The sequence below is a fragment of the Vulpes lagopus genome, chromosome 2 (assembly GCF_018345385.1).
Source record: "Vulpes lagopus strain Blue_001 chromosome 2, ASM1834538v1, whole genome shotgun sequence".
Classification (NCBI taxonomy): Eukaryota; Metazoa; Chordata; class Mammalia; order Carnivora; family Canidae; genus Vulpes; species Vulpes lagopus.
In genome coordinates this window covers 174,635,870-174,780,048 of record NC_054825.1, presented here as the reverse complement: position 1 = coordinate 174,780,048, position 144,179 = coordinate 174,635,870, and the positions used below count along the sequence as shown (strand labels likewise).

The window sequence follows — 144,179 nt, the reverse complement described above, 5'->3', positions numbered from 1 at the left end:
CCAGGGCAGCACAGGAGGTTAGGCAACTGACACTTGGTTTAGGCTCAGGTCATGATCTCATGGTTGGGAGATAGAGCCCCACATCAAGCTCTGTGTTCAGCATGGAGTCTGCTTGAGATTCTCTCCCTCTGTCCCTCTCACTCATGCCCTCTCTCTCTCAAATAAGTAAATAAATCGAGGAGGAGGAGAAGGAGAAAGAGGAGGAGGAAGAGGAGGAGAAGTCGTCACTTCTGCTGTTACGTTTTTGGTCCCAAAGGTCAGCCGTGAGAACTGATAAGGTGAGAGGGAACTACACAAGTACATAACCACCAGGAGGTGGAGCTCATTGAAAACCACTGGGCCGGCTACTACATTACCTAATTTATCCAAATCTCACTTCTACCAGCTTTAAAGATGGAATCATGGGGTGCCTGGGTGGCTCAGTTGGTTGAGTGGCTGCTTTCAGCTCAAGTCACAATCCCGGGGTCCTGTGATAGAGCCCCATGTAGGACATCCTACTGAGGAGGGAGCCCCATGTAGGACTTCTCCCTCTCCTTCTGCTCCTGCCCCCTACTCATGCTCTCCTCTCTCTCTCTCTCTCTCTCTCTCTCTCTCTCTCTCTCTCTCTCTCAAATGATGGGCCACTAAATAAATAAAGATGGAATCAGGGCACCTGGGTGGCTCAGTGGTTGAGTCCTGGGATTGAGGCCCATCAGGCTCCCTGTGGGGAGGCTGCTTCTCCCTCTGCCTGTGTCTCTGCCTCTCTCTCTCTGTCTCTTATGAATAAATATAAATAAAATCTAAAAAACAAATAAATAAAGGTAGAATCATAATAGTACTTGGCTCATTAGGTAATTATAAGGTCTAAGTGTGAGAATAGATATAAAACCTTTAAAAAAGCCCTACGACCCAGCAATTGCACTGTTGGGGATTTACCCCAAAGATTCAGATGCAATGAAACGTCGGGACACCTGCACCCCGATGTTTCTATCAGCAATGGCCACAATAGCCAAACTGTGGAAGGAGCCTCGGTGTCCATCGAAAGATGAATGGATAAAGAAGATGTGGTTTATGTATACAATGGAATATTACTCAGCAATTAGAAACGACAAATACCCACCATTTGCTTCAACGTGGATGGAACTGGAGGGTATTATGCTGAGTGAAATAAGTCAATCGGAGAAGGACAAACAGTGTATGTTCTCATTCATTTGGGGAATATGAATAATAGTGAAAGGGAATATAAAGGAAGGGAAAAGAAATGTTGGGAAATATCAGGAAGGGAGACAGAACATAAAGACTCCTAACTCGGGGAAACGAAATAGGGGTGGTGGAAGGGGAGGAGGGCGGGTGTTGGAGGGGAATGGGTGATGGGCACTGAGGTGGACACTTGACGGGATGAGCACTGGGTGTTTTTCTGTATGTTGGTAAATTAAACACCAATAAAAGTTAATTAAAAAAAAAAAAAAAAAAAAAAAAAAGAAATAAATTATGGGTTTTCTCCATACAATCTTATTACAGTCTTACATACAGTTTTCTCCATACAGTCTTATTTTCTCTTACCCAAATGCCTCAGAGTTGTTGGAAGACTTTGACCTGATGCTATTTAGCATCTTTCATGATTTCATAATCCATTGGACTTCATTTGCTCAGAACTCACTATTAGAAATTCTCTTAGAGAAAAAAAAGTCTTTTTTTTTTTAAAAAAAAAAAAAAAAAAAAAAACCTTTAAAAAAAAGATATAAAACCTTATCACAGTGCTTGGCACTCAGTAAGTGCTAGCAATTGTTATTGACCTCATTTTTGTTATTCCTGCTGCTGCTACTTCCAAAACAATAACAAAAGAAAACAAAACAAAAAAACTTCAGCACCACAGGGAAGTTCCCTGCCCTTGGCTGCTTCCGGGTGAGCTCTCTTTCTACTCTACACAGGCAATTGTAATTCTGGAAAAATAAACCCCCAGCAAACTAAACTATTCTCTTCTCCTCTCACTTTGACATGAAATATTTGAAACAGGCACTCATGATATAATAACTAATCAAACCTATTATTAATGAAGCATTGGCCAAACATTGTTCCCTCTTTGTAGATAACCAAAAAATTATTAGAGAATAAGAAAAGCAACAGTTTAAAATAAAAGGGATTACCCCTTTTGAAATAAAAGATTTTGAAGTTTTCATTGTAAGAAATTGAAGAAACTTCAGAAAATATCAATTTGAATATTTTGGACATTCATTCTTTCAACATATATTTATTGAGCAACTGCTATGCACTATGTACTGTTCCAGGAGCTATATTAACCACCTAGAATAAACAGACAAAAATCCCTCTGCCCTATCAGACCCACAGGCTAGGGTGAAATAAGCAAATACACAAGTAGATTTAAAACTTAAGGACGCCTGGGTGCCTCAGTGGTTGAACGTCTGCCTTTGGCTCAGGGTGTGATTCCAGGATCGTGGGATCAAGTCCCACATCAGGCTCCTTGCAGAGAGCCTGCTTCTCCCTCTGCCTATGTCTCTGCCTCTGTGTGTGTGTGTGTCTTATGAATAAGTAAACAAATAAAATCTTTTTAAAAATTAAATAATGGGATATGTTAGCTGATAGTAAGTTAGGTGCAAAGAGGGAAGTAGATATACAAGTCTTGAACTCAGAGGAGAACTCTGATCTGGGGACAGAAATTTAGAGTTTCCATGATAGAGCTGATATTTGCAACCTTGAGACAGGATAGGATTACCAAAGGAGTGAGGGCAGACAGGGGAAAGAAAAACACGTAGGTCTAATTCCTGGGTCACTCCAGCACCTAGAGATGGGGAAATGAAGCGAAAGCAGCAAAGGACTCTAAGAAATAGTGGCCAATAAGACAGAAGGAAAACCAAGAGAGTGCTGTTCCAGAAGCCAGTGAAGGGGTATTAGGGAAGCAGCCAGTCATGTCAGACACTGTTGGTAGGTCAAGCAATATGATGATGTGAATGAACCAATGGATTTAGCAACATGGAGGTCACAGATGACCTTGCCAGGAGAGGCATTGGTGGATTGGTGACATGAACTGGGGTGGCTTCAGAGAGATCTAGAGACAGTGAATATTGATAATTCAAAGATCTGAGTTATAAAGGTAGGTAGAGAAACGGGTGATGGAGGGGAATATGAAACAAGGAAAGGATTTCCCTCATCACAATGGGACTAATCTAGTAGAGAAGGAAAGAAAGGAGAGAATGGCTGGCATGAGTCCTTGAGAAGGTGAGAAGGGAAAGGATCCGATGCACACTGCACAGCTGTCTCAGATAGCAGCAAAGTCCAGCCCCAATAATAGGAGGGAAGGCAGAGTGCCCAGACACGAAAGTCAGAAGGGGAGTAGGCATGTCCCACAGCGCTGCCCCCTCCTCATTGCACCACTGCTTGGGCAGGACTGGCATTACCCCGTTTGCCTGCATGCTTCTCTAGGCCAGCTGAGAGAGCATCCCTATCGCTCAGCATTGTATTATCAGTGCCAACGACAAAGCCCGGCACACAGCAAGTACTCAACAAACATGATGAATAGCTCAATGAAAACAATGAGTGAACGTGGATTTTGCTTCGCAGACATTAAAAAACTGTAAAGCTAGAAAATGTAGTACAATGCAACCATGGCACGAGATGAAACAAACAGATCCCTGGAATGAGAATTTTTTTTAAATCTAAAAGATAAACCATATGATAAATGTCACATTGCCAAATATGACATCAGATATGATAAATATGATAAAAGTGGCATTGCCAATAAGAAGTAGTAGGATAAAATATTTAATAAATGCTAGTAACACAACTTGCTGAATATTGAGGGAAAGATAGTATTTGTTAGGTTATACTACATGCAAAAATGAATCACAGGCGAATTAGAGGTTTAACTCTTTTTAAAGACGTATTTATTTAATTGAGAAAGAGAGAAAGTGTAAGTAAGGGAAGGAGCATCGGGAGAGGGAAAGAAAGAATTCTCAAGCAAACTCCCCACTCTGCACAGATCCAGCCACAGGTCTCAATCCCAGGATCCTGAGATCATGACCTGAGCTGAAATCAAGAGTCAGACACTTAACTGACTGAGCCACCCAGGTACTCTTTAGAGGTTTAAGTTTTTTTAGTGAAATGACCAAATTATGTTAATATTTTTAGAATCTTAGATCAATACCAAAGGCAAAAACATAAATTAAATAAAAAAGAAATGATAGCGACTTCAAAAAATCATACAAAATAACAAGAAAAATTGTAGTGCAAATTATAAACCAGGAAGATACTTTTAATAGATAAGAAATTCTAGGGGATCCCTGGGTGGCGCAGCAGTTTGGCGCCTGCCTTTGGCCCAGGGCGCGATCCTGGAGACCCGGGATCGAGTCCCACATCGGGCTCCCGGTGCATGGAGCCTGCTTCTCCCTCTGCCTGTGTCTCTGCCTCTCTCTCTCTCTCTCTCTCTCTCTGTGTGTGTGTGTGTGACTATCATAAATAAATAAAAAATTTAAAAAAAAAAAAAAGAAAGAAATTCTAACATAGGGATGCCTGGGTGGCTCAGTGGTTTGGCATCTTTGGCCCAAGGTGTGATCCTGGAGACGCGGGATGGAGTCCCACATCAGGCTCCCTGCATGGAGCCTGCTTCTCTCTCTGCCTGTGTCTCTGCTTCTCTCCTACTCTGTGTCTCTCATGAATAAATAAATAATATCTTTTAAAAAATTCTAACATATTCCGTAATATAAAGAACTCTCACACGTAAGTATAAAATGTATATATGTAACAATATGTGGATGCATGTATATGTGTATACACATCCATGCACTTCCTAGCAGTGTCCACCAAAATGGCCCAAAAGCAAAACTCCCAGTAGCAATACACGTACACAGTGTCCACATTTAGGTCACTAACACCATCTCATGTTTATAAAGAATCATGGATCCTTGGAGAAATGAATGAGTTCTACAGTTGGGAAGGTATATGATGAGCCTGGAATATCTTGTTAGATTAGAAAATAAGGAAATGTTTCCCTAAAATGATAGAGGCTCACAAAGACACAGGAGCTACTTCAGCCAAATCTAGAACAGTGTGAGCACCAAAATTAAAAAAGCAAATAGATATAACCATTGAAAAATATAAATCCATGAGTACATGTGGATGATAGATGGTAAGTAGATTGATAGATGGATAGTTTGATAGATGATAATAGATGAGAGATGAATAGATATATCAGTTGATAAATAAATGTAGGTGATAATAGATGATGGATGGATAGATAGATAGATAGATAGTGGGATGAGGGATGGAAAGATAGACAAGGAAGAAGGGAGGATTCTTGCTTATGTAGGCGCTGAGTACCAACTAGAGAACATGGTGGGAACACTACAGTTGGAAAATCATTTTGCAACCAGAGTAGAGTTTGGTTAGGCAAGGATCATCAATAGATGCTAAATCTAGGGGAAGTTTTGATGAGGAGTAGGATACTTATATAGTCTTTAAATGTTTCTTCATCGATGGCTAATTAGTTGGGGTTTTTTTAAAGATTTTATTTCTTTATTTGACAGAGAGCAAGTGAGCACAAGCAGGGGGAGTGGCAGAGGGAGAGGGATAAGCAGGCTCCGTGCTGAGCAGGGAGCCCGATGCGGGGCTCAATCCCAGGACCCCAGGATCATGACTTGAGCCAAAGGCAGACACTTAACCAACTGAGCCACCCAGGTGCCCCGGCTTATTCGTTTTAAAGGGGAAAATCATTACTATCTAGTAGAGAAGTAAGACAACAGATTGATTAGATGATCAAAATTAACATCTCTATTTTGGGGCAGATATATATGGGGTGCCTCCAGATGGATATGCTCAGGACACATACTATGTAAATGGTATTCCAGCCAAGGATTCATTTCCTATTCCAGTCAGGAAGAAACATCACAGACGCCCTAACCGAGGAACGTTCTAATTTAAAAAGTGAGGGATCCTATTTGCTATGATCTCAACGTTTGTGTTCCCACCCTCCCCCGCCCCAAAATTCTTATGTTAGGAACTTAACCCCCAAGGTGATGGTGTTAGGAGGTGGGACCTTAAGGGGGTAATTAGGTTGAGGGCAGAGCCCTTGTGAATGGGATTAGCACCCACATAAAAGAAGGCTGAGAGTGCTCCCTTCTACCACGAGGGCACAGTGAGAAAATGTGTAGTCTGCAGTGCACAAGAGGGCCTTCAGCAGAAGCCGACCACGCTGGCACCCTGACCTTGGATTGCCGGCCTCCAGGACTATGAAAAATAAGTATCTGTTGTTTGTAAGCCACTGGCCTGTGGTATCTTATTATAGAAGCCAGAACAGACAAACACAATATTCTCTTAAAATGTCAATGTCATAAAAGACTAAAGCTGTGGGAATGTTCCAGATTAAAGGAGCCTAAAGAGACAGGACAACTAAATGCAATATCTGATCCAGACAGGATCTTGTTGGAGGAAAAATCATATTAGAAAGGAGATCATGGGGTCAATTGACAAAGTCACAATGCCAACAGTGGATTAGAGCAAAGTATTCAGCAACTTTGCTGAGGTGAATGAGTGCACTGTGGCAACATTCAAGAACACTCTTATTCTTAGGTAAAATACACAAAAGTATATAGAGGTAAAGGGCCATGATTATGCAACTTTACTCTCAAATGGTTCGGGGAAAAATTAGATATATACAGAATTCTTTTTATACAGAATTAATAATAAAAAATGAGTATGATGTTAATAATATTTGAAGCTGGGGATCCCTGGGTGGCTCAGCGGTTTGGCGCCTGCCTTTGGTCCAGGGTGTGATCCTGGAGTCCCGGGATCGGGTCCCACATCAGGCTCCCTGCATGGAGCCTGCTTCTCCCTCTGCCTGTGTCTCTGCCTCTCTCTCTCTCTCAGTCTGTGTCTCTCATGAATAAATAAATAAAATATTAAAAAAATAATAATAATATGTGAAGCTGAGTACAGTGCATACAAGTGTTTCAAAACTAGGTCTAGACTTGCAACTTCTCTGTGTGAAATTATTTCCAAATGAAAATTTTTTCAAAATCAAAACAAAAAAACCTAACATCCCAGGGCATCTCAGCGGCTCAGTCAGTTAGGTGTCTGCCTTTGGCTTTGGTCATGATCCCAGGATCCTGGGATCAAGCTCCACATCAGCTCCCTGCTCAGAGGACAGTCTGCTTCTCACTCTCCCTCTGCCCCTCCCCAACTTGTGCTCTTTCACTCTCTCTCTCTCAAACAGATAAATAAAATCTTAAAAAAAAACAAAAAACCAAAAAAAAAACAACCTAACATCCAAATCAGAAAAAAAAAAATGGGGGATAGGAAGAGACAATGCATGTAAGAATTAACAAGCATATAAAAGACTGTTTATCCTTAGTAATAATGATAGTGCAAACTGAAATATCTGTCACTTCCATCAAGTCTTGGGATGTCACATTCTCAGTTAAGCTTATTTTGACTACTGTAACTCAACTATACCCTCCTCACTCCTGCCCCCTTAACCTGACCTGGTTTTTTCCTAAAAACTGAAATGATTGGGGCACCTGGATAGCTCAGTGGTTGAGCATCTGCCTTGGGCTCAGGTCCTGAGCCTGGGGTCCTGAGATCAAGTCCCACATCAGCCTGCTTCTCCCTCTGCCTGTGATTCTGCTCTCTGTGTCTCTCATGATAAATAAAATCTTTAAAAAATAAAAATAAAAACCAAAATGACTTACTCTAATAAATATTTTTAAAATAATTTTTAAAATTTTAAACAAGTAATATTTTTTCTAAAATAATACATGATTTATACATTTATACATTTATTACTTATGTTTCTCTCCCCCAGCAAAATATAAGTTTCATGATGTCAAGGATTGTTCTTCTTCATGAATCTATCCCAACCATTGAGAATAATGCCTGAGACACAGTCAGCAATCAATATACATGTGCTGAATAAATGCAGCAGATTAGCAAATTTGGGTTTTGTTTTTAACAATAATAATACCCAGAGTAGGCAAAAGTGTAATAACCCAGGCTCTGTCATATACTGCTGATAGGAGGGCAACCTGATAAAATGAGCCATATTTATTCGTACTATAAAATACTAAGGGGCAGCCCCAGTGGCGCAGCGGTTTAGCGCCGCCTGCAGCCCAGGGTGTGATCTTGGAGACCCTGGATCGAGTCCCATGTTAGGCTCTGCGTGGAGCCTGCTTCTCCCTCTGCCTGTATCTCTGCCTCTCTTTCTCTCTCTGTGTCTCTATGAATAAATAAATAAAATCTTTAAAAAAATAAAATAAAATACTAAGTAATCCTTAAAAGTGATGTTTTGCAAAGTGACAAGATACTCAGTACATTGTTATGTGAAACACACAAATTATAAAATAGCATGTATAATATGTTTCCACTCTATTTTTTTAAAAAGAAAAAATTGGGGGGGGCACGTGGGTGGCTCAGTCAGATGTGTCCGATTCTTGATTTCAGCTCAGGTCAGGACCTCAGCGTCATGGGATGGAGCCCCACATCTGGCTCCAAGCTCAGCAGGGAGTTTGCCTCTCTCTCTCTCTCTCTCCCTCTGTTTCCCTCTGTCCCTCCCCCAGTTCACACACACGCTCTCTCTAAATAAAATATTTAAAAATATACAAATAACTAAATAGAAATAAAAAAAATTTTAAAGCAGAGAGTATATATAACAAAGTCCGATTTATGAAGTGAGGTGACAAGTATTTTTTACTTTCTTCCTTTGCCATATCTATTTTCTATAATGAATATGTATTAGATGTGTAGCAAGCAGGGCAAATCCTTTTTTTAAGGGAAGAAGATGGGAATTACCTAGTCATTATGAATATGCTTCTCTGTTTTAACAAGGATACCAAAAAAGTAAGGAAGTAATTGAAAAGGTTCAATATGTAGCTATATGGAATGGAAGCTAGCAGACAAAAAGAGAGGGGGAGCCAAATGCAGAATATGAAATGTCCTCACTATTGTTTGTTGTTTTTAAACTGCAGAAGGTATAAATGTGCATATAAATGCACACTAAATAAATTTTATAAAAGCTTCTGGACAAAAAGCCCATTTTCTTCTCAGTAAGACCAGGATACTCTTTTGGAAGAAAATTCACAAGATCTGACCATCTCTGAAGCCAAACCAAGCCTGCTGGCTACACATGCATCTGACTTGTATTTCTTGACAGGGCAGGGCCTACTCTGGGCCTGGGTTAGGGGGGGTGGGCATGTGGGGCTCCCCAAAAGCCACGCATCCCTGCCAGCCAGACTAAAAACTAGAAACAACACCACTTAGTGTGAAATTAAGTCAGGGAGATTAACTCCACAAAACAAAATGATTTTTAAAAAACTGTGGTTTATGAAATTCTAGATTCATTATGATTCCCAGGACCAGGTGCATTATATGCAACATGGGGGGAAATCCTAAACACACATAAGACATCTTTTTTATTCCATCACATTTACACACGGTAGGAGGACATTTTGGCAACTACTATAAAATACTGCCCTCTGGTGTTGAGGTCATTCCATATTTATTAATATATACAAAAAAGAAAAACCTTTCTTAAGCATAAGAATCACTACCTTCAGGGACTTGTTTGTGGCTTGCAAAAGTCTGAACACAAAATCCCACAGGATTTTGCTGCAATATATTGTGGACACCCTCCCTACTGCGCCTGCAAAATACCAAGTAATGTTATTACAAGCTATCTTAGCCAATTCATAGCAGAGAATTTTTTTCTCCGGGAACTATATTCAACTCTCTTTGAGGAGGAAAACTAAAAAATATTTTAAGACTTTCTGGGGGGGAAGGGGTTTCTGGGAAATAAAACAAAGATTTTTTTTCCCCACAGGAAATTTTCTATTAATTTTGTTAGAAAAATAAAAATTGGAGTATTATATATACCATATATTATAGAAGGCTTCTAAAATATGAGACAATTTCTATGCATAACAAACAGCTACATTAACAAAAGAAGCTGGCAATAATTACCTGTACATTGATCATCTTATCCTGCTTAGTTGCACTTAAACGAAATAATTTGGGAAGGCAGTTTTAACAATTATACATATAAGAATTACACATGCAATCTTAGCAGAAAAATTGAAAAGAGTAATTAAGTACAAGTAACATTATGTTACCGTTGGGTTAACAACTAACTCCAAAAGAGATTATCTTAATGTTTAAGGGAAATAATGTTTACGTTTTCTCACATAAATAGAGTTGAGAACGTTTCCATCTCAGGCTGGCTACATATATAATACCTCAAACGGCTACGATTTTTAATTTGCCAGATCTGACTTAGAATTTGTAGGTATTGTAATATTTATTAGAAAAAATATTTACCAGGGCACCTGGGTGGCACAGTGGTTGAGCATCTACCTTTGGCTCAGGTTGTGATCCCAGGGTCCTGAGATCGGGTCCTGACTCTCCCTCCACCTATGTTTCTACCTCTCTCTGTCTCTCATGAATGAATGAATTAATTAATTAATTAATTAATTAAATCTTTAAAAAGAAAAAATATTTACCTAAGTTTCACCATTTTGAAGCAACTACTTCATAAGCAAATTGTTCCTGTGTCCTACTCATCTTATATTTAGAACTTCATAATAGATGTTTTAAAAAATGCTTACTTGAAATTAATAAAAATAATATCAGCCAAAGGAATTTTTGACATAAATTTGCAAGAGAAATTACAATAATATTAATTATAGATATGTTTATTGAAAACTTAATATATACCAGATACCATCAATTACTTTATCAGAATTATCCCATTTAATCATCCCAAATTCCACAAGGTAGGTACATTACCTATTTTATAGAGAAGGAAAATGACACATATAGAGGTTAATAATTTTTCCAAGATCACACAGCTAGAAAATAGAAAGTGGCATTAACACCCAGGGATTCTGATCTCTTAATTAACTCTCTGCTATACCAGATCATTAGAGAAGAGTATTTTTGTACAAACTGGTTACCCAAGCTTGGACACAATGTAAACTGAGCTCTCCAGAATTTATAAAGTGTTCCTACAAATAAATAAGAAATACAATCTAATAAAATAAACATGACATTACCAATGTCTATCATTTGTCCTAACCTGTCCCATAGGTTCCCTGGGTCTAAATCCCCTTGGTATAGGTTTTCCCTACTTGAATGTCTTTGGCATAGCTGCCAAGAAGTCACAGAAGTTGGCTGTATGAATATCCTAGGGCTGCTATAACAAAGTACCACAAACTGGATAGCTTCAGCCAACCAAAGTTTATTATCTCATAGTCCTGGGGACAAGAAGTTCAAACTGAACGTGTCAGCAGGGCCATATTCCCAACAAAATTTCTAGAGAAGAGCCCTTCTTTGCCCCTTCTAGCTTCTAGTGGTGGCTGGTAATCTTCGGTGGTCCTTGGCTGGTGGCAGCATCACTCCAGTCCCTGCTTCCATCCTCATATGGCTGTTTTTCCTCTGTTTCTGTCTCCCTGTGTCCATATCTGCCCCTTATAAGAACACCAGCCATTGGATCAGGGCCCACCCTAAATCCAGGATGACCTCATCTTAACTTGATTACATTTTCAAAGACCTTATTTTTAAATAAGGTCACATTCACAGGCACGAAGGGTCAGGACAAACATCATTTTGGGGAACACAATTCAACCCAGTTCAATGGCATTTCAGGTTGTTGAGAATTTCTAATTCTCACCAATAGGCTCCATGTATGTATGTTTCAAGTATATAAATTTAAATACATTTGCACGCACACAACACATATGTTGCACAGCATCTATAAGGCATACGTCAATGAATACACACACATATAAACAAATATATGCAAAAGGGATAATTTCTATAAGGGCTAGGCCCCAGAGTATACTGACATATCAAACTAAGTTTAATATTTCTTCCATCCACACATAAAAGGAAACCTTTCTAAGAAAACTCATTTAACAATAAAAATTCCCTGTAAGAGTATTTAAAGCACCAACTTCTTTGATTAAATGATTTAACCTTTTTTACAATAAAAAAAGCAAAATGGGAGTTCCACACCCAGACATGACAGAGTAACTAGATTTGCCCTACTTACGTAAAAGCTAAAAAAAAAAAAAAATCATACAAAATGTGTACATCAACTGTTTGAAGACACTGAACAATAGGCGGCACAAGATTATGACCCTAGAGAGAAGTGAAACAAACAACGTGACGCTTACAATTACCCTGATTTCTGCCTTGATGCAGATTTACCAAGACCGTAAGCACAAGTAGGGAGACCCCTAAAAGCTTACTGAGCTGAAAAGAAAGATAAGAGAGTTTTCAGAGTGTGAGGTAGCTGGGATTTGTGTGGCAGAGGACCGGAGAAGCAAGAGTTATACAGAGAGAGAGAGAGAGAGAGCGCTCTACCCAGATATCTGCATAGTGGTCCCCTTGAGGTTTGGGCTGAATTGCAAGCCATGCAGACATACAGTGAGACAGACACCACAAGGCAAGGCAAAGCATAAACTCTTGGGAAAGGACACTACAAGCCTAAAGACTACCAGAACTCACAGTGTTTGAATATTTGATGTTTGAATACCAACCAGCTAGAGGGAAGTGACCTTGTTCAAGACTTTGGGCATGGAACAGAAATACCAGAAAGCCCATAGATGAGTAGCAAGTGGGCTAAACTGGCCCTTATATAAAGGCTCTTCTAGACTCATCTTCACAAAGTTTAAAAGCAAGGTTCAATAAAATGAAGTTAATCCATAGATAAGCCAATCAACTTTCAAAACACAATTTCAACATAAGATTTTTAAAGACTGAACAAAACCCAAACCCTAAACAAAGTGATGTTCACATCATCTAGCACTAAATAAAAAATTACTGGATATGCAAAGAAGCAGAAACAGCTAAGTCTAACCCGAAGAAAAATCAGTCAATACAAACAGATCCATAAATTACAGAGGATGAAATAAGCAAACAATAACTTTAAAAGAGATATTATAAATATGATCAAAGATTTAAGGAAACGTTCAACATAATGAAGATAAAAACTAAAAGGAACGGGGTCACCTGGGTGGCTCAGTGGTTGAGCATCTGCCTTTGGTTCAGGGCATGATCCCAGGGTCTGGGATCAAGTCCTGCATCAGGCTCCCTCTGGGGAGCCTGCTTCTCCTTCCACCTATGTCTCTGCCTCTCTCTCTCTCTCTGTGTCTCTCATGAATAAATAAATAAAATCTTAAAAATTAAAAAGAATCACACGGAACATCCATAGATGCAAAATATAATATCTGAAAGGGGAAGTTCACTGGATGGGCTCAGGAGCAGGAGATACTGCAGGAGAGAGGATCAGTAAACAAAGCAGCAGAAATGTTCCAAACTGAAGCACAGAGAAATAAAGAAAGACCCCCCCCCAAAAAAAAATTAACACAGCCTCTGACATTATAACATGTTTTGACATATGTTATGGAAAGGAAAATGTAGCAGAAAAAATATAGAAGTAATAGTGGTGGGGTGACAGGGTGGCCCAGTCAGTTGAGCATCTGACTCTTGATTGCACTCAGGTCATGGTCTTAGGGTCACGAGATTGAGCCCCATGTTGTCCTCTGGGCTCAGTGTGCTCCCCCTTTCCCCCTAGACCCCCATGCTTGCTCTCTCTCTCTCTCTCTCTCTCTAAAAAGTAGTAGTAGTGGTAGTAGTAGTAGTAGTAGTAGTAGTAGTAGAAAATTTTCCAGTTTTTCTGAAATGATAAACCCAAGATACAAGAAGCTCCACAAACCCTTAGAATGAAAAACACGAAGAAAACAATGCAAAAAATTATTATAATCAAATTGCTGAAAGCCAATAAGAGAAAATCTTAAGAGCCCCAAGAAAAAGAGTCAGGATGGACAGGGAAAGAGAGAAAACAATTCTCACGTACTTGTCTTCAGAAACAATGCTAAGCAGGGAGACAATAAATGACATCTTTAAAGTGCTTTAAAGAAGCAAAACAAGAAGACAAACCAAGTATTTTTTCAAACAAAATCTAAGATAACTGGTTGCCAGAAACCACAGGGAAATAGGAAAGAAGGTTCTCAAGCTGAAGGAAGATGGTTGCAGATGAAAACTTAAAATTGTAAGACAAAATGGAGATAATCAGAAATGGCAAGGATTTAAGTAAACATAAAAATCTTTTCTTGTTTCTCAATTTCTTTAAAAGCTACTTGACCTTGGGCACCTGGGTGGTTCAGTTGGTTAAGTGTCTGCCTTCGGCTCAGGTCATGGTCTCAGAGTCCTGGGAGTCCAGTGTCAGGTTCCTTGCTCAGCAGAGAGTCTGCTTCTTCCTCTGCCCATCCCCACTCCCTGCTTGTACATACTCACTCTCTTTTTCTCTCTCCCAAATAAAGATAAAATCTTTTTAAAAGAGAAATATTGGTTTAAAAATCTTAACTTATATGTGAAGTGGTATAGGATACTATTGTAAAGTAAAATCACTAAGAAGACAAAACAATCTTCAACAAAGTAGACATCTAATAACAGAACTTGAAAATACATGGAACAAAAACTGACAAAAAGAAGAAATAGGAAAATCCCCAATTACAGTTAGAATCTTAAACCTTCCTCTCTAACTGATAGAGCAAATAGATAAAATTAATAATGGTATGGACAATCTGAATACTCTCAACCATCTTTAACTAATTGAGATATATAAAACACAACACCAAACAACCACGGAATATACATTCTTTTCAAGTGCATATGGAAAATTAACAAGATAGATTATATGCTAGCCATAAAATAAGTCTGGATAAATGTAAAAAGTTTGAAAATGTACCGAATATATTCTCTGACCACAACTTAATTAAATTATAAATAAAAAAACAGGGCACCTGGATGGCTCAGCCAGTTGAGCATCTGAGTCCTGATTTCAGCTCAGGTCCTAATCTCATGGGTTGAGGGATCAAGGCCCACAACAGGCTCCAAGCTTGGCGGGGAGTCTGCTTGGGGATTCTCTCCATCTGTCCCTCCCCCAACTCATGCTCACTCACTCTCAAATAAACAAATACATCTTTTAAATAAATAAATAACAAAAAGACATATGGAAAATTCCAAAGTATTTAGAAATTAAACATTTTTTTTTTGCTAAACACATTTTTAAGTAACCTATGAGTCAAACAAGAAATCACAAGAGAAATTAGAAAATATTCCAAACTAAATTATAATGAAAACATAAAATACCAAAATCTGTGGGATAGAGCTATGATAGTACCTAATGGAAATTTATAACTTAAAATGCTTACATCAGAAAAGAAGAAAGCTTAAAATAAATTACCTAAGCTTTTACCTTAAGCTAGAAATAGAAATAGAGGAACAGATAAACCCAAAGTAAGTAAAAGGAAGGAAATAACAAAAATAAGAGCAGAAACCAATGAAACAGCAAACAGGCAACTGGAAAAAAAAAATCAATGAAACAAAAAATTGATTTTTTAAAAAGATTGATAAAAGTTATAAGCCTCTAGCTAGGTTTATCAAGAAACAAAGAGAGAAAATACAAATTACCAATATCAGGAATAAAAGAGATATTGCCAGATCCACCATTATTAAAAAGATAATAAAGTAATAAGATGAATAATATTATATCAATAAATTGGACAACCTTGAAAAAACTATTTCTTTGAAAGACACAAAGTACCAAAAAGTATCAAAAGAAGAAACAGAAAATCTGAATAGACCTTAATCTATTAAAGAAATTCAATCTGGGACGCCTGGGTGGCTCAGCGGTTGAACATCTGCCTTCAGCCCAGGATGTGATCCTGGAGTCCCGGAATCGAGTCCCACATCGGGCTCCCTGCAGGAAGCTTTCTTCTCCCTCTGCCTGTGTCTCTGCCTCTCTCTCTCTCTCTCTCTTTCTCTCTCTCAGTCTTCCATGAATAAATAAATAAAATATTTTTAAAAAATACAGAGATGGGAGAAGGAAGTATTTTAAGATATAATGGCTGAAATTATGAAACTACAAGTCCCTACTCCTGAGTAGTATAAGTAAAGACAAATTCACCAAAAAAATCCTAGCAGGATGCCAGGGTGGCTCAGTCAGTTAGGTGTCCAACTCTTGATTTTGGCTCAGGTCATGATGTCAGGGCCATGGGATTGAGCCCTACATTGGGCTCTGCACTCAGCAGAGAGTCTGCTTGAGATTCTCTCTCTCTCTCTCTGCCTCTGTCCCTCCCCCCCCAAATAAATAAATCGCTTTTTTGAAAAAATCCTAGTAAAACTAGAAAACATATCAAACATAAGAATATAACCTTAGAAAGTTACCATAATTTCATTGCCTACAAAGAAATTGTAATCTGGCTGGCAGCACATTTCTCATCAAACTATAGACACCAAAATCAGTCGTGATTTTAATAATTAATTTAATAATTGGTGATTAATAATTTAAAATTACTTAGGGAAAAACATTCTCTAGAATTCTATACAATTGTCTATAATTCGATACTCTACTAAATTATCAGTCAAGAGTAAGAGTGAGGGGTACTTGGGTGGCTCAGTGAGTTAAACATCCAGCTTTTGATTTTGGCTCAGGTCATGATTTCAGGTTCCTAGGATTGAGCCCCACAACATCAGGCTCTGTGCTCAGCAGGAAGTCTGCTTAAGGATTTTCTCTCTCCCTCCTGCTGCCCCTTGTCTCTCTCTATATATTTCTGATGAATCAATAAATCTTTTTTTTAAAAAGGAGTAAGACGGGATCCCTGGGTGGCTCAGTGGTTTGGTGCCTGCCTTCGACCCAGGGCATGATCCTGGAGTCCCAGGATCAAGTCCTGCATCAGGCTCTCTGCATGGAGCCTGCTTCTCCCTCTGCCTGTGTCTCTGCCTCTCTCTCTCTCTCTCTCTCTCTCTCTCTCTCTCATGAATAAATAAATAAAATCTTTTTTAAAAAGGAGTAAGAATGAAATAAAGACATTTCAAACAAATATGGAAAGTGTGTCACTCACTGACCTCTGCTAGAAGAATTACTAATGGGTATGTTTTGGGAAGAAAAACACACCAAAAGCAAACACAAGAAGAATAATTTGCAAAGACATTCATAAACATATATAAATAAATATTGACTAGGGGCAATTGGGTGGCTCAGTGGTTGAGTATCTGCGTCTGGCTCAGGTTGCGATCCCAAGGTCCTGGGATCAAGTCCTGCATCAGGCTCCTTGCAGGGAGCCTGCTTCTCCCTCTACCCGTGTCTCTGCCTCTCTCTGTATGTCTCTCATGTATAAATAAATAAAACCTTAAAAAATAAATAAGTATTGACTATAAAAACATTTTTAAAAAGTAGTATCTAATTTGGGGCAAGAAGAAGTAATTAAAAGAAGGTAGAAATTAAAATTACTCAAAGACATTATGAATGGTAGGAAGGGATCCTAAAGTCCTTATGTTATCCTATAGGAATGTAGAGATACACTTACTAAGCATGTTAAAAAGATAAAAAATAACCTTGAAAAGAAGAGAAGTAGAATATAAAAGTTCTAAATGATTGGTAGGATAGGGAGAAAAAAAACTAGATGAAGAAAGGAAGGGAGTAGGGGAGGGAGAAGCATGATTACACAGAGAAAGCATTACATGATAGAAATATATCTAAACAGATTGGTGAACTAGTTTAGGTTCCCCCAGGAGCATAACCTGAAACAAAGATTCAAGTGCAAGTAGTTTATTTGAGACGCAATTCCAGGAAGCATTCCAGGCTGGGGAAGAGGAAAGCGAGACAAAGAAGAGAAGGCAGTCACAAAAGGATGTGTTGAGCAGCACACTCTCATTGTGAACACCTGCAGCTGTTGGAGAGATCTGAAAATTGCCAGGTATTAATTCTCATGCTTTCACCCTAGATTCCTTGTGGCTGAAAAGTGTCCAGCAGTTAGAGAAAACTTCAGGCAAGGAGGCAAAAGTTGCCATGGATAATGACGATGAGGCTGGGCATCCCAGAGCTTCTACCACAATCAGCATTCATTAAAAATGTGAAACAATTAAAACTGCCTCTAAAAGATACAGTCTACATGTTGGATTTTTTTTAAGGAAGAAAATTCCATTTATATGCTGTTTAAAAAGAGACATGCCTATGCCCACAAATAATCCCTTGCTGAGAGAGCCTAGAAGCAATGGCATCCCAGAAGCAATGAGCACACCTAGCCCAGATCTTGGTTTCTAATACTATTCTTTAATGAAAGGAACCTGGATTACTTGGAAAAATGACAGACTCTAGGGCTAGGGCAGGAAAAAAAAAGGCTGCTTCATTGGAAACATGTCAAAGGGATCCAGGAGACAATTGAAAAAGCTCCCAATAGTCCAAGTTGGAAAAAAGAAAATAAAGTAGATTGGATCATAACCCAAAGTATGAAATAAATATCCAGGAATCCATACTGACATAAATAAGTAATTAAATAAATAAATGGGCAGAAAAGACAAGTCTCCTATGTAGAAGAAATTAAAATAATGTACGTAGGTACTCGGCCTTCAAAGAGGTAGAGCATAGGTGTCTACCCCTTAGATGTGGGCTGCACATAGTGACTTCCTTCCAAAGAGGATAACATGGAAAGGATGGGGTGGGAGTAATTTTACAGTGGGAAATCCTGACAAATACTACCTCAGCCAAGTGACCAAGGTCACAGCAACAATAATAAATCATGTTGATATATATGCTCTTGATATGATGTGATGAAAATGGCACTTTACCTCTGTGATCTTCCTCCCTAAAACCCATAATCCCTATCTAATCATAAAAAAAAAAAATCAAAAAAAACCCTGTTGAGGGATCTTCTACAAAATACCTGACCAGGACTCCTCCAAAACTGTCTATGTCATCAAAAACAAGGAAAGCCTCTGAAGCCATCACAACCAAAAGGAATCTAAGAAGACATAACAACTAAGTATAATATAGTATCCTGAAGAGAATCTGGGACAGAAAAAGAACATTAGGTAAAAACTAAGGACAGGTGAATCAAGTATGGACTTTAGTTAATAATAATGTATTGATATTGGTTCATTAATTGTAACAAATATACTAAACTAATGTAAGATGTTAATAATAGGAGAAACAGTGCAGAGTATAGGGGAACTCTCTGTACTATCCTTGTGATTTTTCTGTAAAATATAAAGCTGTCCTAAAAAGAGAAAGCCTTTTTAAAATGATAGGAGGAGGCCTGGGAGGTACAGTCAGTTAAGCATTTGACTCTTAGTTTCAGCTTAGGTTGTGATCTCAGGGTCATGAGATTGAGCCCCACACTGGGCTCTACACTCAGCAAGAATCTGCTTGGGATTCTCTCTCCCTCTTCCTATGCCCCTCTCGCTTATGCTCTCTCTCTCTCTCTTGAAAACAAATCTTTGAAGGAGAAAACAAAGAAATCTTTGAAGGAGAGAGACAGATCTAAGAATAAAAAGAGAGAATGGAAGTAAAAGGAGCAAGACAAGAAGTGTTACACACTGACATGAGCTAGTGTAACATAAGATAAATGGAACTGGAGGTAAAAAAAAAAAAATTATTAAAGGTCCTCAAGAAGTTAAAAACAGGGCAGCCCCGGTGGCGCAGCAGTTTAGTGCCGCCTGCAGCCTGGGGTGTGATCCTGGAGACCCGGGATCGAGTCCCGCATCGGGCTTCCTGCCTGGGGCCTGCTTCTCCCTCTGTCTGTGTCTCTGCCTCTCTCTCGCTCTCTCTGAATGAATAAATAAATAAATCTTTAAAAAAAAAAAAAAAAAAGAAGTTAAAAACAGAGCTACCCTAAGACCCAGCAATTGCACCACAGGTTATTTATCCCAAAGATAGAGATGCAGTGAAACAATGGGACACATTCACCCCAATATTCATAGCAGCAATGTCCACAATAGCCAAACTGTGGAAGGAGCCACGATGTCCTTCGACAGATGATGGATAAAGAAGATGTGGTCTATATACACACTGGAATATTACTCAGCCATCAGAAAGGATGAATACCTATCATTTGTTTTGACAAATGTCATTGTTTTGACATGGATGGAACTGGAGGGTATTATGCTGAGTGAAGAACTCAACTGGAGAAAGACAATCATCATATGGTCTCATTCATATGTGGAATACAAGAAATAGTGAAAGGGACTATGAGGGAAGGAGGGGAAACTGAATGGGGAAAAACTAGAGAGGAAGACAAACCATGAGAGACTCCTAACTGGGAAACAAAGGGTTGCAGAAGGGGAGGAGGATGGTGAGTTGGGGTAACTGGGTGACAGGCACACAATGGGATGAGCACTGGTTGTTATACTATATGTTGACAAACTGAATTTAAATAAAATTTTTTAATAATCCGGGATCCCTGGGTGGCACAGCGGTTTGGCGCCTGCCTTTGGCCCAGGGCGCGATCCTGGAGACCCGGGATCGAATCCCACGTCGGGCTCCCGGTGCATGGAGCCTGCTTCTCCCTCTGCCTGTGTCTCTGCCTCTCTCTCTCTCTGTGTGTGTGACTATCATAAATAAATAAAAAATTTTTTTTATAAATATTTAAAAATTTTTAATAATCCAAAAGGGAAAAAAAGTATTATGAAAGATAAAGATAGTCATTACTTAACAATTTAGAAAAATATGATCTCATGAACACCTATTAACATAACCTCAAAATATATCCTCTGTATACTTTTTCTCCAAAAGCTTTCATTCTGAAGTAGTCTCCCAAATAAAGCCAACCACGTCCTCATTTTTCTATTACTTACCTGCTTCCTGACTTAGAGGATACTGTGACCTACTGAGAAATACTCCAAGTTTTACTTTATGTAACTTTAAGTGAAATTATGAAATTACAATCATTCCTTTGGGCAAAAGAAAAAAGTCTTAAAGGCAACTCATATCGAGAATTACCAGGGATGGGGCGCCTGGGTGGCTCAGTGGGTTAAGCGTCTGCCTTCTGCTCAGATCATGATCCTGGGATCCTGGGATACAGCCCTACATCAGGCTCCCTGCTCAGCAGGAGGCCTGCTTCTCCCTCTTCCTCTCCTCTCCCTGCAGCTCCACCTGCTTCTGGTCTCTCTAATAAATAAATAAAATCTTAAAAAAAAAAAAAAAAAAAACGAATTACCAGGCATATTCCATGTTTCTACCTGAAGTTTTGAGTTTATAATTTAACATCAGCCTGAAGTAAAAACTCCCCAACTCAATGGTTCTCTTGCTTGCAATCTCCTCCCTCTCCAGACGCTGCCTGAATTAGACTTTCATTTTATCAAGAGGTACACAGAACACAGTGCTTGAGGCTCTCAAAAACCTCCTGGTGGCTTCAGGTCCAGCAGGGATCATCCCCCCAGAGAGGGTCCTAACTTCAGCATCTGGAGAGGTCTTCTACAGAATGAAGGTTGGAGATAAACAGGGGGGAAAAAAAGAGGATTTTTTTTTAAAGACTACAGAAAGAAAAGAGGGACTCAGGTGGGTCAACGACTAAGTAAGCAAATATATTTTGCAGAGTTTATCAGGAATGTGTGACTTTACATTTACATGGATTTATAAAAAGAGAACAAGTTTGGTAAATTAGAAAGTATGAAACGGTACCAAAAGTAGGGAAAACTGCTAAATACCCTGCTTCCCTAGACAGCAATGAATGCAAAAAAAAAAAAACACCTGAAGCCTGCCAATGTCAGCATTTTAAGATTTCCCCTGTGCTGCCAATTGCAAATGACAATGAGATTCCTAGTTAGGTCTGCAAAAGTTTGCTAGAATGCTAAAGCCCGCAGGTAGTCTTATACTGTTAATTCTGAAGTCAAAGGAACACAGTTTTTTCTTTCACATGCTAAGCAAATATTGGCTGGATTAATCTGCATTTTACAGTATACTTACATAATAATCACAAACAACATATATGCGGAAGAATGAGCATTTGTAACCATGCTTTTTTCATATCAAAGGGGTTTTCTAACTCAGAATCAACTAGAAGAATTCATTTAGGGCAGGTCATGTGTGTAGGTAACTTTCTAAAAGCAAAATTATTGACAGCAAAACTCATTTTACGTAATTTTTAAAAGACTGGTAAATAGTCTGATTTTTAGATTTGTGAAAAAGGGTAATTTTTAAAGTCTGAAATCCTTCCGGGGAAGGCAAAATTAACATTTATTAACTGCTTGCTAAAATCAAGCACTGTTTTATGCATAGTGCCCTATTTAACCCTTCTGACATCACAGAAGCTACATATTATGAAGCCTATTCTATATACCACAACTCAGAATGGCTAAGTGATTTGCCCAAGGCACAACAGCTGGCAGATGAAGAATCCGAACTTGAATTCACATCTCCCTGACTCCAAAGCCTGTATGTACCGCCCAGCATATAACACATACCCAGCAAAGGTCTGAAAAACAAATGTCTACAAGCCCTCATTTTAAAATTTTGTAAGCCCAGCTGGCTCAGCGGGTGGAGTGTGCAACTCTTGATCTCGTTGTAAATTCAAGTACCACATTGGGCGTAGAGATTATTTAAAAACAAAATATTTTTAAAAAATAAAAAATGAAAACAAAATATTTAAATAAAATAAAATACCGTGAGCCAAGACTACCAAATAACTCCTAAAAACCAAGCTAGTTAGGCAGAAAGAGAAAAATATTTATTAATACTATAGCTATACACACATTTAGCTTCGGTTATTTTCAAAACATAGTTAGACTCAGTTCTTCTAGCACGTAATCCTGATTCACACATCCAGGATAAACTGGAAAATGGTGTTATCAGTGACTACCAAGAGTAAAACAGCAATGGGAAAGAGAAAATGGGCATTGAATTTATCAAGAGGTGCTTTGAAGCAAAGAGTTCTCCTAAATCCCTCTCATCTTTGTTCTCTGAGAATACAAAAGGAATGACCTTGTTTAAAAAAAGAAAATCAGGGCACCTGGGTGGCTCAGTGGTTGAGCATCTGCCTTCGGCTCAGGACCTGATCCCAGGGTCCTAGGATGGAGGCCCACATCGGGCTCCCTGCATGGAGCCTGCTTCTCCCCCTGCCTGTGTCTTGGTCTCTCATTAATAAATTTAAAAAATCTTTTTTAAAAATACAATTAAAAATTAAAGAGGAAAGCACAAAAAGGAAAAACTTATCTGCTAAATAATAAAGCCCCCGCCCTTCTAGAAGATTCAAACTTAAAACCACAGAAGGGCCGCATAAATGACAATTTTCCACACTCCAGGTGTATAAAGGTGGATTCACACCCAGACACCCCCCAGAGGTGTGGTCACCCCAATCAATCACAGAGTACATTTCCTGTATCCCACCCTCACCTGCGTCAACAGATTCTACAGACAAAATTTCTCTCCCATTGAACAAACTGAAAAGCTAGAATGTTCTGAGATTTATCTTCATTTAGTACTAGAAACAACTGTATATTTTTAGAAGGCTACAAAAAGTCAACATAACACCAAATGATGCATTTGAACACATTCCTAGTGCTAACGATCTCGTTGGTACACCAAAGCTCCAAAGCTGTTCTTTCCCGGCCCTGCCCTTCCAAATGGCTTAAGAGTGTCCATCCAAACTGGTGAGGAGGGTGACTAAGAATCTCAGGTTCTTAGATTACAAATAATGTAAGATAAAGTATGATTCTTCATAAATAAGGAAAGTGTCTTTTTTGGAACTTCTAATCATTCGAAAAAAAGAACCAGCTGCTGTCACAAAGCTTCTAGAAACCATCCCCAGGGGCATAAAACTGGTGACATCAAAAATACTGAATTAAAAAAAAAAACTAAGCATAAAGTAAATGTTAATGTAATAATATCCAAAGATTCTGACATAACTAGAGGCAACTCTCGTACTTCATCAAAATCGAAGGCAGATGAATCTCTGCAGCCTATAAACTCAAGGCTGGGTCCAGACTCACCACACTGCAGCTGGAAACCTCTACACAGTGATATTCTCCGGATTCAGCTACTAGGTGGATGGAGACACAGTCCCTTCCTCTGTCACATTCGCCCACCAGACAAAGGCACAGAGGACCGCTGCTACTTCAACTGGATCAGTAAAATGAACTAATTTTTTTTTAGTAGAAAAGCATCACACAAACATGAGAAGTTTTCAAAAACCGAAAATATTACAGAAGAAAATTAACTCCTAAGACAGGCAAAATATAAAATTGGAATACAGAAAAAAGTGAAGACAAAAAGCAAATAAGGGATCAACTGGTGAGAATTTTTTCCTATTTGAATCACCAATTAGAAAACAATTGGATTTTTTTTTTTTAAGAGAGAGAGAGAGCATGAGGGGGGGTGGGGGGACAGGGGTAGAGCAAGACAGAGAATCTTAAGCAGGCTCCCCCACCCAGCACAGAGCCTGACACGGGGCTTGATCTCACGACCCTGAGATCATGACCTGAGCCAAAATCAACACTTAACCCACTGAATCACCCAGGTGCCCCAAAATTAGAATTTTTTAAATGTTGTTTAAATGTCAATTTTAGGGGCACCTGGGTGGCTCAGTGGTTGAGCATCTGCCTTCGGCTCAGGTCGTGATCCCAGGTCCCAGGATCCAGTCCCGCATCAGGCTCCCGCATAGGGAGTCTGCTTCTTCCTCTGCCTGTGTCTCTGCCTCTTTTTCTTTATCTCTCACGAATCAATAAATAAAATCTTTTTTAAAAAACTTGATTTTAAAATAAGATTTGGGGATCCTGAGTGGCTCAGCGGTTTGGCGCCTGCCTTTGGTCAGGGCGGGATCCTGGAGTCCTGGGATCGAGTCCCACATCGGGCTCCCTGCACGGAGCCTGCTTCTCCTTCTGCCTGTGTCTCTGCCTCTCTCTCTATGTCTATCATAAATTTAAAAAATAAAATAAGGGATCCCTGGGTGGCACAGCGGTTTAGCGCCTGCCTTTGGCTCAGGGCATAATCGTGGAGACCCGGGATCGAATCCCACATCAGGCTCCCAGTGCATGGGGCCTGCTTCTCCCTCTGCCTGTGTCTCTGCTTCTCTCTCTCTCTCTCTCTGACTATCATAAATAAATAAAAATTTAAAAAAATTAAAAAATAAAATAAGACAGATTTTCATTAAATATATTTTAAAGCACAGAAAGACAACTTTTGAGAACAAGTAACAAGAGCCAATAACAAGCTAAGCACTCCTACGTCTGGGTTGTTTTCAAGCATTATACATGATGTTCCCACATTCCTTTTGCTCAAGTCAGGGTCAAGCTTCAGAGAAGAGTCCAAACAAGAAACCTACTTAAGCGCCATCTCATCACCAAATACTGGTAAAATAAAATCTTATAGTCTTATAAAATTTTAAAATATGTACAGGATGCTGGGCCCTCTTGGTTCCACCCCCTCGGCAGAACCTGCGCCTCAACATGACACACCTGGCTCTCCACCTGGCCTCGGTATACCTTTCCAGACTCGTCACACCCGGGCCCCTGGCCGCAGATGCTCAGCATCCTGCCCCCTGGCATCACTGTCTTGCCAAAATACAGAGACGGGCAAAGGTATTACAGACATATGGAAAGCATAAGAAAGCGGGGCAGTAACGAGTCCTGATTTGCATTTTTTTTAATAGCTCAGGTCTCGGTGAGGAGAGTGGATGGGGGATGTTATATGATGAGCCCAAGTCGGCCTTTGTGTCGGGCCCCCACGCGGTTTCTCCACTGCAGGCTGGGGCCTGCTGGCTCAGGAGCCCACTGGGACCAAGCTCAAACTCTCACACATCCAGTCATTTACAAACAGTCCAAACAAACAGATTTTCAGGCATTTAGGGCCTCCCTGCCCTGCATCCACAAAACTTACCTGGCATCTGGAGGCTCCTGACAAGACTTCAGGTGCTACTGTCCTCTGGAGTACTCGACCCTGACTCCCCGCCAGGGCCACCAGCTAGACACATAACCCCCTCTCCCCGCGGAGCCCCCTGCCCTCTCCCCTTCTGAATAGCAACCCCCCTACACACACACACACACACACACATACACACACACACACTCCAGCTGAAAGGGACTCCACAGCTGGGAAATAGAGAAGTGTCACCCAGTAAAGCCAGTGTGTGCCACTGCCACCTTGTGGTCCCATCATTTCTCTCGCTCAGTCCCCCAAACCACCCCCCTCCTGAGGCCCCTGCAGGAGGCAGCCTCCCAGATGACAGCAGCTTGACTAGAGTGGCTGGATGTGGGCTTGGAGCTCCAGAGGCAGATCTATTTTTAAAAATGGTAATATTAGCACACAGATAATGAAATTAGGCAAAGATGATAAGTATCCCTCAGAAAGCATCAGGCCAGGGGTGCCTGGGGGGTTCAACGGTTGAGCATCTGCCTTTGGCTCAGGTATGAGCCTGGGGTCCTGGGATCAAGTTCCGCATCAGGCTCCTCACAGGGAGCCTGCTTCTCCCTGCCTGTGTCTCTGCCTCTCTCTCTCTCTCTCTCTCTGTCTCTCATGAATAAATAAAATCTTAAAAAAGAAAAAAAAGGCATAAAGCCAGTCAGGCCTGCAGGCCTCAGGTAAAAAGTGGGGCTTCTGTGGTAAACACGGAAGTCCTGCCCAGAGGGGAGGGCTTGGCACATGGGAGAAGCTCCACACCCTTTAAGCCAGTCCCAGACTCCTTTCAAGTCAACATTTAAAAAAAAGAAAAGAAAAAAAAAAAAAAGATCTATTTGTGTATTTGAAAGAGAGAGGGAGAGAGAGCAGAGGGGGAGGGACAGAGGGAGAGGGAGAGAATCTCAAGCCGACTCCTGGCTGTGCACTGAGCCCGATTCAGGACGCAATCCCACAGCCCTGCAATCACCACCTAAGGTGAAGCCAAAAGTTGGGCACCTAAAGGACTGAGCCCCCCAAACGCTCCTCAAGTCAACATTTTATATCAGGTTCCTGTGTCCTATATACAGACACATGTGAAAAGAGTCACGGAAACAATTACCTTCACTGAGCCACGTATTTGGATTTTCTATTTGTTCCTCTATTGTAACGCAGATCATAAGCCTTTGAATTGATGTCATGATTCACCAGTGGAACCAGCTGGCAGTTTGAAAAACATTGCATTTAGTGAGGATTGTTTATTTTTCCTCTTGATTATCTTTGGATTGAGGGTGAGAATGGGGGGAGTGATTTTTCTAGAAGTTTCCCCCTTTAAAAAAAAAAAGTTATTTATTTATTTTGGAGAGAGAGAACACACTGCAAGCAGGGGAAATGGGGAAACTGGGGGAGATAATCTCCAGCAGACTCTGTGCTTAGCACAGAGCCCAACATGGGGCTCAATCTCACAACCCCAAGATCATGACCTGAGCTAAAATGAAGATTTGGACACCCAACCAACTGAGCCACCCAGACACCCCTGAAAACTTCCCCTTTTTTTTTTGTCCATGTTGCTAGTCAGTCTCAGTTTTTCTAGGAAGCCCAGTTTTTCTTGGATTTGCTGGGGCTTCTGAATGCTGAGTAAATGGAGTGGCTAGCCCTTCCTGGCTAGAATATAAGGTGGCCCTGAGCCAGAGGGAAAGACAAGTTGAGTGGATGTTCCCTCCCGGCAACCAAGAGACTCACAGAACCCTGGAAACCCACCGCATAAACCTTTATAAACTCTGGTCACTGTCTTTTCTCCCCTGTGATTCCTCCAGGAACACCTCCACATTCTCTCAAGAGCCCTATTATAAGTGGAATTTAGAAGTAAGGGAAATTGATGGGGTGCCTGGTGGGCTTGGCTCGGTAGAGCACTTGACTCCTAATCGCAGGGTTGTAAGTTCAAGTCCCACACTGGTTGTAGAAATTACTGAAAAAAATAAAATCTTTAGGGGCACCTTGGTGGCTCAGTCGGTTAAGCATCAGATTCTTGACTTAGGCTCAGGTCATGATCTCAGGGTCACGAGACTGAGCCCCATGTTGGGCTCTGCTATGAATGTGGAGTCTGCCTGAGATTCTCTCTCTCTCTCCCCATCCTCTAATAATAAAAATAAATAAAATCATTTTAAATATAGAAATAAGGGAAGTTGCTAAAAAAAAGAAAAATTTGAGATGCATTCATATACTCTTTTGTATGTATCCACAGCACATAAAAGCAAATATACACAAGAACTTTATCAAAGTTTAGTTAGTAAAGATGAGAATCTCAATATTAACTTAATTAACGTTACTGGGAACAGAACAACGATCCAGATGCTCAAAAATTTCTCTTTACTTTTGTTTAGAATGAAAACATTACACAGAAAAAGGAGATTCTGTAAATAAATACAACAGAACAACTGACCTACAGCTTGACTCCTCTGCAGCCCAGAGAATCCATTTTTCGAGCACAATGTATTTTATGAATAAACTTCTCCACTTTGAAAATTGAGTTTTCTCTTTTTGAAGTACAGCTTCAAGCAACTACAAGTTTCCATCCTGCTAACCCGAGGCAGCCGTTGCTTTTAACTTCTATCTTTTATTTAAAAAACTTAATTGGAAGTTTTTGTAGCCAGAAGGAGCACTTCAAAGAAAAGGGAAAAAATGCCAAAAATTAATACTTTATGTCAGAGGTTAGGAGGGAAAGAAACAAAGATTACAGAAACGAGGGGTTAATGGTGTATAGGAACACGGTGGAAGAAGGAAAGAAGGCAGGAAACGGACTGAAGAGGAAGAAAAAGAAAAACCTATGACATTGGAAACAAGACGTGGGGTGAGACTGTCCTTCATCTGGGCAGATGAGACAACACGAGGCTCAGAGCAGCATTCACAACCTCCCCTCGCACAACCCAAAGGCCCTGGGTGTGAATCCTACCCTCGCTCAAGTCATTTGCTCCTGTCCCCAATTACATACACATCAAGGGACCAGAGCTCTTCCTACACTGTAATTTCTAGCCATTCCTGTCACTGCAGACTCGAAATCCACTCTGATGAAACAGTGCTAAAACTCCAAGTGTGATTTCGTGCTCTGCCTTTGAGGATGAAGGCTCCAGACCAGAGGGGAGAGGGACCAGGTCCTCATCCCATCTCTGCCACCTGCTGATGAGTGACTTTGAGCAGCCCCTTCCTTTCTGCGGAGCTCGGTGACGTCATGGCAAAGTGAGGAGGCTGGAGGAGATTCTGGAGCTTTCTTCCAGCTCTGATAAGCCATCGCTCTGTGATCGACAGCGAGCGAATCTCCCGTATCACTCACCAAGGATACTGATGAACAGGCAAATGAGAGGAGGATCCGAGACTTGCTCCCAGAGCTTCTTAGAGTTGAAATAAATAACAGATCCTAGGGATCCCTGGGTGGCGCAGCGGTTTGGCGCCTGCCTTTGGCCCAGGGCGCGATCCTGGAGACCCGGGATCGAGTCCCACGTCGGGCTTCCGGTGCATGGAGCCTGCTTCTCCCTCTGCCTGTGTCTCTGCCTCTCTCTCTCTCTCTGTGACTATCATAAATAAATAAAAAATTAAAAAAAAAAAAAAACAGATCCTACTCTTTCAAATGGAGAAAGTTTCCCATACTTGGACAGGCTCTCAAGACCAGAAAAGCTATAAAATCAGACCTCACTGGTCTCAGCCAGGCAAGACTTCTCGTACACAAAAAGTCACAATAGGGGTGCCTGAGTGGCTTGGTCAGTCAAGGATCCGACTCTTGATTTCCACTCAGGTCATGATCTCAGGGTTATGGGATCGAGCCCCAGGTCAGGCCCCAACCCAGTGTTGCTTAAGATTCTCTCTCTCCCTCTGCCCTTCTTCACCCCACTTATGCTCTAATTTAAAAAAGTAAGTCATAAGAGCCCATTTTCCATGCTCTGCTTTATAAGGTGTTGCTCAACAGCCAATTTCAGAAGCATTTCCCAACATGACCTAATAGCCTCCATCTGTGATGAAGGGGTAGGTGACTGGAGAGACAGGGAGAAAGCCTGACAATGAACACTGAGCCAGCTTAAGAGGCAAAGGGATTGATCAGAGCTCCCAAGATGTGATTCTCGAGCCTTCCTCAGGGCCTAGCAATAGACCCTGGCTTCCAGAGCAGTCTGCAGGCACCACGCTGCCCTGTGGTGCAGCAGCAGATTCTGGACAGAAGCTAAGCTGACAACCAAACCAGAACAAGGTCACTAACAGCCCACACACAGAAGGACCAAGGTGGCCAGTTTGCCATTCCACAGTACTCTGTACATGAAATTGGCTGGCATGCAGACCCAGCTGCTTTAGGGACAAGCAAGTGTCCCAAGGGTGGCTAATTCGTACATAGGCCAGGCCTCTTACGGTGGGATCAGAGCAAAATGACAAGCAAGGCCAATCAGGGTTGCTTGCTAGGGAATGTGAATGAGGACATGAAAATAAAGTACTTAGTGATGAGAGAAGGTTAAAAGTCATGATGAAGGCCAGAGAGGATGGCCCTGAATGACTGTAGGGGCCAGAGAGTGAGCAAACTTCATACAGCAAGCCTAGCAGCTGTAGCACACACACACACATACTCATGCACATGCACACACTGACATGCTAGACAAAAATGGGAAGGGGTAGTTTAATCTACAATGGAGTTCAACAGAAAAAAAGAAGAGCAATTCCTACATCCCAGAAATACAGAGGAAACAAGAATGAAGAGCATAAACTAAAGTTGCATGGCCTTGAAGGCAAATAACACCGATGAGATTATAGTGGGTCACCACACAATAATGAAAGGTGCAATCTTAAACTTGTACATACCTAATCCTGTGGCTTACAACATATAGAGCAAAAATTAAAGAATTACAAGGAGGAATTGGCGATCATATGCCTCTCTCAGCAAGTTACAATCAAGGAGACAAAAATTTTAAAGGATTTAGGAAGAACCATTTGAACAGCAGCTTTCTCTAGTGAACCAAAAACTAAGAAATATGTGCTATTTTATTCACATGCAGCATTCATAAAAACTGACCATTTAGGGGTGCCTCGCTGGCTGGCTCAGTCAGAAGAGCATGTGACTCTTGATCCCCAGATCGTGAGTTCTAGCTCCACATTGGGTATAGAGATTACTTAAATAAATAAAACTTAAAAAAAAAAACCCTGATCATTCAAAGATATAAGGCAATCATAACAAATATTAAACACTCCAAAGCATACCTGCTTCAATCTCATTGAAATGTAATCAAGTTAGGAATCAATAGTTAAAACAATAACTTAATAACTTTCTGAAATCTGCATATTTAGATATCTTAAAGTACCAGAAATACACAGGGGTCAGAGGAAAAAAAACATCATCATGGAAATTAGAAAGTTTGTAGAATGGGGGAAAAAATGTTTAATTTAAATATAGCATGTCAAAACCAGTAGGATACTTCTACTTCCACATAGGATATAGAAAGTTATGAGACAATATTGTTCCCATCCTAACAAGATGAAGGTGGTTAACCACAAAATCATGGTCTTCTCAAGTACATCACAGAGTCAAGGATGCAATTAAACCTAATTAAATTATAAAAAAAAAAACCCTAATGAAATAAAATCCAAAAACAGACAAGCATGACTGCCTTTATCCTTGGTATAGCAGAGGGAAGCACAAGAGGCCTCCACAGATGGATTAGAAAAGTCCTGAACTTTCTTTTCTTTTTTAATTTATTTAATTGAGAGAGAAAGAGAGTGAGTATGAGAGAGAAAGAGAATAAGAGAGAGAGAGGGAGCATAAGCAAGGGGAGGGGCAGAGGGAAAGCAGACTCTCCGCTGAGCAGGGAGCCTGATGTGGGGCTCGATCCCAGGACCCTGTGATCACAACCCGAGCCAAAGGCAGATGCTTAATTGACTGAGCCACCCAGGCACCCCAAAAAGCACTGAACTTTCAACGTATTCTAGAGATTAAACAAAGGTAAGCATGATAGGTGAGAATTCCTAACAGCACCCATATACAGAGCCTGTACCTATGACCAACTCTACTCCGTGGTCCTTTACCAAATGTGTGTAAGAAAAATTGGACCTGGGGCAGAAGAATCACCAGACACCTACTCTGAAGCATACATGTGGGGCCTTAGGGCCCATGGAAAATTTAAAAATATCTAGCAGAGGTATAATTACAGTACAAGAGGCAGGGAGAAAGAGAAAAAGTCAAAACACATCTGAAGGAATATGACTGAAACTTTCCAAATTTGGTTTTTAAAAAAAAGATAAATTCACATATTCAAGAAGTTCGGCAAAATACAAGTAGAATAAATACAAAAGTCAAAACCAACAAACGAAAACCCTCTACACATATCATAGTCAAACTGGTGTAACCAATATTAAAAGGAAAAACCTTGAAAGCAGCCACAGAAAAAGTGGATCAGTAATTTGAATTACCATGCTCTTCTCATCAGAAACAAGACAGGGAGACAACATCTTTTAAGGGCTAAAAGAAGAAAAAAAGGCTGTCCACCCAGAATTCAAGATCCAGAGAGAATGTCCTAAAGAATAAAGTTGAAATAAAGACATTTTCAGATAAAATAGGATGATTACAGAACAAAATGAAGAAGTTATAACTGTAAAGCTTGTAGGAGCAATAGGAGACTACCTTGGCAAACTCAGGGTATGCAAATATTTCTTAAAAGAACACTGAAAACACTACACATAAAATTCTTGAGAAACTGGGTATCACCGAAATGAGTAACTTCCATTCTCCAAAAGGCACATTAAAACAAAGAAAAAGCAAACCACATACAAGAAGAAAAAATTCATAACACACGTATCTAACAAAGGACTCCTATCCAGAAGATCCATGCAAGAACTCCTACATATTGATTTTTTTTAAAAAGTGGAAAAAATGGGTAAAATATAAATAGCTTTGGGGAGTTGTGGGGGTGGGGGGCGCCTGGGTGGCTCAGTTGGTTAGGCATCTGCCCTGAGCTCAGGTCATGATCTCAGGGTCCTGGGATCAAGCCCCACATCCACCTCCCTGCTCAGCAGGGAATCTGCTTCTCCCTCTCTCTCTGCCCCTCCCCTGCTTTCCCCTCCACTGTGCTCGAACATTCTGTCTCTCTCAAATAAATAAATAAATAAATAAATAAATAAATAAATAAATAAATAAAATAGCATTGGTTTGCAAACCAGCCTCCATAAGTAGAGGGCAGAAAGAGACAGAAGGAAAAGGAAGCCTCCCAGATTGGGAGGATGGCTGGTTCAATAAGCAAGGGCATTTACTTAGGAGGCTCGTGTTGAGCGGCTGCAAGCAAGTAGATCCTGGCGCCCGCCCCCACCCCAGAATCTTCGAGGTTTATATAGAGGCCTTAACAGGGTTCAGTAACAAACCTTCCAGCTGATCTTAACACCCTACTCTCTTCAGGCTACGTCTTTGCAACGACTCTGGCTGGGGAACAGTGGGCAGTGGACACTCCAGGGCCAGAGGAGGGGATGAGGAGCCTCCCATGGCCCTGGTGCAGCTAAATGGTCAACTGGAGGTCACATCCTCTTCGTGACCTCCTCCAAAACAGAGACACTTTACAAAAGAAGACACTCAGCCAGCCAGCGAGCACACGAGAAGGTACTTACCAGTGTTACTGTGCAATGCAACTGAACACCACTCAGAGATCACACCTCTCCTCCCATTAGAATGGCTAAAATTTTTAAATGTCAGAGAGGGACATTTAAATGTCAGAATGGACAACCAGAACTCTGATTGCTAGAAAGAGTGTAAAATGCAAACATCACTTTGAAACACTGTTTAGCGGTCTCTTGGAAAGTTAAACCTATACTACTCAATTGACCTAATAATTCTACTCCTAGGTATTTTCCCAGGAGAAATGGGAAATAGAGCCAGGCCATGGCTCTATTGAAAACTAGCATAAGAATGATAATAACGGCAATGTTCCTAACAGCCAAAATATGGACACAATCCAGACATTCCTGGATAGAAGAATGAATGAATGGTGACTTATTAACCCAAAGGAATACTATTAACAATAGAAAGGAATGGAACTACTGATACATATAATATAGATGAATTTCACAAGTATTATGCTGAATGAGAAGAATTCAGAGTAAGACTCATGAATTTCAAGAGTTGGTAAAAGTTACAAATGGTGACAAAATCCAAGAGACTGGCGACAAAATCCTCAAGAGTAGCTGGTTCTGGGGAGGTGGGCTTGACCAAGAAGAAACATGAAATAACTTTCAGGGTTGATGGAAATGTTCCATAACTTGATAGGGTATATAGGTTACAAGAATATATGAATTTGTTAGAACTGGCCAAACTGTATACTTAGGATCTGTGCATTTCACTGAATGTAAAATATACCTCCCTTTTAAAAACTTGCAGGATGCAGATAAATTATACTTAGAGAAAACTTGTCACCTTAAATACTTGTAACAAGCTGAAAGATAAAAAGCATGATTCAACTATTCTATAGGCTCACGGGCACGGGTATGCAAACATACACACAAGTATTTGGTAAAATTGAAGAACCTTTTACAACAAAAACTTTTTTTTAAGATTTATTTATTATTTAGAGATAAAGACAGAGAGAAAGCAGGCAGGGGGAGGGCTGAAGGAGACGAGACACAGAATAGAATCTCACACTCCTGGCTGAGTGTGGAGCCCCACACAGGGCTCGATCTCACACCCCTGAAATCATGACCTAAGCCGAAATCAAGAGCCAACGCGCAGCCAACTGAGCCACCCAGGTGCCCCTACAATGAAAACTCTTCAGCAAGTTGGGAATAGAAAATAAATATAATATCCTACTGCAACTGTAATATTAGAATTGAAATATTAGAATCCCCCCCCAAAAAAATATTAGATTTCCCTTAATCATCAGCAACAAAGATACATGCATCCTCATTTCTGTTCAACAATGTACTAGATATATTAGCAGAGTAAAACATGTAAGATAAATAAGAGGAATAAAGCATAAAAGAGAAGAATCAAAATTATCATTAATCATGTGACAAAATTGTCTAGATAGTAAATCCAAATTATAAGAATCCAGCAAAATTGTGCTTTAAATAAAAATAAATACACAAGAAGCAATTTTATCCCTATATGCCTATGATAGCCAGACGTTTTCTCTTAAAAATATCACTTTATAACAATAAAAATATAAATAAATATACCATCAAAATACATGGAAGGCTTCCATGGAGAAAAGTATAAGATGTCATTGAGAAACATTAAAGAAAACTGGAAAAACATATGCCACATTTCATGAAAGGGAATACTTAATACCATAACCAAAATCAGACTAATTCTCCGATCTAATATATAAATGCAATTCAACTATAAATCAAAATCCCAAAAGGGATTTTCATGGAACTTGATAAGCTGATCCTAAAATTCATATGGAACAGCAAATGCTAAGAATAGCCAAGAAATTATTGAAGATGAACAAGAACATCTAGATATCAAAGACATAGTCAAACTGTAATAATTAAGACTTTATGTTAATCAAGCAGTAAACCAATGGAATACACAAAATGAACATACACAAATGCATAAAAAGAACACACAGCTTAGGAGAACCTGTGTGGCTCAGTTGTTAAGCACCTGCCTTTGGTTCAGGTCCTGGTCTCGGGGTCTTGGGATTAAGCTCTGTGTCAGGCTCTCTGCTCATCAAGGAGTCTGCTTCCCTCTGTCCCTCCTTCTCCCTCCGCCCCTCCCTCCCACTCCTGGGCTGTCTCTCTCAAGTAAATAAATAAAATCTTTAAAAAAAGAAAAAAGAAAAAGAAAAAAGAACACAAGACTTAAACATATGTGTAAATTTGACAAATGATAAAAGGGGCCCTTAAAAAAAAAAAATCAAGGGAGAACGGAAGCTCTTTTTTTTTTTTTCAACTTCAAATCACATTTTATTATTGGAAAAGTCATTTATATTTTTAGGATTGCTGTCAAATAACAATTTATTTTTTAAAAAATCTCAGAACATGTTCTAGAATGCTCAGTAGCAAAGATCTACCAATGTTACACACACTAAGAAAACCTATCTACATCACTCATCATCAGGGAAATACAAACCAAAACCACAATGAGATACCACCTCACACTGGTCAGAATGGCTAAAATTAACAACACAGAAAACAACAGATATTGGAGAGGATGTGGAGAAAGGGGAGCCCTCTTATACTGCCGGTGGAATGCAAACTAGTGCAGCCACTCTGGAAAACAGTACGAAAGTTCCCCCCAAAATTAAAAAGCATACGAAAATACTGATTTCAAAGGGCACATGCACCCCAATGTTTATAGCTGCATTATCAACAATAGGCAAATTATGGAAAGAGCCCAAATGTCCACCAATTAATGAATGGATAAAGGAAGATGTGGTATATATATATACATTGGAATGTTACTCAGGCATCAAAAAGAAGGATATCTTGCCATTTGGAAAGACATGGATGGAGCTAGAGGGTATTATGCTAAGCAAAATAAAGTTAGACAAAGACAATTACCATATTTCACTTATGTGTGGAATTTAAGAAACAAAACAGATGATCATAGAGGAAGGAAGACAAAAAAAGAGAGAGAGGAGGAAGGAAACCATAAGAGATTCTCAACTAGAGAGAGTTGCTGGATGTAGGTGGGGCTGGGCTAAAATGGTGATGGGTATTAAGGAGGGCACTTGTGAGGAGTACTGGGTGTTATATGTAAGTTACAAATTACTAAATTCTGCTTCTGAAACCAATATTATACTGTATGTTAACCACCTAGAATTTAAATAAAAATTTGAAGTGACAAAAAAAGAAAACCTATGTTTCAAGTTGGACCGATTAAAATCTGTATGCCTGTGCAACTCTCTTTGTCCCATCCCTCTTTGGAGCCCATCCCTCTATCACTCAATAAACCTTGCTTTGGTGCCAAATAAAATAAATAAAATAAAATAAAATAAAATAAAATAAAATAAAATAAAATAAAATAAAATAAAATAAAAAATAAAATAAAATAAATCTATATGCCTGTAAAGGCAATGGTTGTGCTTGACGGGGCTCTTCTAAATCAAATATACAAGTAACATATAAAAAATGAGTTTGAAAACTTCAAAGAATTTTAAGACAGACTTAATTTTTCAAGATTTTCCTAAAATCAGTCATGATATTTATTTAACTTATGGTCTTCAGGATGCACCTTCTTCTACTCATTGATGAAAAAATTCGGTAAGAGTCATTGCCATATCTGCCAATCCCATGAAGCTCAATCAGAGCTATGATTGATAGCTATTGGCTATGTTAGCTATTCATCTGAGAACTTGATGATGGTTTTTGCTCGAGGATATCGTAGGGACCAAGAGGTTTAAGAAGATCTGACACATCTCTCCAGTCAGGTTCATGCTACCTTAGCCAAAGGATGCTTCTCCAGAAATTCCCAAAGCACAGCCATTGCCATTTTGCCTGAGGTCCAATTGAGAATTAAGGTAGCAATGAGGAGCTTCCGTGGATCACGGAAAAGCATTTCTTGGACAAAATTAAAAGGTGACCCAGGAAGCGTCCAGTTCTTAAAGGCTTTGTATTATGGGGGGCCAAGAGCTTCTTTGTTCCATTTGCTGGAAAAACACAGGCTCATTGTCCTTTTTTCTATCTGTGCCAGCAGAAAGAGATCTTCTTGACTTATTCTTTCTCAGTTTGTGAGCAGTTGTCCATTTCAGAGCCACATTCCACATATCACTATGCAAATGTTCCTTCCTTTCCCCAACTTCTACTTTTGTTGACATTCCCTCGGCTTCTAAAAAGCTTTCCTCACACTTCTCGTTGTGTTCTGCTTCTTCGCTTGAACATAATTTGTTTATGATGCCAGCAGTTATTTGTTCAAAACAAAAATTTGATCCTGAGCTCAACACTTTTTCTTTTACAAGTCTCTCTTCTTCATTGGTTACGTCAGGGGCCTGTGGCTTGCACCGGCGTCAAAAATGAAGATAAGAAATGTTTTTTTTTTATCAAGTTGACTTTCTTATGCAACAGGTTCACTTTCAGCATCTGCCTTATTATATTCAGATCCTCTTTTCCTAATACTTTGAGCAAAATCTGGAAGGCCCTTCCAGCACCCCTGTTTTAGCTTTCTTCATTTGAATTCCTTTCAAAATAGTCCCCTTTCCTTTGGACTTCTTAACCTTTCTGGAATCAACATCATTAACGCCTTCATCTTTAAAGCTAGATAATCCCCTGCTATTTTGCCATTCCAAACTACCACTTGGCAGAGCAAAGACATCTTTTCTCTACCAGCTTTATGTCCTGAGGTTCCAGTTTGAATTGCTACTTTGATTTTGCATTTGGGATGTCAGAGGTGCTCTGCTGCAGTCTTTCTATCTGGACTTGATGCACCCTTTAGAAGGCACAATAAAATCAAAATCTTCTGGTGTTAAGACAAGTGTCTCCATTTTTGTGAAGATAATTAGCAGGTGCACTTTTAGAGCTGAGCTTCAGTCCTTGTGGGCTGATAAAATATACAACCTATCTTCCTGCTGCTTTCCCTAATCACCTTTGCTTCACAATGCATGGGACAGGCTTACAGCACCCTGTCCTGGTAGCACCACCAATCTGAGCGGAAGCAATGGATTCTCAGAGCAGGGGATTCCACTCACTGCTGCTTTCTATCCCCGTTTGTTTCTCCTCTTCTCCCACTCTTTCCAATCCCAGAGCAACATCTTCCCTAGGGAGGTCACAGGGCTGGCCTGGGGCTAAGTGCCCAATGCAGGTGACCCAGGGAACAGATCCACAGTGTCCCAGGCTCGGACTCTCCATCCCAGTCATGCCCTTCAAGTGAGCTCCGGAGGCAGCAGCGGGCCCGAGAGGGTGTGATGCCTTAGAAGCGGAGCAGAGCAAGATGCAAAAACTTCTTCAGCTCAGATCACTAGACTGAAACCAAAAGCCAAGGCAGTGCAAGTCTGTGGGACTTCCCAGCTGCTTTCTGGCCACCCCCTCAGCCACAGCTACCATCAACATGGCTCAGCCAATCAAATCCCACAGAAGCTCTTTAATAAGTGGTGTTGGGATCACTGATCACCTACGTGGAAAACCATGAAACGTTTATCCCTACTTCATATCACACAGAAAACTGATTTTGCGGGTGAATTGAAGTTCTGAGTGTGAAAAGCACAACTTTAAATTTTTAGAAGGAAATATAGGAAAATAGTTTCATGACCTCAAGGTAATTTTCTTTAACAAGTGGGGGGAGTCACAAACCGTCAAGAAATGATGGCCATGTGTGATTACATTATAATATAAAGTTCTATATAACAGAAGCTCCATCAACAAAGTGAAAAGACAGACTCAGAATGAAAGCTTTCTGCAACACATACAACTAACAAAGGAATAATAGCCTAGCTATATAAAGAACTCCTACAAATCAGTAAGAAAAGGGGGTGCCTCGCTGGCTCAGTCAGTAGAGCATGGGACTCCTGGTCTCAGGGTTGGGAGTTCAAGCACAATATGAGGTATAGAGATTACTTAAAAATAAAATATTCTTTTAAAAAAGAAAAAAACAATTGCAACTGGCAAAAAATAATAGTGTTCACATTCAATAATTACCTAATAACATTGGAAGCATGGGAGGGCTGACAACAGAGCATGCTTACGGCAGCAGAGATGGAAAGGAGGGTAAATTCTCATTCACCAATGAAAAAGACAGTTCCCGAAACTGAAAAGTCAAGAGGTAGCAGTGCAAGTATGGTATTTAATAGTATCAACTAAAAGAACTGAAAGTGTTTGCCTGGGGGAGGGGAAGTAGCAAAATGACACAAAGGGAGAGGTGGCCAACGATGATGTTGTTTTCTACAGTGAACCTTGCAGAATTATTAACTTTGAATAAAAACGGTAAAAAGTTAAACCCTGGAAAGAAAGGAGCATAGAAAAAAAAAAAGAGAAAAAAAAAAAAGAAAAAGATACTTCATTGGGCAGAAAAAAAAAACCTTTTAAGTTATAACTAATGTTGGGCAGCCTGGGTGGCTCAGCGGTTTAGCGCCACCTCAAGCCCAGGGCCTGATCCTGGAGACCCGGGTTCGAGTCCCACGTCAGGCTCCCTGCGAGGAGCCTGCTTCTCCTTCTGCCTGTGTCTCTGCTTCTCTCTGTGTGTCTCTCATGAATAAATAAAACCTTTAAAAAAATTATAACTAATGTTTACAGAGAGAAAAGATGTTTCACCATGAAGCAAGAGTCAGAACTATAGATAAAAGGACACTGAAAAAAAAAAAAAATAAGAGGAGCACCTAGGTGGTGCAGTCAGTTAAGCATCTGACTCTTGTTTTGGCTCAGGTCATGATCTCAGGGTCATGAGATGGAGCCCTGTATTGAGCCCATGCTCAGCAGGGAATCTTCTAGAGATCTCTTTCTCTCCCTCTGCCCCTCCCCCGCCACACACACCCAGTCTGTCTGTCTCTCTCTCTCTCAAATAAATCTTTTTTAAAAATAGGAAAATGGAAATCAACAATTCAAAGATGTCATAGAAGAGATTTTAAAAAGGTAAGTCAAGAAAAGTTTCCAGAAGAGGAAAAAGTGAGGGATGGAGAGAGAGAGAGAGAGAGAGAGAGAAATAACATGTCCCAAATCGATCTCTTGATCTTAGTCACACACAGAACTGCTTATCCCATCATCGTCTCCATATCTGTGGCAGGTTCATTCTTCCAGTTGCTCAGTCCAGACATCTCGTAGTCAGGTTTCACTTGTTTTTTTCTCCAACACCCTACCTCCAATCCATCAGAATTGGGGAGGAGCAGAGGGAGAGGAGCAGACTCCCCGCTGAGCAGGGAGCCCTATGCAGGGCTTGATCCCAAGATGAAGAGATCATGACTGAGCCTAAGACAGATGCTTAACCAACTGAGCCACCCAGGCACCCCGACTCTGGCCTTTTTTTCCCCTACACATTGTTGTCATATGTTCTACTTCCGTATATATTGCAAATTTTATAAAATACTATCATTATTGTTTTCTAAATAAGAAACATTCCTTTCTATTTCGCACATATTTTTCTCTCTCTAGTGCTCTTCATTCCTTCCTACAGTGTGGCTTCTATCTGAAGTTGTTTTCCTTTTGCCTGAGGAAATCCCTTTATTTCACTCCTTTGAAGGATATTTTTACGGATATTTAATTATAGGTTGGGTCTTTTTCCAGCACTTTAAAGATTTTATCCATTCTCTTGGTCTTCCTTAGTTTCTGTTGAAAACCAGCAGTCTCCCCAGGGACTTCTGCCTCATGGCTCACCAGCCTGACCGGTGTCAAATGGTCACTCCTGGCTTCAAGGCTGAGAACTCTAGTATTTCCATATTTCCAGCCTCTACTGTAGAGCAAGGTCAAGGGGAAGGGAGCTGGACTCAGTGTCGTATGAAGTAAATAAAAGTATATGAGTGTTGTATTGGTGATATCAGAAGAGATGTATTCAAAAGGCATTGTCTGGCCTCAGTAGTTGAGCCTCTGCCTTCAGCTCAGGTCATGATCCCGAGGTCCTGGGATCAAGTCCTTCACCAGGCTCCCTGCAGGGAGCCTGCTCCTCCCTCTACCTATGTCTCTGCCTCTCTCTCTGTGTCTCTCATGAATAAATAAATAAAATCTTTTACAAAAAATTTTTAAAAGCATTGTCTGGTAATTATCTATAATAAAAGGTGGCTGTTTGAATGTGGAGAGAAAAAATGAACACATAACCCTAAGGTGTGTAGACTGAATAACTGAAAGAGTAATGATAAAATTCACAGAAATGTGAATATTCAGAATACCTTGTTTTGGGGAAAAGATGAGTTTGGTTAAAACCTGAGGAGTTTGAGAAATTGACAGGCATAGAATTGCTACTGATTTTTAGTGTAAATATCGTATCCAGCCATCTTACTAGTCCTGGTGATTGGATTTTTCAGTTAATGGTCATGGGTTGTTTTAGGTCAAACAATCATAGTATCTGCATATGATGAGAGTTTGTTTTTGTATCAATATTTTTATACAAAAAATTTTTTTCTTTTTTTTTAATTTAATTTTATTTATTTATGATAGGCACATAGTGAGAGAGAGAGAGAGAGAGGCAGAGACATAGGCAGAGGGAGAAGCAGGCTCCATGCACCGGGAGCCTGACGTGGGATTTGATCCCGAGTCTCCAGGATCGCGCCCCGGGCCAAAGGCAGGCACCAAACTGCTGCGCCACCCAGGGATCCCTAAAAAAAATTTCAAGCATTGCCTCTTCACAGTATTATGATAACAAGTCATTCTGATGCTTAATCTTTTTGTATGTTATTTTTTTCCTTTCTATAACCTGTTATGATTTTCTTTTTTATCCCTGGAAGTCTAAACTTTTATGACTTGGTGTGAGTCTTTTATTTTTTAAATTACCCATTGAGATGAGTACTGAGATGGGTCATTTTAATTTTAGAGATTTTGGTTTCCTGAATTAGCTAATTATATCCTTCCTCAGCTTTTCCTGATTTCACTTTCTAAAACTCTTCTCATTTGAATGCTAAACCTCATGAGCTGATTTTCACTCTGATTCTCTGTATTCTCTGCTCTTCTCTACCCCCACACCCCCCACCCCCCTGTTAAGGGTTCTCTTGTTAATGGCAATGTAGGAAAACCTTGAACTCACCTCCTCCACAGATATACCAAATCTATACCTATTTATAGAGTGATTTCTCATGAAAAAGAACCGAGGCCTAGCTGAAAGTGACATCCAAATGGAGACTTCCAGGAGGCAGTTGGATAGGTTTACGGGAGTGATCTGGGCTAAAGATGCAGATTTGGAGATCAAAGTGTAGATGCTATTTAAAGTCTAGAACAGGGATGCCTGGGCGGCTCAGCGGTTGAGCATCTGCCTTTGGTTCAGGGCGTGATCCCAGAGTCACGGGATCGAGTCCCACATTGGGCTTCCTGAATGGAGCCTGCTTCTTCCTCTGCCTGTGTCTCTGCCTATCTCCGTGTCTCTCATGAATAAATAAATAAAGTTTTTTGAAAATAAATAAATAAATAAAGTCTGGAACAGAGAGCAAGTCATCTAGTAAAGATTTCTACCTGACATTTCTCTGCATACATAGGGGTTACAAGGGGTGCCAGGGTGACTCGGTTAAGTTTCTGACTCTTGATTTCGGCTCAGGTCATGATCTCAGGGTCATGTGATCGAGCCCCACAGCAGGTGCCACTCTCAGCATGGAATCTGTTTGAGATGCTCTCTCTCCCCCCTCTCTCTGCCCCTACCCCCACTCATGTGCTCTAAATAAATAAATAAATAAAATCTTTTTTTTAAAAAAGGTTATTGGTGAGCCAAGATGTGGCAGCCAGGGCAAACTGGTCCTCTCAAGCCAGGAACCCTATTGATCCCAGGATGACAAAACAAGAGGTTATTTCCTGGGCAGGCCTTGATGTCAGAGTGTTTCAGAAGTAGAAATGTAAGGAATGACAACACAGAGACCCAAAGACTAAGTTCTAGAGTACTCAGAATTTAAAGGTTGGGGCAATGAGAAAAAGCCAGAAAAGGAGAATGCAGAAGAGTGAACAGTGATGAAGAAAGTAAGCCAAGACACCACGTTCTCTAAAGCCAAGAGTTTATAAAGAGTTCGAAGAAGGAAGGAGTGACTATATCAGATGCTGCAGGCTGGTCAAGTAAGATGAGGTCTGAGAATTGACCACTGGATTTAACAACACAGAGTCATTGGTGACCTTGGCAAGAGCCACTTCAGTGGAGCGGAGTGAGGGGCTAAAAGCCTGTGTACATTTAAGAAAGAAGATGACAACTCTTTCAAGGAGTTTTGCTACAAAGGGAGGAGAGAAGTAAGTCATCCTAGAGAAGGATACAGGGTAAAGAATCTTTCTTTTTTTCATCTTACAATGGGTGATGTTACAGCAAATGTTTATGCTGATGGGAATGACCTAGTAAATGGGGAAAACTTGATGATACAGAACAGGGAAGAAACTGCTGGAGCCAGATGCTTGAGAAGGCAAAGGAAGATGGTAGCCAAAGTCACAGGAGGGAAGGCAAAGTACACACAGAGAGGGACGCAGTCACTGTGTAGACGTGGTGACGGGAGCTTCTCGCCCACTGTTGGAATGAGAGAAAAGGGATATGAGGGTTCAGCAAGAGGGGAAGTTGTTAAATAGTCATCTAAGTGAAATCCACGGCCGCCTTCCCTCAAGTTTGAATCCAGAGAAACCAAGCTATTTTAAGGACCTGCTGCTCCCAGTACCCTATCTGATGAAAAGGGTTCTTATGTATAAATACTTCATACCTAATCTTTACCATGAGATAACAGAAGTGATGAACATCCCTTACATAAAGTAATTACCCTGTACTCCCTACTGTCTCTGCTCTCAACTGCATAGTTTAAGAGCTACTTATACTGAAATAATCCTTGTTCACATCACCCATTACTTTAAGAAGCTAGACTCTTCTAAGGAGATGAGCCTAATAATCTATATGAATGAAACCATGTCCCAATTTCTCTATAAAGTATGTAAAAAGCAGAGATATGATTTAATGCCAAATGTGTTTTAAATTCTACACCTTAAAATGCATCATGTTCGCATAAACAGTTATATGGCAGTCTGGAAATTCAACAGCAGATAATACAGCTTTCGGCATCAATCGTAAATGCGCATTTCCTCCACACCAGCCCCATTTCTACAGAACTTGGATCCCATCCCTCACATACACACACACACACACACACACACACACACACCAGGGAGCCAGGGCTTGCTCAGCAACAGTGGGATCTGGTCTGGCCCAGGCTGTGATGTGACCTTCAGTTCTGTTTCTAACCAGCTCACTTGGGTCAGTCTTATGACCACTTTGGGCCTAACAATATCAATTTCCACTCTGCAGGGGTGCTGAGACACAACAGACTCAATGAATGTTGTTGTTATTATTGTTGTTGTTATTGTTGTTATTACTTAACTTCTCTAAGCCTGTTTCCTAATCATTTACAAATGCAATGGCTCCTAATAACAGAGCCGCTTCCCCTGAAGGGCTGTGGTGAGGATCCTATGAAATCACATACACCAATTATGGGCAAATTACCAGATGTTAGTTGGAATAAGAGAGGCTGCAGGAGACATGAAAAGGCGGGAGTGATAAGATCACTTATTGATACGAAGAAAATGTTTCTATTTTGGAGAAGTATACTTTCTCAAAAAAGACCCTAGACAAAAAAAATAAAGAAAAGAAAAAAAAAGGGACTAACCAAAAAGTAAATAATTGAGAGAGGCAAGTTAGAGAAAGCCTGCCTTTGCACATAGTGACAATTAAGGCATAAATTCCCCTGTTCGGGTTATTCCTCACAGATTATTCCAAAGAATAAGCTCTTAAAACAGCTCAAAGCCGAAACCGGTGTTTCTCAAAGTGTGGCCCCAAGGACCACCTCCTTTTCCCAGCCTTGATGAGATTGTTTAAAATACAAATGCCTGGGACATTCCACCAAGGATTCTCATCTTTAGATCTGGATTTGAATCCAGAAATTTACATTTTAATAAGCCTCGCAGGTGATTCTGACACCACCTAACACTGAGGACCACCAGAGCAGCCTGCCCCAGGGGGCAGCTCATGGACCATGAGCTTGTGCCTACAGAGAAGACTCCTGGTACTAGCTTCAGGCTGAGCCAAGCCTCCTGCTCACCCCCAGCACGCCACAGGCTGGGTGGTGTCTGCAGTGGTCTGTGTCTCCCCTTGAAGCCACTGGTTGTAAAAACAGCAAGCTGGCTTTGCGGGAATATAATTCTTATTAAATGATTACACCACGAGCAAGAATGCTGAAAATCCTGATATAAAACACTGTTAGGAAGAAGATGAATGGGAGAATCTGATACCCATTTGCATTTTTTGGTCAGAGAGAAGAAAGTTTACAATGTGTATCAAATGTTTTAAACGTGTACAAATCTTTTGAGCCAGCAATTCAACTTCCAAGAAAAGCATCCTTAGGAAATACAGAGATGTGTGCAAAGCTGTATGTGCAAAGATATTCACGGCACCCCACATATAATAAAAAATAATTTAGATCACTCATCTGAAAATTGTAAACTGGCTAGAAAAATAATGGAACCATAAAATAAAATGCTATCTAACTACTATGAACAACTACTTTTAGAATCTATGTTTTTTTTTTAGAGCCTATGTTCTAAAAATTATTTACTGACAAGGAAAAATGTTCACGATACACTATTAAGTAAATAGCTGGTTACAAAATAGCATTAGTGGGGCACCTGGAGGGGCTCAGTCAGTTAAACGGCTGACTTCAGCTCAGGTCATGATCTCAGGGTCCTGGGATGAAGCCCCACTTTGGGCTCTCAGCTCAGTGGAGAGTCTGCTTATCCCCCCACCCCTCACCCTGCTGTTCTCTCTCAAATAAATAAATAAAATCTTTTTTAAAAACATCATTAGTATTATATATAACAAATAGACCCTATTTGCTTTATATATGTGAATTTATACTTATATATATTATACATATGATATATATATATATACATATTATACAAACACTTCCCAGACATGGGAGGGAGTTGGAAAGATATTGGTTAAACTATGAAGAGGCTTTCCACCCATCCCATGTTACAGATGACAAAATCTACTAATGGATGCTAAAACTAGTGGATAAAAGTCAAAAGACAAATAAGATTTGTGTAGTCTCAAAGATATTAATACAAAGAGAAGATCATGACTTTATGGTAGAGACCCAGCGGACACCACGATAACCAAGCAATCAAAGTTAATAAACCCAGTAAAAAGATATCTCAAGATCATGAACCCTTGGATATGATTCGCTGAGAAGGGACATTGCTCTGGAACTCCTGCCAACAGTATGTGACACCATTGCAATCATGTAGGAACACCTAACAAACTCAAGTTATATTCCACAAAATAACTAGATAGTACTCTTTGAAAGTGTCAAAGTCAAGAAAGACTGGGGAACCGTCACAGATCGAATGAGATTAAGGAAACAATGATTAAAAGCACCATTTCATTCTAGATGGGGTCCTGGAACAGAAAAAGGACATTTGTGGAAACACTGGTGAAATTCAAATAAAGTCTGTAACTTAGTTAGTAGTACTGTGTCAGTGCCAGTGTCCTGGTTCTGATCATTGCCCTAGGATATGTAAAATGCTAACATCAGGGTGAGCTGGGTGAAGGATAGATGGGAACTTTGTACTCTTATATTCGTTTTCTGTTCCTGCATAACAAATTGCCACAAAATGTGTAGCTTAAAACACCACCAGTTTATTATCTCACAGTTCTGCAGGTCAGAAGTCTGGAGCAGCATGGCTAGCTTCTCTGCTAGGCTAAAATTCAGGTATCCATGGAGGTCATAGTTCTCACCTGGGACTCAGGGTCTCCTCACAAGCTCACTCAGGTTGTTGGCAGGATTCGATTCCTTGCAGAACAGGAGGATGTTCCATGTCCTTGCCACCTGTCAGCCAGGGGCCACCCTTTATCCCCTAGAAGCCTCCCTCTGGTCCTTGCAGGGATGGGGGCAGGTGCCTCCATCTCACGGCTAGCCCAAGTGGGTTGAGTCCCCATGCTTTGAATCTCTCTGACTTCAGCTGGAGAAAGTCTTCTGCTTTTAAGGGCTCTGATTAGGGGCACCTGGGTGGTTCAGCAGTTGAGCATCTGCCTTTGGCTCAGGGTGCGATCCCAGGACCCTAGGATCAAGTCCCACATCGGGCTCCCCTCAGGGAGCCTGCTTCTCCCTATGCCTGTGTCTCTGCCTCTTTCTGCGTGTCTCTCATAAGTAAATAAAATCTTTTAAAAGGAGGGGGGCTCTGATGAGATTGGACCCACCTGGATAACTAGGGCTAATCTCTCCTTAAATACATCTACCAAGTCTCCAGGGCCATCACCACAACATATTCAGAGGATCCTGAGAGTAGGGCATGGATATTTTGGGAGGGACCATTTTCCTACAACTACATTTGCAACTTTTCTCCAAGGCGAAAAGCAGTTCAAAATTAAAAATTAAAAAGAATGATGATCTTTTGAAGCTGATACTTGGGGAAATTTGTTTTTTATTCTAAGTCTTCTGCATTGAGTCTATATTTCTATAGTCATAAGGGGGATTTCTCTATTGTCTTGATAAAATATATATATATGCTTCAAAAATGCTATGACAAGGATGCCTGGGTGGCTCAGTGGTTGAGCGTCTGCCTTTGGCTCAGGTGGTGATCCTGGGGTCCTGGGATAGAGTCCCACATTGGGCTCCTTGCGGGAAGCCTGCTTCTCCCTCTGCCTGTGTCTCTGCCTCTCTCTGTGTGTCTCTCATGAATAAATAAATAAAATCTTTTAAAAAAATGCTGTGATAAGTAAGACTGCATAAGATCCTGCGGACTTCTCACAACCAGACTGGCCCCAAAACAGCAAACAAGAATGCTGCCTGAATACAACCTCCCAAACTGCCTCTTTCCCAGGCAAACACTGCTTGTAATTCAAAGAGAATTCTAAAACTAACTTTTCCTGTCAAGTAAGTCACTGTGACAGGGTCTTGCCTGTCACAGAGATGCCCCTCCATGTATTTTCTGAAGATAACCTGTCATTTGAGAAGTTGAAGGCGCTTGAACTGTTTTAGTAATAAGTCAAAATGTTTGAATAGGTTGTTATCAACAAGCGTAGAAATGTTGTTTTCATGGAGCCTTGGATCAATTTAGATGTTGTTATTCATTGAATAATGACAGCATCATGCTGTCTTCCTAAAATTCCAACATAGAGTAATGAGACCAATTACTGGGTAAACTCAGCCCTGAGGAGGCCAAGAGGGTGGATATTCTCGGCAGCTGTCCAACTTGGAGAATTTGGAAAAATGGCAGATGTTGTAGAAAGGCTGCTGATGACGCGGGGCTCAGCCAGGAGCCTCAAACTATGAGGGGGTGGGGTGTCCTGGGAAAATGACAGGCATTCATTCTTCCCCCCCCCCAAAAAAAAAGTAGGGGAGGCATGGATTTAAAATCTTTTCCAGGGACACCTGGGTGGCTCAGCGGTTGGATGTCTGCCTTTTGCTCAGGGCCTGATCCTGGAGTCCCTGGATCGAGTCCCATATCAGGCTCCCTGCATGGAGCCTGCTTCTCCCTCTGCCTATGTCTCTGCTTCTCTCTGTCTCTCATGACTAAATAAATTTTTTAAAAATTAAATAAATAAAAATTTTAAAAATTAAAAATTAAATAAAGTATTTTCCAGGGGTGCCTAGCCGGCTCAGTCATAGAGCATGCAACTCTCTATCTCAGAGTCGTGAGTTCAAGCCCCAAATTCAGTGTAGATATCACTTAAAAAATAGAAATGAAAAATAAAGTATTTTCCAAATACAAAGCAACTGCCAACTCTTTGATAATTTTGCAAGGCATTAACTCTTGTTCATGTAATGAATATTTATGGGTCATTGTTTCAGCACCAGAGATACAATGGTATAGACTCGTAGCCTCGTGGGATAGATAGATATTAAACTAATGATCACTCAAATAATTACAAAACCATGACAAATGCTCCACAGAAAAAGTTCAGGGTTCAACAAGAATGTTAGTCTGAAGAAGATGCCTGGGTGGCGCAGTGGTTGACCATCTGTCTTTGGCTCAGGTCATGATCCAGGGGTCCTGGGATCGAGTCCCACATCAGGCTCCTTACAGGGAGCCTGCTTCTCCCTCTGCCTGTGTATCTGCCTTTATGTTCTCATGAATAAATAAATAAAATCTTAAAAAAAAAAAAAGAATGTTAGTCTGAAGGATCAGAGAAAAATGATGCTCTGAAGATGTGAAGTTTTCTTTAATTAAATTTCTTATTTTAAGATAATTATAGATTTACACACAGTTGTAAAAAATATTACAGCTTTTTTAACATTCAGTTTTTAGCATTCTTTATATATTTAAATACCAGTGATTTGTTGGATGCGTGGGTTGCAGAGCCTTTTTTCCCCCAGTCTGTAGCTTGTCTTGTCATCCTTTTCACATGGGCTTTAGCAGAGCAAATGTTTTGGGTTTTTTTTTTTTTCAGATTTTATTTATTTATTTATTTATTTATTTATTTATTTATTTATTTAAGAGACCGAGTCGGGGAGAGGGGCAGAGGAAGAGAGAGAGAGAAAGAGAAGCAAGCTTCCCACTGAGCAGGGAACTCAATGTGGGGTCCAATCCCAGGACCTGGAGACCATGACCTGAGCTGAGGGCAGACACTTAACCAGCTGAGCCACCTGGGTGCCCAGAGCAAATGTTATTAATTTTGTGAAGTTCAATTTATCAATTATTCCTTCTATGCATCATGCTTCTGGTATTGAGTTTAAGAACTTTCTGCCTAGTTCCAGACCCTAAAGATTTTTCCCATGCCTTTTTCCTAAAAGCTCCATAGTTTTGCATTTCCCATTTTAAGTTATGGGTCAAATTCATTTCTTGCCAATGGATGTCCAATTGCTCCAACACTCTGTTGAAAAGCTGTATTTCCTCTATTGAATTGCTTTTGTGCTTTTTTCAAAAAAAAAGCTGAATATGTTTGGATCTATTTCTGGGTTGTCCTTCCGGCTCATTGACCTATGTGTCCAACCCTCCTCCAATTCCACATTGTCTTGATTACTGTAGCCTTTATTTGGGTTAGAACGATTCCTTTATTATTCTTTTTTAAATCATTTTAGCTATTCTAGAGCTTGTGGCTTTCCATGTAAATTTTAGAATAAGTTTATCTACATCTACAAAATACTTTGCTGGGATTTTAATAGGAATCCCAGCATATTAGGAATAGAATTGACTCTATAGATGATTTTGGGGAGAAATGACATTTCTATGTTTACAGGTCAAGCCGTCCCCTGAACAGTCCCTCCCACTCCAACTCCACGCCATCTTCATCCACTGTTCTTTCAGAGCACAGACAAAATAGATAGCACAGGAAATATCCAGCTCTGACTCTGTGACTCCTGAGGAAAACAAATTGCCTTGATACTGGAGAAAGACTGTCAAGTGGCCACCTCACTGAGTCACCTCAAGAGTGCAGGCGTAGGCCTACACATGCGCAGAGCTGCCCAAGCATGAGTAGGTTGAACAGAAACAATATGCAAACACACTCCCAGGAACTTAGCCTACAGAACTAACCTGAAGAAAATTAACTTAAGGAACAGAGGAACATTTCCCTATACTGCTTCTCATTTTTGTTTTTGTTTTTTTTTTCTTAAGATTTTGTTTATTTATTCATGAAAGACACAGAGAGAGACAGAGGGAGAGATGCAGGACTCGACCCCAGGACCCGGGGATCATGACCCCAGCCAAAGGCAGACGCTCAACCACTGAGCCACCCAGGTGCCCCACACTGCTTCTCGTGATAGCAAGTCAAAAAGAACATGAATTCAATAAAGCTCAAGGACAAGGTGAAAACAACAGAATGATATGAAAAGAAAGATTGTTGGGGTGCCCAGGGTGGCTCAGTTGGTTAAGTCTCCAACTCTTGATTTCAGCTCAGGTCATGATCTCAGGGCATGATCTCGAGCTCTGAGTTGGGCTCTGCACTGAGCATGGGGCCTGCCTGGGATTCTATCTCTCTCTGCATCTTGTGAGAAAGAAAGAAAAGAAAGCAAAGAAAGAAAGAAAAGAAAGAGAAAGAAAGAAGGAAAGAAAGAAAGAAAGAAAGAAAGAAAGAAAGAAAGAAAGAAAGAAAGAAAGAAAATTGCAGTCTTAGTAAAACTGAGGACTGAAACATTACAGAACAAATCAATACAATAGACATGAGAACAAACTAGAACAGCTAATTATCAAATTTATGACAGACAGGGAAAAAAGAGTTTACAGGAATGGCAGTGAACAAAGCTCAAAAGTAAAAGAAATTAAAGGAACTAGAGTGAAACTTGGGGCTATGGAGGTGGCGGGGGGGGGGGGGGGGGGGGGGGGGGGGGGGATAGGATGATTGGTGTCCCTGCTGTGAAAACCCAGCAAATGGAAAAGCAGTTTTCAAAGGTAACACAAAAGAATTTCCCTGCATTTGGGAGGGAGAGTCTGCATATTGAAAGGGGATACCACATAACAAGGAATTTGACATAAGAAGCTTAATATCCTACTAAAGCCATGGAAGTTCAATCCTAAAGACTTCTTCGGGTACCAGGAAGAAGAGTCAGGGTGGCCCCAGACGTTCCCACAACAGTACACAAAGCCAGAAGACAACACAGAAATGCCCTCCAAGCGCTGAAGGAAAGAATGTGTGCACAGGTGTATATATATGTCTGATACGATGCCTATTTAACGTTAACGGTGGTTATTTCTGGATGATGGGATTTGGAAAGGGTTAAATATTTCTAAAATTTTATCATTGTAGTTTTCTGCATTACTTGAACTCTTTAGAATGAATAAATATTGTTAACAAACGAAAAAGGGGGCAGCCCGGGTGGCTCAGCAGTTTAGCGCTGCCTTCAGTCCAGGGCGTGATCCTGGAGACCCAGGATCGAGTCCCACGTCAGGCTCCCTGCATGGAGCCTGCTTCTCCCTCTGCCTGTGTCTCTGCCTCTCTCTCTCTCTCTCTTTCTCATGAATAGATAAATAAAATCTTAAAAAAAAAATAAAATAAAAAGGTTCTGGGGCACCTGGGTGGCTCAGTCAGTTAAGCAATCGACTCTTGGTTTCAGCTCAGGTCATGATCTCAGGGTTGTGAGATGGAGCCCCTGTGAGACTCCATGCTGTGTGTGGAGCCTGCTTAAGCTTCTCTCCCTCTCCCTCTGCCCCTCTCTCTCTCACACCTGCATGTGCTCATGTGATCTCTCTCTCTCTCTCTCTCCTTCTCTCTTAAAACAACAAAAACAAAACAAAACAAAACAAAACAAAAAACCTCACCACTTTTCCAAACTAAAAAGGTTCTGGGACCCAATTTCCATGTAGCAGGAGTGGGGTTCCTTCACAGCACCGATTTTCAGGACATGAGCAGGGTGTCCCACAATTCAACTCAATTCTGACATTCTCTACCTGGAGCTGGCACCAGATTCCACAGGTTAAGGTCTCAGACCTACAAGACAGGCCCAAGCACCACACCCCCAATTTCAGACATCAGAAGCCCAGTTTGTCTCCTGGGCTTCTGACCAAGAGGTTATGGATTAGAAGCTCCAGTGACCCCTGCCTTGGGTGGATTAATGTTAGGGCAACTCACAAAATGTTCTACTTACTGAATTACTAGTTTATTATAAAAGGATATAACTTAGGAACAGCCAGACGGAAGAGGTGCATAGAGGAAGGTATGGGGAAAGGGCACAGAGCTTCCATGCCCTCTCCTAGGCATGTCACTCTCCCCAGATCTCCATGTGTTCATCAACACTGAAGCTCTCTGAACCCCTCCTTCAGAGAAACACGGTTTTTATGGAGGCTTCATTACAGAGGCATGATTGATTAAATCCTGGGTCATTGGCAACTGATTCAACCTTCAGCCCCTCTTCCTTCCCCAAAGGCCTGGGTGCAGGACAGATAGTTCCAACCCTTTAATTACATGCTCGGTTCTCCTGGCAACCAGCCCTCATCCTTAGGTGTTTCCCAAAAGTCATTTGATTAACATAAGAAAAGCCCTTAAGCTCCTACCACTTAGGAAATTCCAAGGGTTTAGGGAACTGTGAGCCAGGAACCACAAACAAAAGCCAAATATGTGAATAATATTTTATTTGATTATCTGAATGGCAAAATATACGTTTCTCTTTTTTTCGAAAGATATATTTCTTATAAATCGTAATATCACATAAACTGATGGTTATTTTTCTTTAAAAGTAGTATTTAAAGTAGATACAAAAAGATGTTAGCCGTGCCAAGTCCTAAGGGGTAGGAATGTGGATGATGGTCATTTTCTTCTTTGACTTTGCTGTGCATTTTTCAATTTCCAAAAATTAACAAGCAAATAAGTAAGAGTAGAGGAAAGAATGTTCCTAGCAAAAGAAATGGCATGAATGCAGAACCTAGGGGAAGAAGGAGATTGGCATCCCGCAGGAACTAAAGGGGGACAGTGTGGACCAGAAAGTCCTACAACGTGAGGCAGAGGAGTAGAAAACCACCACCAGAGCTTGCTGGCCACTCTGGAAACCCGGAATGTCATTTATAAGCTTGCCCCTGATCAAAATTTAATCCTCTCCAAAAACTTCACTTTCTGTCCTCAGCCACAACTAAAAATATTTCTTTAATACTTCAAAATTGACAATGTTCAGGGATCCCTGGGTGGCTCAGCAGTTTAGTGCCTGCCTTTGGCCCGGGGCGTGATCCTGGAGTCCTGTGTGGAGCCTGCTTCTCCCTCTGCCTGTCTCTCTCTCTCTCTCTCTCTCTCTCTCTCTCTCCTCTCTGTGTCTCTCATGAATAAATCAATATTTTTTAAAAATAAATAAAATAATGATAAGTCAACTCCAATAAGCTACAAATGAAAAATTAGCTTTGCCCTATGCGTTAAACCCTGTTTAGTGTTTCAGAAAATTTCTCCAGAAACGTCACTCCAAATGTCAGCAAAGACAATAGTCATTTAAAACTAGGTGGCAGGGATCCCTGGGTGGCGCAGCGGTTTGGCGCCTGCCTTTGGCCCAGGGCGCGATCCTGGAGACCCGGGATCGAATCCCACGTCAGGCTCCCGGTGCATGGAGCCTGCTTCTCCCTCTGCCTGTGTCTCTGCCTCTCTCTCTCTCTCTGTGACTATCATAAATAAATAAAAATTTAAAAAAAAATAAAAAATAAAAATAAAACTAGGTGGCAGCACTTACCTGCCACAAATGGAAGTCACACTGCTGTCGTCTTCCAAACATCAAAAATAATCAGGGATCAAAAGTAAAATTTCTATGAGTTCATACAAACAATTTTGTTTATAAATTTCAAACAGTGTTAATATTAGCTCATCCTTTTCTTTTTACTATTCAGTTGGCCTAAACTAAGTTCGAGTTCAAGAGCTCTTAACAGTAATACTTGTTTAGATATGAGAGAAGAGCCACGGCAGTTGGGAAGCTCCTCTATGACCCAGGTCTCTGCTTCGAGGTCCCACCAAAGGGTTGGTTCACAATCATTACCGCATAAAATCCAAGAAGCCATTTAAGAAATAGAGCAATATCCTGGAGGGTATTATGCTGAGTGAAATGAGTCAATCGGAGAAGGACAAACAGTGTATGTTCTCATTCATTTGGGGAATATGAATAATAGTGAAAGGGAATATAAAGGAAGGGAAAAGAAATGTTGGGAAATATCAGGAAGGGAGACAGAACATAAAGACTCCTAACTCGGGGAAACGAACTAGGGGTGGTGGAAGGGGAGGAGGGTGGGTGTTGGAGGGGAATGGGTGACGGGCACTGAGGTGGACACTTGACGGGATGAGCACTGGGTGTTTTTCTGTATGTTGGTAAATTGAACACCAATAAAAATTAATTAAAAAAAAAAGAAATAGAGCAATATCAAACATCAGTCTTTCTAGTTACCAAATCTTTCTTTTCACACACATCATCTCACTTAAATTTTCACATTTTTAGGCAATTATCAACATCCTCCTTTTACAAGTGAGGTACTAAGATTTAGAGATACTGAGCATCTTACATGAGGTCACAGTGCAGAGCTGGATAGAGTCCTGGTCTTCTTGGCTCTAAATTCAGGGGCTCTTCACCTCACAAAAGTAGTTGACCACCCTATCCCGAGGGTAGATTCATGGCCCGCTATTCCTACTCCACCCCACCCAGTTATTATCCCATCACCCTATTATTTCCCTCCAAATAATATCCTGTCTGTTTCCTTCTTCCTCCCTCAATACCTAACAAGATGGATGTATGTTCATTTTGAACATATCTTCTAGAACATACTCTCTACCAGGGTAGGGACTTTGTCTTGTCCACTGTAGATATCATCAACATCTACAACGGTGTCTGGAACACAGCAGGCATCAATAAAAATGAAATGAAATGAGTGATTTCTCGGACGCAAGACTGTTCAAAAGTTTTAAAACTTAGAGCATGTCTAGGGTTACTATCATAGGGGCCATTAAGAAGTAATATGCTAAAAAAAAAAAAAAGAAGTAATATGCTTTTGAGACTCCTGGTTGGACCAATATTAAGTCAACCCAATGCTAATGTTTTCCAACAAGACTGGTCATCCAGGGGCGCCTGGCATGGGGTCCCATATCGGGCTCCCAGCTATGTGGGCAGCTTGCTTCTCCCTCTCCCTCTGCTCCTCCCCCTGCTTGTGCACTCTCTCTCTGCCAAAAGAATGAATGAAAAAAAAAAAAAAAGAATGAATGAATGAGTAAAATCTTTAAAAAAAAAAAAAAAAAAAAAGACTGGTCCTCCAGAAGACATAGCATCCTCACTTCTGTGCATCACCACATTGTGTCTGGCTCCAGGAAAATCCAGTTCTATTTTTTCTTAGGAAAATCTGGTTTTGTAAGATATCCTTGATGTTTTATGGTGTATAATTTTATTTATCTTCATTTATACTGTTAGATTAAAACACAAACATGCCCTTATTAAGGGCCTATTACTTGCAAGTCATTTGCTTGATATAAAATAATTTTGCTTACATAAAAAGTAACTTGATTTTTTAAAAGTAATTTCATAGTAGGGACTCTTGGCTTCAGGAGTTTACAAATTAGTTTGAGGAAAAGGGGAAAAAAACAATGAGGAGGTCAACAGAAAGAAAAAGATATAAATAACAGCCCAACATAGACTATCATCGCATGGTGCCACAACATTTTTTGTTAAATATGAACAAATTATTTGCTTTAGAAATTCACAGAAAGGAAAACACTTGAAGCTGGACTGGAAAGAAAAAACTTTGGGGAAGACAGAAAATGGATTTAAATTAGCCGCTGAAGAATGAGTAGGATTTACCAAAGTACAAAAAATGAAAAAGTCATGAAACCTCAAATAAATTCATTTTGCTAAAGAAGAGAGTATAGTTTAGTGAGTAACCAGAAGGAAGGCTCATAACAGAATGAGGTCAATCACTGAGGATCATTAATGCCAGGATGAGAAGTCCGAACTCTATCTCACAGGCAACAAGAGCCACTTGAAGTTTCAGTGGAGGGCTTTCCCATGATCAATGTGGTATCTTAATACGATTATCCTGGCATGGTAGGAGACCAAAGGATGTGAGGAAGCTGCCACTGATCCACTCAGCCTCCCTGTAAGGGAGCTTTCCAGTGTTTATATGAGCTTTGAGAACAGAGTTACCTCCCCAACAACAGTTTCTAGATGAGTATCTCCAGGATGTTCACTGCTGCACATACCTTGTTTAATTGAAAGAGATCGCAGATAACTGAACAGCAGGCTGACATATTCAAGCTCTGCGAGTTTAAAGAAGACAAGTCCTCACTCAGCCCACACCCAATGTGTAAGCAGGAGACGCCCTCCATGCTGCTCACTCCTCCCTTCTCTCCGGACAAAACACCTGCGTCACCAGGTCACCTCATTTTGTGCTGGTCAAGTCCACTTGTTAATATTTTTATGAGATCTGTGAGTATAACATAAAGATCTTGATGCTGTTCCTTACCCTCTCTTATACCTGACTTCAGTGCTCATGCTGTTGGGTCCTAAGACTTTGGGGCTTCAGATCCTTTTGCTTTGCCTTTCTTTGCGATGACAATGGTCACGTCTTTACCACTGAGTCAAAGACTGATTTTTTTGCCTCTTGGGCCCTAGTCTTTACCTGTAGGGCTTCATCCTTTGTGACAGATTCTGTTGCCCTGTAAGGGCAGGGAGTTGTTTCCACTCTTCAAAGCACCGTAAATAAGGGGTGAGTCTGTGTATCCTGCAAAATGGCATCTTGAGAAAGAAGCCTAAAACGCACCCAATCCCTTTCTGTTCTTGGCATAAAATATACCCACCAGCATAAAACTAGGAGATTGTGCCTCTAATGGTTCAATCTCAGACTTACCTTTATTATATTAAACACTTTAAATGACATACAGTTAATGATACAGCTTCCCAGTCAGATATTATCAATCTCCTAATACCTCCTAATAAAATCCTTTGAAAGGAAAGAAACTAACATTGTAGGAGCATCTTGGGTACCAGGCCCTCCTCTAAGCAGTTATCATACATTATTCATTGCATCTTCAAAACAATCCTTTTAGGGGAGTATTACCCCCATTTTACAGATGAGGAAACTAAGGTTGAAGAAAGTTAAGTCACTCGGCCAAGGTAACATAGATTGTAAGCCGTGCACCCCAGATTCAACCTCGCCCCATCCTCATTATACCAGCTGGCCCACCTTACCTTCAAGCTCTGAACAGTGTAACCCCAAACTGCCTTCCCAACCTAGGACACACATTTTCACAGCTCTTATTTTGTCATATATACATCAAAGTTGTTTCTCCAATCTAATTTTAATTATTTCAAAAAAAAAAAAATAACATCCTAGAAAACCTACCGGCGATAGTTGGGAAAGCTGAATATATACACATATTTTACAACCCAGCCATTCTGCTCCCGGGTAAATACCAACAGAAACGTGCAGGTATTTTTAAATTTTTTCATTTCTGTATAGTTGACACACCATGTTGTATTCGTTTCAGGTGTACAGCATAGTGATTCACCTTCTCTAAACACAATGCTATGCTCACCACAAACGTAACCACCATCTGCCACGGAAGGGATAAATATTTATACAAGGGAAATATAAACAGCAATAAGAATGGGCAAGCTGCAACAACACATGCGTAGGAATCTCACAAACATAATGTTAAGCGAGAGAAGCTGGGCACAAAAAAAGTATATACTCTGTGGTTTTGTTTTTTTTTTTAATTTTTTATTTATTTATGATAGTCACAGAGAGAGAGAGAGGCAGAGACACAGGCAGAGGGAGAAGCAGGCTCCATGCACCGGGAGCCTGATGTGGGATTCGATCCCGGGTCTCCAGGATTGCGCCCTGGGCCAAAGGCAGGCGCTAAACCGCTGCGCCACCCAGGGATCCCCTACTCTGTGGTTCTGAAGGAAGTTCAAAAGCACATAAAACTTTATCTGGCATATGAGAAGTTAGAATAGCAGTTATCAGCTCCCTAGGTGCAGGGGAACAGATGTGACAGAGGGGAGCTGATGTCTTAGCACAAATCCAGGCCCTGCACCAAACTGTAGAGTCCTTATAGTCTTCAAGCCATGCCTCCACAATGGAGGGGGTGGAGAGCCAGTTTTACTTATTAAGAATGTTCTCAATGAGGAAAAAAAAAGAAAAAAAATTTAAGATTTTATTTATTTATTCATAAGAGACAGAGAGAGAGAGAGAGAGAGAGAGAGAGGCAGAGGGAGAAGCAGGCTCTATGCATGGAGCCCGATGCGGGACTCGATCCCAGGACTCCAGAATCACGCCCTGGGCGCTAAACCGCTAAGCCATCCAGAGATCGCCCCAAAAAAGAATTTTTTAAAAGATTTTATTTTTTATTAGAGAGAGAGAGAGAAAGAGAACAAGCAGGAGGGCAGGGAGGGGCAGAGGGAGAGGGAGAAGCAGACTCCCCATTGAGCAGGGAGCCCCACTTGGGGCTCAATCCCCGGACCTCGGGATTATGACCCAAACCAAAGACAGACGCTTAACCAGGCACCTTAGAAAAAAGAATGTTCTTGATGAGGCAGTAAATATTATTAACTTTACTAAGTCTTGCCCTTGAATATACATCTTCTTAACATTGTAATATGATATGTAATAGGAGATGACATGCGAAGTGTGCAGGAAGCCCATCTATGACATACTTAGTACAATGGTTGTTGTCTGGAGCAAAAGCACTCGTATGATAATTTGAGCTGTAAGCAAACCTCACCGCTCTTTTGATAGAATGTCATTTTTATTTAAAAGGAAAACTGGCAAACTGGTAATTCAGTTTGGCTCCACCTCCTCAAGGGAGGAGTATCAAAGAATTTGTGAACATATCTCAAAACTGCCACATCTCCTTGGGAGGCTCTCATCTCCCCTGGGGGAAGGCAGAGAAGCTGGGGACCAGGCCCAAGACTTAGTGGTCACAACAGCCAAACTCTACAGAAGGATAAATTCCCAACGAAGGCAGGTCTGCTGTACCAAGGTCAGGGCCCAGTGGGAAAAAAAATGGAATGAATTAACTGGATTGATGTCCCTGAAAATCTTGAACACCCAGATTCCCCAGAGCGCTCTGAGCCTACAGGAGTGGTCCGCTCCTTCCCATTAAGGGCAAACCTCTCATTCCCCTCTGCTTGCAGATGATGCAGAGGCTGCTCCCTGACAAGACAATGTTCACGCACTCACCCCCACCTCTGCAGGGTTGTGCTTCCTCAGGACCTGGCCTTCTGGAGACTAGGATTTGAGTCTCCAAATGGTGATTTAATCTTAAAATTAGGATTGAGTCACAATATAACCCCTTGGGCCTGATAAGAAAGGAAAGCACTATAGCCCAAAGAAGCTAGCATGTGCCAGCAAAGTCAGGAAAGCACGAGTAAGACTGGATTCTGAAGTGTTTGATCAAGATGACTGGAACATAAGGGAGAGATTATCCACTTGCAAGCACCTTCCCAAGATGCAGGATTTAATACTCCATTAAGATTATTAATTGGGGGATCCCTGAGTGGCTTAGCGGTTGAGCAACTGCCTTCGGCCCAGGGCATGGTCCTGGAGTCCCAGGATCAAGTCCCACATTGGGCTTCCTGCATGGAGCCTGCTTCTCCCTCTGCCTGTGTCTCTACCTCTCTCTAGCTCTCTGTCTCTCATGAATAAATAAATAAAATCTTAAAAAAAAATTCTTAATTGGTGGGACGCCTAGGTGGCTCAGCCTAGGTGGCCTTCTGTCCAGGGCATGATCCTGGAGTCTGGGGATTGACTCCCACATCAGGCTCCCTGCATGGAGCCTGCTTCTCTCTCTCTGCCTGGGTTTCTGCCTCTCTCTCTCTCTCTCTCTCTTTCTCTCTTTCTCATGAATAAATAAATAAAATCTTTTAAAAAAAGTATTAATTGGTAGGGCACCTGGGTGACTCAGTCAGTTAGGTATCCGACTCTTGATTTTGGTGTTGGTAAAGGTGAGAACTCTAATATTTTGCTGGCAGAGTAGAAAATGGCATAAATACTTTGAAGAACTCTTAGGAAGGTTGTTAATTTAAACTCAGCAATCCTAGATATTTATCCAAAGGAAATAAAAAGCCACAAAAAGCCTGGTACAAGAATGTTCATGGTTTTATTTATATTAGTGACAAAACTGAAAATGGTCCAGGTGTCTATAGTTACAGAGATAAACTGTTGTGTAGTCATGTAAGAGAACTGGACACTTGAGATCTATGCATTTCACTATATATAAATTATACCCTGAGTAGCATAAATAATCAAACTTCATTCTTCTTTCCAAACCTTTTCCTCCAATTTTTTTAATCTTAGCACATCACCATATATTCCTTTTAAAAAAAAAAAAAAGATTTTATTTATCTTTAAATAAAAGAGAGAGAGAGGCAGAGACACAGGCAGAGGGAGAAGCAGGCTCCATGCAGGGAGCCTGATGTAGGACTCGATCCTGGGTCTCCAGATCACACCCCAGGCTGCAGGCAGCGCCAAACCGCTGCACCACCGGGGCGGCCCACCATATATTTCATAGTTTTCAAGCTCAACTCATTCTAGACTTCTCTCTTCCTCTTCCTGCCACCTTCATCTACTCTATTACCAAACCCTTTAGAGTTTAACTCTGACTCTCAGATGTCCCCTTATTTCATTACTAATGACTTAGGGTTAGTTCATACTGCTGGGTTAATGAGAAAGACTAATAACTAGACTTAGCCTTTCCTAGTTAATTCTCTACAGTGCCAACAGAGTGATCCTCCTAAAATTCATAATTTATCATGTCGCTCTTTCATTAAACATTCTTCAGTAGATTTACACTACCTGTAAAAGAATATCTAAACTAGCAGAACAATGAACTAAGTGCTACCTGGTCTAATCTATGAACATGCCCAAGGCACGTCATGTCCAAAGTCAGCTAGTTCTCAAGTAGAGGCCTAACAAGTCTCATTTTCTATCTGGTGACCTATGCATTCATATTTCCAGTTCAGGTGGGATATCTTGGATTTCATAATCATCTGGATCCAGGAACAAATGCTCATCCTCCCCACTCTCTGCCTCAGGGACAGGAGTCTCCATTTCCAGCCACCAAGACTCAAAGTGTGGAGGAACCAGCGGGTCCCTTCCGTCCGCTCCCATCAGGTGCAAAAGTGCTACCTGGTCAGCCTCAACAGCACCCATTACACTGCCTTTGGGGAGGGCATGGGAGGGACAGAAGGAGAGAGAGGATCTAAAGCCAGTTCCAGGGGCCCCTGGGTGGCTCAGTTGGTTAAGCATCTGCCTTCAGCTCCATCTGCCTTCAGCTTCCATTAGGCACTAAATCCTGGAATTGACCCTCGCATCCTGCTCCCTGCTCAGTGGGGAGCCTACTTCTCTCTCTCCCTCTGCTGCCCCCTCTCCTGTGCTCTCTCTCTCTCTCTCTCTCTCTCTCTCTCTGCCAAATAAATAAATAAAATATTTTTAAAAATAAAATAAAATAAAGCCAGCTCCATGCCTAGCATGCAGCCTGACGGAGGACTCGATTTCAGGACCCTGAGAGCATGACCTGAGCCGAATTCCAGAGTTGGACGCTCAACTGGCTGAGCCACCCAGAAGCCCCATAGCTGCCTTTTCGTAATGTCAGCACCATATCTCCCCTCTTTAATATTACAGCTGTTGTCTCTTACTTAGCTAGTTTGTGCTATTTCAAATGCAACTTGGAGGATTTATATCCAACGCACTGACATCATACATGGTTTAGATTTGCAGCATCCCAGAGATTTCCATTTTCCCTGGGGATCCACCATGACTGTTGCTTTAACTGGATTTTTGTATTACAAACTTCAAAAAGATTAGCTATAAAATAAAATAAAATCGAATCAAGTGTCCATTTTCATGATTCACTTTATCTCAAAGTTAAGATTAGAGGCTTGCCTAACATCAAAACAAAGGCTTTCCTTCACCTCTTTGACTATATTTGAGCAAAAATTGAACTGCTTTTGTTGGGGTCGCTATCTATAAAAGAAATGGCCAGGGCAGCCCGGGTGGCTCAGCGGTTTAGCGCCGCCTTCAGCCCAGGGCGTGACCCCGGGGTCCCTGGATCGAGTCCCACGTCGGGCTCCCTGCATGGAGCCTGCTTCTCCCTCTGCCTGTGTCTCTGCCTCTCTCTCTCTCTCTCTCTCTCTCTATCATGAATAAATAAATAAATTTAAAAAAAAAAAAAGAAATGGCCAGAGTGTGGCAGGTTATGAGATGCCTTAAAACAAAAGGTATTTTTCTAATAGCCAACGTGCTAGATTAAAAATGGCCATAAACTGACACAGCTTCCATTAGAGGTGTCGCTGTCCCTTAAATTTGGGCAGGTTCTACAACTGCTTTGACCAGCAGAATACTGCAAGAGTGATGCCATGCCAGTTTCAGGCCCAGACCTCAAGAAAAAAGCAGCTTCATTTCTTGTGTCTTGAAACAGAGCCCTCAGCCACCATGTAAGAATTCCAACAACCCTAAGGCCACCCTACTGACACATAGGGAGGTCCTGAGGCTGCATAAATAGATAGACATGCTCAGCCAGCCCCCCGGTGAGGTCTCAGACATCGTGGAACATAAATGATTCCTCCTCACAGTGTTCTGTCTGAATTCCTGTCCCACAAAACTGCAAGAAAAATAACAAAATGAATGTTGTTTTAACTCACTTAGTTGTGGGGTAATTTGTTACCTAGAAATTGGTAACTAGTACAATGCAAACCTGATACAATTAGAAGCTTTCAACAGAATTCTCAGTTCTACAGAAATACACTGCCAATGAAAACAATCTGATTATTCTTTTCAGATATCTTTATGAAATTATAAAGTAAATCTATTAAGTATGAAACACAGATAAAAGTGGAAAGTTTGTATGTGTTTTTTTTTAAACACATACCAGGAGTTAACTTTTTTTCTTTTTTTAAGATTTTATTTATTTATTCACAAGAGACACAGAGAGGGAGAGAGAGAGAGAGGCAGAGACGCAGGCAGAGAGAGAAGCAGGCTCCACACAGGGAGCCTGATGTGGGACTCGATCCCGGGACTCCAGGACCATGCTCTGGGCCGAAGGCAGGCACTAAATCGCTGAGCCATCCAGAGATCCCCTGTATGTGGTTTTTAAAAAGAGACAATTATGGGTTAATATTGGAATACCGACATATTTTGCTCTTCAGAATGCATATCCAGAAGAACATGTCAAATTCTACTTCTGGATGATTCCTAAGTTTACACTTTGACAGACTCTTTTTCAAAACAAAGCATTCTGTTCATTTATTTATCCAATGAATATTTATTGGATACCTACCCATGTGTCAGGTTTCATTCTGAATGCTAAAGATAGTGATGAACAAAACTGACAGTTCCTGTCCTCTGAGAGCTTACAATGAGTGATAAAATATAAAAAGAGAAAACCAGTAGGCCACAGTTAAGCTCAAATATAGGAAAATCATCTCAGTGGACAAGGTACAGAGATATACACAGTGGTGGTAAGAGGGCAGCCCTAGGCTTACTGGGGTCTAGGGACAGATCTCAGCACTGGCAACCAGGAATTCAATTCCTATGTGATAAAGGAGTCTTGCTTTCTGCAAAACTATAGTCCCAAGCCAGGCTCTTTCTCTTAAAAAGAAGCTAAAAAGCCCCCAAAACTATATATATAGTATATATATGTATATAATATACTATATGTTAACTGACTTGTATTTAAATATAATTAATTAATTAATTAAAATCAAAGAAGCTGAAAAAGACAGTTGCCAAATGGGGCTAGTTGCCCTGTCTCCACAGAAGGCTATAAGTCTGGGTTGGTGAAGAACAGAGGATTCATGCCAAATTGGATCCAAGATTCCCAAATGTGATCACAGAACAGGGGCACCCAAATATCATAAGAAGATCTGGTTCTGGGCTGGGGGCAGACAGCAAACATGTGATGGCAACTATTAAAACCATAAAAACGACCAGACAGGAAGGAAAGAGAAAACTCATCTGCAAAACTCTACATCTATTTATGTGAAACAGATACCACTGAAATTAAACATAACCAGAACCTCTAAAGTCCACTTAAAATGTTTTGTCTACATAGAAGAAAGCTGTACTACTACTTTGTAAGGAAAATCTGCGCTTTCGTTTGTCATCTACTGAAAGTTTTTATTCTTGTTCCTAAGTGTTTAACAATTGCTAGAGTGGGAAAACAAAAATTAGCAGTCTGCCAAGCACTTATGAGTCATAGCTGTTTATGAGTCTATTCAGCTGACTAGCAGCCACTGTGCAGCCTGGGAGAGGACTGTGGGGCCCACCCCAAGTGAGGATGGCTTTCCTCTCTAAGGGGAGCCACTAAAACTCTAATGAATGGACAGAAATTAGCATAAAACTTTAGATATTCTCACATACAGATTCAACTACTTTAAGACAGAAATGAAACAAGGAGAGGGGTGCCTGGGTGGCTCAGTCAGTTAAGCCTCTGCCTTCAGCTCGGATCACGATCCCAGAGTCCTGGGATCCAGCCCCATATCGGACTCCCTGCTCCGTGAAGAGCCTGCTTCTCCCTCACCTGCTCCCCCCTGCTTGTGCTCTCTCTCTCTGTCAAATAAATAAATAAAAGCTTTTTTAAAGTAAAAAATAAATAAAATGTTAAAAGAAAAGAAAACAAGCAATTGAAGTAAATACCTATCCACAGTTTGACAAGAAAGTGGTCAGGAGACAATGTCAAATAGCCCTCAGGCTCTGAAGCCAGAATAATGGGATTCTGATCTTGACTCTGCCAGGTAATAGGTGTGAAATCTTCGTGAGACAACTTTGCTTCTCTGTGCCTCACTTTCCTCACACACTCACATACTATATTGGCATGCACATATTACATTTTAAGGGGGTCTTCATAAATGAAACTGAGTAGCAGAACAATATTTTGATAAGAATATATTTTATTTGGGGGCCCCTGGGTGGCTCAGGGATTGAGCATCTGCCTTCGGCTCAGATCGTGATCCCAGAGTCCTGAGATCGAGTCCTACACCAGGCTCCCCGCAGGCAGCCTCCTTCTCCCTCTGCTATGGCTCTGCCTCTCTCTGTGTGTCTCTCATGAATAACTAAATAAAATCTTTTTTAAAATACATATATATTTTTATTTTGTTTTGCATCAAGAAAAACCTCCAACACATACGTTTCTTGTGGCTATCTAATGGAGCTGCCCCTAAGAACCCTTTCATTTCTAGATGGGGTTATGGACTTTGTCTTTTATTTTTAAATAGGTTATCTTTCCATACGCTCGGGAAGGAAGAACGGTGTTTAAAAAGCAAACTCCAGGAAGGGAGACAGAACATAAAGACTCCTAACTCGGGGGATCCCTGGGTGGCGCAGCGGTTTGGCGCCTGCCTTTGGCCCAGGGCGCGATCCTGGAGACCCGGGATCGAGTCCCACATCGGGCTCCCTGCATGGAGCCTGCTTCTCCCTCTGCCTGTTTCTCTGCCTCTCTCTCTCACTATCATAAATAAATTAAAAAAAAAAAAAAAAAGACTCCTAACTCGGGGAAACGAACTAGGGGTGGTGGAAGGGGAGGAGGGCGGGTGTTGGAGGGGAATGGGTGACGGGCACTGAGGTGGACACTTGACGGGATGAGCACTGGGTGTTTTTCTGTATGTTGGTAAATTGAACACCAATAAAAATTAATTAAAAATAAAATAAAAAATAAAAAAAATAATAACAGTGATCATGAAAACAAAAGTCTTGTTCGGTAAATTGAGATACCAATTGTTTCTGTGAATGGCTTATTTCTCTCATGCTAAGATTTACTAATATGTATCCTATGTGACTATTAAAAAGTGCTCTTAATTGCCAACTAAAAAATAAATAAATAAATAAATAAATAAATAAATAAATAAAAAGCAAACTCCCCACCCCGGAAGAAGCATCTGCTTTGCACTCGTGCTCCTGAAGCCCACGCGAGGATGCAGGAGCATCTCCTAGGTAGCTGCCCCACTCCCGACAGGACCCAGGGACTCTGTCCTAAGAGAGCAGAGGGACGGCGGGAAGACCAGCCCACTCTGCACCTCCCTTTCCCGAGACCAGCGGGTGCACGGAAGGCCGGGAGCGCGGAAGCGCCGCCCCTCACTCACCTGCGGGCGGATCGCAGCTCGGAGCTGGGCTGCAGCACCTCCCCGCCGCGTCCCGGGCTGGAAGGCGGGGCGAGGGGCGGGGCCGCGGCGGGGCGGGGGCGGGGCCGCGGCGGGGGCGGGGCCAGGGCCCGAGTCACACCCACCGAACCTTGGAGCCGGGCCCTTCCCCCCGCCTCCCCTCACTGCGCCTGCGCCGCGCCCGAAAACGCGGGGCAGGCTGGGAGGTAGCGGGGGAGGGGGAGGGGGTCGGTGCCCTAGCGGGGAGGCATCTGTTGTTGCTGCTGGAGGGTCAGCACCAACCACGCTGGATTCGGGCGCCGGCCCCTGAGCCTCCAGGCCTTCCCAGGCCCCAACCGCCAATGGGGAGAGTGAACATAACCATCACCCCCAAAAAGTTTCCTTCTGCCCATTTGTAATCCCTCCTCCCAGGCACAGTCTACCATAACTACCCCTTACAGGACCATGGATTGCTTGGCTCACTATAGATTCGTTTGCATTTTACGGAATTGTATATAAATGGAGTCACGTACCGTGTGCTTTGGAGGGAGTTGGAAATCAGGCTTCATTATTTTTAGATTCACCCCTGTTGCATTCACTCCACTTGTTTAGATGGATTGCAGCACCACTTGTTTATTCACACGTTGGACTTTTGGGTTGTTTCCAGTTTCTGGCTATAGCAAACAAAACTGTCAACCTCGACGTTCAAGTGTTTGTATGGACATATGCTTTTATTTGGATTTATACCTATGAGTGAAAGGCCGTCATTATGATGGGTGTCTGTTTAACTTTTTTAAGAACACTGCCAAGTTGTTTTTTCAAAGTGTTGTTGCATTTTACATTCCCAACAACAGTGAGAGTTCTAGATTCTCCATATTCTCACCAAAACTTATTAGACCTTCTAAAAGATGTGTAGTGATATCTCCTCGTAGGTTTAATTGGCATGTATCTAATGACTAATAAAATTGAACATCCTTTCATAAGCGTATTTGCTATCCAAGTGGCAATTCAATCGGGTTCCTCATTCTCTTACTAATCAGTGTTCCACGTTTTTTTACATAATTTGGGTGTGTCTTTTAAGATATGTGGTTTATGAATATTTTCTTCCAATCTGTGGCTGGTACTTTCATTCTCTTGAAAACATGTTTCAAAGCAGAAATTCTTAATTTTGATACAGTTTAACACATTTTCTAAAAGATTTTATTTATTCATGAGAGGCACGCAGAGAGAGAGAGAGAGAGGCAGAGGGAGAAGCAGGCTCCATGCAGGGAGCCTGATGTGGGACTCGATGCTGGGTTTCCAGGATCAAGCCCTGGGCTGCAGGGGGCACTAAACCGCTGAGCCACCTGGGCTGCCCAGTTTAATACATTTTAATTTATGTTTTTGGTATCATATCTAAGAAATCTTTGCCTAACCCAAGGTCCCAAAGATCTTGTCTATCTTTTCTCTACAAGTTTCATAGTTCTAAATTTTAAACTTATGATTATGATTCGTGCTAACATTAATTTTATATATAGTGCAAAAGATGGGTTGAAGTTAATTTTTTGCATATAGGTACCCAATTTTATCCAATTATTTATTGAAAAAATTATCCTTTCTCCACGGAATTGCCTTTGCCACTTAGCTGAAAATCAATTGATCATATAAATGTGGGTTTATTTATGGAATCTATTCTGTTCATTGATTTATCCATCATGACATTGATACCACATGGTCTTGATTCCCATAGCTTTATAATAAGTCTTGAAATAAGATAATGTAAATCTTCCCACTTTGTTCTCTTTTCTTAAAGTGGTCTTAGCTATCTCCTCTGCATTTCCAAGTGAATTCTAGAATCAGTCAATTTCAACAACAAAAGCTACTGAGATTTTGATTGGAACTGGAAAGGATCTATAGATCAATCTACATCAAATCTTAAAAATATTGAGTCTTCCAATCTATGAATATGGTATATATCTCCATTTACACAGGTATTCGGTAATTTCTCTCAGAAATGTTTGTAGTTTTTAGCACACAGGCCTTGCACATCTTTTATCAGGTTTATCTTGGGACGTCTGGGTGACTCAGCAGTTGGGCAGCTGCCTTCAGCACAGGTCCAGATCCCAGGATCCCGGATCAAGTCCCACATCCAGCTCCTGCAAAAAGCCTGCTTCCCCTCTGCCTGTGTCTCTGCCTCTCTCTCTCTCTGTGTCCCTCATAAATAAATAAATTAATCTTTAAAGAAAAAAAAGATTTATCTCTAAGTTTTTATACTTTTAATAGAATTGTAAAAGGTATCATTTTTACATTTTTAATTGTCTACTGCTAATATATAGAAATACAAATGATTTTTGGGGTTTTTTTTTAAGATTTTATTTATTTATTCATGAGAAACACAGAGAGAGAGAGAGAGAGAGGCAGAGACACAGGCAGAGGAAGAAGCAGGCTCCATGCAGGAAGCCTGATGTGGGACTCGATCCCGGGTCTCCAGGATCAGGCCCTGGGCTGAAGGTGGTGCTAAACCACTGAGCCACCTGGGCTGCCCACAAATGATTTTTGAATGTTGACCTTATATCTTGAAAACTTACAAAAACTTACTCACTTATTAGTTTGAGTAGCTTTTTATAAATGCCAAAAGATTTTCTATACAATCATACCATCAATGAATAAAGACCATTTTCTTCTTCCTTTCTAATTTGGATGACTTTTACTTATTTTTCTTACCTTATTGCACTAGCCAGAAACTCTAGTACCATTTAATGGGGAATAAATAGCTTTTTCAATAAATATGGCTGGGTCAGGGGATCCCTGAGTGGCTCAGCAGTTTGGCGCCTGCCTTTGGCCCAGGGCGCGATCCTGGAGTCTCGGGATCGAGTCCCACGTCAGGCTCCCGGCATGGAGCCTGCTTCTCCCTCCTCCTGTGTCTCTGCCTCTCTCTCTCTCTATGATAAATAAATAAATAAATCTTTAAAAAAAAAATATGGCTGGGTCAGTTGAATATTTGTATAAGAAAACATGAACCTTGACCCCTACCTCACATCATACACAAAAATTAATTTGAGAAGCATGTGAAAAGTAAGACAATAATAGAACTAAAGAAAACATAAGAGACCATGTTAAGGGGTAAGGACAGGCAAAGATTTCCTTAATGGGACACAAATAGCAATAATCATAAAAGATTAACATATTAATTCAATTTAATTCATAAATAAGCTTAAGTTATATTAATTAAGTTAATGAAACTTCGACTCATCAAAAGACACCATTAAGAAAGTGAAAAAGGGGCACCTGTGTGGCTCAGTTGGTTAAGGGTCCAACTCTTGGTTTCGGCTGTGGTCATAATCCTGTGATTGTAGGATCCAGCCCCCCATCAGACCCTGTGCTCAACATGGGGTCTGCTTCAAGATTCTCTATCTCTCTCAAATAAATAAATAAATAAATAAATAAATAAATAAAATAGTTTTTTTAAAAAAAGTGAAAAAGTAAGTGACAGACCAGCAGGAGATGTTTGCAAAAACACATATTGACAAAGGACTCCTATAAATTAATAAGAAAAATTCTGGATTAATTTTAGGGAAGGGGGGGACAGAAGACTTGTGCTGACCTTCACAAAAGAGAATCTCCTAATGACCAATAAGCAGATGAAAAGGAATTCAACATCATTAATCATCAAGGAAATGCAAATTAAAGCCACATAAATGTCCAGTAAATGCTGGAAAAATGGCAGCATTTACTAACACTAAACATACATGGGGCACCTGGGTGGCTCAGTCCATTAAGTTCTTGACTCTTGATCTCAGCTCATATCTCAATCTCAGGGCCATGAGTTCAAGCCCTGCATTGGGCTCCCCACTGGGTGTGGAGTCTACTTTTTTAAAAAGAAGTAAACATACAGATTTATCCTATGAACTAGCAATTTTATTTCTGGGTATATGCCTGATACAACTGAGTGCTTATGTCCACTGAAAGACACGTAGAAGAATGTTCATAGAAGCTTTATTTGTAATGACCAAAAACTAGAAGCAACCCCAATTCCATCAACAATAGAATGGGTGACCATATTTTGTCGCATCCATATAATGAAATACTATTGTATCAAACGGAATACTATAATAATGAGAAAAAAAAAAGACAAACTATTGCTTCACACAAGCACCTGGATGAATATCACAAATGTAATGCTGACAAAACTACCCAGCCACAAACGGTTACATCTGTATGATTCTATTCACATGAAATTCATAAAGAGGCATAACTGACCCATGGTTATTTTTGATGAGGGGATTGATAACGACTGGGACAGAGGACAAGCAAATCTCTTGGGGAACCAGAAATAATCTATATCTTTATCTGTGTGGTGGCTAAGCAGAAATATACACATGTAAAAATATACTGTGCTCACATAAGATTTATGTGTTTTACATAAGTTATATCAACATAAAACTAAAGTATCTGTTTCTGAACATAATTATTCAATTCTACTGATACATACGCCTATTTCTGGGCCAAAGTTGCATTCTTGATCACTATAACTTTGTAGTAGGTTTGATGTCTACAAAACAAGTCCAACTCTTTTCCTTTCAAAAATTTCTTACACATATATGCTTCCAGGTGAATTTTGGATCAATTTTTCAAATTCCTCAGAAAACTCTACTGGAATTTTTATTGGAGTTATGCCACATTTGTAGTTTATTCGGAGAGCATTATATCTCTATAATATTGACTCTTATCATCCAATTAACATGGTTCATTTATTCAGGAATTTCAGTCAAGTTTTAAGTTTTTCGTCATGTAGGACTTGAATATTTTTTGTTATATTATCATGTATATTATATCTATTAAGTAATTGTGGTTTCTGTTGGTATTATGAAAGAAATGTTTGTCCTATTACATTATGTAATCTTTGCTACATTCAAAGACTTCAAAAAAGTATATCTGGCCATTTTGTTGGATCTCTTCATTCATTTTCATTAAACAAAGTACTACAGTTTTTCAGTTGACTCTCTGAACTTCTAGGCATAGGTAATGTATTAAACCTTTTCTCCCCTTGTATAAGAGTCTGACTTTTGGTTAATTTTCTCACTATGTTTTCCTGGAAACAGATATGTTTCTGTTACTAGGCAGCATTGCTTATGATAAAAATGACCCCTGGTTTGGAACTTTTATCTGGACGGAGAGTCACTATAGCCTTGGATTCCTTTTCTAACCTGCGAGTCCCTTGTGGGGACCATAGAAGTCATGACTTTGCAGTTGTTTCCAGAGATATTGTTTGCCAGGGGGCATGAAATCAGGGCAACTTGCGTACCTGCCCTATGTAGCCCTTATCTTCTTGCAACTGAGCCATCTGCTGAGTGAACTGCTCCAAAGATTCTCATTGTTGGGAATATCTGACACTGACTTGCTGGCATGTGTAGTTCCTGTCCTATGACTTCTGAATAGGCCAGTGTCACTATAGTGACTAGGTCTTATGAGTGTGAATATTAGGTTGAATCTAAGAAGACCTTCCCATGGCATCGCAGAGTGATGGCAGCAGTAGGGTAGACCTTCAAAGCCTTGAGCTCAACAAATAGACTAATTGGGGAAGAAAATGCAAAAAAGGCACTGAATATCTGGGTGGAAGAGTACTTTTACCCTTTCTCTGGTGTAGAAAACTTTGAGGCATCTGACAGGGGATCCCCCGTGGGACAGATGCAGGTTTCATCCTGAGAGGAGAAACTGCTCATTGTCCATGAAAGGGACCTGGCCAGAAACCCAGCTGGGCTACATGGATTCATGTCTAACTGGGTGGGGTGTTGGAGGGGGGCCGTGCAGACAGGAGAATGAACTCAAAGACCGCATTCTTGTGAGGGGGCTGCCACCTGATAAATGAGGTGGAACCGCCAAGTTCACTCCAACTCCATTCAAACTTTAATCTACGTGGAGGAATGTTTGAGATCGCCCATGCGAGCAAAGGGCAAGGGTAGACACGTGGCTGTGTGGTGGCCAGCAGGTGCAAGCAGGGCTCCAGTGACCACAGGATTTGGAGCCACCAATAAAAGATTAAAGAAAGCTTTCTATGTGCAGAAAAGGGTAACTAACCCCAGGCCAACTCCAGAATCCGACAATAGCTATGGGAGGAGTGCTAAACTCCTAAAAAGGAGTTTAGTACAGCACTGGAACCTGATCAATGTCTTCTGCTGCCATCTAGTGAAAATTGAATGCAACCATTTTCTAAAGTGCCAGACACCAGATTTTTAAAGCAATAATTGGTTATTATAAAGGCCTGAGCTGTACCTTCCGACTAGATAAGAACCCTTGATTTATACATTATGTAGGGGATAAAGGATTACTTTTCTATAAAGTTTAAATTTCATGGTAGTATGTTCAGTTTGTTAAAAACTATCATGTAATATCGTTTGATGTAAAATTCCTAGAATTCGCAGAATAAAAAGGGTTTTGTAGGCACTATGAAGACAGATGGCCAAAGACCATTCCAGTTGCATAGGGTATGGAAGGGACATCCTTACCCCATTAGGTAATATAAACTCAGGTGATCGAAAGACATGCTATCTTGTCCTTTTCTTTGATAAAGTTTTCAACACAGGTGCCTGGGCGGCTCAGTTGGTTAAGCGTCCAACACTTGATCTCAGCTCAGGTCTCGATCTCAGGGTTGCAAGTTCAAGTTCCCATGTCGGGTTCCACGCTGGGCATGAAGGCTACTATAAAAAAAAAAGTGTTCAACAAGTCATGGGCGGTAGACTCCTAGCAAAGGTTTAACGCTTCTGCATAAGAATCTAATCCTAAATTTATCTTCCTGAGAGTATATGTCAACTATGTTGCTAGGCAACATTGCTAACAGTATAAATGATCATTGGTAAATTGCATTGGACTGATAGATAAATACCTAATGAGAAAACCACCGTTTTGGGTTTCCTTAGTGTGGAACTCTTGTAACTGGGCACATCCCTTGCAGAGACTGTGGAAGCTGTGCCTCTAGAGTTGTGAGATTGCCTCCTGGGAGGCATGGGCACTTAGAGCAGCTCTCGTAAAGGCCGATGTGGATCTTGCCTCCTTGCACTTACTGAGTGAAATGTGACAAGCACACTCCCTGCAAAGAGCTCCTGGAGCTGCCCCGCTGATTGCTGTGGTTCTTGCCCTCTATCCTTCTCAACAGGCTGAGCTTGAACAAGCCTGGTCACCTTGTGAGCTTGAACAAGCCTAAGAACACCCCTGAAGGGCCTTGCCTAGGTAAGTATATTAGTAGCCAAAATGACTTTTTTTCTTCTCCTTTCCACAACTACATTCATTTCCTTTTCATGTGTAATTTGTTATAATTTTTGAATGATAGCGAATGGTGGGGGGAAGGGGTTCAGTGAGTGAAGATGAAAGAAGGAATACCTTTTCCCCTCATTCCATTTTTTGTCACCTTTTACTATGAAATAATTTTGAATTTAGAGAAAAGTTGCAAAAAGAATATAAGGAACTCCTAGAAGGGCACCTGCCTGGCTGGCCCAGTCGAAAGAGTATGCAACTCTTGATCTCTGGGTCATGAGTTTGAGGTCCACATTGGGTGTAAAGATTACTTAAATAAGTAAAACTCAAAAAAAAAAAAAAACTCCTAGAAAGACTTCACAGAGATTCATTTTGTTAACATTTTGCCTTATTTGATGTATTTTGTTTTTACTTTCTCTCTACATTTATTATTATTGTTGTTGTTTGAGAATAAGCTAGAGCCATTAGATCCCTTTACTTTGAAATATTTTATTGTGCATTTCCTAAAAACAAAACATCCACTTGCATAATCACAGTATAATTCTCAAAGTGGGAATTAACATTAATATAAAGCTATCACCTAATTGACATACCTATGAAAATTTCACCAATTATCCCAATATTATGCTTTATAGCATATTTTTTCCTGGTCCCAGATCCAATCTTTTAATTGTCACATTGCTTTGGGTTGTCTTGCCTCATTATTCCTCTTTAACTGGGGATAGCTCCTTAGTCCTTTTGTGTTTCATGGCACGGGAAGTTCTAAGAGTACAGGGCTCGTTTTGGCAAAATGTCTGTCAGTTTGGATTTGTCTGATGTTTCCTCATGGTCAGATTCAGGTTTTGGGCCCAACTTTAGGGAGCTCTACTCTGGCCCTCCTTGACCTGCATCTCTCAAGTTGAGAGCGAAGAAGGCAAGCTCATAGGAGCCTGCCCACTCCCCCTTCTAGACCAAAAATCAGCAAACCTTTTCTTTAAAGGAACAGAGAATAAATATTCTGGGCTTTGCAGGCCAAGATCTCTGCTATAACCACTTAACTGTGCCATTGTGGCAAGAAGTAGCCACAGATAATATGCAAATAAATGAGAGTGGATGGGATTCAAATAACATTTTATTTACGGATGTTATAGGCAGAGAGGAGCACCTGGGTGGCTCAGTAGGTTAAGCATCCAACTCTTGGTTTCAGCTGGGGTCACAATCTCAGGGCCATGAGATGGAGCCCTGCCACAGACTCCTTGCTTAGCAGGGAATCTGCTTGAGATTCTCTCCTTCTCCCTGTGTCCCTCTCCCTGCTTTCTCTTGTGCTCTCTCTCTCTCTCTCTCTCCTCTCTCTCTCCTTTCTCTAAACTAAATAAATGAATCTTAAAAAAGAAAAGAAAAGAAAAAACAAGCAGAGATGATGCCTGGGTGGCTCAGTTGGTTAAGTGACCAACTGTTGATTTCAGCTCAGGTCTTAATCTCAGGGTCATGAGCTCAAGCTCCACACCGGACTCCATGCCCAACTTTAAAAAACAACAACAGAAGAGCCAGCAGAGAGCCTAGATTTGGCCCAGGAGCATAGTTTACTGACCCCTATTCTAACCCATACCCTGGCCACCCAGAGCTCCAGAATGCCAGGCCCAAACAGCCTCATGCTCACTACCAGGGCTGGCCTGTGTGGATCTCTCTTCCCCAACTCTGCTGTCCTAAGGCATGGTGTATTAGGCGTGTGCTTCCCTAGGCTTGAGTGAGACCACAGTGTGGGAAAGAGCTGACAGCGGGAGAAGAAGAGGGACTAGACCACAGTCGGGGCTGACGTCCCCACGTCTCCATGTTCCAGTGTGGGAGTCCAAGGAGTCGGAGAAGTCTACATTTAAACTCAGTCTTCCAGCTTGGTTTGAAGGTATAATTCATCCAGAGAAAAAGAACATATTTATTTAACCATTTATGGCTTGAATTGTAACTTTTAAACATTTAGATACATGTATGTGGTCTCCATTTATTTTTTGCCCTTGCCCCATAATGCAAGGGGAAGCCTGTGCACAAAGCACGAACACGTCTCAGAACAACCTCAGCCAGGCCAGACGAGCCCCCACGGGTACTCATGTGCAAAGGGATTCTACAGGCTGACTCCAATCTCCACATTGCCCCTGGGAGAGTCTGCAGTGATCTGTGGCAAAGCTGCCCAGCCTCCCTCGCCTTCAGCCACTTGGCTTGGCAACAGGCCCCAGGCTCAGTGCTCATATTCTCAAAGACAGAATAGGGATGACCCCAAACTGGCCAGTTCCTCATTGTTCCTATCATGTACTTCTGGAATGTCTTTTCTTTCCAGTTTATCTAACTAATTTCTTTGAACCTCTTGATATTTAATATTATGTCTTAGGGCAGATGTAAAACCTCTGAAGGTTTCTTTGAATCCTTCTCTCATTCATTTAACATACTACCACCACCACAGTGACTACCACCATCTCTGTCATCATCACTGTTGCCACCACCACTGCCACCACCACCACCACCACTGTCACTGCCACCACCACCAACATGACCACCATGACCACCACCAGGACAACCATGACCACTATACCACTATAACCACTACTGCCACCACCATGACCACCATGACTACCACCACCTTGACTACCACCACCTGTAATCACCACACTGCCACCACTGCCTCTGCTCAGCACAGAGCCTTTAAAGCACATTTCCCTCACCCAAAACACTCCAAAGCCAGAAGATGCTATAGGGAGTTGCCATCTTACCAACACTAGTGCATACTCATGTCTAAGACACTTTGGAATTCCAGCTAACTACGTAAACACCAATATGGTGCCCGGATCTTGTAAGTGGTGAAGTGTATCTGGAAAGATGACCAATTCTTTAAAATGTTATTCTATGAAGTACCTCTAACTTTTAATATTTTTTTAGAGATAAGTGTTGAGTATTGGTCTAAATATCATCATTTTCAATAAAGTAATACTTTCAGCAAGGCATCCAATAACATCTAAATTTAAGAATTACTGCTATGTAATTTACATAATTACTAGAATATAGTAACATATAATTTACTGTTCTTTTCATTATTTTGCTCAATTTCTTTTACCTTTGTTCTAAAATTGTTTTCTATAAACTCTGAAAGTTGTTCTATCGTAATTTGTTTCATTTTATGATGCTTTGAATCTCCAGGAGAAAGCCATTTTTATGAAAGTGTTTTTGCAATACTATATTGATGAGTTACTCTATCATTTTTATTTGCCAATAGTTATGCCTATACTTATCGTAATTTACTTACTTATATCTTCAATAACTCAGGTCACTGTCAGAACACATAATTAGCCAAGATATGAGGTAGAGCAAAAACAGGAGTTTTGCACACAAGGATACAGAGCTGAATGAGTCATTACTTTCTCTTCTAGCTGCGTAGACAGAACTGAGGTTTGGACTGAGAAGCCATGAATGCTGGTCTTTGCTTAGCCATTAATCCCCTGAGGTCAAAACCACCAACTTCCCTGGCCCTTAGTTTTCTCCCCACTGGAAAACTGGAGCATGATCATACTGGTTCTCTGCTCTGTAATGCAGGTCATAGGAAGATGAAATGATAAAAGGCTTTATTACTAGTACATCCATGTGCCAGTTGTTATCATTTCATGGCATGTAAAGGCTGTGCATGGGACCACGATCCCTAATGCTGTAGTGGCATTCCTTTCCTTTGACAGATGTTATCTGAACAGATAGCAGTGCACTGGAGGGATCCTCTCTCTCTTTGCTGGAATTGCACCTTGGAAATAAGTGTCTTCTTAAATTTTGTTTGTTATATGCCTGCCTTGCTTCATTCTAGCCATGGCCCTGGCACCCTGGGAGAGATGCTTACAAAGCTTGCAGATACAGAATAAGCCATTGGAATTGTTTCCTGGCCTATCATGCTCTGGTTATTGAAGCTCCATCACAGAGGGGTTGGCCTTCTGCATTCCTCCTGCATACCTCTGCATTGAGCTAACATGGGCCTAGAAGTCATTAGATTTTAACTTGTGGCTGCCCACTGACTAAATCTGCCCCCTCTGCAAACTTCATATGTATGCATACATGTCAGAAAAGAAATCATAAGAGCAGCTGTGAAGCTGTATTGTAGATTCTCCTTTGTTCTTTGGTGGTTTTTTTTGTTTTGTTTTGTTTTGTTTTGTTTTGTTTTGTTTTGTTTTGTTTGAGAGAGAGAGAGAGAGCACTTGAGCAGGCAGGAGTGGGAGGGAGGGGCAGAGGTAGTGAGAGGTAGTGAGAGGTAGAGAGAGAATCTTAAGCAGACTCCATGCCCAGCATGGAGCCCATTGCGGGGCTTGATTTCAGAATCTTGAGATCATGACTTGAGCTGAAATCCAGAGTTGGAGGCTTAACCAACTGAACCACCCAGGTGCTCCTGTAGACTCTCTTTTGAATCTTGGACCTGAGGTTCATGTATCTCACCAAATTTGGGGAATTTGGGGCACTGGTATTCTGAATATATTTTCTACCCCATTCTTTTTTTCCTCTCCTTTAGCAACTCCAAAAGCACATATATAGTAGACCATTTGATATTGTTCCAAAGGTCGCTGAGACTCTATTCATTTTCTTTGATTACTTTCTCCCTATACTTCATTTGAATAATTTCTATTGACATGTCTTCAAGTTGACTCTATGGTATTCAGCAGTTCCAGTCGCTGTTAGACCATCCCAGGGATATTTTGATTTCTGATAACTCTCAACCTGGGCTTACTTGTAAGTCATGACCCTTTTGGTTTTCAATAAAAAGATGTAGGACTTTATTGAGCCCCTCCTACCTGTCAGGAACTGAACTTCAAACTAGTACAGCCGTTTCTCCCTAAAATTCTAGCCAAAACTTTCAGCTGGGTTCCCTGTGGTCTTGCCATGAGCATTTTCTCTTTAGGGGTCAGCCAGAAACTTGAGGAAATTTATATGCACATTTTTTAGTTTCTCCCTATAGCTCTCTCCTTTCTGGGAAGTATCCCCTCAATTCCCAGCTGTTTTGGCATCCCTGAAATCTACACTTAGTCTTTTCAGCTAATAGGGCCACCACTTTATATTTTAACTCTACTGAGCTATGTGCCATGTGTTCCTGAGGACTGGAAGTGCCCTCAGAGGAAAAGCCTAATAAATTAGAGCTAACCCGGTTTCCATCCCTTCTTTTGTGACTCCTGCTCCCTTCAATTCCTGCCTGCCTAAAGGTTGTTTACTAGTGCCTTCAAGCTATAGCATTAAAAAATGTTCTTATGGGCAGCTCAGGTGGCTCAGTGGTTTAGCGCCGCCTTTGGCCCAGGGCGTGATCCTGGAGACTCAGGATCGAGTCCCACATCCGGCTCCCTGCATGGAGCCTGCTTCTCCCTGTGCCTCTGCTTCTCTGTGTGTCTCTCATGAATAAATAAACAAAATCTTAAAAAAAAATGTTTGTTTGTTTTTTTGTCCAGGGCTAGTAATAGTTATCAACAGGTAAGTGGGTCCAATACAAGATACTGTCATTTCTAGAATTAAAACCCCACCTTCCATAGCATTTTATTTCTTTTTTAAAGTCTTTTTAAGACTTTATTTATTTATTCATGAGAGACACAGAGAGAGAGGCAGAGACTTAGGTAGAGGGAGAAGCAGGCTCCCCATGGGGAGCCTGATGCGGGACTCAATCTCGGACCTTAGGATCACAATCTGAGCTGAAGGCAGATGCTCAATCACTGAGCCACTCAGGAGCCTCAGAGATTTATTTATTTATTTGAGAGAAAGAGAACCTGAGTGGGGAGAGGGACAGAAGGAAAGGGAGAGAGAATCCTCAAGCAGACTCCCTACTGAGTAGAGAGCCTGACACAAGGCTGAATCCCAGGACCCTAAAATCCTGCCCTGAGCTGAAACCAAGAGCCAGATGACTTGACGGACTGAGCCACCCAAGAGGCCCTCCATAGCATTTTAAAGGAGCTTCTTTTCCTCTGACACCTTATTGTAAATAAAATCCTATGCAAGGACAATAGAAATCTTAACTATTTCCTTTCTTTATAAAAAGTTTTTTATTGTGGTAAGATATACATAACATAAAATTGACCAATTTTACCACTTTTAAGTGTGCAATTTAGTGGCATTAAGCATATTCACACTGTTTTACAACCATCACCACCACCTCCAGAAATTTTTCATCTTCCCAAACCAAAAACTTTGTACCCATTAAATAATTATTCCCCACTTCCCCCTGCCGCCAGCCACTAGTAACAACCATGCTATTTCCTGTCTCTATGAATTTGACTACTCTAGGTACCCCATACAAGCAGGATCATAACATTATTTGTCCTTTTGTTGAAATGTTCCCTTTTAAAAACGAGTGAACTCTTGACTAAAGATGACTGGGTGTTTGTTTTTTTAAGATGGCTGTTTAATCCCTACATTATTATCTCCATGCCTTTCCAATACCCTACTAAAATAATAGCAAAGGAGGTAAAAAGTACAAATCCACAGCAAGAAATAGGAATCTCAATAGAAATCAAGAAATAAGAAATTTCAGCAGACTTATTGAAGATATAAAATAGGGTATAGACACAAAGAACAAATATCGTATGATTCCCCTTATATGGAGTACCTGGAGTAGGCAAATCATAGACACAGAAGATAGAATGGTGGTTGCCAGGCGCTGGGGGGAGGGGAGACAGGTAGCTATTGTTTAATAGGTAAAGAGTTTCAGTTTGAGTAGATGGAAAAGTTCTGGAGGTGGATGGTGGTGACAGCTGCACAACACTGTGAATGTAGTTAATGCTACTGAACCATATACTTAAAAATGATGAAAATGTAAAAATTTATTTATGTATATTTTACCCTACATACACATAAAAATAGAGAATGGAGGTAGCCGGTAAAGCCAAGTACAGGAGGCCAAAGACTGGAATGCACATGGGAGGTGGGGCACCTGGGTGACTCAGTTGGTTAAGCATTTGCCTTTGGCTCAGGTCATCATCTCAGGGGTTCTGGGATTGAGCCCTGCATGGGGCTCTCCGCTCACCAGGGAATCTGCTTCTTCCTCTCCTTCTGCCCCACCTACTACTCATGCTCAAGCGCATTCTCTCTAATAAATAAATAAAATCTTAAAAAAAAAAAAAAAAAGGAAATGCACATGGGTAGAGGGAAATAGCAGCCAAGTGGGGAGCAAATCATTCCTTGGACTTCCAAGTGGCTTGTGTCATATAAATATCCAATACAGTGATACCTAGGTGGCTCAGCAGTTAAGCGTCTCCCTTTGGCTTAGGGCATGATCCTGGAGTCCCGGGATCGAGTTCCACATCCACCTCCCTGCATAGAACCTGCTTCTCCCTCTGCCTATGTCTCTGCCCCCTCCCCCCGTGTGTGTGTGTGTGTGTGTGTGTGTGTGTGTGTCTAATGAATAAATAAATAAAATCTTTAAAAAATAAATAAATACCCAATACAACAAAGGGCAGGAGAAAGACAAGGGGCTGAACCTTACCCCTCTCCACCACTCTGAACAAATAGCCATATGATGGCTTGACATGTGCCCCACCCTCACAAAAATGGCAGAGATTCTTCTCTAAAAAAGAATCAAACATCTCTGAACTTCCACAGTCTTGCTTTTAGAGGTTCACCAGTTAAATGTCTAAGAGAGTGCCTTCCCACCAGATCATTCTAAGTGAAGTCCTTCAATCTGTGAGTCCACTGCAAGCACAGAGGCCCCATCACAGAGATGATTTATGATCTGGTTCTCAAATGTTCTCCAGTAGTCACCAGAGTTTGATGAAAGCCTCCAAAATGAAGACTCACTCTAAGATAAGCAAACCAAGAGGCAAGGGGCATCCTCATACCATGGAACTGTCAGTAGAGCAAAGGCTGTCCAGAGTCAGAACAGGCACCACGCAGACATAAGAGGCACATCCTTGCATATAACCTGAACCTCAGTCCTGCATAAAGGAAATAAAGGCAACTCAGAAATGGCAGGGAACTTTAAAATGTCCTTAAGTACTACCCCAGTGAGATAAACCTTCATTTAACATAGCTAGAAATTAAGATAATGTCTAAAATGGATGAATCAAGAACTGGTGATGTAAGCATATTATTTAGAGAAACCACCAAGAGAAACAGCTGAATGAGTTAAAAGTAGTTGCCTCCAAAGGACCTCGGCAGGGGAGAGGTAGGCTGGGAATAATTGCTGTGCAATATAAGCCCTTCTGCATGATTTGATGGTTTAACCTTATGTATGTATTAGCAGCACTTTGATTTTTTTTTAAATTTTTTTAAAGAAAATGACTGGAAGGTTTCTTTCTTTCTTTTTTTTTTTTTTTTTTCTTATGTAGCATTGTTTCATTCTGGAATTTTCCAATTAAGCTTTTGGCTAAACACATACATATGATAATGATAATTATTCAGGAATCGGGAGGTTTGTAAAAACATTGTGTGCCATTAGAGTAATCAAGCTCAGCTCTAACACATCTTGGCTTTTCAGGATAATTAGACCACACTGGAGGCCCAGATGGGGTGAATGAGAAAGCCATGGGTGTCTGCCATATAGTAACAAGAAAACATCACCCAGAACTACTCAACTGGCAATTGAAATTTGCATGTTAACTTAGAACACAACAAGAAATGAATAAAAATGCCTGGATTTGAGGCACAACATTTCACTTTAAAAACCAAACATAGAACATAGGTGTGATCACGAAGCTCCTACACAACTCCCTTTAAGCTCTCACGTATTAAAATAGAATCTGTAAAACTAGAAGTGGTTCCTTCCATATCTCCTAGTTTTTAAAAATGTCACCTTCTACTGTGAGCATCTTTCTTGAAAATTCACAAAATACAAAAAAATCATTTGTCTACCAATTCACCCAACAGAGATGTTTTGCATGTCTGCTCAAGGTGTTGGTACTAAGAACGCAGTGGCGAAAAGGCACAGACAGTCCCTGCTCTCAGCACACATTTTCCACACTTACGAACTAGTGTAGAAAATGGATATGTAAATAGGCAATTCAACGTGATTAGGTCAATGTTAGCACAGGTTGGATAGGAAGGCTGGTTGGACAAAAAAAAGGGGGGGGAAGGCTGGATGGGAGCGGGTAGATGGAGCGACTATCTCAGCTGCTCCCAAAACAGTAGTGAGAAGCCCTCTGACTGGAGGGATATCTAGGTGAGGAGCTGCAGTGAGAAGGCTCCAGAGGGAGAATCCCAGAGAAGCCTAATGTGGCTTCCAGATCAGAAGACAAAGGCTGGAGGGTAGAGACAATGAAAGAGGACTTTAACTGCCTCCAATTTTTACCTTTTTCATTGGATTCTTCTTTCCAGCCTGTCTCTAGGTTCAGGTGGAAGACTCTAAGGGCAAAGCATCCTGTGATGGAAACCAAAACTACCCTCTCAAGCCCTGGGCCTGCAGACCCTGCCCATGATTGACTTGAAGGTAGTGATCCATTTGACCTTCACTGCCTGCCTGCTCCCCACCCCCCACCTTTGTCTCACATTTTCCTTATAAACCTGGAAATATTTTCTGTACTTTGGAGATAATCTTTGAGACCCTAGTCCGCTGTCTTCCCAGGGTTGGCCTCAGTGAAGGAAATTCCTTTGTTTCCCCACCACCCATCTCGTGCTTTTTTTTATTTCATCAGTGGTGGGTGGCCAAACCTGGTCCATTTGAGACACCACCGCCCTGACTTGCATGTCAGGTGCTTGTGCACTGCCCCGACCAACCAGCTACAAGAATGGGACACAGTAACGGAGTAAGAGGTAAGACAGGAGAATAAAGCAGGAGACACACAGGGTTTTGTAAACAATAGACCCTAGGTTATTTTAAGGTCATAGAGCCATGAGGAGCCATTGAAGGTTTTGGGGGTAGGGTTTGAGGGCCAGATCTAGCATCATAAGATTTGCATTTTAGAAAGATTTTCCTTGGATAAATTCATTATAGACTAGTTTCTATTATTTAGCTTACTTTCCAATCACATGCACACACTTCTTACCCATTTTCTGTTGTTTGTTGTTAAGATCATTGGACAGGTATTTGAGTAATGGTAAGATTAATAATATAGCTAGGGGTGTCTGGGTGGCTCATGTGATTAAGCATCTGGCTCTTGATCTTGGCTCAGGTTATGATCTCAGGGTGCTGTGAGATCAAGCCCCACCTTGGGCTCCTCACTGAGCACAGAGTTTGCTTGAGATTCTCTCCCTCTCTCCCCCACCCCTCAAAATAAAATCATTTCTTAAAAAAAATATTAATATGGGGTGCCTGGGTAGCTTAGTCGGTTAAACACCTACCTTCAACTCAGGTCATGATGCCAGGGTCCTGGGATCAAGTCCCACATCGGCTCCCTGCTCAGTGGAAAGTCTGCTTCTCCCTCTCCCTCTGCCTGCAGCTTCTCCTGCTTGTGCTCTGTCAAATAAATAAAATATTTTTAAAATTAATATAACTAATTATAGAGTGCTATTAAGTTTACAAAGCACTTTACCATAGGCACTCTCATGGCAGGTACTTAAGAGGCAAAGGGTAGACAGAGATTTCCTGGTATCACATTCTTCCACCCTGTGACCACGGAAGATACTGATAACCAATCGTAGGAACAAAGGAACAGGAACAAAGTCCTGTTGGTTTCAGACACATCCTCAGAATTGTCAACACAAATCTGGCAAGTAGTGCCATTTCTTTGAGTTGTCATTTGATGAAAAATTCAATTTGCCATCCTAGAATGGTGTAAACCACATCTATTATAGAATCATACAGATGAGGCTGAAATTCATGATTTCCCACCTTAGTGGTAGATCTAAGCTACTTGACATTCCCTGAGTCTCAGTTTCTTCATTTAAAAATTAGAAGGGCGCCTGGGTGGCTCAGTTTATTGAGCTGCTGACTCTTGATTTCAGTTCAGGTCTCAATCTCAAGGTGGTGAAATTGAGCCCTGCCTCAGGCTCTGCGCTCAGTGGGGAGTCTGCTTGAGATTCTCTCTTTCCTCTGCCCCTCCCCTCTCTCAATCTCAATAAAAAACCTTTTAAAAAAAATTAGAAATAAAAACATGTTACTCCGAGCTACTATTAATTAAAAGGCAGCAAACAGGGGCACCCGGGTGGCTCAGGTGATTAAGCATCTGACTTCAGTTCAGGTCATGATCTCAGGGTCCTGGAATCGATCCCTGTGTTGGGCCTCATGCTCAGCAAGGAGTCTGCTTGTCCCTCTGCCTCTCCCCCTGCTCACACTCTCTCTCACTCTCGCTCTGAAATGAATAGATAAAATCTTTAAAAGATAAAAATAAAAAGAAGCAAACAATGAAATTGTATCATCTGTGTATTTACCTATAGAAATTCAATGATCACGCTATGGAGAGAGAAATCACAATTCCACATAACGTGCCTGCATCACAGAACAAACGTGGGACTGGACGTATCATGCATAGCACCATCAATTAGTCTGTTTTGGTGTGTATCTCATAGAATGAGCATCTCATTGTAGGGAGGGTAGTTCTTTGAAGGGAATATAGTTTCCCAAAACACAGACCTTAAATGAAAGCCAACAATGTCAGGTTACTTAACTGAAAGGCTAGCAGTCTATCCCAACTCTAGAGGAAAAACTGACTGGGAGGGCCTTTCTAAGGATAAAATGGACATATCCCTAATGGGTATATATGACCCCCCCAAAAAATCTTCCAAATTCCATTTCCAATTAGATTGAAAAGGTCACAGCAGGCAATTACTTCCCTTGTAATAATGGGGGAAAGATGTGTAAAGGAGTAAAATATATTTATTTGTACAAATATCACAAAATAGCCTAAAGGAACTAAATTCTGGAGAAGGGGGACAAGATTTCATAGATGAGATTAATCGCTCTGGGGGGCATTTGTCACATCTGGGCATGGGCAGGCAAATGATGAGGCCTCCCACAGTCAGAGGGCTCTGCTTGGCAAAGAAGAAACCACTAATACTTTAAACATCTCTATGGACTAAACCAACAGATAAGAATATATGAAAATTCAAAACACAGAACTAGTCTTCCTCTTTGATTAAATGGGCGGCAGGGCAGAAGCCTGGGGCCTGAACGGAAAGACATTATCATCTCCCAATGCTTGGGTCCAGGTCCCACTAGAAGGGGAAGCCTCTAAGACACATCGATCATATCTTGCCCTCAAGGCATTTGAAGCCCAGGTGAACTTGTTATACTGTGATTTATAATAAAAAAAATATATAATAAAAATAATATTTGGTTTTTATCCTGTTTCTGGAACAGAGGTCCTAAAACACTTAGAATTTCCGAAGTATTGATAGTGATAAAGGTATCTCGTTTTATGTTAATGAGGTAACTTTTAGGAAGCATCTAAGAGTGGAGGCGGGTTGCCATTGCAGTGGATCTGGTAATTACAGGGTTAGACCTCTCAGTTTCAACCTCCCACCTTCTACCCACCACTCCCAACCTCCAGGGAGGCAAGAGAGGTTGGAGATTGAATCAATTGCCAATGTCCAATGAGTTAATCAATCATGCCTGTGTAACGAATCTTCCATAATAACCCAAAGGATAGGGTTCTGAGAGTTTCCAGGTTGGTGAAAATGTGGAGATGCAGGGAAGGCAGCATGCCTAGAGAGGGCATGGAAGCACCACGCCCCTTTCCACACACCTTGCCCTATGCATCTCTTCCATCTGGTTGCTCCTAAGTTATATTCTTTTATAAAAAGCCAGAAATCTAGTAAGTAAAATGGCTCTCTGAGTTCTGTGAGCCACTCTAGCAAATGAACTAAACCCAAGAAAGGGGGTTATGGGAACCTCTAATTAATAGCCAGTCGGTCAAAAGTATGGTAACAACCTGGACTTGTGATTGGTTCTGAAGTCCAAGGGGGCTTGGAGATCACTGGAGCCCCCGAAGTATAGCCGGTTGGTCAAAAGCATAGGTGATAACCTGGGCTTGTTATTGGCATCTGGAGGGGAGGGCAGTCTTGTAGAACTGAGACCTCAACCTGTGGGATCTGATGCTATCTCTGGGTAAATAGTGTCGGAATTGAGTTGAATTGTAGGACACCCCAGCTGGTGCCCAAGAATTGCTTGTCTGTATGGGAATTCCACATTGGAATTTGGATCTTGTGGTTGAGGAGCAATATGGGATTTGGGTTTTTGGAAGGCATGATAATGAAACACGCTGCACGCAGTTCTCAACCATTTTCTAGCACACAAGATAGAGATTCATACATATAGTATAATATGGGCTATCACACTGATAAGGTGCAATTACACATGGTTCCTGGTGCCACAGGGTGCAAGAAACCAGGAGTTGCAAGGCATTAAGTAGGAGCAACAAGAGTGGTGATCCATGGGGTATAGCTAGAGGACTACTCTTGGTTTCAGTATAGCACACCCCATTGAGTCCTGGGGCCAGTGATGGGAATGAGGAGCGTGGATAAAGGGCAGGTTTACTTAGGGGTAGAAAGTATGAAAAATAATGCAGATTATTTTTGAACATATTGAGTTGGAAGTGCCTGTGAGACATGCCCCCAAGCAACTGCCTCTGGAAAGTACATAGTTTGTGTGACCTGGAAGTTGGGAGATCCTGAATGAGCATGTAAATTGGGGAATCATCAACTTTGAGATGGAAAAGGATGAGCTCAGGAAGCATGAGAAGCTAAGTTCCAGACCTGGGAAGGAAAAGAATGAGCATGAATAAAAGCTCAACTCCCTGGCAGGAAGCTGATACTGAAGAGGTTATTTCATAGCCTTCCTTTGAAGGCATTGTGCACCAGGGCTCAACACAACCTCTAGACTTCTTTCCTGCCTCCCCCTCTTGGTGTTGCCACGCTTCTCATCATTTGTTCACTCAGCTCACCAGACATCCTGTCTGCGCCCTGCCCTCATCTAACTGTTCATCCATACAACAATTTACTGAGAAGCCACCCTGTGCTAGGAGCTATACTAGGTGGGGACCACACAGTGATCAAAACATTCTTATCTCAAAATGTCTACATTCTAGCAAAGGAGACAGACACACGCAAATAATATCAGGGAGAGAGAAATGCTATGAAGAAAACATAAGCAAGCTAAGGGCATATGGTGGTGCAGGCAGGTGTCCTGTTTTAATCCCCAGTAAGGAAAGTCATCTCTGGAGGTCACATTTGAGATCTGGATGAAGAGCGAAAGTTCTGGGTGAAGAAAGGGTGGTTAGAACAGAATGGTGAGATGAGGTGACGAGGGGTTAAGTCATTTATGTTTTTGTTAAGCCTAAGTAAGGAGTCTGGCTTTCACTCTGACTAGGGATCACTGGGGAGAGGAGTACTGAGTAGAAGAAAGACATGATCTGACAGATTTTAGCAAGACCCCTCTGGCTGCTGTGTGGAGAGTTAACTACTGGGGGCAAGAACAGAGGTAGAAGGACCTTTTAGGAGGCGATTGCAATAACCCCGGGCAGGGAAGGGCAGGGGACGTGGGGTTTGTTGTAGAGAGGTAGGAGATGGAGATGGTGAGGTTTCTCCGTGGAGATGGAGATGGTGAGAAGTGATCAGATTCGGGTCATCCATTATCGATGGAGAGGGCAGGATTTGAAATCAGAACAGATGTCGGGGTGAGAGAGAGAAGTCCAGGATGACTCCAAGGATGAGCAGTTGGATAAATAGCACCAGTTTCCGCGGTGGTGAACCGAGTGGCCGAAGGTTAATTTCAGAGGGAAAACCCGGGAGCCTTGGTTTGGAGACACAAAGTTAATCAGATGCGGATTAAACGTGCAACTAGAGAGAATGAGGGGGTCTACGGCTGATCTGAGTCCAGAGTTCTCCGAATTGATCAAAGCAGCAGACAAATGCCTGGGATTGGTCTGTGTCGAGTGGCACTGAAAGCCACGAGCCCAGATGAGAGCATCCCGAGGTGTTGGACAGAGTCCCAGCTCCAGCAGCTGCGAAGGGGAGAAGGGGGAGGGGGAGGGGGGGACGGGCTGGGCGATGGGATGCTGTGATGGAGCCCATCAGGGGGAGCTTCCAGAGGGCCGCAGTAGCCTCGAACGGGAAAGGACCGGGTCCTAACGGGGCTCGCCAGGAGCTCGGGGGCGGAAGGGCCCCTTTCCAGGCTGAGGGATCCGCATTCGCCGACGCAGGACGCAGGACAAGATGCAACGGGTCTGCAAATGGCGGAGGCCGCGGGGGAGGCCGAGAGCGCCGCGCGCGCCCCCACCGCCGCCCACCGAGTCCCGGCGCCGCCAGGTACGCCGCCTCTCCCTCGGTCGCCGCCTCTCAGGCCGCGCGAGCACGGCGGCCGGGGACTCGACCCGGCGGCGCCGCCGCGGAGACCACCGGGGCCGCCCGCCGAGGCCCAGCCGCCCGCCGCCGGCCTGAGTCTCGCGAGAGCGCGGCCTCGCCTTGCCCAGCATGCCCCGCGCCGCCGCCGCTGCCGCCGCCGCCGCCGCCGCGCCGCGGCTTGAGGGCGGGAGGCTGGGGGAGGGTAGCGGAGCCGGCGCCGCCGCCATGTTGGGTCTGAGGCGGCTGCTGTAGGCGCCGACGGAGCGAGCGGGCTTGCGGAGCGGCGACAGCGGCGCGGGATCTGCCTCTCTGCGAGCGGCCCGGAGCGGCGGCGGCGGCGGCGCCATGAGCGGGGGCACCCCTTACATCGGCAGCAAGATCAGCCTTATCTCCAAGGCGGAGATCCGCTACGAGGGCATCCTCTACACCATCGACACCGAGAACTCCACCGTAGCCCTCGCCAAAGGTACGCCGGGCGGGCCTCGCGGGGGAGCGGCGCCCGGCTGTCGGCCCGCGGCCTCCTGGCTCCCCCCCGCCCCCCCGCCCCTCCGCCGTCCGCCGTCCTCGGGGAGGCCGCTCCCTTCCCTCCGTCCGGGCCCGGGCGTCGCGGGGCCCGGCCGCGGCCTCCCCCCCGCCCCCCCGCGCCCCGGGGGCTTCCTGCCTTCCACCCCGGGGACGTCCGCGCCTTCAATCCGGGACCCGGAGCACCGAGAGCGGGGCGGGCGGGGCGGCCCTCAAGTCGGAGCACGGGCCGGAGAACACGGAGAGACGTGTTCTTCCAACTCCGAAATTCGGGGGTTCTGGCGTCTCCCCACAAAACAAAGCCCCGAGGATTCAAAGAATTTTTCCGCCCAGCTCGAGTTTAGTTGCCGATTTGTTGATTCCGAGGCACCCATTTTCTCACGTTCTCAATTTCGATTTGTTGGCGGCGTCCCTCAGGTGAAGTAAGTGTGTGTGGGGGGGGGAGCGATGTGCCAAAACTTTGGGTCTCGCCCCGCGACGCCGACGGTCTCGGGGCCCTCGGGCACATCGCGTCCCACTGGTCCCCCTTACGTGGTGTTTACCTGCTAAACCGGAATCTTCCTCAAAGGCCGTTGTGCAACCGCGTCTTTAAAAAAAAAAAAAAATGCTCGCGGGTCTCGTGTGCACCACGGTGCGCCCGGGGTACCCGGTGCGGAGGCGGGTTCGAGCTTGACCCAGGTTGCACCCTCGTCCCGAAGGCTGCGCCGCGCGGGCCCTGCCGGCGGGTCCCGGGGACGGCGGCGGGTTCGGGGCGTGGAGGACCGAAGGGCCCTGCCCCTAGGATCTCACTAAGCGTCGCCCCGTCTGAGTGGGGTTTTGTTTCCGTTCACAAGTGGTGGGGCCTTGGCTCCGCCGGAAAACCGGCAAGAACGTAAACTTGAGCTCCCGCTTCCTCAGGTCTCACGAGTTTGGGATGACTTAGGCGAGGGTAGCAAGGTGATAACCAAGGTAGCCTTTCCAGGTACATCTGGTAGAGTGACGAACGAGTAAGACCGTGGTAGAGACAAGAGGCCCAGGGCCAGGAAGGAATTTTCTAAGTCTGCAAAAAAAGAAGACAAATTTATAACCGAGCGGGAAGAGTTATTTCACAGCATCACACGAGTACTTAGTGACATTTGGGGGGTCCTTTTTAATAACACTTGTGTTGGGACATTGTATACCTGAGTTACGGAGTCTTAATTTTTTTTTTTTAATCTTAAGTTTCTTTTCCACTGCCCCATAGATATTTAGCTGTATAGTGTCTTAGTTTTTATGGCTTTATGTTATGGCTTTATGAAGTTATCAAGAAGGCTTTCTTTTTTTTTTTTTAAGATTTTATTTATTTTCTCATGAGAGACACACACAGAGAGAGGCAGAGACACAGGCAGAGGGAGAAGCAGGCTCCACGCAGGGAGGCCGACGTGGGACTCGATCCCGGGACTCCAGGGTCACGCCCTGGGCTGTAGGCAGGCACTGAACCGAGGCACCCGCCCGGATTGCCCTCAAGAAGGCTTTTTTAAAGTTCTCAGTGAGGCTCACATACAGTATTTCTAAGCTAATCTGAATTTTAAGGTGTCTTGCCAGTTGAATGACTTACCATTGAGTTGGTCATTACTCCTCATAATGACAAAAATTAATACATTCTTAAGGTTTCTTATGTATTGACTTTAGTCCTTTTTTTTTTTTTTTTTAAGATTTTGTTTATTTATTCATGACAGACAGAGAGAGGCAGAGACACAGGCAGAGGGAGAAGCAGGCTCCGCACAGGGAGTCGGACGCAGAACTGGATCCCAGGACTCCAGGAATGGCCTGGGCGGAAGGCAGGCACTAAACCGCTGAGCCACCCAGGCGTCCCCAACTTTAGTCTTTTAAAAATCTTTGAATTCTTATATTCTTTTATACATTTTATACATTACACATTTTATTTTTTTTCAGCTTCTAGAGTCAGTAAACTACAATTTTATTAGTCTGTAGTGGTTGAATTCATAAACCAGTTTGTTCTTGTATCATGTCTTGATAAATACAAGCACAGGAGTGAAAAGTTTTTTAATCATTGAATTTATATCTGTGCTTATGGCTTTGATAGTTAATCCCACAGACATAATATATGCTTTTTTTTTAAGCAGCAGGAGTTATTTAATATTTAATAGAGATTTAGGAATTTAATTGTTTGCAAAAATGGTAGTTATTAAATTTTGGTACCTTACTCTACTTAGCATCTGATCTAAAACTCCTGTATGGCTATCTAGTCAACACTGGACATTTCAAATTTCAGAGTTAGAAGTGGGGTGTTTGGTTTTCAAATTTTAAAATTTACATGACTTGTGAAGTAATTGGATATCTGATATTTCACGTTTTTCAAGATTTGGTTGAAGAATGGCAGTCTAACAGATTAAAGCCAAAAGTTTGTTTATGGAGTTTAGAATACCATATGTATATGCATTTAGAGATCTCTGTTATCTTTGTAAACTATCAATTGAGTTAATCTCAAGTGACATTCTTAGAATTCTCTTCTGGATGTTAATTTTTTCCCCTCTGGGAAGAGTTCTTTCCCTTTTATTGTGAAGTAACCACACATGTTGAAAAGATACATAGATAAAAATGAAATATTTTTAAACTAAGATGCTGTAACTACCACCCAGGGCAAGACAGACACATTGCCAACATCCCAGAATCCTCCCACCTCCTGCATCTTCCCATCACCTCTACTACTCTCTTAAGCTAAATTTAAACATTATTCTAACATTCATAGTTTTATCACTTTAAGTTTACATCCCTAAAGGAGTTTACCTTTGTCCTTTTCTGAACTTTATATAAATGGAATCATCTTGTATATATTTGATTTTAGTTTGTTGTGGCATAGTATTTCACCTATGATGTGTATTCATTCTTGAATATAACAAGTTTATTCTGTATTTTTTTAATATACTACAGTTTAGTGTTTAAATTGTTTAGTTTTTGCTATTATGAACAATTGTGTTTAAGTGCACTGATGCCCGTCTGTAGTTTTCTTGAGGATATATACTTGAATTGCAGGATCGTTTGGAATGTGTGTCTTTATCTTTATTAGGTAATGCTAAGCAGTTTTCCAGAGTTGTTGCTTACTAGTTTCTATTTCAGTCATTAGTATATGAGAGTTCTAGTTCCATATCCTTTACCGGCAATAATACTGAGTACCAGGTATTTTAATTCTGTCGGGTCTGGTGGGTGTGATTGTACTTGACTTTAATCTTCCTGATTACTGATGAGGTGGACAATTTTTTTTTTTTTAAAGATTTTATTCATTTATTCATGAGAGACAGAGAGAGAGAAAGAGACACAGGCAGAGAGAGAAGCAGGCTCCATGCAGGGAGCCTGATGAGGGACTTGATCCCGGGACTCCAGGAACACGCTCTGGGCTGAAGGCAGGAGCTAAACTGCTGAGCCACCCAGGGATCCCCCTGGACACTTTTTCATATCCTAGTCATTTGGATTTCATCTTTCGTGAAGCACCTTTGAAATCTTTTGCCCATTTTACTACTGAAATGCAGATCTTTTTCTAGAGTTCACCATTCTGGGTATGAGTACTTTGCTGAGTATATCTGTTGCAAGTATCTTTTCCCACTTGATGGCTTCTTTTGGTGAATAGAAGTTCATTTTAATGTAGATATGTTTATCACTCTAATTTATGGCTAGTGTTTTTCTTCTTTTAAAGAATTTTTCCCTACCCCAAGGTCATGAAGATATTTTGATAACTTTTTCAAAACTTTTTTGTTTTGCTTTTTCACTAAATTTAGTAAGGGATTCACTTGGTTTATATGATCTAGATTAAAATTTACATTTGGTGTTACTTATTTAAATTCATGTGGAACTATACAATGCTCTTAAAATTTTGGATTAGTTACATTTGATGTTGTATATAGTTAGGGTAACCATATGGCCTGGTTTGCGCTGGTGGAAGGTCCTTGTTTGTTCCTGTTGTTCTGGCATAATTATTAAAACATCCCTTTTCTCTCTTGAAAATGTTCCAGTTAGGCTAATATATTTAATGGTCACACTAAATATAATCAAAAGCCCAATCCTAGAGGTAGTAACTAACTGCATGATGTTCTTTATTTTCTCTAGAGGTTTCACAGACTAGCTCAAGTTCTGTAAAGGTGAAATTGAAGTAAATTTGATGGGCTTTGATACACAGGATCTTCTAAATGAATGTCAAGCAGTTTTAAAGGCAACTAGAAAGACTGGTGTCTGTCTTTTAAGCATGTTAATAGATCATTTGGTCTGTAGTTTGTCTCTTGGAGCTTTGTCACAACTCTGAGTTATTTTCTTCCTAACGCTGATTATGACCAGCATGTAATCTTCTTTGCTTATTTGCATGTGTTTATTGTCACCTTCCCTCCCCCCCATAGAGTCTGAGCTCCTGGAAGAATGAATGTTTATTTAATAAATAGGTGGACATGATTTAACATTTTAGTTTATTAATCTTGTAGAAATCTCTTGAGGGTAGGAATCTCCAAATAATACTTTCCATATTCACAATCGTATATCTCTTTAATATTGAAATGCTTAAAGGCCCCTGGGTGGCTCAATCGGTTAAGCATCTGCATTCTGCTCAGGTCATCATCTCAGGGTCCTGGGATTGAGCCCCTACATCAAGCTTCCTGCTCAGCAGGGAGTCTGCTGCTCCCTCTTTCTCTGTCCCTCTCTTCTCCTGCTTTCTCTCTCTCTCAAATAAATCTTTAAAAACACTGAAATGCCTAAGACATGTTGCCTCCCCCCTTCCCCGCCCCCAATAGTGAGAGATTTTAGGAATACAAGAGGATAAAATCTTATGACAAAATTGGCATTGTTAGGGAGATGGGGTTTTTTTTTTACCTTATGACTCAAGCTCAATTATAATTTTCTTTTAAAATTTAAGGGAAGAAGTAGTTCAAGATTTTTGAGGGAATGGCAAAGCAGTGGCATGCATGAATAGTTTGTAGAATAGTTCCACTTACTGTATATTTACACCTGTGTCTGTGAATATGATGCCTGAGCACATACTAGATCCTGGATACCAAGATTGCCCACACTATTTTTACATTATTTTTTAGACTATTTAAATAAAATGGGCTAAATTGAGTGAAATTCTTATTTAATATATATTTTAAGTTAGCTATACCTGGATAGTACACCACAAAACTGAAAACCAGGTTGCCACTACATTAGGAAAAGAGACTTCGTGAAGAATGATTAATAAGTCAGCTACTTTTAAAACAATTTGTCCTTAAAATCAAGGCGTTGGTAGAGGAATATAAAGTCTGGTAATGGATTTATTTACTTAAATCATCTGCTAAGTCCTGCCCATCGGTATACCTTAGCCACTTCTTGATTGTTAATTAGCCATATACTCAGTGAGTAGGAGAGCTTTGTAGGATGGATGAAATATCTGTGAAGTGTTTTATTGATTTCTTGTGTTCTCACGAGTTGGGGACCTAAATCTAGCAATTCACAAAATCACTACCTAGAATGTCAAAGATCCAGTAACACTTTAAGCTGCAGTTTCTATTGGTTGCCCTATTTAGTGAGGTTGCCAGAACTTGGAGCCTTGGATACAGTTCATTGTTGCTATACAGTCCACAGAAATATTTAGTAATTTGGGGAGTCTGAAGTGAGTGCCAAAAACTAACTGCATTTTCCAGTGCAGTAAGATAAGCTGTGGCTTTCTGAATCGGAAGGAGAAAAAACAGCATAAAACCTGAAGAAAATAATAGTAGAAGGAAGGAAATAGGAAGAGCAAAGAAATCTTATCTGTGCTTGACATATAGCAATAGCAAGAGTTTTATAGTATTTAACCCAGTGCCAAAGTAATAGCGGTAACTGCAGATGGCTTAACTTGAGTTTATTAGTCCATGGTAGAAGATGCCCTCTACAGAACGTTTTACCAAAAAAAAAAAAAAAAAAAAAAAAAGAACATTTTACCTTTTATTTTTTCTATGATGCTTTAAATTCTTAAGAAGAATTCTTCTTCAGAGAGACACATAGCATGCGGGGGAGGGGGGAGGGAGAAGGGTAGAGAGAGAATCTTAAACTGGCTCTATATCCCTAGAGCTGGATCACAGGGCTCAATCTCACAACCCTGTGATCATGACCTGAGTGGAAATCAAGAGTCCCAACGGTTAACCCATTTTGAGCCATCTGGGCACTCCTAAAGTAATACTTTAAATTAGCTGTATTGAAAACTAAATATCATTGAAATAAGTTTTTTAATGGATAAAGTGTATTAGTTTGTAAAATACTTTATTCAAAAAGATTTTATTCTAATTTTTTTTTTTTTAAGATGGATTTCTTTATCTGGGGTGGGGGGCAAGATGAGAATTAGGATCTCAAGCAAACTCCCTGCGGGGTTTGATCTCACAACCCTAAGATTATGACCTGAGCCGAAATCAAGAGTCACTACACTTGACTGACTGAGCCACCCGGCACCCCTCTTATTCTAGTTTTGTGGGATGTTTATTTCTCAAAGAAAATGTGACCCAAAAGGCTAGTTGGAATGCTTAGTAGCTCTTTGACCTTGGACAAGTTATTTAACCATAGCTTTAACTACTTCTTTTATTTTTTTTAATATTTTATTTTATTTTATTTATTCATGATGGGGGGAGAGGGAGAGAGATAGAGAGAGAGAGGCAGAAGAACTACTACTTTTAAATATAGACGATAGTGCCCATCTTTCAGTCATTCTGAGAATTAAATGAGGTAATAACAAAAGTAATTAGTTTACTGTAGGTGCTTAATAGAGAGTAACTATCTTGTTGCTATTTTTTAGCCACCATCTCCATCTCTGTCTCTCTAGCACCCAAACTCCATAAATTATTCAGACCTATAGTCTGTTGATCTTACTACCTTTCACTCACTGCCCCACATCCCCCTCATGACTTTACTTCCCTCTTTATCCTGTTTAAATTCCATGAGTAGTTACAATCAGTACTGAGCATAAACTCACCCACCCCCGTCCCTCTCCTGCTTTCTTTCACCAGCTTAGAGAAACCACAGTCCTGTTTATACCAACACAGACGTGCTGACCAGTTTCACCTTAAATTTACATTCACTAACCTCATTAGTCATAGTTATTTCCCTGCAGTCATACTGTACTTCCACGGTCTACTCATTCCAATGTCCTGCATGACTCTTCCATTCTCTCCGTTTTCCTCAGACCTCCAACGCCTCTTGCCCATCTTCACTTTTAACCTGTGAACCTGTTTCCTATTTAATTGAGGAAAGCATAGCAAACAGAAGAGAATTTTGATTAACTCATCTCACATGGACCCAATTTCTCACATGTGTGCTCCACACCTCTACTTTTTCACTGGTCAGTGTAGAGAAAGTGTTCTTTCTTCTCTGTCAGGCCACCCTTCCCCTTTGGAATAGATTTCATCCCCTCTTGATTTGAAGTAGCTGCTTTAGCAGTTCTCTACATCTGTGAATTGAGTTTTTCTTCTCGCCCAGGTCTTTCCTATCTACATAGAGCTATGATGCTATTTCACCCATCTTAAAAACAGCAACAAGAAAATACCACTACTCTTTGTGTGTGTTTGTGGGGGGACACTACTACTTTTATTTAATTTTATATTTTTAAAGATTTTATTTATTCATGAGAGACAGAGAGGGAAAGACATAGGCAGAGGGAGAAGCAGACTCCCTCCAGGGACCCTCATGTGGGACTGGATCCCAGGACCAGGATCACGACCAGAGCCAAAGGCAGGCGCTCAACCGCTGAGCCACCCAGGTACCACCCAACAGTACTACCTTTAACTGTTTCCTCTTTCTGTCACCCCATTTCTATCCTTCCCTATACACCAAAACTCCTTGAAGGAATTGTCCATACCACTTACATTACTTTTTGAACTCAGTTTATTTAGGTTTTTATTTTTATTTTTTATTTATTTAGGTTTTTTTTTTTTTTTAATTTCTATTTATTTATGATAGTCACAGAGAGAGAGAGAGAGAGAGAGGCAGAGACACAGGCAGAGGGAGAAGCAGGCTCCATGCACCGGGAGCCTGACGTGGGATTCGATCCCGGGTCTCCAGGATCGCGCCCTGGGCCAAAGGCAGGCGCCAAACCGCTGCGCCACCCAGGGATCCCTATTTAGGTTTTTATTTGCACAGATGGCAAACTAAACAGGATGACCAGAGACTTCTGTGATGCTAAAGCCAATGGTTGGTTCTTATCCTCAGTCGGCTTGACCAGTCACCAATATATGGCACAGTTGGGCTGTTCTCCTTAAAATACTTCCTTCACTTGACTCTATCCTGGTTTCCCCCCCTTTACTTAGCTGGTTACATCTCAGTCTCTCTTGTTGATTCTTCAACTCTTAAACCTCCAAATATTGGCAAGCTCTAGGGTTTCATTCTGTGTGTCTTCACTTTTTTTTTTTTTTTTTTAAAGATATTTATTCATGAGAGACAGAGAGAGAAAGAGAGAGAGACAGGCAGAGGGAGAAGCAGACTCTATGCAGGGAGCCCAATATGGGACTCGATCCCGGAACCGCAAGATCATGCCCTGCGCTGAAGGAAGATACTCAAGGCTGAGCCACCAGGCATCCCATCACTCTGTCTTTTAAAAATTTACTTTGCTTTACCACCTGCACTTTTCTCTTGATAACTGTCATGCAGTTCCTGGCTTTGAATACTCTCCGTACATTACTGATTCCTATCTCCAACTTCAACCTCCTCTTTGAACTCCTGGCTTATAAACCCACCTTGTATGCCTCCTTACACCACCACCTGCAGAGATGTTTAGTAGGTGTCTCACATACCTGTTTATCCATCTAACTGAATGACAGTTCATCCTTCTAGTTGGTAAGACCAAAAACCTTTGAGTCATGCTTAATTCTTCTGTTCTTCTTACACCTCATGGATTTCTGATCCTATCACCTCTGTTTTAAAAATATATCCAAAATTTGACCACCTACTGGCCTGCTGCTCTCCTCTGATTTACTGTCTCTTTCCAGACTTTTCAGAGACTCAGGCCCTCATATTTCAGTGTTGGCCTCTTACTTGATTCTTTTCACCTCCCAGTTGTGTTTGAGCGCTTCTTTACCATTAAAAAAAAAAACAATAGGGATGCCTAGGTGGCTTAGTTGGTTAAGTGTCTGCTCATGGCTCTGGTCCTGATCCCAGGGTCCTCCAGTTGAGGCCCGCTTCAAGCTCTATGCTCACTGGGAAGCCTGCTTCTCCCTCTCCCTCTGCCTGCTGCTCCCCATCCTCTCTCTCACAAATAAATAAATAAAATTTTTAAAATAAAAAAAAAGGGATCCCTGGGTGGCGCAGCGGTTTGGCGCCTGCCTTTGGCCCAGGACGCGATCCTGGAGACCCTGGATCGAATCCCACGTCGGGCTCCCGGTGCATGGAGCCTGCTTCTCCCTCTGCCTGTGTCTCTGCCTCTCTCTCTCTCTCTCTCTCTCTCTCTCTCTCTGTGACTATCATAAATTTAAAAAAAAAATTAAAATTAAAAAAATAATAAATCTTTTTTTTTTTTTTTTTTTTTTTTAATTGAGAGAGAGAGAGTGAGCAAGCGAGCCTGTGGCAGGCAGGGCTCTGGGGCCAGAGGGAGAGAATCCTTAAGCAGACTCCCTGCTGAGCAGAGAGCCTAGCACAGGGCTCAGTCCTACCACCGGTGAGATCATGACCTGAGCTGAAGCCAAGAGTCAGAAGTTTAACCAACTGAGCCATCCAGGTGCCACCAGAATCTTTTTCTTTTCTTTCTTTCTTTCTTTCTTTCTTTCTTTCTTTCTTTCTTTCTTTCTTTCTTTCTTTCTTTCTTTTTTTTTTTAAGATTTTATTTATTCATGAGAGAGGCAGAGAGAAAGAGAAGCAGGCTCCCTGCGGGGAGCCTGATGTAGGACTCAATACCAGGACCTCGGGAACAAGACCTGAGCTGAAGAAGGCAGATGCTCAACCACTGAGCCACCCAGCGGCCTCCAGAATCTTTTTCTATAGAACTTTGAGGATATTGGTTTGTTGTATTCAAACATTCTGGTGTTACTGATGCCAGTCTGGTTCTCTGTTACTTTTCTCTTTGGAAGCTTTATTCTTGGAGTTCAGAAATGTTACTACACTGATGCCAGAGTGGTTCTCTGTGGACCTTATGAATCTGAAGACTCAAAGTCTATTTAACCTAGTACATTCTCTTAGATAAGCTTCTGTCTTGTTTCTGTTCCCCACCCATGTATTGTTTTAAATTCCTTTTGGATGCAATGTTTTGTGTGTTTATATATAATTTTTTTACTGTTATATTTTCATCTCTGTCTCTTGGTTTTGTTGTTTGGGAGATTAAAATATAAAGCCAACTACAAGAAAGAATGTACAACTGAAAGCAGCTTAAAGAGTAAAGATTAAATTTAGACTGCAGATTAGACAAGCTTTTACTTTTACTTCCTGTTGATAAATCCTACTAAAACTGTGTGTGAGGGACTTTGTTGTTGTTTTAGGCATAAAACCATAAAGGACAAGGTAGATTTGGAAAGGAGACAGGCAACAAAATATTGGAGTTTGGAAAGCATATGGATGAATTTAAATGACTTAGAAGAATTGAAAAAGCTGCAACCTAAGTAGACAATAGATTAAGCCAAGAACTAACCTGATGCACCCAGACTCCTAAAAGACTCAGTAATTGACATCACCAGGTGCAATGGAAACTAGAAGACTATGAAGTAATTAGGACTGAATATGGAGCTAAAAACTGGAAGATTAACCCAAAATTTGTTTCATCAGTAGTCAGGTTTCCAAAGCCCCTTTTGCATTTCACACAACTAGATAGCTACTCTTAACTTACACTGGTACTCTTTGGAGAGGGTAAGACGGAGGTTCTGGAAAAATGTAGGCACCATTAAGAACAGAGGTACTTACTACACTAAAAACAGCTTGGAGCAAATGGAGCATAGAATAAGCTTGCATCTACCTAGTGCATATTATTTTATAATCTCTTCATTCAGGAGAATTACTGAGAACCTGTTGTGACTACTTGCTAGACAGGATGCTAGGTGCTAGGAAACAAAAGAGCATTAGAGACAAGATTCTTGAGAACACAGCATCTAAGGTGCAGCCTGACGGGTAATCACAGTTAGCTATATGAAGAAGTTATCTAGGAGGAAATGTCTGGTCCCAGGCCATGGGGAGTTTGCAGTCTATCAGGGAACAACTAGAGTCCAAAGCTTTTTGGCCTGACCCATAATATCTTGCAGCTCACTTAAGTTGGAAACACACTAGCTATCATTCAGGTTCACAGGTCAGTCAAGTTCCTTCAGGTTTAGGGCCTTTTCACAAGGTGTCTTTGACTTGGAATTCTTTTCCCCTACTCCTTATATGGCTATGGCTGAAGAAATGAACAATACAACAGATTAAGTAGTCACAGTGGAAAGAAAAGAACTGAGCTCTGGAAGGCTTAAGTGACATTGGAAATGTGTCAAATAACAGGCTCAGGCACTCCCCCTCCCCTTTTATTTTGCTTCCACTGCTAAATTTATCTTAATATATTCAGTCTGTCATCTGAATGACAGGCTAACAAGTCTGAATTTTCTTGGTGGATTTAGGGAGCCAGTGAAAGTTTTTTAGCCAGTAAAGTAACATGTCAGAGTCCAGTTTTAGGAACTTTATCCTAAAATTGATTGGGGGTGAGGGGAGAGGCTGACAGTATGGCCAGTTGGAAAATTTAAGAGTTTGAGAAAGAGGAAATATATGCCTAAACCAGTTAAAATAGAGAGGAAGGAACAGACACATGAGAAATTAGGAGAGGCCTAATTAGGTTGGCCTTACAAAAGTTGACTGGGCAAAGAACAGGGAAGAATTGAGGTATGGTGTGTATATAGTGGTTCCTATCAACTAAAATTGGGAATGGATTAGGAGGGAATTAGGTTTATTCTAGATTTTACTTGAGCATCATCACCCCTGCAAAGCCTTCCCTGATTCCCATAAGTCAGGAAATGTTAGATGTACCTCTGTGTTCTGTCTTTTGTTCTCTTGTGCTTATCATGCCCGTCTTATTATCTTCCACTACTAGACATCAGCGTGTTTTCCCCATTGTGTCCCTTGTACATAGGAGATTAACTTTGTTGGTCACATGAAGCATTATTATTTCTAAGAATTTTTCTTGGTTAGAAAATGTGTAGTTGAACAGCTTGATATTTAATAGATAAAGACTGTGATAAAAGAAGACAATATTAAAGATATTTTATTCTTTCAGGTAAATAATGATGAGTGTAATTCAATATTCTTTTGACATCGTATGCTATAGAAATGTTTCAGGAGGGACGCCTGGGTGGCTCAGCAGTTGAGCCTTTGGCTCTGGGCGTGATCCTGGAATATTGGGCTTCCTGCAGGGAGCCTGCTTCTCGCTCTGCCTATGTCTCTGCCTTTCTCTCATGAATAAATAAATAAAATCTAAAAAAAAAAAATGTTTCAGGATCTTTCTTGTCTACAGTTTCAAAAATCCTTGTGGATAGATTTAGCATTATTACTGTTGTTTTGTTATCGCCTCACCATCTGAATTTTTTTTTTGATTTGTATTTATTTATTCATGAGGGACACAGGCAGAGGGAGAAGCAGGCTTCATGAAGGGAGCCCGATGTGGACCCAATCCCGGGACTGCAGGATCACGCCCCTAGCCAAAGGCACGTGCTAAACCGCTGAGCCACCCAGGTGTCCCATCCCTCTAAACTTTTTAGTCGCTTTTTGTTTGTACGATTCTCTGTTCATGCCATTCTCCCTAAATTTTTATTCTCACAAGTCATTATTCCCTTATGCTTAGTCGGACATTCTCATGGTTAAGGGAAAAATATGTCAGTAAATCTGCAAAGGGGCAGCCCCTGTGGCTCACCGGTTTAGTGTCACCTTCACAGGGCCTGATCCTAGAGACCCAGGATCAAGTCCCATGTGGCTCCCTGCATGGAGTCTGCTTCTCCCTCTGCCTGTGTCTCTGCCTCTCTCTCTCTCCCTCTCTCTCTCATGAATAAATAAATAAAATATTTTTTAAAAATCTGCAAATGTTAGTAATTCAAAGTGAGGAATCTTGCATGAGAAAGCAAATGAAGTTGCAAATGAGGGGAGTTAACTGAGCAAGGTCTCAAACCTGTAATTGTGAGAGATGACTTTAGATTAAAAGAAATGTAAAAATCTTTCCTCCTCCAAGTGCAAGTAAGAGTGAAGAAGATGAGTGAAGATAATGAAATGTATTAATAAAAAGGTCAAGATGGCTTTGGATCTTTTAGGCAAACCAGAGGTTACTTTAACCTTTAGAGTATTAAGGAGTTGGTTTTAAGAATGTTTGAGAGGTGAGGAGCACTCAGGTAGCTCAGTTGGTTAAGCATTCAACTCTGATTTCGGCTCAGTTCTTGATCTCAGAGTCATGAGATCAAGCCCTGCAATGAGCTCCACACTGGGCAGGGAACCTGCTTAAGATTCTCTCTCTCTCCTTCCCTCTGCCTCTCCTCCCCTAGGCTCCCCCACAGAAGATAACATAACATAAAATAAAAATATTGAAGAATGTTGAATGGTGAAAGGAAAGTCACCTGGGTTGTGAACTCTGGAGGTGGGTTTTTCTTAATGTTTTTTAAGATTTTATTTATTTATTTGACCCAGAGAGCACACAGGTAGGGGAGGTTGTAGAGGGAAAGGCAGAAGCAAGTTCCCCACTGAGCAGAGAGCCCAATGTGGGGCTTGATCCCAGGACCCTGAGATCATGATCTGAGCCATCCAGCTGCCCCTGGAGGTGGTTCTTTTAGTCTTTGGATTGCCAGTGATTGGTGTGTGATAAGTGCTGAGGCGATTGAGAATATTGCAGAGGGATCCCTGGGTGGCGTAGCGGTTTGGCGCCTGCCTTTGGCCCAGGGCGCGATCCTGGAGACCCGGGATCGAATCCCACGTCGGGCTCCCGGTGCATGGAGCCTGCTTCTCCCTCTGCCTGTGTTTCTTCCTCTCTCTCTCTCTCTCTCTCTCTCTCTCTCTCTCTCTCTGTGACTATCATAAATAAATAAAAATTTTTTAAAAAAGTTTAAAAAAAAGAATATTGCAGAGAGATGGTTGGTAATAATGTCTGTTAGGGGTGATAGTAATGTCTGTTAATTGGATACAGGAAGGAAGAGATGATAGAGTCCAGAGACAGATGTTTTCTCAGTACAGTAATATTCCCTAACAAAGTAATGTGGGTGAAGATGAAGACAGGGCCAAAGAGGATAGTGCTGGTGTATAGAAAGTGAAGCTTTGTAGGGGCAGTGTTTGATGTGATTCACAAGCAGTCCCGTGTCCCTCCTCCCAAGTGAAAAATCAAGAGTGTGCTTACTACCATCCTACCATCAGGGTCTGTGCAAGGGTACTACATTGTAGAAGAGATAGCTTTATAAAAGCTACTCTTAGTATTTAAGTAATTAAATCATATTTAACAGCTTATTCCAAATATGCAGTATCTCCGATGCTTTCAGCAAGAGTTAGTTTATGATACTGGTTGTGCAACAAGAACTGTATTTACGGATAAATATCAGAAAGAAGAAAAATGCCATGCATTACAACTTTTCACCTTTTTCCCCCCTGATTCAGTGCTTTTGCATATATATATATATTTTTTTTTTTTTTTAAATAATGCTAGTTTTCTGTTTTCCCATCCTGTTGATGTCCATTTGTTATTTCTTTCTTTTTGATATAGTCATTCTCCCATTTTATTCTAAGTAGGTGTAATTGTATAACTTAATTCAATTCCCTTGATATTAAACATTGTTCAGTAATTTTGGAAATTGCTTACTTAATAGCTCCTTCCACTATGGAATTTATTTAAGAAATATGCAAATGTGAGCAATATGAAGGGTACAGTGTTAGATACTGGGAGAGTTGCAAAGATCATTTAGATACAGAATTTTCTCTTGATGATTTTTTTTTTTTTTTAAGATATATTCATTTGAGAGAGAACAAGTGGTGGGAGAGGCAGAGGGATAGGGAGAGAATCCTCAAGCAGACTCCTGGCTGAGCACAGAGCCTGATGCACGGCTCCATTCTACAACACAGGAGATTATGCTCTGAACTGAAACTAAGAGTCAGATGCTCAACCAACTGAGCTACCCAGGTGCCTGTCTCCTGAAGATCTTTCAATTCTAGGAAGGGGAAGGTATAGAGAGTGGTAGAATGCTGTGTCATTTTTAGAGAAAGAATGTATTACTTCCACCTGGAAGTATTACTGAGAGTTGTGTGATGGTTAATTTTGTGTCACCTTGCCCAGATATTTGTTCAGATATTCTGAATGTTTCTGTGATGTTTTTTGGACAAGATTAATTTTTTTATTTAATTTTTTAAAAGATTTTATTTGTTTATTCATGAGAGACAGAGAGAGACAGAGACACAAGCAGAGGAAGAAGCAGGCTCCATGCAGGGAGCCCCATGTGGGACTCCATCCTGGGATTCCAGGATCATGCCCTGGGCCGAAGGCAGGCACTCAACCACTGAGCCACCCAGGGATCCCCAAGACAAGATTAATTTTTAGATCAGTAGACTTTAAGTAGGTTATCTCCATGATGTGAATGGGTCTCATCCAATCCGGTGATAGAGCAAAGAGTGACTTCTCTGAGCAGGAAGGAATTTTGCCAGCAGACCACCTCTGGACTCAAAGCCTCAACTCTTCCCTGGGTCTCTAGCCTACAAGCCTACTCTGCAGAATTTCACAAGAGCCTGTTCCTTAAAGTAAATTTGTTGGGGCGAGGGAGGGAGGGGGCATGCCCTGTTGGTTCTTCTAGAGAAACCTGTATAAGCTGAAATTTAGGATGAGTGTGGAGAGAAGCTATGGTAGAAGACAGAAAACCTGCTCTGGGTATTTAGAATAATAAGCTTGGTTGGAACTTAAGCTTATATAAGTGATCTTACAAGTGATAATTGACAGAAGTTTTAACTTTAAGACATCAGAAATCTTATTCTAGGGGTGCCTGGTGGTACATTTGCATGAGTGTCCAACTCTTGGTTTCAGCTCAGGTCATGGTCTCAGGGTCATGAGATTGAGGCCAATATCAGGCTCTGTGCTTGGCAGGGAGTGTGCTTGGTATTCTCTGCCCCTCCCACTCATGCTCACTAGCTCTCTCTTGCACATGTGTGCAACCCCCCCCCCCCCAAGTAAATAAGTAAATCATCTTTTTTAAAGAAATCTTATTCTAGATTTGAATTTAGCCTCAGATTTCTAACTTACTTTGGCCATTTCTTGAATAATTCAGTCTTTTGTTTATTGCTCTCACATTTTGGTATTCAACAGACTTGTTTTTCTTCCTTATCAATCAGTATTGGAGCCTAAATTATAATTTTTTTCCTTTTTTTTTTTTTCCTAATTTATAATTTTTGTTTTGTATCTAAAGGTGAAGTCTTTTTGGAAAATACTAATGATGTCACTAACTGTATTTAACTATGTATGTGTATATCATTTTAAACTTACAAAACTTTGGTATTTTATATTGGAGATATTAAAATAGGAAGTTGGTCATTATAACTCTTCCCTCTCCATGTAATGTGACTGTGTGTACAGGTGTTAATATACTGGTAACTAGGTTTGACACTAGTGTGATGTTCAAACTTTTATCTATTAGAAGTAGAGTTTTTAAAGATACATGATTTTGCTAGATTTTGCTAGAACCTTGACCTTTTTACATATTTTTAAAAAGACAATCATAGGATTCATATCTCAATTAATTTTTGAGCCAGAAACAGGGAGTTAATTATGTTCTTTCAGACTAATAATTTTTTTTTTCCCTATTTCCCACTCCCTTTTATTAAACATTGGCCGAAATCTTAGGCTTTTCTAGCTGGGGAATATTAAAAAAAAATAGAATACTTAAAACAACATAGCAACATGATGAAGTTTGGAATAGAGAGAACAGCCACTCCTAGTTCCAACATCTAGCCCAACTGTTATTATCATTTTGTGTTCTCTTCAAGGCTATATTTGTGTGTGAGTAGGGGGAGATTATTGAGGTGAAATTCATGTAACACAATTAACTATTATAAAGTAATATGATTCATGGGATTTAGTCTAGTCACAGTATTGTGCAACCACCACCTCACTTCAGTTTCAAAATTTTTTCATCACTTTAGAAGAATACTCCTACCCATTAAGTAATGCTTCCCCGTTTCCCTTTTCCCCCAGTAACAACTTAATCTGTTTTCTGTCTCTGTGGCTTTTCTTATTTTGGATATACGTAAAATAGATCATATAATGTGTGACCTGGCTTTTACTTAGCATAATGCTTCAGAGTTTCTTTCTAGTTGTAACATGTATCAGCATTTCATTCCTTTTTATGGCTGGATGATACTCTGTGTGTGTATGTGTGTGTCTAAATATAAAAAACAATTTGTATACCAATTCATCTGTTGGTGGGCATTGGGTTGTTTTCACCTTTTGGCTCTTATGAATAATACTGCTTTAAACATTCATGTACAAGTTTCTGTGTGGACATAGGTTTCTACATATGAGTGAAATTGCTGAGTAATATGGTAATTCTATGTTTAATTTTTTGAGGAACCACCAAGCCATGTTTTCCACAACAACTGTACCATTTTACATTTCTACTTCCATGTCAAGGATTCCTATTTCTCTATATCCCGGGCCAGTATTTGTTACTTTGTTTTATTATTACAGCCATTCTAGTAGTTTTGAAGTGGCATTTCATGAAAGTTTTGATTTGTAGTAACATAATGACCAAGAATTTAAGCCTCTTTTCACAAGCTTGTGGACTGTTTGTGTATCTTTTTTTTTTTTTTTTTTTGAGAAGTGTCTCTTCAGGTTTTTGCCAATTTTGGGTGGTTTGTCTTTTTGTTGTTGAGTTGTTAAGAGTTCTTTATATATTCTAGATATTAAGCCCTTGTATTTGACTTGCAGACATTTTCCTATTTCATAACTTGTCTTTTACCATTCTTGATATTGTTCTCTTTTTTTTTTTAAGATTTTATTTATTTATTCATGAGAGACAGAGAGAGAGAGAGAGAGGGAGAGAGAGAGGAAGGAACAGACACAGGCAGAGGGAGAAGCAGGCTCCATGCAGGGAGCCTGGCGTGGGACTTGATGCTGGGTTTCCAGCATCACACCCTGGGCTGACGGCGACGCTAAACCGCTGAGCCACCTGCCCTCGATATTGTTCTTTGATGCACAAAATGTTTTGATTTTTATGAAGTAAAATTTATTTTTTCTTTTGTTGCTCATACTTACAGTGTCAAATTTAAGAATCCATTGTCAAATCTGAGGTCTAAAGATTTACTCCTTTGTACTCTTAATAGTTTTACGGGTTTGGTTTATATTTAGATTGTTGACCCACTAAGAGAAAAACTGTGTGGGGCACTTGTGTGGCTTGGTCGGTTGATTGTCAGACTCTTGGTTTCTGCTTGGATCATAATCTCGGGGTCGTGAAATCGAGCCTCTTGTTTGGCTCTACCCTTAGCACAGAGTCTGCCTAGGGTTCTTTTTCTCTTCCACTCCCTCCCTCCCTCCCTCTGTCTTTCTCTCAAATCAATCAGTCTTTAAAAATGAAAAAAAAATGTGCTTTTCCTCTGCTCACCAGTTAACTCCATCGTTCTGGCCACCACATGTTCAGTCACATCAACCAATTCTCCCAGCTTCCTCTGGACACCCACTGGGTATCCTGTAATTTAAATCAGTTCTGACTCTGTCTATATGAAGTTAGTATCAGATCTCACAGGTTAAGGGCTCAGTACCACAAGACAACCCACCCAGCCTACTTCACACGCCAGTCTCAAGTTGCAAGTTATTAACTATACTTCTGACCAACTGGCTATAAATTGGGGCTTCCCATGATACCCTCCTTGGTTTGATCACTTGCTAGAATGGTTCACAGACCTCGGAAACCAGCTTACTTATTAGATTACCAGTTTATTATAAGAAGATACAACTCAGGAACACCCAGATGGAAGAGCTACATAGGGCAAGATACATGGGAAGGAGTGCGGTGATCCTGTCTTCTCTGGTGAGTCATCCTCCCAGTATCTCCACATGTTCACCAACCAGCAGCTCTGTAAACCCCAAAGGTTAGGAATTTTTATGGAGGCTTCATCATGTGGGTGGCATGATCAATTATCAACTCCATCTGCAGCTGCTCTCCCCTCCCCAAGGGATGGTCTTTTCTGGTGACCAGTCCTTTTTTATGAAGCTATCCTGGAGCCCTCCAAGAGTCACCTCATTAGAACAAAAGATGTTCTTATGGCCCAGGAAATTCCAAGAGATTGAGGAGCTTTGCATTAGGAACCAGGATCAAAGACCAATATTAGAATAAAAGATGCTCTTAGTTCCTTTGTTTCTTAGGAAGTTAAAAAGACTTTAGGAGCTCTGGCCAGGAGCTGGAGATAAAGATCAAATATATATTTCTTATATCACAGCATCACACCTGCTTTGAGTAATTTTTGCTTTGGAATAAGGTAGAGTTCCAGTCTCCTTTTTTTGTATATGATCATCTAATTGTCCCAAAGCCATTTTTTTAAAAAAGATTTTACTTATTTGAGAGGGAGGGAGGGAGAATGAGAGAGTGTGCATACACAAGCAGTGGGGAGAGGCAGAGGGAGAAGCAGGCTCCCCACACTGAGCAGGGAGCCCAACTTGGGGCTTGATTCCAAGACCCTGGGATCGTGACCTGAGCCCTGAGCCGAAGGCAGACACTGAAGCAACTGAGCCACCCAGGCATCCCCCAAAACCATTTTTGAAGAGACTATTCTTTTCCCATTGAATATTTTTGGACTCTTACCCAAAATTAGTTGGCCATAGATGTTTATTTCTAGACTGTTCCAGTCCATAAATCCTTATGCTAGTACCACACTGTTTTGACTGCTTTGTAAGTTTTGAAATTGGGAAGTACGAGTCCTCCAACTTTTTCATGAATTTAGTTTGTTTTTTCCATTTCAAGGGGAATGGGTTATAATTTTCGTTGGAATTGCACTGAATCTGTAGCACACTCTGGGGAGCACTGTAATCCTTTTTTTTTTTTTTTTTTTGGATTTAAAAGATTCAGTCTTTTAAATGTGAATGTACTATCAGGAGGAGGAGGAGGAGGAGGAGGGCAGAGAGAGAGAGAAACAGACTAACATGGGTCTCAGTCCCAAGGCCCTGAGGTCCTGACCTGAGTTGAATCAGCTGCTTAACTAACTGAGCCACCCAGGCACCCTGGGAGCGTTGTAATCTTAATATTAAGTCTTCCAGTCCATGAACATGGGATGACCTTCAAGCAGAGCTTCCATTTATTTAACTGCTCTTTAATTTGTTTTAGCAGCGTTTTGTAATTGTCAGTATACAAGCCTTTTACTTCCTTGGTTGAATCTATTCTTAAATATTTTATTCATTTGGATAGTACTGTGAGATTGTTTTCTTAATTTCTTTTTTATTGATCGTTATTGTGTACATACACAGTTGAGTTTTGTGTGTTGATAATGCACCAGTGCTTTGCTGAATTCATTTATTAATTCTAGTTTCTTTTAGTTTTTTCATGGATTCTATATATGTAGAATTCCCATATATGGAATCATGTCATCTGCAGAAAGTTTTACTTCTTCCTCTCCAGTTTGGATGCCTTTTATTTCTTTATCTTGCTAATTATGCCGTCTGGGACTTCTAGTACATTGACTAGCAGTGATGAAAGTGAACACACTTGTTTTGTTTCTGATCTTAGGGGAAAGTTTTCAATCTTTTACCATTAAATATGATGTTAGCTATTGGTGTTTTACATATGCCATTTATCCTGTTGAGGAAATTTCCTTTTATTCCTTGTTTGTTAAATGTTTTTATCACAAAACAGTGTTAAATTTTGTCAGATACTTTTTCTGCATCTATTGAAATGATTGTGTTGTGTATTTTCCCCCTTTGGTCTATTAATGTGGTGTGTATTACACTGTTTTGTTTTGTTTTTTTAAATGTTATCTTTGTCTGACTTTGGTGTCAAGGTAATGTTGGCCTCAAAGAATGTATTAGGACAAGTTCCCTTTTCTTCTCTTTTGGAGAAGTTTGAGTAGAGTTGGTACTGTTTCTTCTTTAAATGTTTGCTAAAATTCACCAGGGAAACCATCTAGTCCTAGTTCTTTGGAGGTTTTTTATTTCTGCTCCAGTCTCTTTGTTATAACTCTTGAGATTTTCTGTTTCTTCTTGAGTTGGTTTTGGTAATTGATGTTTGTAGGGATTTTTCTATTTCATCTAGATTTTCTAAACAATTACCAAATTGGTATTTGTAGTTTTTTCTTAAAAGCCTTTTAAAGTCCATGAAATTGAAAAAAACAAATGAATTCCATGAGATTGGTAGTAATGTCCTTGCTTTCATTTCTGATTTTAGTTATTTGCATTTTCTCACCTTTTTCCCTTAGTCTTTCTAGCTAAAGGTTGGTCGATTTTATCTTTTCAAAGAAGCTACTTTTGGTTTTGTTGATTCTGTTTTTCTGTTCTATGTGTTAATCTCTGCTATAATCTCTAATTTCTTTCCTTCTGGATTTGAGTTTAGTTTGCTTCTTTGTTTTGTTTTGTTTTTTAAGATTCTTATTAATTTGAGAGAGAGCGTGTATGCATAAGTGGCGGGTTGGAGGGCATGAAGGAGAAGTAGGCTCTAATCCCAGGACCTGGGATCATGACCTGAGCAGAAGGCTGCTGCTTAACCCACTGAGCCACTAAGGTACCCCTAGTTTCCTCTTAATCTAATGTTCCTTACGGTGTAAAGTTGATCTGATATTTTTTTTTTTTAAGATTTATTTATTTGAGGAGCACCTGGGTGCTCACTCAGTGGTTGAGCATCTGTCTGCCTTTGGTTCAGGTCATGATTCCAGGGTCCTGAGATCAAGTTCCGCATTGGGCTCCCTGTGGAGAGCCTGCTTCTCCCTCTGCCTAGGTCTCTGCCTCTCAGAAATAAATAGTAAAATCTTAAAAAAAAAAAAAAATAGTGTATTTATTTGAGAGAGCATGAGTGGAGGGAGAGAATCTTCAAGCAGACTCCCTGCTGAGCACAAAGCCCAAAATGGGGTTCAGTCCCATGACCCATGAGGTAAATGATCTGAGCTGAAGCCAAGAGTCAGAGACTCAACTGGTTGAGCTATCCAGGTACCCTGAGATTTTTTTTTTTTCTTAATGTGATTACAGCTATACCCTCTTGCGTATGGCATTCATCCATGATTTTGGCATGTTGTATTTTTTCATTTTGTCTCAATTTCCCTAGTGTGATTTCTTCACTCATTGGTTAAGGTTTTTTGTTGTTGTTGTTTTTGTTTTTTGTTTTTTGTTTTAAGATTTTATTTATTTATCCATGGGAGACACAGAGAGAGACCGAGGAACAGACACAGGCAGAGGGAGAAGCAGGCTTCCATGCAGGGAGTCCGATGTGGGACTCAATCCCGGGTCTCCAGGATCATGCCCTGGGATGAAGGGGGTGCTAAACCACTGAGCCACCCGGGCTGCCCAAGAGTGTATTATTTAATTTCCAGGTCCAGTTTCCCTTTTATTGATGTCTAGATTTATTCTACTGTGGTCAGAGAGGATACTTTGTAAAATTTTGTGGGTTTTTTTTTTTCCATTTATTGAGAGTTAAGTTTGACCTCCCATGTGGTCTATCCTGAGGAATGTTCCATTTACAATTAAGAATAATGTATATTGTGCTGTTGTTGATTGGGGAGAAGGATAATCTGTTGCTTTTAAAAACTTTGAAGACACTACTGGGGAAGTGCTTTGGCCCTTAAGGGGTGAAACAGTGGTCCCTTCTGAATTGTCAGGTAGTTCAGATCATACAGCCCTGGATTTTGTGGGATATGCTTCCTGCTGCCCACCTTGTATTAGCAATGCTGCAGTAGGAACATGAGCCACATCCCCGTAGCTGCCATTTGTGGAGATAGGAGTTAATGAATGCTAATAGCTAGCCACTACGTAAAATGCTACACTACACCACAGGTTAACAGCCGTTCTTCATCAAGTACTTTCATGGGTGGTACAAATGTGTGATTTGACACCATCGTTCCAAAATGGCTTATTCAGACTTCACGTGACAAGGCAATAGTTGTTTCAGGATGGGACCCATTCCTGGATCTTCCTACTCTGTCATCTTTCATATCAGACACATCTATGTTTCTATTTTAGGTAGTTGTAATCTTTTAAAAATTACTGTTTCATAATTTACCTCATATAGCATGTTTAATGTTACTATATATTCAACTTTTTTAATTTTTTTTTTTTCTTTTTAAGTTCCTCTTCACCATTACTTGCCTGGTAACTTCCAAATTGGTCTTCTGCTTCCATTTTCATTTTGTTTTCCACAGTCATAGAAGGACAAATACTGTAGAATGGAGGTTGCCAGAGGCTGGGGGGGTGGAGGAAGTGAAGAATCGTGGTTCTGAAACTCTAAAGTTTCAGCTAAGCAATATGATAAAATTCTAGATTTATGCAGCATTTTGCTGTACAAATACTGAACTGTTAAAATGATAGCATTAACAAAAATGCTGGTGGTGAAGTATACCTAATAAACTTATTGGTCAGCTTCAGAGAAAAATTGAAAGCCTGATGGAAGAAGATGGAAGAATGGAGGCTTATTGCTGGAGACCAGGAGAGTGCATCAAGATCGGGGAGAACCATGCATTAAGCACTTTTAAAACTAATTGTGTATGGGGACGCTTGCGGGGCTCAGCGCTTGAGCGCCTGCCTTCAGCCCAGGGCATGACCCTGGAGTCCTGGTATGAGTTCCGCCTCGGGCTCCCTGCATGGAGCCTGCTTCTCCCTCTGCCTGTGTCTCTGCCTCTCTCTCTCTTTCTGTGTGTCTCTCATGAATAAATAAATAGATCTTTTTTTAAAAAAAGAATTGTCTATTAGAAATACTAAATCTGATCAAACCAGTCTCCATCATTAGAGCATGTTTCTCATACTCTTGGTCTGTGCAATTAATTCATTCTCGATGGGCTCTATTTTCATACTTTTTCATTTTCTTCTTTCCGTATGAAAGAGATTTTCTTCATACCACGTTTTGGAAAATATGCCCTTAGTTTTCAACTTTCTTGTTGGTTACCTTTAGGACCTCAAATAACAAAATTTTAAGTCTACATATATTAATTTATCAACTTTCCAAAATTATCAAGTGATTCTCTGCTATAAGAGATGAGAGTATTAATTTATGTATTTCCTTTTGTGTTTTCCTCTATTTCCATTCCTCTTCATCTTCCAATTTTTGTTAGAATACTATGTGATAAAAACCATCTTGACTTATTCTGTCAATATGTAACCTAACAGCTTTTTTTCAGAACCATTAAACTTACATTCTAAGACCATAATTTGTGTGCTTAAATGAATTTATTCATCTCTTTTATTTATTTAAATTCAATTAATTAACATATGGTGTATTATTAATTTCAGAGGTAGCTTCAGTGATTCATCAGTTGCATATAACACCCAGCGCTTATTACATCAAGTGCCCTTCTTAATGCCTGTCACCCAGTTACCCCATCCCACCATTTACCTCCCCTCCAGCAACCCTGTCTGTTTCCTAGAGTTAAGTCTCTTACAGTTTGTCTCCCTCCCTTCACCTGTGATCCTGTTTTGTTTCTTAAATTCCACATATGAGTGAAATCATATAATTGTCTTTCTCTGATTGACTTATTTCACTTAGCATAATACCCTAGTTCCATCCATGTCGTTGCAAACAGGTTCTTCAAAGACTCTTATTTTTTGTTTGATACTACTGTTTCTGGGAGTTCTTTAATTTGATATAGCAAAAGATAAATCTCTATAGTGCACTAAATCTTTTTCTGGAAATAGAGTGAAACCTTTTGATCAAATTTAGGTCTTCATATCAGGAAGTTTCTATTACATCTTTAAGTATATTTTCTTTTATTCTGTTGTCTGGATATGCGCCACAGTAAAGCAGTTCTTTCTGAAATTTTCTTCCATTTCCTGTGACAAATATTAATCCTGAATGGGTTTTCTTCATCTGTCTAGTGAATACATGGGAATAGTTTGAATGGTTTTGTTAGGCCTTGGAAAACCTAATGGAGCGTGTCAGTGGTTTTTATACAAGGAGAACTTTGAGGGGGTGCTAGGATGGCTCAGTCAATTAAGCATCTGCCTTCAGTTCAGATCATGATCCCAGGGTCCTGGTATTGAGCCCCACACTGGCTCCCCTGCTATAAGGTGAGTCTGCTTCTCCCTCTCCCTTTACCCCTCCCTCACTGCTTGTGTGCACTCTCTCACACTTTGCTTGCTCTCTCAAATAAGACTTTGACTTTTCCTCCCCCTACTTCAAGATGAATTAGCCTGTTCTGAGGCCTGAGACTGTATACATTGTATACTGGTGCTGCTTTTGCTGCTGCTCCTGAGGTGAGGGGTGGTACTGATTTATATGTAATTTTCTTAATCTTGATTTTTCTGACTCTTAAGCCTTCCTGTCTTTGCTTTTACTTTTCTTTTCTTTTCTTTTTTTTTTTTTTTTAAGATTGTATTTATTCATTCATGAGAGATGCAGAGACACAGGCCGAGGGAGAAGCAGCCTTCCTCCAGGGAGCCCAATGTGGGACTCGATCCCAGGACCCTGGGATCACACCCTGGGCCGAATATCCTTCCTTTCATATAAAGGACAAAATAAGAACCTTGTCGCTTACTCCTGCCCTTATATAGTACTCTTTGGCCACTGGGGGAAGAGAAAATTCAACTAGGGTATTCTACATCTTTCCCCTTGCCACATCAGTGTTCTGTCCTCATCTACCAATATGGAGGTCCCAGTGAAAATTTTTCAGGATATGCTGTATATGGATTCTCAGATTGGTCTTCCTTTTTGGACTAACTCATTCAGTATTGGAGTAATACTTTTAAATAAAATGTCATGGTATAAGTTTGAGATTTAGTTTCGGGATATTTTAACTCTCTTTGTCTATTCAGTTTTAGGGAAGAATATTCTTCTGCAAGCCTACATCTATGTCACCATCTTTCTGGAAGCATCATGAGCAATAGATTTTTTAACATAAAGGAGGGAAGCATTATTTAAAAGAAAGTAACATTCATATTTAATTTAGCCCTGGATCAATTCTGCAGAAAAATGCATGCATTCAAAATGCCATGCAATGTTAAGCTCTAGGACACTTCCCCCGACTCAAGATTTTATTTATTTATTGGAGATAAGAGAGAGATAGTGACACGAATAGTGTGAAAGAACCTGAGCTGGGAGGAGAGAGAGGAGCAGGCTCCCCACTGCGCAGAGAGCCCAACACAGGGTTCAGTCCCAGAACCCTGGGATCATGACCTGAGCCAAAAGCAGATATTTAACTAACTGCGCCACCCAGATGCGCAGAGAAATTGGTTTTAAAATGTAGATTTCTGGACTCTTCCTCAGAAAGTCTGTTTCACTGGATTTGAATAGGATCCTAGAAATCTTTTTAGCCAGCTTACCCTGGTACAACTGGTCCGCAGTTTAACGTTGAGTAATGCTCTCTTAAGTGTTGAAATAATCAGATTTAATTATGAGATAGGTATTTTAGGTAACTAGGGCATTTCAGGCTGTCCCCTGGGGCTGAATACCTGACAGCTGTTTGGCTTGGCTTCTTAGAGGACCTACTACTCATACTCACCAAGATAGATGTTCCCTTTGTTGTCTTCTCTTAATCCAAAAGCTCAATTTCCCAAACTTTGGGATTTTGTGGATGGGGTAAACTTCACTTGCCATTCCACCCCCACAACAAGAAATCTCACATAAGTTTGCCAATTTTTTATTTTGCTGAATGATCACATTAAAAATAAATCAACAATGAACAGACATTTTTAACACCTCCTCTCACCACAACCACTAAAGATAAAAATAAATAAAAATGTAGGAAGAACAGCACTTCATAATACAGATTGTCTTTTAAATTGAGTACTTTTAGCTCTAGGCAAAACCCACTCTATTTTCCTCTTTTTTTAAACAAAATTTTTAATCTACAGATTAATGAGTATTTTCTCGCAGATGACATTTAAGAACTGCTGTTTATTGATACTTGGAAGATTGCATTTCTAAGAGACACCTGAATATGATGAGTATACATATATCTCACATCCTTTGTTTTCTCACCAGTTCGGTCCTTTGGTACAGAAGACAGACCAACAGATCGTCCAATACCACCTCGCGATGAAGTCTTTGAATACATCATATTCCGTGGGAGTGATATTAAAGACCTCACTGTTTGTGAGCCACCAAAACCACAATGTTCTTTGCCTCAGGACCCAGCTATTGTTCAGGTAACTGATAGTAAATTGTCTTGGAGTGCAAGAAAACTTCAAGTACATGTCTATTTTTGGGGTTTTTTTTCCCCCCTCAATTGAGTGTTCCTTTGCTTATCACCTCTTTTTCTCTCATGAATAAATAAATAAAATCTTAAAGAACAAAACAAATACATGGGATCCCTGGGTGGCTCAGTGGTTTAGCGCCTGCCTTTGGCCCAGGGCGTGACCCTGGAGACCCAGGATCAAGTCCCACATCCGGCTCCCTGCATGGAGCCTGCTTCTCCCTCTGCCTGTCTCTTCCTCTTCTCTGTGTGTCTCTCATGAATAAATAAATAAAACCTTTTAAAAAAATTAAAAAAACCAAATACATGATGTCTTAAAGATTGTTGATTATGAATTAGACAGGATATTCATTATAGTGCTTGTTTACGTGATAATTGGAAGTGTATGGAAACTGCCTAGATTTTATTATAATAGCAGAGGAAGCAGATTGACATAGGAGTGTTTTCATTTTAGGGCATAACTGATTAAAAGCTTATGGCCTTTAATCAGCTGGTTTTCCTCCTGGATCTCTTTTCTTATCAGCCCTTTTTCTTTTCAGTCTTTGGTCATTTGCACTAAAATAGACTTGTTGATTGTCTTTTTTTTTTTTTTTTAAGTAATGTAATACTTCTACATTTTTTAAAATTAATTTTCCCTGTTGAATGCTGTGATAAAATCTTAGTTTTCCACAAAACAGATTCTTCGAATATATATTCTCTTGCAAAAGATTTGTCTTACTTCAAGTATTAAAATACTTAATGAAGGGGCGCCTGGATGGCTCAGTTAATTGTCTGCCAACAGCTCAAGGTCAAGATTTCCCCTGCTTGTGCACGCTCTCTCTGTCAAATAAACAATAAGTAAAATCTCTTAAAAAGTAAAATAAAATACCTAGTGAACTCTTCTAAAGAAAATAGTAAGTGGTATATAAAATTAAAATGAAAAAATAAAGAGGGGCTCCTGGCTGACTCAATTGGTGGAATATATGACTCTTGATCCCAGGGTTGTAGGTTTGAGCTCCATGTTTGAGTATAGAAATTTTACTTAAAAATCTTTCCCAAACAAAAAACAAAACAAAAATCTTTCCCAAAAATGGAAAAAAGAGAAAGTACTTTTTAACATTTACTTAATATTTATCTTTCCTGAATATAAGTTTTTTAAAAAGAAATAGTTAAATTTATTCTTAAAACATAAACTGGAAAAATCCTCTACTCTTCTCTACCCCACTCCTTGTTAAGTCTAATTTTTAAGAAAGTAAATCTGAAGGCACCCTGAGAAAACGTTAATTTTCTTAAGTGGAGGGAGAAAAGACACATTTTAATGGAGATAGCTTACACCAATGTGATGTTAGCTGACTGACTGATAGTTCTCCAGGGAAATAGTTACTTAAGTTACCAACTTTATGGAATAAGAAGAACCCAGAAAACATAAGTCAAACTGGTATTTTTTTTTTAAGATTTTATTTATTTATTCATGAGAGAGAGAGAGAAAGAGGAACAGACACAGGCAGAGGGAGAAGCAGCCTCCATGCAGGGAACCTGATGTGGGACTCAATCCCAGGACTCCAGGATCACGCCCTGGGCCGAAGGCAGGCGTTAAACTGCTGAGCCACCCAGAGATCCCCAAAACTGGTATTGAATGACTTCTTCTAGCCACCATAAATTTTGACTTTTGATCTCTCTCTTTTTTTTTTTTTTTTAAAGATTTTATTTATTTATTCGTGAGAGACACAGAGAGAGGCAAAGACACAGGCAGAGGGAGAAACAGGCTCCATGCAGGGAGCCCGACATGGGGACTCGATTCCAGGTCTCCAGGATCAGGCCCTGGGCTGAAGGCGGTGCTAAACCGCCGAGCCACGGGGGCTGCCCTACTTTTGATCTTTTTTTTTTTTTTGTATTCATGAGAGACAGAGAAAGAGAGGCAGAGACACAGGCAGAGGGAGAAGCAGGCTCCATACAGGGAGCCCGACCTGGGACTCCATCCCAGGTCTCCAGGATCACACCCCAGGCTGCAGGTGGCGCCAAACCCTGGGGCTGCCCTACTTTTGATCTTTTGATTCATATATCCAATAGTATTTATTGAGCATCTACCATGTGCCTGATACTAGCAACGAGCACACAGAAAAATAACATCAGTGAGCTTTTGGTCATTAGTACACTCCATATTTGTATTATGAGTATTTTATATTAAGATAAATGAATATGTAGTATGCATATATACATTCTATAATACATTTTAGGTTTATTAAGCTGAAATTTTTATATAATCTTTAACTTAATGATAAATATAATATAAAATGTAAATGGTCTTGGGGCACCTGGGTGGCTCAGTTGGTTAAGCATCTGACTCTTGATCTGATCTCAGCTCAGGTCTTGATCTTAGGGTTGTGAGTTTAAGCCCTGCATTCAGTAGGCTCCATGCTGGATGTAGAGCCTGCAATCAATCAATCAATCAATAAGTAAGTAAGTACATACATACATACATATGTACATAGTCTTGTGTAGGGTAGTTTTTTTCTGCATCTCTTTCCTATAAATTTAATAGTGTACCTCAAATGATTGAAATAATAGCAAAATCACAAGTAGGATACCTTACTTTTGTAAGCACCAGACTAAAACTCAGTATAACCAAATGTAATTTTTCCCATGTTTTTTCAAACAAAGCTACTTATTCAGTTAACTTTTTTCAGTTCTTTCCTAAACATGTTATAAAACTCTTAACTCTGCTTAACTGTAGAAAAATACATTTATAAGTCACATCATGTATAACTGGCCCATATATACAAATATTGAAATCAAGAGGTGGTTAAACTTTTGATATTCAATGCATGTTGTTAAGTTATTATAATTGCTTTTATATCTAGTAATTATAAAGTTTTCTTTCAGAAAGTAAATATTTGTGGGGTTTTTTATTATATACATGTTGTATAGAGCCTGGAAAAATAACCCATGATCTTTCTTCAGTCTTCACTAGGCTCGTCTACTTCCTCATTCCAGTCAGTGGGTTCCTATGGACCTTTTGGCAGGATGTCAACATATAGCCAGTTCAGTCCAAGTTCATTAGTCGGGCAGCAGTTTGGTGCTGTTGGTGTTGGTATGTTGTACTTTTTTCTTTTTCTTTGTTTTTTTAAAATTTACCTGTCTTTACCACAAATTTACAGACATGTTATTTGGTGTTCCTTTTGTAACATATTATTTTAAAGGCTTTATTTAATGTCCTTGATAATTAGTGGTTCCATGAAGGTCATCTCTCAAAATAGTCACAGTTTTTTTTAAGCCTAGATCTATTCAGTTGCCAAATATCATTGAATGTTATTTTAAATTTACATAAGATTATCCATTTGAAAGAAGCTTTTTTTTTTTTTTCCGGGGTGCCTGGCTGGCTTAGTTGGAAGACATACAGTTCTTAATCTCAGATTCATGAGTTCGAGCCCCATGTTGGCTGTAGAGATTACTAAAAAAAAATAATCTATTTTTTAAAAGTAATAATAATAAAATAAGCATTATTTTCCAACAGGATAGGTTTTCAAAAAGGGGATTGGAGGTAATGCTGTTATTATTGGGGAATAATAATGCCACTTAAAGAGTATTTATATTAGGTGTTAGGTGGAAAGATAATTACATATAGCATGTTTGAGGGTATTATGCTTTGTTTATGATAACAATGTTTTAGAAACATTAACTCTCTAAGGAGAAAGCTAGATATAATCAGATCAGCTCCATGTTCTGTTTTTAGAGCTGTGCATTTTAGCTCTTTAGTACACCTTTACTGAAATTTTCATGGTAAAGAATAACTTTTTAAATCTCAAATCCTAATCCTTAATCTTTCTTAGTTCAATTGAAATAACCATTTATCAGTTTACCTTGTTTCTCTGAATCACAAATCCAATTTCAGGTATATCTTGAAACCCATTAGTATGTTAACAAGTTTTGTTAAAATTAATTCCTTTTTATAAATATACTTTTTATGTAGTTGTGACTTTTCAAGTAATGTAAATGTTTCACTTATTCATAAAATCAAAAAGGGTGGGAAAAAATAAATCCTCAAATTGGATATATACACACAACTGGTGCTAAATATATATCAAATTGATAGTACAACCACACAGAAAAAAAGAATTTAAGTAACTTGTACACTCTTGGTAGGGATATATTGTAAGAACAAATAGAACTGTAAAAAAAAAAAAAACATTGGCTAAGTGGTTGTAATTGGTAGTGGTATTGGTGGTGTTAATTTTGAAACTGTTTTGTATGTGTTATAGGATAGGGCAAATGACTAATAGTATATTGATGTTATTGGGAAATGCTGTTCTTTCCATGGAGAAAGGAGATAGAAATATAGAGGTAGGGAAGAACCCTGTGGTGTTGAATGTGAATTGGAAGCATGAATGTGAACTTGTTTTTTAAGTTTAAGTAAAAACTGGTTACTTCCTGACTCTTCATAGAAAGGACCTAGAAGCAGTGATACCTGTAGCAAAGAATATGTGTAGACCCAGTTCTTGGTTTCTAAGTACCATTTCCCACTAGAGGGAACATGGGCCCCTTGAAAAGGGGGGAAACAATGCTCTTTTTTTTTTTTTTTTTTAAAGTAATCTCTACACCCAATGTGAGGCTCAAACTCATGACCCCAAGATTAAGAGTTACATACACTTTCAACTGAGCCAGCCAGGTGCCCCTACAATGCTCTTTTTTTTTTAAATCCGAAAAGTGCCAGCTAATAAATAGAAGGTTGGGTAGATATAGAAAATCACCATTTTTGTAATATTTAGTGTATGAATTAGCAAGGATTATCAGTGGATGCTAAAAATTATTGGGTGAATGGTATTGGGCAGAATGTTAGAATGGCCTTAAAGAATCCCACAGTTAATTAATTACAGAGGGGACAACATTGTGCCTTTATAATGGAGACGTTGCCTAGTCACCATTTTAATCAAGTCATAAAGTTTGGCATTGCCATAGTTAACTAGTATCTCCTAATGTGATGATATAGGAAGGAGGTTAAGTCCATTTTTACCCTGTTAGCTGTAACTATTAGTATCCTATTCTGAGGATTTAAATGAGGGACATTGTAAATTATCCTTTTGAGACTCCTTTCACTAAATTGAATAGTTGGCTAACATTGAGATTATTACTGTACTTACTTCATACATTACTTGAAGTTTGCATGACTTAATAGGTTTTAAGAATTAGAATAGGGTCTAGGACATAGTGTTACATAGTAAATACTGTTTCTGCCATCCTTCAGAGCCTGCTCTTCTAACCAGAGTATCTATTTCTTATACATGTTTTTATCTAATTGTAATATTATTGGGAGTTGCTAGTTAACTGTTCTTTGGGCAGAGGGTTTTGTTTGTATTTTCCATGTCAGTTGAGTAGCTTTTGTAGTAGAAGATTATTTTTCATTTGTTGATTTCCATATTGGTAAGATAATTTGTGGAGTGACTAGAGAGCTATATATAATATTTAGAAGTTGTTAAATGAGGAGGAGGAGGAAAATTGGAGCATTGACTTAAGGTAGTGGGTGTTTTTTAGAAAAGGAGAAACCCAGATATGGTTTGTGTTGGCACAGATTAAGCCAGACTTTAATCGATCCCTAGTGCAATTAATCCTTGAACAAATGGGTTTGAACTGTGCAGATTCATTTATGTGTGGGTTTTTTCCAATAAAGACATTAGTAAATATATTTTTGCTACCTTATGATTTTTTTTTTTTAAGATATTTATTTGAGCAAAAAGAGTACATGCATGAGCAGGTGGAGAGGCGGAGGGGAAGAGAGAATCTTGAGCAGAAACTGGCCTCAGTCTCACGACCCTGAGATCATAACCTGGGCTAAAACCAATAGTTGGATACTTAACTAACTCAACCACCCAGGTGTCCCCATATGATTTCCTTAGTAACATTTTCTTTTCTCTAGCTTACTTTATTGTAAGAATATAGTACAATATTCTGACTTAAAAAGGAAGTTTAAATCAGGGAAACACTATTTTAGGGAAAAATTTTCTCCATTTTAGTGTTTATATATTATAGTCTTTTTATAGGGGTTTTTTTTTGCAGCTTATATCATGAAGGATTACTATCTATAGGGCTTCCAGAAATAAGAACCTACAGCCCAGCAGAAAGAGAGGCAGGTGTTAGGAACTAATAATTAACTTTGCCTTTTTCAGAAAGAAAGGAATACAAATGTCCCCTAAACATGGAAAAATGATTAAATTTCTTTAATAATAAGATACATAAATTAAATTTGTACTGAGACACTGTTTCTCAGTATCAGTTTGGAAAAAGCCCAAAAGTTTGAGTCTATGTATAATATTTTTCAAGATAGTGAGGAATCAGATACTTTTACACATTGAAAGGAGTGATACACCAGACAAAACACTTGTTTTGTTTTGTTTTGTTTTAAGCTGATGCTAAAATGATTCTTAAGTGCAAATATTTGGTCTTTATTGACTTTAATTTATGAATCCTTAGGAAAAATTAATGATCCCACAGGATCATTAGGAAGGGATAAACAGCAAAAGGAAACAGCAAAACAGCCATACCATGCTAAGTCTCATAATACACTTTGTGGATAAGACAGAGGACTAATGACTGAATAGACAGACAAATGGGTACATTTTAACGGGTTAAATAGTCAAACCATATTAGACAATGATTCTCTTAGGTCTCCAGTGTTTCATACAGATTAATTTTTAACCTCTGAGTTTGATGAACATTTAGAAGACATGCTTATGAACTTTATACTTAGCATAGAGCATAAAACTTATAAACATTTAATACATTGGGGCTGACAGACTGAGGAGTGTTAAAGATCCACTTTGGTAAAGTGTAAGGGAATTAAACATTCCAGGTAAAAGGCATATCATCAAACTGAACTAAAAAAAATTACAAGACCCAACTATATATTTTTTTATAAGAAATACACTGAAAGACAGAAGGGAAAAGAATAAGAAACAGCATGTTGTACCATACAAACACTAATGAAACTATATTAGACAAATTAACATCAGACAAAGAAACTTAAAGCTTTATCAGGGGTACTACCAGAGATAAAGAAGGATTGTTTCTCCTGCAGGAGACATTTGGTAACATGTGGAGACATTTTTGGTTATCACAACTGAAGGATACTACTAGTATGTAGAGGGTAGAGGCCAGGGATACTACCTAACATCATAAAATACAGAGGTCAACTCCTCACAAAATGATAATAGTGCTAAAGTTGACAAAACTGCTCTCTATAAGGAAAACCACAAAATATTGCTGAGAGAAATTAAAGTTCTAAATAAATGGAGAGTTGATCCAGGCTCATTGGTTGTAAGATTCAGTATTATTACTTTTAAGGTAATATTTTTCCCAAATTGATTTACAGAGTGAACATAATCCCAATCAGAATCCCAGTAGACATTTTAAAATAGAAATTGACGGGCACTTGGGTAGCTCAGTCAGTTGGGCATCTGACTTTTGATTTTGGCTCGGGTCATGATCTCAAGGTCATGAGGTTATGCCTCATGCTGGACTCATAGCTGGAAATGGAGCCTGCTTGGGATTCTCTCCCTCTGCCTCCCCACCCCTGCTCTTCCTCTCCCTTATTTTGTCTCTCAGAAAGAAAGAAGGGGTTTAGGGAGGGAGGGAGGAAGGAAAGAAAGAAAGAGAAAGAAAAAGAAAGAAAGAAAGAGAGAGAGAGAAAGAAAAGAGAAAAGAAAAGATCAACATGCTGATTCTACTATTTATTTGGAAATATAAAACCTAGAATAGCCAAAATAGTCTTGAAGAAGAAGAAAGTTGAGGCACCTGGGTGGCTTTGAGAGTTTAAGCGTCCAATTCTTAGATCTCAGCTCAGGCCTTCATTTCAGGGTCATTAGTTCAAGCCCTGTGTTGGGTTCCATGCTCGGCATGGAACCTACTGAAGAGAAGAAGAAAGTTTGAGGTTTATTTGTGGTTTCAAGATTTACTGTAAAGTTAGAGAAATCAGAACAGTGAATTATTGATATAAGGATAGACAAATAGACCGGAAGTAAAGACTAGAGCATACGGAAATAGATTTAAATACTGATTTAAAACAGAGATGGCCAGTGCAGTTCAATGGAGAGGGGAAAATATCCTTAACCAATAATGTTCCAATATCTACTTAGAAAAAATTAACCTTGGCCCCTACCTTACACCATATGTAAAAAACAATTTGAGGGGCGCCTAGGTGGTGCAGTCAGTTAATCATCCCACTCTTGGCTCAAGTTGTGATCTCAGGGTTGTGAGATTGAGCCTCACATCAGGCTCCGTGCTCAGTGTGGAATCTGCTTAAAATTCTCCCTCTCCTTTTGCCCCCCCCCCCCGTTCTTTTTTTCTCTCAAATAAGTAAATCCTAAAAAAAAAATAATTTGAGATAAATCAGGCGAATTAGAGTAAGGAACTCAGAAAAGAGATGGAGGAAATAAAAATAGAGTTTGCTAATCAGAGAGCAAGCAGTGGGAGGTTAGAGGAGGTGGAGCAACAAAGCAGCATGGAGATAAGACTGTATATCATCAGAGTGGCTTATGTCTTGGTCATTGCCCAGAAAAACTAGTGATAATGGGATGGATTGAGAGCATTAGTCCCCACATTTCTGGCAATGTGGGAGGTATGTTGGGCCTCTCCTGAGCTGGCGAGGTCTCTAGCCTAACTAGATTACACCTTCAAGGGAGTCCCATTGATTCTCATTGTCTGAGATTCTATGCTAGGTTCTGATGCCCTGTTTTAAAAGGGATATGAAGAACTAAGATTTATTAAGTTGGAGGGGGTGGTGTTAAAGACTGTGGGAAGGTGAGTAATGGTTGAAGGAACTGGAGTTGCTTAGCTTGGAAATGAGAAGGTGGTGAGAGGCATGATCATGGTCTTCAAATATTTAAGTGCAGATGAGTAAACTGCTATGGAGTAGACCAGTGAAAATAAGAAAAGTGGTGAGAGAAGAGGTAAGCAAATAAGGGTAGGGCCTTATAAATTGAGGTAAGTAGTCTGAACTTTTATGTTGAGGGCAGTGGAAAGCCATCACAGGATCCTAAGCACTGTAATGTGGTTATCACATATCCGTATTTCACCAAGAGATTGTTCTGACTACCATCTTCAGGTTGGATTTAGAGGTAGGGGAAGAAGAGAAACTGAAATAGTTCCTTCTGGAGAAAACCTACATAGATTAAATAGAAGAGAACATAGCATATGAAAAGTGAATGAATGATCTGTAAGTACTGTAGAAATTTAGAGGAGATTGACATAACCTCATGTAGCGAAGAATTTGGGCCCTTTGTAGGAATTTGTTATTCATATTACCAGAACTTTTTGTGGTTGCTTTAGGCAGAATGCAGCCCCATGGTACCATCCTGGAGGGAAGCATTGAAATGAGCTGGAGTCCATTGGCTTGCCTTGGAAATGCTGGACAAGCTCTTCATAGACATGTCTGCCAATTTGGCTGTTTGTGCAGATACTCAGTATTAAAATAATTACAATACTGGTGTAGACTACCATTTCTGCTACTTCTCTATCCGACATGGGTCTTTGCTGTCTTAGCTCCATAAGGACAGTATTGCTATATAAAAATTTACATCCAAGAATGCTGGAATATATATTGGTTTGCTTTTTTCATAAAGTTTAAAAGATTTGTCAAATTATTTTTTATGCGCTTTCATTAATTTCCAGGATTATTCATTTGCATGCATGTTGCAGGGGAGGGATGGCAGCAGTTTTTATCATCATTAAAATGGTATATTACTTTATGTAATTGAAAAGTTTAAATTAAAAAAATACATGTTTTTTTGTCATTAAAAAAAAATCTCTTAAAGCTGGAAGCTCTTTGACATCCTTTGGAACAGAAACATCAAACAGTGGTACCCTATCCCAAAGTAGTGCAGTTGGTTCTGCCTTTACACAGGATACAAGATCACTAAAAACACAGTTATCTCAAGGTAAGCTTTTTTTCCTTTGTATGTTTCCATTCATAACATCTTTAGTGGTCTTTGTCTTTCTCTGAATGTAAGACCTTTTATAGCTTGCAAATCACATGTATACTTTCTATTTGGTCCTTTTAAGATTTTTCTCTTAATTGCTGTTGCAATGAGAATATTATTGAATGACATGCATTATTTAAGACTCTTTACAATTCTGAGATCATAAAACTGGGAACCAGTGAACATTCTCTAAATTTGGCACTTTTTTGCAATGCAATTATATGACTTGTATATAATACTTACATATATCTAATTAGTACCAGCATCACCACTCAAGATGAACTATTCTTGATAACTTGAATGGCAGCTTAAAAAAACCAAACTGTTTTATGCTGTTGGGTCTTTCCTAGCATGCTCACAGAATCTAGAGCAGTGGTTCTTAGTGTGGGCTACCCACAACCAAATCATCATCTGGGGTGCTTCTTAAAAATGGAGATCCTGGGGCACCTGTGTGGCTCAGTTGGTTAAGCTTCTGCCTTCAGCTCAGGTCATGATCCCAGAGTCCTGGGATTGAGCCCCACATCTGGCAGCTGCTCAGTGGGAAATCTGGTCTCTCTCTCCCCCTGTTCATTGTCACACACTCTCTCTCAAATAAATAAATAAAATCTTTTTAAAAACCCGACCAAACTGAAAAAAAAAAAGTAGATCCTGACAACTGCTATATCAGAATTCTTGGAGTTTGGCAATGTGCTTTATAATTAGCCTCTTGAAGGATCCTGTTTACTTTTTAAGATTTATTTATTCATGAGATATAGAGAGAGACAGGCAGAGACCTAGGCAGAGGGAGAAGCAGGGCTCCCTGCGGGGAGCCTGATGTGGGACTCAATCCCAGGACCCCAGGATCATGACCTGAGCCAAAGGCAGATGCTCAACTGCTGAGCCACCCAGGTGTCCCTGTTTAATTTTTTTTTTTTTTTTAACTATTTTTCTACCAGCCAGTTTTGTAGTCTTTGGTGATCCCAAGATTCTGCATCTGTTTTTACCTGCACCTGAAGTGGTTGTTATTGGCTCATTGCCTTATATGGATGTTCACTTTTAAATAAAACAATATAAAATCATTTCAGAAGGATGCTATAATTACAGGACAATATTGTTTAAAGCTCTTGAGGGTAAAATCAAGCTAATGCTAAACATAATCCTATGCGTTTCACTTTAGATATTTTACTGTCATTCATATTGATTTCATATAACTTAATTTTTTAACATTCTAAAAATTTGTTGTAGATGAATTAGAAATATAGTAAATAGGGCAGCCCCGGTGGTGCAGCGGTTTGGCGCCACCTGCAGCCTGGGGTGTGATCCTGGAGACCCAGGATCAAGTCCCACCTTGGGCTCCCTGCATGGAGCCTGCTTCTCCCTCTGCCTGTGTCTCTGCCTCTCTGTGTGTGTGTGTGTGTCTCTCATGAATAAATAAATAAAATCTTAAAAAAATAAAAACAGTAGTTGTCCTAAAACCTAACCCACTGATCATATAATGGAGATAAAAGATGTTCACAATAAAGAAATAGAAATTATATGTGAAATACGTAAGAAATTCAGCAGACCTCTGTAGAAAATACAAAATGTAGTAGAGGGACATAAAAGAAGTCACATGTAATCAGAGAAACAGATCTTATTCCTAGATACAGAGATGTACTATTGGGAAGACGTTGTGTCTCATATTAATTAAATTTACAATACTTTTGGGATCCCTGGGTGGCTCAGCTTTTTAGCGCCTGCCTTTGGCCCAGGGCATGATCCTGGAGTCCCGGAATCGAGTCCCACATCGGGCTCCTGGCCTGGAGCCTGTTTCTCCCTCCTCCTGTGTCCCTGTGCGCCTCTCTCTCTCTCATGAATAAATAAATAAATCTTTAAAAAAAATTTACAATACTTTTAATAAATCTAAATGGAATTGTAGGAGAACTTAATAAAAGATACACAGACCTAAAAAAAAACATGGACGTATAGACAGACCTTTTTTTTAAGATTTTTAAATTTAATTCCTGCACTGCTTTATTTTAAATGTATTTTATTATCAAGTAGGTAAGCCCTGTGTCATTACTTTTATTTTAAAAATTTGTCAAAAAAAAAAATGTGTCTAATTGCAGCACGTGGGTGGCTCCGATGGTTAAGTGTCTGCCTTTGGCTCAGCTCATGATCCCAGGGTCCTGGGATGGAGCCCTGCAACAGGCTCCCTGCTCAGTGTCGAGTCTGCTTCTTCCTCTCCTCCTGTTTGTGCTCCCTCTGTCTAGCTCTAATAAATAAAGTCAGAAATAGTTCCAAATATAAATAAGTGATTAATACATGATAAAGATATTTTTAAATTAGTAGAGGAAGGCTGGCTGCCCAGTAAGTGATGTTGGGAATGACAACTCCCTAATCATTTGGGAAAAGTAGATCTGGGCAGTCCTGGTGGTGCAGCGGTTTAGCGCTGCCTGCAGCCCAGGGCCTGATCCTGGAGACCTGGGATAGAGTCCTGTGTTGGGCTCCCTTGCATGGAGTCTGCTTCTCCCTCTACCTGTGTCTCTGCTTCTCTCTCTCTCTCTCTCTCTCTCTCTCAATCAATCAAACAATCAATAAAAATCTTTTTTTAAAAAAGTAGATCTGTGCTCGCTTCGGCAGCACATATACTGAAATTGGGAAAAGTAGATCTAGATTCTTTCCCTCATACTTAGGGCTAAAATATATTTTAAATAGATTTAAAATTTTTTCAAGTACAATCGCTTCTTGGCCTTTTGGCTAAGATCAAGTGTAAAATTTTTCGAGTACATATTATAAGAGAGAAGTATATTTATATAAAGCAGTGAACAAAAAAGCCTGGGACTCTACATTTAAGTTTTATAAATGAAAACTTCTGAACTTTACAGAATTAAAATACTAGAATTTTCTTTGAACTGGTAGGAATATGCAGATAAGTCAAGGGGCTGTGTTTTTATTATGCTGAAACCAGCTTCTGGGTTTATTCCTAACAGTATGTCCTGCGTTACCTGCATTTCCCTGTGTATAACGCAGCTACCAGTATGACTTAGAACACTTTAGTCATAGAGGTTTTGAAAGTGCACAGCAGACGAGTCCTTGCTTGCAGTGATCAGCCCATCACTTGTGGTTCTGCAACACTTGTGGGTCACAGGATCTTTTCTCAAAAGCCTAAATGAGACAAGTTTTAGAAATGTATAAGGTCATTTAGGGGCGCGTAGGTGGTTCAGTTGGTTAAACATCTACTTTCAGCTTAGCTCATGATCCCAGGGTCCTGGGATCAATCCCCACATCAGCTCCCTGCTCACTGGGGAGTCTGCTTCTCCTCTCCCTCTGCCTCTACCTCCCAGCTCGTGCAGGTGTGCGTTCCTGCTCGCTTGCGCTCTCTCGCTAACTCTTTCTCAGAAATAAAACCTTTTTTAAAAAAGTATATCATTTAAATATTATTTATATTACAGTAATCAATACTGTAAAATTGAATAATAGGCTTTTCAAAAAGCTTAGCACCTGTTTATAAGTAAATCCCTGTATAAGGTGATAAGTAATCACAAAATATTTTCTCATAGGCTAGAACTTCCACAAACCACCATGATTCCCATTATGATCAATGGAATATTGCATTGTTTCTGTTAATGGTAGAGTAAGCTTTGGCATTAATGGCTGGAAATAGTGATACACATTTGTAATTTACAAGCTTTCAAGAACCATAAACTTGGGAACCATAAACAGTCCCTAAAGCATCTGGTACATGGAAACCAATGCATTGTCCACACTCACCAATTCACCAGTGGTTGGAGCCTGTGCACATATGCACAGTTGGGTAGTAACATTTACAGCATACTTGGAGGTTTTTTTTTACATGAAATGAGCAGAATTTTCTTAAGCAGAACATATTATGGTGCAATATCATGGGATATGAAAGCACCTTCAGCAGAGATTTGCAGCAAACATTATAGAGACAAAACATGATGGGAGCATCTGATGTTACATTCTTCTGTTCATACTTTGACCACACTCTGACCTCATAAAAGGAAAAATGGGAGTTTGTAAGTACACAACTCATATTAAGCAAAGGCTTCCAAAAGATCTTCCAAATGGCCAGAAATGAATATAGTTACTGTGTAATAATCTGAAGGGTGTATTTGTTGCTGGCCTTTGAGTATTGTTGTATAATTGCCCAAGCCCCTAAGGTATTGAAGGACTTCACCTGTCTAACTTTCTAGTTCTTTACTTGCTTTATAATGTAATGGAGATAATACCTACAGATATAAAAGTACCACTTTAGACATTTCTTCGGAAAGTACTAAAAATTTCAGGTTACAGCCTCTGGAAATAATGGCCAAAGCATCAATATAATCTTGTGTTTGTCATTATTGGGGAAAGCCTGCATCCTACCTGCATACATCATGATCTTTGATAATATTCCTGAGAAGTATTGCCCAGGCAGCAGTTTTTGAAAAACTTACTAAAATCTTATTCCACCAGGTAGAAATACAAATAAAGTTCCATTGGTTAATTGGTTGGTTGTTGGGGATTTTGGTGTTGTTTTTTTTTTTTAAATGTTTCTTTACTAGCCTAGTGACCTAGCCCACTAAAGATAACCAGTTTTAAACTCTGATTTAATAAATAGATAAATTCAGATTTGTGCTAAAGATATAAATTAGTAGAAATAAAACTGTAGGCATTTTTTTGAGGGTCTAGATTATTTTGAAATCCCCAGAGGATAGGGTAGTTTCTTATCTTTTGGTTACGTTTTAGGTCGTTCAAGCCCTCAGTTAGACCCTTTGAGAAAAAGCCCAACCATGGAACAAGCAGTACAGACCGCCTCGGCCCACTTACCTGCTCCAGCACCTGTTGGGAGAAGGAGCCCTGTATCAACCAGGCCTTTACCATCTACCAGCCAAAAAGCAATAGAGAATCAAGAGCACAGGCGAGGTAGAACTTTAGCTGTTTATTATTCATTAATTGACTGATCAACATTTTCCATTCACCTTATTTTTCATTAAAAAGATGTATTGTATATGAATGATCCTAGAAGGTTTAACCTGAACTTGATAGAATGTTCAGTCTTTCACACTTGAGTCAAAGTGTGATGGTGGTGGGGGTATAGATTTTTTGTTTTTGTTTTGGGTTTCTTTGTTCTTCCCATTTTGAACTTCACAGAAGTTTTTGATTTTGTGTCCTGAGCTCATCTGTGACTTTGTATATCTTTCATAGCTGAAGTACACAAAGTTTCAAGACCAGAAAATGAGCAACTCAGAAATGATAGCAAGAGACAAATAGGTAAGTTATTTGAATCTGAAAGCCATATCCTGCACTTCCCAATTAGAAGGAACATTTGATGCATAATTACTATTAAAAAATTAAAGCCTATAGAGTGCCTGAGTGCCTCAGTGGGTTGAGCAACCGACCAACTCTTGATTTTGGCTCAGGTCATGATCTCATGTGTTGTGAGATGGAGCCCCATGACAGGCTTCATGCTCAGCAGGGAGTCTGCTTAAGATTCTCTCTCTCTCCCTCTCTCAAATAAATAAATCTTTTAAAAAAAAATAAGTGAAAGCCTGGTGTTAGTGACTATAAAGGAGTAACACTAGGGACTTTCATTGTGGTAACAGAACATTTCTTTATCTTGGTTATGATAGTCATTATATAGATGTATACATGTAGCAAAATGTTATATAACTATATATAAAGAGACACCAGAAAATGAGTATCTGCAAACCTGTTGAAATCAGAATTAGGTTTATAGTGTAATTATGGTGTGCCAATGTCAATTTCCTGGTTCTGGTGATGTTGTTAAGTAAGATATTACCGTTTGAGGGGAAGCTAGATTATGGGCATATAGGACCACTATATTCTATTTTTTCAAATTTTTTGTGTCTAAATGTCTTAAAGGGTGTTGTTTTTTTTAATCACCATTACATTGCTGGAATAAACTGTACTTGATGGTAGACAATTGTCTTTCAGTATATTGAATTTATCTGCCAGCAAGATTTATGCACTTAGAGTTACATTGTCATGTGGTTTCCTCTTTAGTACTGTCATTTGTATTTTTTTTTTGTTTTTATGTCAGTTTCAAGTTAGCATTATAAAATTGTTTTCATTGTTTTCTATACTTTTAGGAGGGGAATTATCAGTACCTTGAAGGTTTTCCCATTATAATGATTTAAGCCCTGAGTTTTTTGGTTTTTTTAAAATAGTTGTTCAAGAACTTTTAACTGCCTTTTATGATTATTGAGTTAATAAGATTGTACACTTTGTTTTGTAATAACATTTATCCCCTGATTCATTTATTTTATTAATACTTTCAAATAAATCAGGATAAATTATAATTTTAGATGTCCAAGTAAAAAATAAAGGTAAAGCATAATCACCTTATTTAGATAATAATTAGAAAGTGATCTTTAATTTCAGAAAAATGTATACTGAATTTTTCCTGCATGTTGCTTTATGTGTTTTTGTATGTGCTGTGTGCCATGGAATACAAAGGGTTTGGTTTGATTTACTATATTTCACTTTTTTTTGTTTTGGGAAAGAAAGAACTTCTCAAAATAAGATAATTGCCATACTACCATCATTTAAAAATCATATAAAATGGGGATCCCTGGGTGGCGCAGCGGTATAGGGCCTGCCTTTGGCCCAGGGCGCGATCTGGAGACCGGGGATCTAATCCCACGTCGGGCTCCCGGTGCATTGAGCCTCCTTCTCCCTCTGCCTATGTCTCTGCCTCTCTCTCTCTCTCTCTCTCTCTCTCTCTGTGTGTGACTATCATAAATAAATAAAAATTTAAAAAATTAAAAAAAATCATACAAAATAATAAATAAAAGTACCTTTAAGTGCCCTTCAAAATTCATCTCCTAAAGTTCATTAACAGAACAGAGACTATTCTTTCCGACCTTTTTTCTTAGGATTTTACAAACATAGACTGTACTTGAACTTTTTTTAAAAAACAGATTATGCTATATTTACTTCCTTAGCTTGTGGCCAACATGTTTTTAATAGTGAACTTGAATATTTTAAACATCCTGCTTATCTAGATTTAAGTGTCTGGATATGCTGCTGTGGTTTTTTGTAGTTTGTTTTCTCAAATGTGGGCATTTTGCCAAACTTCAGTGAACACTGAACACAACCTGTCTGTTGCTGTGTAGTCACTTTCTGATCTTTGTCACTATTTTCACATAATTATAATCATTGAATTCATATTCCTTTGTGCTCTGTTTCTGTTAACTCACATTAACTACTGTTCCATATTCCTCTTTTATTTTTTTCTTAACTCTTCCTCTTGTGTTGGGTATTTAGGTTCTCAAGCTTTCACTGTAATATATGCTATCTTGGTATTCCATTATCGTACTTCATAAATTCTGTTAGCATAGTGGAGAAAGGATAGATACAGGAAAACTTGAATAATATGAAGCCATTTAGAGGGTGACAAGAAAGGTGAAAGAGGAAGTGGTTGGAGTAGTTGAGACCTGGCAGTGGTTTTGTGTTATCTGTGATAATGTGTGCTTATTAGTAGTATTTGTTTATTTTCTTATTATAAATCTTAGTTCCTGTGAGCCTTTCAAAGAAGATTTCCTAAATTTTGACAACCCACTATGTGTTTGACACTTTGTAGGAATTAGAATTATAAGCAGAGCAGAGCCCCTCCCTCAAGTAGTATGACAATAATTTACTACAGAAGTCTCCGAAATTGTTTGGTTTTGGTTGTGCACTCTGAATAACATGTATGAGTGTGGACCCCATAAATATAAATTTCATGCGCACTCTTCTCAGTCCATTATGTATTAAGTATTAGTGAAATTTCATTTCTTTTTATTTTTAATAATTTTTAGAGATTTGTTTATTTTTAGAGAGAGAAAGAATGGGGGGGGGGGCAGAGGAAGAAGATCTTAAAGCAGACTCCCTGTAGAGCATGGAGCCTGATGTGGGGCTTGATCTCATAACCCACAAGATCATGACCTGAGCCAAAAACAAGAGTAGGACACTTAACCAATTGAGCCACCCAGGTACCCCAATTCATCTTTTTTTTTTTTTTTTTTTTTTTTTAAGATTTTATTTATTCGTTCATGAGAGACACAGAATGAGAGAGGCAGAGACACAGGCAGAGGAAGAAACAGGCTCCATGCAGGGAGCCCGATGTGGAACTTGATCCCGGGACTCTGGGATCACGTCCTGAGCCAAAGGCAGATGTTCACCCCGCTAAGCCACCCAGGTGTCCCCAATTCATCTTTTCTCTATAAACACTACAAAGATAGTAATGTGTATAGAGACTTTTAAGCATTTTTGTTGTTGACCGTTTTTTTTAAAGACCACAGTAATAGCTTCCGTCTTAAATCAGCTTATTCTCTCTTTATTGATATAGTTCCAGGTGCTCCTTCAGCTCCAAGGAGAGGGCGTGGGGGTCATCGAGGTGGCAGGGGACGATTTGGTATTCGACGAGATGGTCCAATGAAATTTGAGAAAGACTTTGACTTTGAAAGTGCAAACGCACAATTTAACAAGGAAGAAATAGACAGAGAGTTTCATAATAAACTGAAATTGAAAGGTGAGTTTTCACTTTTCTATTCAGAAAATGTTATTTGACTTGTGAATTGTGGATGTTTAATATAAATCTTGACTTTCTGGTATGTGCTTCTTTTTCATTAGAAGATAAACTTGAGAAGCAGGAGAAGCCTGTAAATGGTGAAGATAAAGGAGACTCAGGAGTTGATACCCAGAACAGTGAAGGAAATGCAGATGAAGAAGATCCTCTTGGCCCTAATTGCTATTATGACAAAACCAAATCCTTCTTTGATAATATTTCTTGTGATGATAATAGGTACAGTCTTTAAGCTGCTCTTATGAAGTAATTTCTTATAAATTCACAAAGTTTAATGAATACTTAAATATAATCTAATGACTAAATTTTTTAATATTTTATTTTGCTAAAAGAATAATCCATACTAAAATTTTCAATGATACTACTCTTTGTGAAGAAGAAATAACCATATACTTTTGTTTAAGGATGCATTCACATTTGAAATTAGCAATTAAAACAAAACATTCCTCTAACATGTGAGACCTTTTACTTTACTCCCCTACAGTGTAGTTGAAATGGAGCCATGGCCAAAAGTGCTAATGTTACTTTGAAGTTTGCTGATAGAGTAACACTTGGCTGTATGGCAGCAAAGGTGGGCCCAGAAAATTTTCAAGTTAAAGGATCCAGTTTAGCAGTTCAGAGTTTCTGCTACCCATTCCAGATTTTTCTTCTCCTAACGGTAGTTTGGTGCCACCTGGTGGCAGTTGTCTACTTCAGCATAAACTTGAATGGGTGATACTGATCTGAGTCCTGCAGTTGGCTGTAGGACAGCACCAGTAGCAATTTAAACACCTACATCTGACCAAAGGCCTATGGATTGAGCCAGGAGTACTAGAGACTCAGGGACTTACTCTCCTGCTCCCAGCTTCCTGAGACAAGAGTTCCCTCTCTTGGCTTTGTCCTCTCATATTGGGGCTGAGAGAAAAGTAGAGTCAATTGCCAATCCTATTATATTTGAATTCCTGTTATATTGAGGGTTGTTACGAATTTTGTTTCATCAGCTATATTTGAAAGAAATTAATACTGGTCGTATTTTCACATGAAGTTTAACAATTATTATGGGAGCGTATTGCCATGGACAGTTTGTGATGACTCTTAGATAAGGTACTTATTTTTATTTCATCTTTAGGAATTACTTTATCCTTAATTTGGGAATTAGTGCCACAAAGTTTTGCTGGAAAACATTCTTAAAATGTCATACACTAGAGATTATTTGTTCTTCTAACAGAGAACGGAGACCAACCTGGGCTGAAGAAAGAAGATTAAATGCTGAAACATTTGGAATCCCACTTCGTCCAAACCGTGGTCGTGGAGGGTACAGAGGCAGAGGAGGTCTTGGTTTCCGTGGTGGCCGAGGGCGTGGTGGTGGCAGAGGTGGTACTTTCACTACCCCTCGAGGATTTCGTGGTGGATTCAGAGGAGGTCGTGGGGGCAGGGAGTTTGCAGATTTTGAATACAGGGTAAGTATTTTATGCTTTGGGATGGGCATGTAGTTTTATGAAATTTTATTTATTTTGAATGAATATTTTTAGGATATTTGTATAACTTCCAGTTTGACTGTTTAGTGGGGGATTAGGTTGTTTATATCATTTTAAGGAACAGTAACTTCTTGGCTAGTGAGTCCAAAGTTTTTAACTTTTTTTTTTTTTTTTTTTTTTTCAACTGGAGGAAGTAAGGGATAGAAATGAGATTGGGATGGGAGGAGTCTTTATTATAGAGCCATGGTTTTAGATGTCACAGACTAGTAAAATTTCCCCCCAAAAAATGTATTAGAGATTGACTTGGGTTTTTTGTTTTGTTGTTTTGTTTTTTTTCTCTTTTGGAGGCATGGGGGATTACTGAAGAAATTTTACCAAAAAAGGCTATATCACATTACCTTTATTTCATATTGCAAAGTGTGCTTCAACACCAAAAGAGTCTAGAAAAGACATACTGCAGAATAGAAAGCCTCCAAAACAGCCAACATTGATACAGTATTTTGCATGTAGTAGGCATTGTTCTAAATGTTTTTCAAATATTACCTCACTTAAATTTCACATAAACTCTAAGATATCAGAGTTATCTTATCACTATCAAGTGATCAGATTATCACCACTTTACAGATGAAGGAATAGAGATACTAAATACCTTGTCCACAGTCAGCTCGTAAGTGAAGCTGTGAGGTCTTGAGCCTAGTAAGTTTGTTCCTGAATCATTGCTCTTAATTTAGTTTTGTGGGAAATTCAGCTGCATTATCTATGGTTTTCTTATTACCTTGGTCTTGAAAATATTGTGATATATTGGCATTTGAGAACTGCTGCTAGAAAACTGTGTAACTCTGTATAGTATGTTTATATGTATAATTTATTGAAGAGAGTCTGTAAATGAAGTCAGTGTCACTTTCACTCTCCTAGTTTATTGATTTTTAGGATCAGTAGAAGAAGGTTATATAATCACAGAAAGGATCAAAATCCCCTTATAAAGAGATCTACTAGGAATTGCAAAGGGCAGCTGGAAATAAAAAGACCTGCTGGCAGAAATTCACTGTCCATTATTTGAAACTGGCCATTGTTGAGATCTCTCTGGAAGGATTAATTTTAGTGGCTTTGGGATCTGGTCTGTTAATTTTGACAGCTCTGATTCTGTATCATCTAGCCAAGACTACTGAAAATTAGCGTCAAGTCATTAAGCTATCCAGCCATGGTGGCCTGGTGCAGCTGCAAAATTTGTAACTTGCAAAATTGTCATTTTAGCCGAGAGACTACGTCCTAGGAGTTACAGAATGCCATTTGCTTGTCACTATTTACTATACCTACTACTGCTCTTCCCAGTGGCCTTTTGCTTATAGAATTCAGTAGCCTTTTCACAAATATTTGTCCTTACTCCTCTGAAGTATTTGACACTGCTAACCACCCACCCACCTTGGAGTCTTTCTTCCTAGTTTTGTAAAAATATTATTTGGAGTGTTTTTGTTTTGTTTTGTTTTTATTTTTAAAAATAATACATGTTCCAGGGCACCTGGCTGGCTCAGTTGGTAGAGCATGATCTTGGGATTGTGACTTTGAGCCCTATATTGGGTGTAGGGATTACTTAAAAATAAACTCTTTTTTATCTTTAAAAATAATTATAACACATGTTCCTCAGCAGAGCTTGTTTAAATACATCATGAGCTGCTTCTCCAGGTCAGAAGTCTTGTACTGTTTCTTGTCCTTTTTACCATTTGGACTCCCCTTTTCTTTATTCACTCTGCTGCAGATATGTGGACCACCTTCTTGGTCTTGTTCAATGCCAAGCTTATTCTTATATCAGGACCTTTTCACCCATTCCTTCTGAATAGAACATTCAGTTTGCTCCTTAGAAGCGTTCATGCTCATATTTGCGCTCTCTTCTTCCCCTTCTTCCTTCTCCCCCCTTCTCTCTCCTTCCTTTTCTTTCCTCCTCCCCTGAGCTTGTTGATTCATAGCTTTTATTTTATTTTATTTTTTTTTTTTTATTTTATTTTATTTTTTTTTTGATTCATAGCTTTTAATCAGTTTTTCAGCTTGGACCTTGTGTGCTTTTCTCTGTCTTTATCTGCTTTATGTTCTTTGATCAATTTAAACTTGACCTTCCTCAAAATGACTTCACCATCTTCTTGCCTCCTGTGGCACCACCCCAGCATCTGCACTCGCTTAACAGTTTGGCAGTAGCCCTTTTCCACATTATCACATTTGTTCCCGTGCAATGTCCCTGCCCACTACCATAATAACCCACTGACTGGTCTGCAGACGTTCCTTCTCTTTACCTTACTTGAGGCATGTCAGCTACCTGTTGAAGAGCCTATGACAGACAACTCCTTGTTGAAGACCACATTGAGTCCACTGGGCTTGAGAAAAAGTACATTTAAATTAAACTTGAATCCTGATGAGAATTCTAGTGATTGTTGCTAGTATGACAACAGTTGAATCGTTAAACCTTTCAGGCCCTCAGTTTTTACATTTTTGGAAAGAGTTATACTTTTATCAAATACATATTTTAAAGATCACTAAAATCTCAAGTTGTAAAGCATCTGAGAGGTCTGAGCTCCTGGCCAAGCCGTGAGTCCTGAAGTATCCCTTAATGGCACTGGCAGCTTACTTTTCCTAAGAGCATCCATCCCACCCCAGGGATGGTCTAATTAGTAGGATTTCACAATGCGAGTGAAGAACTTTTCCCCTGTATCTTTACTCTTAGTTTAACTCTACCCTTATAAGTGCACAGAATATAAATACTCCTCTTCAGGATAATTTGCAGATAATTTGAAAAAACAGCTGCCATGTCATCTCTCAGATTGGACTGTTATTTTTCATTATCTGAACAGACATCAATAAACCTTTGAGTAACTGCTGTGTGCATGGTACATGCATTTATTAATTGAAACCTATTGAGTTCTTCATGTTCAGCATGCACTGTGCTGGATAGTAGTGGTAAGCAAAACAGATGCAGTCCCAGTCTTCTTGGTGTTTTAGTTCAGTGGGGAGGTAGACATATCTAAAAGTCAAGGGGTTCCCTTTTACACCCTACACCCTTCACAGTCTCGTCCAAAGTTTGCTCTGTCCTTGAGAATTTTTCTTCCTTCTGGCACTAATTTCTTCCTTTTCTGACTCCTAGGTATTGGCACACATTTTTAATACATTCAGTGTTCCTTATTTCATGTGTTTTGTTCTGCGTTTCCAGCTAGATATGAGTCTTGGCATTAGTGAACGTGTATTTTACTTTCATTTTCACCAGTGGACATGGAACCATAATGGGTTTAACGTGAGTGCCCACCATGTTAATTAGGAATACAGTAATTCAGCCTTCAGTAAGGTAGAAGGTCCATTGGTATGGCTAGTCCTTGATTGTGCATTCCAATGTTAAATGACCCTTATGTCTGCCACTAGAGCCCTTGCGATTTCTGCAGTCTACAGCATCTAAATCATAACACCTGGCACCTTTAAAAGCAGAAATAGTGAGGGATCACTATTACATGAAGGAAATTTACCTTCAAGGATTAAATTCCTTTCTAAAACTACATCTAATACTTCTCAGAAATGGAGGTCAATGGCATTTCCAGCAGCCTTCATATAATGAGTTGACTTTCTTGTTTGTGCTCTGTTGTCATGAATCATTAATTTTGAGGTGAGCATAGGCAAGTCTGGTTGTTTAATGGAAACACGGGCAGTAGGATTGTAGATTTTAAGAACTTCTTAAAAATACCAGCCAAACTATAAGCTCTCTCTCACTGTACCCCCAACAGATAGGTAGGAAACCAAGGACCCAGAGAGGTTAACTCTCTTGATCTGAGTACAAGCTAGTAAAGCCAAAAACTTAACTCTCATTGCCCAGTTTTCCTTAAGAATAATGTTAGAAACATAAACTTGTGCTGAGCTTAGTGCTGGGGTGTTTTGTGGAGATGGGGGACAAGGAGATCAGGTTGGGTGTAATAAAAGTATAGTCAGCACCTATTTTATATGCTGCTGTTAAGGCAGCTACCATGGGAAGTGAGACAAATTACCTTCCATTTGAGTCTGTTTCTTCAGATAGGGTCCAGAGATAAAGAGGTAACCAAAATGACTCAGCATGGTACTCTCTCTCCCTCCCTTTCCCCCTTTTATTTCCTCCTCTTTTTCCCTCTGCTTCTCTCTTTGCCTCTCCCCCTCCCTTCTCTCCCTTTTTTTTTTTTTTTTTTTTTTTTTTTTTTTTGCTTTCTTTTTTTTACCTTTCAGAAAACCACAGCTTTTGGACCCTAAAATAGGTCTGGATTGATCATACAACTTTCTGAAAGGTAAAAAAAAAATTTGGGGCATGTGAAAGTTGGCTTTGGTGGGGGACTATGGGGTGGGATTATCTTCAGTTTATTTCTTTCTACACCAGTTTACACCATGCCATTTGTATTCTAATTTAATCACATTGTACAAATGGTTTGGTGCCATATACCCAGATAAAGTTAAGTCTTTATTTAACATAGGAAATAATGTATTTCTAACAGGGTGAAAAATCAGGTATGCGATAACAACTAGTCCTGAGGAAAATAGCCCCTGGCTCTGTTGTAATGTACAGGACTTTAAATTAGAGTTAGTCTCATTGGAAAGCTAAAGGCTCCTTGAGATTTTTGTTTTCTCCCTGTCTGCTTTTTAAAAATTACCCAGTCAACTCTGATTTTCAGAACTTATTTTGAATTTAAAAGTTATCCTTTAAAAATGAGCCTCTAAATCATTGATTTCTCCCAGCATGAGACTTTGGAGAAAAATGTTATTTTACTGTCTGGGTATTTTATTGCTTAGTAAAGACATCAAAGACTTCAGGATCTTAATAATCTTTTTCCAAAGTATGTTGTCATTTGTATTTGATGAACTTGAGTACTAAGTTGAAGGTTTAATTAAGTTCTGTTATTGTGCTTAAAAATTATTAAGATGCAACCAAAGATAGTGAGGTGTGCCTGTATCTTATGGGGCTGGAACCAGACCACACCATACCACCACTGCTGTAACCTCTACTAACTGGAAAATGAAGTTAACAAATAATGAGCCACTTATGGGTGTGGAAGTCAAAATGTTTCTTGGAAATTAGTGAAATGCATTTATATGTGAAAGGGAAAGGAGGGTATATTTGAAAGTAATGGGAAACTTAATACTTAAGTAAATTAGAAGTACTTATTAATAAACCAGTAATTTGAAACATGAGCTAATTTTTTTTTTCCTTTTTAGAAAGACAACAAAGTTGCTGCATAGTCTACAAACAAGTCTTTGAAAATAGGTGAATTTCTAGCTCTTCATGGTCCTGAGAATTGGTTTCAGTCTTTGAGAAGAATGAAGAAGTGAATTTGCTGTATATTTGTCACCAGCACTGGGTTTTTGTTTGTTTGTTTGTTTTTCTGCTTAATTTCAAAGATTCAATGCAGTTACTTTTGGGGGGAAGGCTCATCTTTAAAAATGAGCATTAAATATATTTGGAATAGCAGAAGGTTAAGTAATTTCTTATGTATAGTTAAACTACAGCAGTACTTCAATGGGACTTATAAGTATTTTTTCATCACTGAAAGGATTTTTCTTATCACTAAATTGTATTTGGCAATTATTGTAAGTTGCCTGCAGATAGGGCCGTGATACTGTGTTTTGAGCCACAGAAGGTTGTGTGTATGTGTGTGTATGCGTGCGTGCGTGCGTGTCTCTTTCTTTCTTTCTTTCTTTCTTTTTGGAAATCCTGTAATATCCCTTTTGAGGTAGCTTATTTCGTCAATTAATTAGGGTGCTGGATGGTAGAGAATTTTGTCAGTCAACTATGTACACACAGTAAATACTGTTTCTTAGGCAAAGGTAACTTTTTTATATAGTTGTAAAATTCCATTATATTCCATTGCCAAAGAAACATTAAGAACTTTGTATAGCTGTATAAAAAGCAACTAATTTTTTAAAGAATAAACATTTTAAAGTCAGCAAACATACTGTGTCCTTGCAGAAGTTGATGTGCTGAGGAGGAGAGCTATGGGTGGTGGGTCTTTTTTCATAGCTTTCCAGGCTTGAGATTTTTGATTTTGATTTTTTTTTTTTTTAATGTTTGGAACATAAATGAAGATTTGATACATTCTTCCATTATCTGAAAATGATAAATTCCTCCTACTCACTGTAAGAACTTCATTTTATAACAAATGGCATATCACAGGATTTGTCCAAATAATAAATATTTTCAGTATATGAATGTAAATAATCATAGATAAGAATGTACTTAGCTGTATTTTCAAATAAGTACCCTCTCCCCTTTTTTAAGACAATAAAACTGGGCATCGATTAACCTGTTCTTCCTGATATGCCTAGAATTTCATCCTGATAACCCTGATTCATTCCATTATATTTCAAGAGGATTCAGAGTGCTAGAAATTATTTTGGCAGCCTATAAGATATCCTAACACTGGTCCTTGGGCCTGTGGCCCACAAATGACTCGATAATAGTTCATTGCTAATTATAAATCACTAGTAAATCTTTTTGATATTTTAAGCTATAGTGGGGGAAAAAATCTGGCCACTTTTGTTTTTATGAAGGCCATGGAATAAAGGGATCCAAAGATTTAAATATTTTTATCTATTTTGATTTTTGTTAACTTTCTCCTTAAAGTATTCAGTAGTGATAAAGATGTGGGAAACTGCACTGTAGGAGAATTGGAATATTTAAAGATGGTTGATATTTTTAATTTTAATTTTATATCTTTTGTATAGCTCTACAAGGAGATGTTTTGTAATTTGGTTTCGTTTAAGGTCCAGTACTTGGCAGCCATAGTTTAGATAATGTTGCTTAATACTGTTTGCTTGCATGTTAACAACAAAACCTTTTGGAGGACCCACAAATCATGATCTTGAACACATTTCCGAAGCATTCTGAACATCAAAGCAAGTGCTCTGATAATACTTATGTAGACTGTTTGAGACGTCCTGGGCCAGTTTCAAGAAAAGCTGTAAATACCAGTACTACATGCTCTGAAAGTATGAATTCACGTGTTTTCCAATCTCTCGGGGTCACTAACTAAGGCATTTGGTGTCCCAATAATAACTGGCAGCATGGCATACCTGCAGTGCACCTTACAATATTAAAGCAAGGTTTTTATTCTAAGACAGAATAAAACTGTTAAATAAAACATGTTCGTCAAAGTTCTTTCTCTTTAAATAGTAACATCATCTTACGATAGAAAGAAACATAATGAAAGACCTCTTTTAAGTATAAGAATGAAATTATGGTTATGTTTATATTCCCTAAAATAACTAAATTAATTTCTAACATTTTGCCTAAGATTTATTTATTATTGTAGGTGTTAAGGTAAAGCTGGAAGCCCCTTGTCCCCACTAGGGTGCAGAGTGTTCTTGAGTTGCAGTCCCCATCTTGAGGTGAGCCAGCTAGGG

The 144,179-nt window shown here is 40.1% G+C and overlaps 1 protein-coding gene, 1 long non-coding RNA gene and 1 pseudogene across 6 annotated transcripts; 1 reads left to right on the top strand and 2 right to left on the bottom strand.

Annotated features, from left to right (window-relative positions):
* Positions 1-36,920: 36,920 nt before the first annotated feature.
* Positions 36,921-38,434, bottom strand: LOC121479300 (annotated as a pseudogene).
* A 32,199-nt stretch (positions 38,435-70,633) lies between these two features.
* LOC121484131 lies at positions 70,634-84,217 on the bottom strand. Its single transcript, XR_005985948.1, has 3 exons — positions 84,154-84,217; positions 81,717-81,812; positions 70,634-73,352 (listed from the first exon to the last, which is right to left on the bottom strand). It is a non-coding gene; the product is annotated as an uncharacterized LOC121484131 (long non-coding RNA).
* Positions 84,218-88,783: 4,566 nt separating this feature from the next.
* LSM14A (LSM14A mRNA processing body assembly factor) lies at positions 88,784-143,917 on the top strand. Of its 5 annotated transcripts, none has more exons than XM_041742935.1 (11): positions 88,784-89,055; positions 116,619-116,782; positions 119,770-119,899; positions 126,612-126,734; positions 131,490-131,666; positions 131,949-132,014; positions 135,094-135,276; positions 135,378-135,549; positions 136,538-136,769; positions 141,015-141,073; positions 141,996-143,917. In XM_041742935.1, exons 1-10 carry the CDS (start codon positions 88,980-88,982, stop codon positions 141,036-141,038), a joined length of 1,347 nt encoding a protein of 448 aa, XP_041598869.1. In that variant the 5' UTR covers positions 88,784-88,979; the 3' UTR covers positions 141,039-141,073; positions 141,996-143,917. The 5 variants fall into 5 exon arrangements, with proteins under 5 accessions (XP_041598869.1, XP_041598870.1, XP_041598867.1 ...); XM_041742933.1 differs by lacking the exon at positions 88,784-89,055 and adding an exon at positions 89,243-89,557; XM_041742936.1 differs by lacking the exons at positions 88,784-89,055; positions 131,490-131,666 and adding an exon at positions 89,242-89,557.
* Positions 143,918-144,179: the final 262 nt, after the last annotated feature.

Excerpts from the sequence above, each read along its gene's own strand:
- LSM14A (XM_041742934.1), top strand. The coding sequence starts at position 89,437 with ATGAGCGGGGGCACCCCTTACATCGGCAGCAAGATCAGCCTTATCTCC. Across the intron at positions 126,735-131,489 it reads AAAAACACAGTTATCTCAAG|GTCGTTCAAGCCCTCAGTTA; the intron begins GTAAGCTTTTTT and ends GTTACGTTTTAG. Across the intron at positions 132,015-135,093 it reads TGATAGCAAGAGACAAATAG|TTCCAGGTGCTCCTTCAGCT; the intron begins GTAAGTTATTTG and ends TTATTGATATAG.